At 46.2% G+C, this 143,744-nt stretch overlaps 2 protein-coding genes and 3 long non-coding RNA genes across 13 annotated transcripts in view; 3 read left to right on the top strand and 2 right to left on the bottom strand.

Moving 5' to 3' along the window:
- The first annotated feature begins 20,378 nt into the window (after positions 1-20,378).
- Positions 20,379-25,299, top strand: LOC116667251. The gene is made up of 3 exons (XR_004324065.1): positions 20,379-20,553; positions 22,980-23,061; positions 24,141-25,299. It is a non-coding gene; the product is annotated as an uncharacterized LOC116667251 (long non-coding RNA).
- Positions 25,300-30,387: 5,088 nt separating this feature from the next.
- Positions 30,388-47,209, bottom strand: LOC116666858 (rho GTPase-activating protein 22-like). The gene is given in 9 exon segments (XM_032490535.1): positions 30,388-30,762; positions 30,765-30,931; positions 34,934-35,837; positions 37,860-37,981; positions 38,562-38,635; positions 39,032-39,164; positions 43,420-43,460; positions 43,462-43,655; positions 47,197-47,209. Coding segments are annotated over 9 exon segments (1,689 nt in total). The 3' UTR covers positions 30,388-30,721.
- Positions 47,210-62,155: 14,946 nt separating this feature from the next.
- On the top strand, positions 62,156-120,694 carry LOC106730527 (anthrax toxin receptor-like). Of its 9 annotated transcripts, XR_004324061.1 has the most exons (13): positions 62,156-62,257; positions 65,985-66,117; positions 76,471-76,553; positions 91,381-91,556; positions 94,327-94,459; positions 95,520-95,707; positions 102,482-102,616; positions 105,587-105,848; positions 105,969-106,222; positions 107,635-107,673; positions 108,794-108,880; positions 109,285-109,362; positions 115,460-120,694. XR_004324061.1 is itself a non-coding variant. In XM_032491759.1 (11 exons), the coding sequence occupies exons 5-11, from the start codon at positions 91,532-91,534 to the stop codon at positions 115,685-115,687; spliced, it is 846 nt and encodes a 281-aa protein (XP_032347650.1). In that variant the 5' UTR covers positions 62,156-62,257; positions 65,985-66,125; positions 76,471-76,553; positions 90,892-91,048; positions 91,381-91,531; the 3' UTR covers positions 115,688-120,694. The 9 variants fall into 9 exon arrangements, 8 of the variants coding, with proteins under 8 accessions (XP_032347650.1, XP_032347651.1, XP_032347653.1 ...); XM_032491759.1 differs by lacking the exons at positions 94,327-94,459; positions 95,520-95,707; positions 105,587-105,848 and adding an exon at positions 90,892-91,048 and having other exon boundaries at positions 65,985-66,125; XM_032491760.1 differs by lacking the exons at positions 94,327-94,459; positions 95,520-95,707; positions 105,587-105,848 and adding an exon at positions 90,915-91,048.
- LOC116667252 lies at positions 84,004-87,790 on the top strand. The gene is made up of 3 exons (XR_004324066.1): positions 84,004-84,015; positions 87,400-87,402; positions 87,601-87,790. It is a non-coding gene; the product is annotated as an uncharacterized LOC116667252 (long non-coding RNA).
- Positions 120,695-141,115: 20,421 nt separating the features above from the next.
- Positions 141,116-143,744, bottom strand: part of LOC116667250 — a 7,460-nt gene continuing 4,831 nt past the window's right edge. The window contains exons 2-3 of the long non-coding RNA XR_004324064.1: positions 142,363-142,481; positions 141,116-141,832 (exon numbers count right to left, since the gene is read on the bottom strand). This is a non-coding gene — a long non-coding RNA (uncharacterized LOC116667250). The remainder of the gene's footprint in view (positions 141,833-142,362; positions 142,482-143,744) is intronic.

The raw sequence follows: 143,744 nt of genomic DNA on the forward strand, positions 1-143,744 counted from the left end.
CCACAGGTGCCTCCCAGCTACAAGCACAGATCAGACAGGATCTGAGAGAATGGTCAACAGTGACCGTGAGAAAGCAGCACAGAAGACAGTCATCATTTGATTAGAATTAGTTCACTGTGATGTTTACCAAAGGGGATTAAGGCAAGTGGAAGGGAAGAAGCAAGAATGGTCTGAAATGTAAAATAGAATTATGGACATAAATGCCAAAGAGTATAACTGACTTGTCTTTGTCACTCAACAAATACAGCCTAAATGAACTTATATATAAAATAGAAACAGACTCACAGATACAGACTACAGACTTGTAGTTGCCAGGGGGGGAGGGGGTGAGAAGAGATAAACTGGGAGTTCGAGATTTGCAGATACTGACTGGTATGTATAAAATAGATAAACAAGTCTATACTGTATAGCACAGGGAAATATATTCAATATCTTATAGTAGCTTATGGTGAAAAAGAATATGAAAATGAATATGTGTATACTCATGTATGACTGAAGCATGGTGCTGCACACCAGAAATTGACACAGCATTGTAAACTGACTATAACTCAATAAAAAATTTATAAACAAATACACCCTAATGTGGAAAAATCATTTATTGAAATATTCAGTAATGGAAGTACACTCGATTACTTCCTACAGACACTCCACATTTTATCCCTGAGTCAAGCAGAATCAGCAGAAAACAGTCCAGAGCAGCAGTGTCTGATTTGGTAGCTACTAACCACATGTGGCAACTAAGCATCTAAAATGTTGATATGTGTCTCATGATCTACATTTTAACTGTTTTAAACTAAATAGCCACATACACTAGTGGTTACTGTACTAGGCACCTTATAATACTGGACCATGATATTTCGATTCTCTGACAACCTCTAATCACCGTGCTCTCCCTTAGCTCTGGAGTCCTCTGTTCTGATTGAAGAACTGCTCTACAATGAGGCTGCATGTCTTTTAGGGGGATTATTAGAAGGCTGTACCCTTCATCATCCATACAGAGTCAAAAAAGGAACTGTTTTAGACTTCCATGGTGGGAAGTCTTCATGCCCCATTAACAATATGGTTTCTCTTTATGGAAAATGTAAATCAGCTAACAGATGTCTGCACTTTGCCATGACTTGATCAGAAAGATCAGGAACAAATTTGCAGCTCAACTTTGATAACTCTGTAAGACCATAAGCTTGTACATATCTACATATTGCAGAATATTGTTATTGATCTGCTATAGTATACTTTGCTGTTGATTTGTATCTATTTTTAATTGAATTTTTTAACAACTTTCCATTGAAGTATAGTTACATTACAATGTATTAGTTTCAGGTCTATGGCAAAGTGATTCAGTTATATACATATATTCTTTTGCAGATTCTTTTCCATTATAGGTTATTACAAGATACTGAATATAGTTCCCTGTGCTATATAGTAGGACCTCATTTACCTGTTTTATATGTAGTAATTAGTATCTGCAAATCTTGAACTCCTAATTTATCCTTCCCTCTCACCCTGTATCCATTTCTATATTTCTGTTTTAATCTACTAACCCTTAAAAGCCTCATACAAGGCATTATAACTAAAGTTGGAAATAATAAACAGCTCGCCTGGGATCTGTTCATTTTCTGCTGGCTTTGAAAAAGTGTGAAGAAGTGAAAAGTGTAACTGGAGGAAAAGGAAGTAAGACAAGGTAAGGGAAATCTGGCCTGCCTTGCAGATCCTGGCTTCATCTTTCTAAAATGCTCCACAGAAAGGGCAGTTTGACCACCTGTCTGGGCATCTGCCAAGAGGCACGCCCAAGATGTGGAGACCTGGTGCTCATGAGCCTCCTGGGTGATTCTCAACACATTTCCCCTGCATCCTCATCCCAGGTGTGTCAGGAAGTTTCCTTCCCAAAGCAACACCCAGCACATCTGATCTTAAGTAAACAGGGCTGGAGAGGAAGGCAGGCAGAGTCCTGTTGGCCTCCCAGTCCCTGCTCACCCAACCCTGGGGGACTGCAGGCTGCACCCCATCCATGAGACCCTCCTGGGCTGGTCACTCAGGTGCCAGGAGTGGTGGGAGACATGGTGACACCCCCTCCCCAGTGTGCTCTGGAAACACTGGCTGCTTTTACCAGGCAGTAAAGATGCCCTCCTGGGTCAGTGCCTGTGACAGCAGGGAGGAGCCAGATTGTTCCAGCTGTCATCCTTGGAATTTAATACAATGGCAGATAATTTTACTGAGTCCTTTCTGTGGGCCAGGTGCTTGGCTAAGAGATTCACATGTTTTCACTGCTCCTATTCTCGCAGTAACTGTGAGTGTAAGTCCTATTTATCCCAGCTTTACTGAAGGGGGACTGAACCACAGGGAGGCTGAGTGGCTTTTCCCAGGTCATTTAGGGTGGGAGAGGCAGAACTGGATTTAAGCCCGGAACCTGGCCCCACCCTTTTTACTATTTTGCCCCCTTTTGGATCAGCACATGGTCTCATGATGGTTATTTCCAAACCTCGAGAAGGCTGCCCTACTCAGGCCTCCAGATCCAAGGAGGGCGGTGCTCCTGCTTCACCTGGGAGTCATCTGCCTGGACATCATATTCCATGCGGGTGTCCCCATGCTCAGCCCCTCTGCACAGATGGGGCCAGGGGCTTAGAGGACACTGTGGTCCCAGGGTCTGTAATGAGGGCTCAATTAACCACATTCTCTGAATCATGCAAACACTGGCTCTCGGTGACAGGGCAGGGGGTATTTAGAAGCTCTGGACAGGCCTGAAAGCCCCTGGACACTGCTGATGACACACTAGAGATGTGCACACACCCAGCAAGACATAGTCTGGTGACAGAGGTGTCAGGGCAGCTGGGCCCAGCCCTGGGTCTGAATCGAGCTCTCAGTCCCAGCCTTCATGGCATAGAAGCCGCATTCTCCACCTGATTCTCCTGGAGCCTCTACCCAGAATCACAGCCCCGCTGTGGTCAGGGGAACCCCCGCGCCAGCCTTATGCCCTGGGTGGAGATGCCCGGCCAGAGATGCCCACTCAGGAGCAGGAGGGACAGAGACAGACAGAGGGTTGAAGCAGAGGGAGGCAAGAGGCCCTGAGTGGACAAGGGGAAGATTCCAGTGATGGCCTCCTGCCCAGCGAGGTGAGGGCAGAGGCACTAAGCCCCTCTCTGAAACAGGCACATTCCGAGGGCCACTCTTGGAAGCTCAGGTTGTGGGGGTGGCAGAGTGATGGGTTAGGGGCCCTTACCGCTGCCCAGGGATCTGCCAGGACCCTGAATGCCAGCTCTCCAGTCCCCCCAGCAGTGTGAGCTCACATTGACCTGTGTGCTTGCTGAAGGCAAAACTGAGGCCTGAGAGGTCAGGGAAGTTGCCAAGGCCACTGGGAGAGTAAGTGCAGCAGCCAGAGCTGCCTGAGATCAACCTACTCCTCCTCAGAGGGGCTGGGAGCCCATAAATGTGCCTTGTGGACGTGCCCCCCAACTCCTCTGCCCCATCCCCCCGACCTCATCCCTCCCACCCATCGCCCTGGAGACCCGAGAGTTGTAGGATTTCCTTGGGTACCCCGTATTCCAGCAGGTGCAGGAGTCCTGGCTCCTTGTCATGAAGCCTTCAGTGCACTGGTCCCAGGCCTTAAAGTGAGTCATGGACTAAGAGATGGGGTGTCAGCTGGGACCTGTGTCTCTGCAGACCAGAGTCAGCCCCCAGCCCCAGACCTGAGTGTGCAGAGGGAGACACCCAGCCAGGCTGTTTGGGGACACATTACCCAGGAGTGTCCTCATGACCTTCCATGCACTATGGCAGTCAGTCTTGTTTACTGTAACCTTCTGTGAAGTGACCGTGTCTCTCTGCCCAACACCCCCACCCCCCGCCTTATACTCCACAGAGGAATTTTTCTAACAGTGGTCCCTTCCAGACCATACTCCTTCCTGCGATTTCAAGAGAGAGTCCTCTTCCTTCCTTTTCTGCTTCCAGAGCTACATTGCCTGTGTTCTTCGGCTCCTGGCCCTTCTCCATCTGCAAGGAAGCAGGGCAGAACCTAAATCTATCTCTGCTTCCATCATCATATTGCCTTGTTTTTTCAGGCAAATATCCCTCTGCCTCCCTCTCACAGGACCCTTTGATCACAAGTAGGTTCCCCCCAGATAACCTGGGATAGTCTCCCCATCTCAATATCCTTACTAACTACTGTATATAAGATAGATAAACAACAAGGTCCTACTGTATAGCACAGGGAACTGTATTCAATACCTTGTAATAGCCTATAATGAAAAAGAATATGAAAAGGACTATACACATATGTATAAATGAATCACTGTGCTGTACACCAGAAATTAACACAACAGTAAATCAACAATGCTTCAATAAAAATTTTAAAATATCCTTAATCACACCTACAAGGCCCTTTTGAGATAACAACCTACAACACCCACAGATGCCAAGGATTAGCACCTAGATATCTTTGGGGCCAGTAATCAAGCAACCATAGGAAACCACTGAACTAGAATCTTCCTTGAGAGCAGGGACTGTCCCACTGGGCCCTGCACTCTGTGCTGCATATAATGATCAGAGAGACAAAAAGGCACAAAGGTGTGAGTGCACATGGCATGGGGATGCATGGACCACACAAGGGAAGTCCACACCCAGGGACCTCAGCCACAGCACACTCAGACTGTGCTCCTAAGATCTGGCTGCCCTGGTTGCCAGTGGAATTATTTGGGGTACCTGTGGTCCTTGAGGATCCACCAACTGGAAGTGAGGTCGGGACCTGGGAAAGGCCAAGGTGTTCTCTCTCCTCTCAATTATGCTGCCTCATGCAATGTGGAGACCCTTTCTCCTTGGCTGTCTTCATCTCTTGGAGCAGAGTACCCAGAAATGCTGCCAGCTGCCAGTGTGCTGAGGGTAGCCTGCCTGGCAGTCCAGGCCCTTCAGCTGGGAGTCCTCAGCTGAGCAGGAGCTGGGGACAAGGAGGAGACACCAGCAAAGCCAGGGGCAGTTGATGCTGCAGACAGACTATACTGTCCCTATGGGTCTGCGTCAATCCCTACCCAAACCAAGAAGCTCATGAGCCTCCATCGCCCATCACCCACGTGAGGGTTCCCCACCTGCCCTTGCCCTGCGAGCCTAGAACTCAGCCTGAGCATTGTGGTGAAGACTCATCCCTTCAGCCCACACTCACCCAGAGCCCTGGCAATGCTGGGGCAGTAGTCAGGCCTTGTTCTTGCTCCCCAAGATACCCAGTCCAGAGGGGAGCAGACAAGTTCATCACCAGAGCAAGGAGAGTCAGGGCAGAGCATGGGGCTCCCTGTGGAAGGGAGGGCAGATGTCCAATGCCTGCACAGAATCTGGAAATAAGAGTGAAGGCTCGAGGCCAGCACCCAGGGAGAGGAACAGTATCAAAGAAGCCCACCCTGTGGATCCTGACGGGTCCTGAGCTTGAATCCCTTGAGCCAAGGGAATCATAGCCCTCTGCTCCCAATAACAGTGGCTTCCCAGTGACCTCTCTCTTCTCTTCCCTCCAAGGTCAGTACATCAATCTCACCTTAGTGCAGTCCCACAGTGCTCAAATGCTCTCCAGCCCCAGGACCTGCCTTCTTCCCAGCCAGGGGTATCCACACCCCAACAGATGCTGCTTATGGTATCAGCATCCTCCACACTGATGCTTCTGGCCACCCACCAGCGTGCAGCCCCTGATCTCTCTGCCTGCCCAAGAGCTGTGCAGAACTTCTTTGCCACTCCCACCCTATCCCCCAACATCTAAAGCACCAAAAATCCAAGACTGTTAAAAGCCCGGTGTGTTCTGAATTCAACATATATATTGATTGGTTTACATCAAAGGAGTTGGAATTTGTTGCTGATGAGCAAGAGAGTGTGTGCCTGACGAACACTGCTCCACAGCATGAGGCGTATCTACACTGCTCCTGCCAGGGCAAAGCATCCTTGTGTCCTGGGGGTGTAGACATGATGACTCCCAGTCCTCACATCCAGGTTTTCATCTGTCGCCAAGGGTTGGGATGCATGGAGTTTTATTCAAATTCTGCTCTTTGACAATTGCCCAAAACTTCTTTGAAATATGAATACATTTCTGCCTCCACCACTCACTGGCTATTACTTAATCTTCTGGCCAAGTTACTTAATCTCCTTGTGCTTCAAATTCTTCACTGAAAAGGTGGGGATAACTGTGTCTCCACTACAGGGTGCTGTGAGGGTGAGGTTAACTCCTGAGACGTGCTCAGCACAGGGCAAGGTCCCTGGTAAAGACTCAGAGGTTCAATAGTTAATGTCTTCCTTTTGTGCCCTGGGAGAGGAGAGGATGATGAGCTCAGAGACTTAAGAAATGTCCTGTGAGGGGAATCAAAGAGGATAACATGACTGGGCCTCTCAGCTCTGAACACCAGGACATGGGGCTGGCACATATGAGCATTCTCTGTAAGAAGAGGTGCTGACCACATGTGGGTTCACATCAGGACCGCTGCCCAGATAGCCTCCCTGATATGCCATCAGAAAAGTCCTGGCACCTACTACCTCCTTCAGAGATGTGATTCCCTTCCCATTCCCTTAATATTTCTCATACTATAGAGGAAATCTGCAATGTCAACTTTCCTAAGCATCACATGTGGTCCTCTCATGATACAGCCAGACCTTCCAATCTTTCAGATCTCTTCCCCCCAAACTTCTGAAAACACAATCAAGTTTTCCTTCCACACTAACATGCTAGAAGACAATCCACAGGTAAGACTCTGTTGTGAAAGTCACTCGACTCAGGTGTGATGCAGAGTCTGAGAAAGTAAGAGGAAGCAATTTACTCAAATGCACTCATACAGATGCAACAAATCAGGGATCATGAAGAATCAGGTCAACATCACACCAAGAAAAGAAAGAAATTAAGCTCAAAAAACTGACCATAAATATATAGAGATCTATGAGCTATCTGACAAAGAATTCAGAATAATTCTATAAAAAAGTTTAGTGAGCTACAAGGACAACTAAATGAAATTAGGAAAGCAATGCATGTCCAAAATGAGAACTTCAACAAAGGAACAGGAGCCATCAAAAGAACAAATAGAAAACTTGAGCTGAAGATTACAGTGTCTACAGAAGACTGTGACATGGAGAATCATCACCCAACTCCAGCAGCAGAAGAAAGAACCAACAAACTAAAAGACAGGTCATTTGAAATGATCTCCCTGGAGGAACAAAGAGGGAAAAGTAAAAAAAAAAAAAAGAGTGAAGAAAGTTTGGGACTTCATCATCAGAACCAACATCTGAGTTATGGGAATCTCAGAAAGAGAAGACAAAGACAAAGAGACAGAAAGTATATTTAAAACAAAAAGAGTTGAAAACTTATTAAATATTGATAAAGAAAAGGAACCTCCCATTCATGAGGCCCAAAGTCCCCAGTTGGTTGAACTCAAAAGGGCTATGCTGAACTACATTATAAGTAAATCGTCTAAATTCAAAGACAGAAAGAATTTTAAAAACAGCAAGAGAAAAGTGAGTCATCATATACATGGTACCCCCATAAGACGTAGGATGGATTTCTCAATAGAAGCAAAGAGGGAGAGGGATGATATATTTAAATATTGGGGAAACAATCAACCAAGAGTAAATATCCAGCAAAGCTGGCACCGGTAAGTCCTAGTGGCAAAGAAGATCTGGGCATATTTCATCCATGAAGAGAAGGTTGAGGGGCAGGAGCTCAGGGCAACACAGAGGCACAACTAAGTGATATCTTTCTGTAAGCAGCAGGCCCTCAGGAAGTGTTGGCTGCACTGGAATCTGGGCCATCTTTTGTACTCACATTCCTAAAACAGCAATGGGAAAGGGGGATTGCATAATCTCTATGACAAAGAGCAGACAGCAGAGGGTTTGGTTTGAATTTATGTTATCCGGCATCCTTCCTAAGCAAACCCAATTTCAATTTGGGAGATTACTGGAGCTCTCTGAAGCAGCTTAATCCTTATCTTTTCCAAGCTTAATTCTCCAGTCCTCCCTTTGAAACTGGGATCTACTCTCTCCTCCTCCATCAGATATCACCCCCATCATAACCTTCTAACTAATCTTCTTGGCTAAGCTTGCCAAAGTCGGGCTTTGAAGTTTGCACCCAGAGAACTCTGCCTACTAGATATATAACAACTCACCCTGACTCAGAGCACAGTGCCACCTGCTTTCACCCCCTGCTCTCCACCAGGGAGGAAAGACCACACCGCACAACACTGCCGCCCAGAGGCCTGGCTCAGTACTGCCGTGCACCTGTCAGCATTCAGGCAGCAACTGCTGTTTTAACAGACACAAGGCTTCCACCAGCCAGTTCTGACTTTTTGAAAACTCGAATATGTCTAGCCTCTGATTTATGATAATTTTCATTTACATTTAGAGCAGTTTTTCTACTCAGTCTGTGAATTTTTCTCTCAAACTGCTAGGACACTTTAAACACTGGGGACAGGAGCTCCTGCCTCACAGGTGGCCGCGTTGTAAAAGCAGGATAGTAAATGTCTAGGCATGGGAGGTGGGTCTGGGACTGTGCCTGGGCCCCGCCCCCACCACTGGGGAGCAGCCACCTCTATCTTGGCCCAATCCCTGGCCAAGTAAAGGTCCGCTCATAACCTGAAGTGACCACACTAGGTTGTCCTCACACATTCATCCACCTTCATGTCCTTTGCTCACTGTCAGCTGTCCTCTTCGCTAAACTATTAGGTGTACTCTGGCAGATCACCCCCTACTTTGCCCTCAAGGCGCTCATGGCTTGGGTGGGAGACACACAATGGCCATGTGTAGGATGGCACTGAAGAGGGGAGGTTGCCATCAGCCCTGCTGGGGAGGCATTCATCCCTGCCTTCCCTAACCAGCTCCACTAGTGCATTCCTGAAACCAGGAAACCCATCCTCGTGGCCCCTCGGCTTGTGAGAGGTTTGCTGGACCACACTCCACTGAGTGTTCTGAGTTTCATCATTAGGAAATATCTATCCCCGAGCCCAGGGGAACCATAAGGAGTGGTCAGCTCAGCTTCTTATTCACAGGGTCATCACTTGGGTTCAACTCACCTCCTTTCTCTTGCCCAGTCTCCTGCCTCACCTGTAAAAGGGAGCACAGATACCTGCCCCCCCCTTTTTCTGTATCAGCCACAGAAGTCTGTGACCGATGTTCTGCATATTTTACCTCCTTTCATTTTCAATACACCTGGATGATCGTCACCATCACTTACACAGAGGAAGGGGATCCCGGACCTCAATAGCAAACACCCTGCTTGATGTCCCCTGCAAAGCTGAGGCAGCTGGAGACCCGAGTGCGCGCCCTCAGTGCCTGCTTTGATTGCATTGCCCATGTCACCCTCCAAGAGCCCCCAGAGGTGAACACCAAGTGGACCACATGACCCAAACACCAAGCGAGGGCATGTTGAGGTCTAGGTCTCCTTTTCCTGCTTTCATTCCAACTTCTCCCAAGCTTTTGTCCCATCGAAAAGTCGGATTCTTTGTCTAACCTCTTTGCACTCTGAGCAACTCCAGAGGAAATATAGGTCAGCTCTACTCTTCAGCCCACTCCTGTGTGACCCTGGATCTCACGTGCTTTGTCATCCTGAAAGGACATCCAAACTGAGCCACCAGGGCGATCTGAGCCTCTCCTAACATCCTTTCCAAACAGATTCCACAAAGGGGGTTCTGTTGACATCAGAAGTTGTCAATGTGGACAATATCTCCTGAAGAGGCAGAGGCAACCACATCAGTTCACCAAGTGACCCTGAGCTACATCCCACCTCTTTCAGCCTCAATTTCCCATCTATAAACTGGGTTGGGCTAGATTGCCTCCACAGTCCTTGCCAGGTCTACCAGGATATGAGTCTCACTGGGATGAAGTCAGTTTCTGCCCTTTTCTCACAGAGTAACTAGTCTGTGTAAAGCCCTGTGGCTGAGCTTCCGTGAGCTCAGAGACACACACACACCCAGACACACTCACACAAACATACACCTACACACACATACAAACTCACATGTACACACACTCATACACACATAAACACAGAAAACACTCGTATATACACACTCACACACACTCAAATTCATTCACATACACACACTCACACATACACTCTGCGTTCACACACACACACACACACACACACACACACACACGTACAATGCCTCATCTTCATCTGGCTGTCTGTCTCTCTCTGTTCCCCAGATGACAGTTTAGAACCACCTGATGAGTTTCCAAAATCTGGGCAGGAGGCTTCCCCGCTGAACTTGTGGTCCAGTTGCCCCTGTGCGTCACCCAGCAGCCTTCACAGCTCAGGCAACCTTGTCCAACCACAGCCATGTATGTCCAGACTCTAGAACTGTCCCTACTGCCCTGAGCCATAGATGGGACAACCTTCTCAGCACTAAAATTTGAGACATGTAGTCTTCCTACAGGATGGAATATTTCCTAAGATGATGCTTCAGTATATACATACACAAGTCACCCATTATTGACTAGTCTCTATGTGTGAGAGATGCTAAGAGCTTAACACACCTTATTTCATGGAATTTTCACAACCATGTGAGAGAAGTTGTAGATCTCAACCCAAGTGTGTTCATCCAACCTGCAAATGCCATGTTGACAAACTCCATGCTGCCCTCCAGCTTTCTGGGACGACTGCAAATCCAGACCAACTACTTGGTCCACCCAAAATCACTTCCATCAGTGCTATCATCCAAATCTTACTAATGATAATGAGAACAAGGAGGAGGAAGAGGACAGGAAGGAGACCATGGTACTGAGCTTATGGGGACCTTCGGAATGCCTCCCTGAGGGTCACCACTCTCACAGGCACCAGCACTGCTGGGTGAGGTCACTTAGGCAAGTGCAAAGTTTATCCTACCAAACTCCATCTGGGGCCGCATCTAACCTTGGTCCTCTCAGTCTGTGACAATCATCACAGCAAAGCCTCTCAAGTGGAAAATGATGTGTCTGATGTGGCTTGTTCCTGGGGAGCCCCTACCAGCTCCTAACACTCACCCCGTCTTGTTGAAGGCTCACAGACTCTTTCCCAGGGTCAAAATCAGACTTGAAGTCTCATCCAGCTCCAGGCTACATGCACCTGTGTCATGACCCCCACTGCTCTCACTGGACCACTACAGAAGTGTGAGATCATCTCTGGAGAGTGAGCTCTGGGTCAGGAGACCACGTGCACAGCCGCTCAGTGCTGCCTCTGCCCCCCTGTTCTACGTGGACCTACCAATGCCCCTTGCAACTGGAGGACGGTTCTCTGTCCAGACAATCGCTGGGCAAAGCAGAGCTGCTCCTTCATCTTTCTCCTTCCACAGACACCAGCAGCCCTGACAGTGAGTGGATCTATGCAGCCCTTGTTCTTTTGTTCCCATCCAGGGTTCAAAGACCTTCACTGTCCTCCGCTCACCTCAGCACCCTATTTCCAACAGAGTCACATTACCAGATGAGGTTTCAAATTATGAACGGGGGCGCACAATTAAGACCATAATATTCAGTAAATATTAAATAAATTACTTCAGTAGTTTAAGACTTCCCACAGAGTAAACACCAGGCACAGATGTTACCATACCAAATACTCAAGGAGCAGATTAATGTGACTATGTTCAAAGTCTTTCCAAACAAAAGTAAAACACTCCTGAGTTCATCTTATGAGGCTGGTCTTACCTAATATCAAAATCAGAGAAGGACAGCACAAAAATAAGAAATTACAGGAGACACTCTTTCATGACCATTGGTAAAACAATTCTGAACTAACAGTAAGCTCAATCCAGCAGTGTTAAAAAAAAATTATCATGGCCAATTATATTCATTTATAAAAATGTATAATTTATTTTACATGCATTCATTCAATTAACCATATTAAAAATAGATTCATGGAGAAAAATATATATCTTCACAACATATTCAGAAAAAGAATTTAGATAAGTTCAACATTCATTCATAATTTGTAGAAAACCACAAATAGTAGGGAAACACTCTAATCTAGATAAAGGATTTATACTAAAGCCCTTGATAAATATTATCCTTAATGGTTACATGTACGAAGCATTCGCTTTAAAATCATGAATGCCTTCATCAAACATCCTAGGCAAAATTTCATTGCAGAGCTAGTCAGCACAATGCTTTGGGGCTTTTGTTTTTTATTTTTATGGAAACTCAAAGGATTCTACAGATAAATTTTTAGAATAAGAGAGCTTAGCCAGTTGAGTGAATATATCAATAAATAAATACATTTTTTGACATTGCCAGTAAACAGTTTAGAATCTTTCTTTTAAAAATGTCATTTACCCTGCAGCAAAAGTATGAGTTATTTATAGAAAGCACTTGACAAAAGAAGTCAAGATCTTCAAAGGAAAGGTTACATGAAAGGATTTGAAAAAGATCTAAATAAATGGAGACATCGCCATGTTCACTGACAGGAGGAGCCCTGACTGCAGATTCAAATCTCTCCCAGTGTAGCTATATATGTAGCATTATTGTAATTATATTAAGAGGGTTTGGGGGAGTCAAAACTTGAGGAGCTGATTCTAAAATTTGCACTGAGCAAATGGCCAACAACTGCTATAAGAAAATTTAGATGGGTGATTTATCCATCCCTATCAAGACTTGCTCTGTGTGTGTTATATTAGGTAACCGATACCCTGTGTGTATCATCAGGTTCGCTTGGGTTATCGTCTGTTAACAGTGCCCCCACAAATCTAATCAGAATAAACTTACTTCCCATTCATATATCCCTCTGTCCCACAGGTACCTGTCCCTCCCAGGTTCCCAAGAGGAAGCAGCACATCAAAGGTGCTCAGGCACCAGGCTATGGGTCTACCCAACTCACACCTAGATTCTTAAAGATTCTGTCCAGAAGTGACAAAGTTAACTTCTATTAATATTTCATTGCTGGAATCAAGTCCAAGCTTGTCATGGATGTGGAAAGGATACACGATCCTTCTCTGCAAGAGGAAGGAAGAGTGAGACACAGTGATACAATCATTCACACAATGATAATTTAGACAGTGGGGTGTTGACACTTTCAACATAAACCAATAGACAGATAAAGACAATGGAACTAGGCCACACTGATTAGAACTTGAAACATATAAGAGGTGACATGCAAATCGTGAAGGAAAGATGGAATGGTCAACAAATGGTGCTGGGACAGTTTGCTCTCTATATGGAAAAACATTAAATAGAACCCCTGGCACAAATCACACTTATAATTAATTCCAGGTAGATTAACCGCATACCCCTTAAACAGCTGGAGAGGCAGGAGATTGCTAGGAGCTGCCTTCTTAGCACTTGTGAGAAGCTCACTTTGGGTTTTGGGTTGTGGGTTTTTTTGTTTTGTTTTTAACCAAATGACCCTGATTCTCACTGGGCCCCAGAGAGATTACTGTGTCTTTTGGGGGATTCTCCTAATGTCACTGCTTAAAGTGTCCTTTGCTTTGCTGGTTCTGGGTTTTGCTTCTTTGTTGGATAACTTGGAGACCCACGGTACAATTTGTGTGCACTTTCAGTGCAGTTTGGTCTGTCTGCGTGTGGCCCTGGGACAGCTGGGCTGTGCGTGAGGCTCCTTCTGGCGCTCAGAGAAGGAAAGGGAGGGGAGTGGGTCCTCAGGCTGGCGAGCTTGGTTCCACTTTCCACTCCTCTGTGGGGCTGAGGATAAATTTTACTTATTCAGTAGTAGCAGTGGTATGACTCCCAGTATCAGTCAGGCACTTCAGTCCCCAAAGCCCTTTACTGCACATGTGTCATTCTCAAAACAGTCCTGGGGTATAAAGCAGGGACAGTATTTGCATATGCAATCTCCTGGAAAGAGGGCTGGGCTCCCAGAGGTTGGGTGAAGTATCCCAGAGGCTGGTGGGGGTGACAGGACTCAGGCCTCCTGTGTTGCCCTCATTCCGGCATCTCACATTGTGCTTCCTCTGGTTCCTCGGATCCTCCATGGAGACTGACGATTGAGGGGATGCGTGCCCCAGCCCACCAGCTTCTACACAAAGGCAGCAAATGTGGGAGCACCCAGCCTACTAGAAGAGAAATCCCCTCCTCGTGGTCCACGGGAGTGACTCTGAGCACATCTTGTCTGGGTCCTCAGCACAGCCCGGGGTGGGAGTGAGTCCCCTCTTGGACACTGGGTTTGGGGATGAATGGGCAGGGGCGGAGGACAGCCTCTTTTAGGTCAGTCTTTCCAGAGAGTGGCAGTGAATCCAAAGTGTCCTCTAGGCTGCCATCTTGTTACAGTGCCCCTGCCCTTGGTCTCTGCAGTCAGGCCCAGGGCGGGCACAGCACAGCTCCAGGACAGATGGGGAAGGCACAGGTGGGTCATGTGAAGTAATAACTGAGCACTTACTATGTTCCAGGTGTGTGCTGAACACTAAGAGCACCTGACAGCTGAAGGGAGTAGGTTCCACTTCCCTATTTTAGGGTGATGAGACTGCAGCTGGGAGTATTAAATGATTTGCTCAATGTCAATCAAAGTTAGTTTGCTGTAAAATACTAAATACTGGGAGGATGCTCCCCTTTCCTCTCCTCCAAGGGTGATGTGAGGTAGGGGGACTAGAAAGGCACCAGAGAAATGGCTTTTTGAGCTGGGCTCTCCCCACTGACCACCCCTCCCATTCGTTCCCCGTCCCCCACCTCTTGCCTCCTTTGGCTTCTAAAATGCCAGGAGGCATCACTGATCCCTCTGACCACAGCTGGCGCGGCTGTAGCTCAGAGTGCAGGGTATGAGTCTTGCCACGAAGGCTGAGAGTGCAACAGGGAAGGGAGTCCCCGCTACCCAAATTCAGGCTCCAGGAGTGACTGCTCCACAGACCCCGCCCCCACCTAGTATTGCCCATATAATGATATTAAGTCTGCTAATTCATGAATATATAATGTTCGCTTATGAAAATTCAGTTAACAATCAAGCAAAGAAGAAAAATTAGAGAATTTTATTCTAGCAATGCTGAGGGTTATATCCCCAGAGATAGACTTTTCTCCACATCCTGGCCAACATTTGTTATTTGCAGTCTTTTTGATGATAGCCATTTTGACAGGTGCGAGGTGATATCTCACTGTGGTTTTGATTTGCATTTCTCTGATGATTGGGGATGTTGGATATCTTTTTATGTGCCTGTTGGCCATCTGTATCTCTTCTTTGGAGTAATATCTATTCAGATCTTCTGCCCATTGCTTAATTGGAGTGTTTGGAGTTTTTTTTTTATATTAAGTTGTTTGATCTGTTTATATATTTTGGATATTAACCACATATCAGTCACATCATTTGCAAATATTTTGTCCCATTCAGTAGGTTGTGTTCATTTTGTAGACGGTTTCCTTTGCTGTGCAAAAACTTTTAAGTTTAATTAGGTCCCATTTGCTTTTTTTTTTTTTTTTTTTTTTTTTTTTTGCTTTTTTTCCCCCTTTGTCTTAGGAGACAGATCCAAAAAATATTTCTACAGTTTATGTCAAAGCGTGTTCTGCCTATGTTCTCTTCTATGAGTTCTATGGTTTCTGGTCTTACATTTAGGTCCTTAATCCATTTTGAGTTTGTTTTGTATATGGTGTGAGAAAATGTTCTCATTTCATTCTTTTCCAGGTAGCTGTCCAGTTTTCCCAGCACCACTTATTGAATAGACTGTCTTTTCTCCATTGTATGTTCTTGCCTCTTTTGTCGTAGATTAAGTGACCATAGGTGTATGGTCTCTTACTGTGCCCTTAAATTCAGTTTGCTGATATTTTGTGGAGAATTGTTATGTCTATTCATCAGGGATATTGGTCTATAGTCTTCTCTTCTTGTAGTGTCCTGACCTGATTTTTGTATCATGGTGACGCTGGCCTCCTAGAATGAGTTTGCAAGTGTTCCCTCTTCAATTGTTTGGAAAAGTTTCACAAGGATTGGCATTAATTCTTCTTTAAATATTGGTGAATTCACCAGTGAAGCTGTCTGATCCTAGGACTTTCTGCATTGGAAGGCTTTTGACTACTGATTCAATCTATTTACTCATTATTGGTTTGTCTAGATTTTCTATTTTTTTCTAATTAAGTCTTGTTAGGTTGTATGTTTCTACAATTTTTTCCATTTCTTCTAGGTTGTCCAGTTGTTGGCATTTTGTTGTTCACATATACTCTCAGGATCCTTTGTATTTCTGTGGTCTGAGTGGTAATGTCTCCTATTTCATTTATAATTTTATTGATTGGGGTCCTTTTCTTTTTTTCCTTAGTTAGTGTAGCTAGAAGTTTGTCAGTTTGTTTATCTTTTCAAAGAAACAACTCTTAGTTTTATTAATCTTTTCCATTGTTCTCCTGTTCTCAATTCCTTTTATTTCTGCTCTAATCTTTATTATTTTCTTTCTTCTGCTAACTTTGGGCTCAGATTGTTCTTCTTTCTCTAGTTCCTCGAGGCTTAGAGTTAGGTTGTTTCTTTGAAATCTCTTTTATCATTGTAAACTTTTGTCTCAGAATTGCTTTAGTGGCATCCCATAAGTTTTGATACATTGCATTTCTATTTTGACTAGTTTCAAGATATTTTTAATTTACCATCTGATTTCTTCTTTGACCCATTCATTGTCCAAAAGTGTGTTGTTTCACTTCCACATATACAGATTTTTTCAGTTTTCCCTCTTGCTAATTTATTGTTTCATGCCATTGTAGTTGTAAAGATACTTGGTATGATTTTAGTCTTCTTAAATTTGCTAGGACTCATTTTGTTTCCTATCATAGGATGTCTTCTGGAAAGCAATCTGTGTAGACTTAAGAAGATTGTGCATTCTGCCACAATTGTATGGAATACTCTGTACATGTCTATTAAGTTCATTTGATCATAGGATGGTGCAATTCCAACATTTCCTTGTTGATTTTCTGTCTGGATGATCTATCCATTATCCAATAGATATTGAAGTCATCTACTATTATGGTATTGTGATCTTTCCCCCCTTCAGATCTGTTAGTATTTGCTCGATATATTTAGGTGCTAAGATGTTGGATACATATTTATATATGATTGCTGTATCTTCTTGTTGCATTGACCTCTTTCATTCTCATTACAGCTTTTGGATTTAGGTCTATTTTGTCTAAGTATGGCTACCCAATTTCTTTTGGTTTCCTTTGCATGGAATATCTTCTTCCATCCTTTCACTTTGAACCTACACGTGTCCTTAAAGCTGAATGAGTCTCTTGTATGTACATATAGTTGGGTCTTATTTTTTTATCCAGCCAGTCACTCTGTGCATTTTGATTGGTGAATTCAATCCATTTATATTTAAAGTGATTATTGATATGTAAGGACTTACTACTGTCATCTTATTGATTGCTTTCTGAGTTATTATTATATTTACATTATTTCTTTTCCCCTCTGTTTCTGCTTATCTTTGTAGACTGGTGTTCCATGGTAATATGTTTTGTTTCTTCTTTCAGCCTTGTTTGTTTGTTCAGTATTTCCATGGGAAAATCAGGGCTTAGAACTTCCAAGTCTGCCATTTTGTTGACCTCACTCTCTGCTACTCGTTTTTGTTTATAATTTCATTTTTATGTTTATCAAGGAAATGCTTGAACATACATTTAAAAGAAAACAATTTTACAAAGTTGACAACAAAAAACTGAAAGCTCCTGCCCCATTCCTGCCCTCTCTGATTCTTCTCTCCAGATACACCCACTTCCAAATTCTCCAGATTATCTTCTGGTATGATGACCATGCTTTTAATACCATGCTTACACTGACTGCTATTTCTAGCTACTTGAGGTTGCACTTTCTCTATTGACTCTTTACTATGGCGAAAGATAATTTAGTTTTCTTGTAGCTCAGCTCCCCCTACATGATTGTGCCTCACTCACTTCCATTCTCCCAGCAGAGTTATATCACTTGGATATTCTGGCTTCAAGTTTTAATGGTAGAGATGTCCTGAAATGCCTGGTGATCCTTAACCCTCTGTTCTCATTTAACAGTGGGGCATTAAATCATGACTGGAGCTCTGTGTACCAGAAGCCTACATGGTTGCCCTTGTTCCATACTGCCTCCTTCCTAGGGACCTGTGATGGTTTTCCCATGACCCATGAGCACTCATGTTCTTCTGTGTTCTAGAATCTTGACCTTCCTTCAAAATATTCACAAACTGGAAACTTTCCCTGAGTAAGTGAGTTGGTTGAAGACTCTTGTTTCCTGTAAATCTTCTTTGGAAGATCCTTTCACTTAGAGGGAAAGCAGAGGAGAGTAGTAATGAGAAGGAAAGTTTAAAGTGTTACCATTAGTAAAGAAAGGAATTGTCTTGCACTTTAGCATGGAAGCTTCTGATAGAAAGTTTATATTGTAGGTCCGTTGTCAGTCTAGTGTTTGCTACCCAGCAGTTGTTGAACACAGACAGCCATGTCACACACGTCTGCCTAGTGCAATGTGTAGGGTATGGGTTTTGAGGTTAGATCTGTGTTAAATTCAAGCTAGCAATGGAAGTATGATAAATTCCATGACTTGTAAAAGCCTCAGCTTTCTTATCTGTAAAATGGGAACAATGCTGACATCCTGGGGTTATTCAGGAATTGGAACTCATGTATGTAAAGTGCCTGACACATATGCCTCAATGAATAATAACCATGGTAATGTTAGAAGAATCTACCCTTAGTTTCACCACTGTCTGTTGACAAATTTAGATGCAGCCTAGAAGCAGAAGGAGTGGTCGGCAGGACCAACTAAGAAACTTTAGTTGGAACGTAGTGCCAAAGAGCCCTGACATCACCCCAAACACACACGCGCGCGCGCGCGCGAGCGTGCATACTTTAAAAGGGCAGGAGAGGAGCAGACAGCTGGGAATGGCTTATTCCCAAGGGGAATTGAGGGACCAGAGGAGTCGTATCAGAATCACTGGAGGATTTTCCAAACAATGCATCCTACATCATTTCCTATGTGACAGCTCTGCTGAGTCTGATCAACCATCCTGGTTTGCCACCAGAAGTCCCTCATCCCTCAATGTTCCTGAGTCCAAGGCACACACATCTGGTTGGTCACCCTTTCCACATTCATACTATTGAAGTCACCACCAGGGTGACCCACTGCGGTTGCTAGGGGAGTGTGGCAGCTTGCAGCTATGTGGGGTGGAGAGGAGTTGCTGAAGGATCTGCTGAAAGCTGGGGAGGCAGAAATTCTGCCCACACAATGGATGCACCTCACCCCTCTGACTCAGGTCTTCTTCATTTTCAGGTCAGGCAGTGTGGACAACTTTTGGATAGCCATTTACAACCTTGTGGAGGATTTGGTCGGGAAGTTCAAAGAGTACGGTTTCTCCAAGTTGCAGGGTGATTTCCCCTGCCAGGCAGAGTACACAGTTGTTTAGACTCAGTGGGCATAGGACTCCCTTGCATCAGGGAGGTATTCTGAAGCAGAAAAAAAGGACAGAGCACACTGGTTCCATCAGGTCTCAGCAGCCTTCTTGGCTCCTGCCTGGGAGTCAGGCCATATTGTAGGGGACACAGTCTGCCCTGGAGGACCTCACAGATTAGAAAACAGGCAAACCAGTGACACAGTAACTAAGCACCAGGTTAAATGGTGCCAAGGGCCAAAAGAAAAGGACAAGGTTATTTATAAATAAGGCAAATTAAAGGAAAAAGCAAGAATTCTTTAAAAATTCAAAGATGGCTTTTTAGAGGATGTGGAATTTTGAAGTGGGTCTTGAAGGATGGGAAAAGACAGGGTAACAGGAACCATCAAGACTTCTTGCGCAGTGAGTGGTCTATTTGGCCGGAGGGCAGGGTTAACTCAGAGGAAAGCTGGGAGATGAGGCTGGACAGGACAGACTTGGTCCCAGGCCACCAGGGCTCATAATGCCAAGTCAGGGGACTTGGATTTCCTGCTGTGAACAATATGAAGCTATAGACAATTCTTGGGCAGGGGTCTGACATGGTCAAGATTGTGTGTCAGGAAGGAAAGTCTAGTATTGTTGGTAAAATGTGTTGTAACAAGAGCCAGGAGCCGTAGAAAGCTTATCTAGGAACTACTGTAGCAATTTAGCTAAAATATAATGAGGGTCAATGGACCAAATGACAGTGGCCAGGGAGAACATAGGGAGGGGTGTATACAAATAGCTGCCAAGAAGGAGAATCATTTTTCTGAGATGAGAGGAGACAAGGCAGGGAAGGCTGTAAAGGAGGGAAGATGAGTGAAAGCACAAAGAATTTTACAGACCAGGAGAGGCCAGTTGGGAAGTCCTCATGCAAGAGTGCATAAGTGTCTATCTCCTGGTGTGCGCACCATGTATGTGCACGTGTGTGTCTGAGAGACAGAGTGAGACACTTTATGGGACATTGGAGTATAAGGTTGGAGAAGGATGCCATCCTGGCACTCTCTTCCAAGAAGACCCACATCTCCACAGGCCTCCTTCACCAGGATTCCTAAAATCCTTCATGAAAGTTACAGGAACTTCCAAGATTTAGGAAATGGACCGCAAAGCAGAAGAGTTGGGGTGGAGAGTAGAGCGATGGGCATGCACCTCCTTCCTGGCTACTCACTGGCTTCATTTTGAGCCTGTGTCATTTATAGCTTCTCACGAGCACATGCTTCCTCCCCAGCCCTAAACTGCGGATGTCCTTCGTCACCTTCTCCACACGTGGCCACGTCCTCATGAATCTCACCTCAGACAAGTAAGTGCTGCTTTAATCCCCAAAGGTAGTCATGGTGGGCGGGGTCCAGGGAAACCCAGGGAGCTGAGAGTTTCCACTAGTTGCAGGCTGGGCTGTCCTGGGCTCCCCTCAGGGCCCATCCTGAGAGCCCTGGCTCCCACAGACCCCTGACTGGGTGGGTACTGGCAGACCCCTGTGCTGCTAGACCATCTCCTCCCCCTCTAAGCCGTGTCCTCCACCTGTCCTGTGTCTTCTCAGTGCTCTTCCCTTTTCTTAGAACAGGCTGGCTCTGAGGACTTCTGGGATTGGGTGGAGCAGATGTGTGAGCCCTTTATGAACACTGGCCTGTATTGGGCACCTGCTGTGTGTGTCCCTTTCTGCTCTGGGCTTGTGGGGGAGGCAGGGAGGCAGAATCAGAACCAGAAGGCAGGGTTAGGGGTTGTCAAAGTGCTGAGGGCTTCAGGGGATGGAAGCTGGTTCCCTTGGTGGGTCTGAGACAAGGTAGCTCATGAGTTGGTTCTGAACACCAGGCTGGGCTGGGGTGCAGGAGGGAGGCATGTGGTGCAGGAGGGAGGCAAGCATCCTGGGTGAGACGTAGATGGACACAGCAATGGGCTCAAAGGCCTGGGGATAGGAAGATATGGCTCTCTTGAGTAGCTGTGAGGTTGAAAATCTCATGATGCAAGTGACTGGATCCCAGTTCAGTGGGTGAAATACCAAAGAGAGTTTGAGGACGTCAAGGACTGAATGCTCCAGGATTTGTGGCGCAGAGCCATGTTCGGCACCTTGAAGAGAAGCTCAGACCAGAAGAGGAGCCCAATAGCAAGGCTGCAGGGGAGGGGACGTGGCGGTGCCAGCGCACAGAGACAGCGCTCCTCAGGCCCGGCTCCCAGCAGAAGCAGGGGCGGGGCTGGCCCCTCAGTAAGCTGGGGGATGGTGTGGTTCTGTGTGTCCCTGTGGCCTGCATTTCAGAGAGAGAGACCTGAGTGAGTCTGAGGTGGAAGAAAACAAGGCAGTGAGGAGCTGTCAGGCAGGAGGCAGAGGCAGCGGGGGCTGGGCGTGGGCCTCTGGTGGAGGAGCTGCCCACGGGGAAGAGGGGGACCACGGCCTCCTCCAAGGTAGGGGTTCAGAACCGGAACCAAGGGAGCTGTGGGGAGGCCCTTGAGAGTCTTCCGGGTCCTCTCTGGAGAGTGAAGGTGGGGACCTATTCCTCAAGGGAAGGTGTCAGAGTGGGGGTGGGGCTCAAGGGAATGGAAAAGACGTGAATCTGTCTGTGATGGGTGATACATTACAAAGCAAACAGCTTGATGAGGGCATAAGCAGCCTGGTGTCCTCTCCACCTGCAGAGCTGGGAGTGGGGATTGGGGTGCAGGGGGAAGCGCAAGAAAAAGGCTCGCTCAGGCAAGAGTGAAGCTGGCCAAGCTCAGTCCCGGGCCAGAGACTGTGAAGGGCTGGGAGTTCCAGCACATTCGGAGTGCGGTCGACAAAGCAGACATCTTCCCACAGGTGCCAAGAAGAGGGGCTGGTGTTTGTGCTGAGGTGGGCAAAGCTGGGTTTGGCCTCCACTGGCCCTGGGTCTCAGGCGTCCTGCGCTCCTGGGTTGGGTCAGGCCGGGCAGGACCTGGGGCCCTCGGATCTCACCACAAATTGGCATCTCTTCGGCCCAGAGTGAGAGCCCCTTAGTCTTGCTGTGATAGCTCAGTCCACACACTGGATCAGCCTGAACTAACCCCCCCACCCCACCTCATGTGTCCCAGCCCATCCCTCACCATCTGCTTTAATACAGGCTGACAGCCCATCCTGGTGAGCCTGGGGTCACTGCGTGGATGGTGCTCAGGCCTCTTTTCCAGCCTATTGTCTCTTTCTCCAGGGGCACATGAAGTCCAGGAACCCCACCACTCTAATGAAGCGGCCTGGCCACTTCCTTAACATGGATCCCAAGGGGAAGTGGCTTGGAGGGACCAAGTGGACCTCAGGGGTCAGTGGCAGGGGCTGATGGGAAAGGGCAGGGGTGTCAGCAGGACGACCTTTTCCAAACTCAGCCTTTCCTGTTGGAGGACCATGCGCCCTCACCAGTCACATTGTGAGCACTGGATTCCCAGGTGCACGGCCCTGGGTGACCCCTCTCACCACGGACAGTCAAGGCAGGGCCCTTGCTGAGTCCCTGAGGTCACCTTCCTTTGACAGGGATGAGCACATTGGAAGCCAGACCCTTCCCATGGGGCCAGCAAAGCAGCATCCCCTATGCTCACCAAACAGGGGGCAGAGGAGTCCTGAACAAGGCCTGTCATGTCAGAGACGTGGGCAGGAAGGTCATGACGGGGTGACTTGTGTCCTCTTCTGTCCAGGCAGGTCTGCATGGGGCAGAATGGCACCAGGACATCTGTGCTGTGATGTAACAGTCAACCCTCATTTCTCCACCACCCTCTTTTCTGATTTTTTTTCAGACAAGAAATACACGCTGGTCTTACCAAACTTCAGAAGGTAGTGCCTACAGGAGACACAAACATGCATGAAGGATTGAAAAAGGTACAGACCCCACAGCTCTGAGAACTTATTCTGCTTTATCAAGTTCTTAGAGTCTTTTGGGCTCATCTCACTGCCCTCCACCCACATTCCTTCATTTTGTTGCAAGCGAATGAGCAGATTGAACAAACTAACTCGGGAGGTAGGTCACCTGCTGCCTTCTCTGTGCTCGGGTGGGACAGAGCCAGGCCCGGGCTGCAGCAGGGGCTGGCGCAGACCCACTGCGGCCAGTTCCTAGTGCTGCCTCTTGGAGCGAGGTCCTTGCCCTCTCTGTGCGGCAGCTTCCTCCTCTGCGCAGTGAGGATGAAACCACCCCCAGGGAGGTTTCTGAGAACCAGACGGTTCTTATTAGACGTGAGGTGCTTGACCTGCGGTTGGGCTGCACGAGACAGAAAAGGGGAAAGCCAGGGGCCGCGAGCAGACAGGGATCAGTTGAGGGAACAAAGGCCTTGATGTCCCCCTGGCTGCCCACACCTGTGTCCACCCCAATTCTTGCTCCGCCTCCTTTCCCTTCAGCTTCCTCCCTCGGGTTGACTCTCGTCCTATGAGTGAGTCTCCGACAGTGGGAAAGGCTGTGCTCGGCCCTCCCTCAGCACCTGGACTGCAGGGTTGTGGCTCTTGTCAGGAGAGACACATGGGTTGCAGGGAAAGGCTAGGAGCTGGGTGGGGGCTGCTGTCCAAGTGCCTTGACCTCGAGTCCTGAACGGCAGGACCCACAGAGCCCACAGGAAAGGCCGCAGGCGCCGCCCGGGCCGGAGCCCAGCTCCTGCCTTTGCTCACCTGAAAGGCTGGTCCTCGTCCAGGGAGGTCGCTGGAGCGGCCTTTCAGGGCCAAGGCTGTGCCATCTGGTCGTAGTGAGGGTTCACCAGGAAGAGCTCTGAGCCGCTCTCAGGCTCCTAATCTGTCAAGTGGGTCCTGGGCCTCGGCCCCTTCTCCCTCCAGGCACTCTGGATGGCGGGCGCTTGGGTCGGGGTGGCCTCTCCCCAGGGAGGGGGTGTGGGGAGCAGCGCTGTGGGCCTGGCAGCCTGAGGCAGGGCCCTCCGGTGCCTTGTTGACCAGACTGCTCCCTGCTTCTTCTGCAGAAAACAAGGTTGCCTCCAGGATTATCTCTCTGACCGATGGAAATCTGGAGCCACAGGCGTTTGAAGACACTAAGGAGGAAGTGAGCCCAGACCATCGTTAACAGCTTTGTGCTCCATGTATTTGGTGAATTATATTTGACACTTTTTTCTCTTAGACTCAGAAGTCTAGGAAATTGGAGGTGATTGTATACTGCGTGGGTGTAAATGACTATCAGAGAGACCAGGTAATTCAGAACAGGTAAACCAGTTGGGGAAAGCTTTCAAAGGCAGCTGTCCCAGGGTCACTCTGAGGATGGCCCTCTGCCCACCCCAATGTTCAGACAGCAGACAGCCACTGCAGATGAGCAACGAGTGCTGTGTAGACCTACACACCAGAGGTGTGGGTGGGGGCTTCCTGGTCCCTAAGAATGAGCTGCTGGCAGATGCCAGGCGGTGGCCCTTGTGGTCTAACATGGCAGGAAGCAGGAGCCTGTCTCCTGGGATGGGACCTGCTGGGTCCTCAACCCCTGGCTGTGGGCCAAGCCATTTCCTCTCCCTTGCAGATATTGGAAATTGCAGGCAGCCCAGATCACATATTTGGAGTGGACACAGGATTCAGTGGTCTTAAAAGCATCGTTAACTCAGTGAGTGAGGGCTGGATGTGAGAAGCGGGAAGAGGTGGCTTTGCGCCATGCCCCCACCGTTCATGCCCCCTTCCCCTGCCCCTCGTTCTAGCTTGCAGCTAAGTCTTGTATTGAAATTACAACCATGACGCCTTCCAGTCTCTGTACAGGAGGCAAGAGCTGGAGTCGCCCTTGTAAACACAAGGGTGTGTGTTTGTGTGAGTTGTGAGTGTGCCCCATGTGCACTGTGGGAGTGCTGCCAACACGTGGTTTCAGTACGTGTAACATGTGTGGTGTATGTGTGGTTTGAGTGGAGTGAGTGTGTATGGCATGTGTATGTGGTGTGTGTGAGTGTGGTGTCTGAGTGCGTGGTGTAGGCACATGGGTTGGTTGTACACAAATGTGTTGGGCATATGACTACATTGGGCACATAAGCGAGTGTTTATGTGAGGTGTGTATGCCACAGGTTGTGGGGTGTGTGTTGTTAGTTACTTCTTTCTTCCAGTTTTACTGAGATGTAATTGACATACAGCTCTGTATAAGGTTAAGGTGTGTCCCCTAATGACACAAAAATACTGTGAAATTATTACCAAAAGTTTAGTGTACATATTTTTTAAAACTGAAAACCAAACGTTTAATTAAGAAATAAGAAAATTTTTATTTTAAAAGCCTCAACATTCTTTCTTTCTCTCTCTCATCTTTTAAAGGATAGCATACATAAAGTGCACTAATTGTGTACAGTTAAGTGAACTTTTACATAGGTAAAAACTCATTCAGGGTTAGCATCTTTTTATTTACATTTCACTGTAAACAGAGGACTGGCAAATGCCTCATTAATGGAAGGAAGGAAGGAAGGAAGGAAGGAAGGAAGGAAGGAAGAAAGAAAGAAAGAAAGAAAGAAAGAAAGAAAGAAAGAAGAAAGAAAGAAAGAAAGAAAGAAAGAAAGAAAGAAAGAAAGAAAGAAAGAAAGAAAGAAAGAAAGAAAGAAAGGAAGGAAGGAAGGAAGGAAGGAAGGAAGGAAGGAAGGAAGGAAGGAAGGAAGGAAGGGAGAGGAAGGGAGGGAGGGAGGGAGGGAGAAAGAAAGAAAGAAAAGAAAGGAAACCTAGCCAACTAAGGAGGTGAATCAGAATACTCAGAACTTGAGACATAATGATAAAAGACTAGTCATAAGCATTGAATCTATTGTAATTTAGAGATTGACAATGTGGAATTTAAAGCAATAGAACAGAACATAAATGTCTTTAGAATTTAAAAGTAAATAAAACTAAAGGAAAAAGAAAAAAACTCTCAACAAAATACTAGCAAATGAAATCCAACAACATATAAAAAAAATACATCAAGACTAATTAAGGGTTCACCCTAGAAATGTGAGTCTGATTTAATATTTAATTTCTCAATGTAAATTACCACATCAGCCAATGGAGAAGGGAAACATGATTGTCTCAAGAGATGAAGAAAAAAATTGGACTCAGTTCGATCCCAGCATCATACTAGGAACACGGCCTGACAAAGGCATCACGCGAATACTCACAGCCAGCATTACACCCAGCGGTTAGATGGGGAAGGCCTCTCCCTGAGGTCTGGAACTGGACAGGGCTGCCCTCTCTTCCCCAGGAGGGTCCCCGCATTAGTGCGGGGAGGACCCTGTGCAGGTCCTTTTCTGACAGGAGCCCTCTCTCTGCAGTGAGCACTGTGTGTGCCGGCTCACGTGTCCACATCACTGGCGTTTGTGCAGCTGAGGCTGGGGGACGAGCACACGCTTCCACAGGGACCAGCACTCAGCCAGATGCAGCTGGACGCAGACTCGGGAGCTGGGCCTGGCCCGTGCTCTGAACAGCACGGCTGCAGTGCACGAGGCCGGGGTCAGATGGAGCAGTGTCCGTTCCTGAGCTCTGCTGCCCACAGGCACAAACCGGGGCAAATTGCTGACTATCTGTGAGCTACACTTGCATCCCCTAGTGGTAGAAATAGCAGGACGCACTGTCAGATGTGCAGTGAGACATAGTCCTGTGGAGTCCACAGTGACCCACACAGGATCTAGAAGCCGGGGCCCCTCACCACTGGGAGCTGGTGCTCAGATTCCATCACTGACTACGGCTCCCCCGCAACACCCCCATGTCAGCCCAGGTTGGGGGGAAGCAGTTTAAGAACATCCAGGGGGAAGGGGCTCCAGCTGAGCCCGCTATTGCTGGCAGCTGTCAGACTCCTCCTGTCTTCTGACCCCAGGACCTGCAGGGTGGAGTGTGGGCATGGGCCTGAGACCCCACACACAGAGGGTCCTCCCCTGCTTCTCTGGTGCCACGTGCCAGCCGTGCAGCGGCCTGACAGCTGCAGGTCTCTGCTTGTGTCCCCGGGACACACACAGACCCGTCAAGCCCCAGAGAGGATGCCAGTTGTCACCTATGCCCTGGGGTGGCCCAGCCAAGGTGACTGGTGCCCACTGCACCCCCACCCCCGCCTGCGTGGCCCAGCAGCGCTGCTCTGACACTGGCTGGGTGGATGCTAACCTCAGGGACAGCTGTGCCTTTGAAAACAGCATGGTCCCTCCACATCTCTACTGCCTTCCGTCACTCCTTCCTCAGTCATGACTATGTCACATGACTATGTGCAGGGCTCCATCCTGGGCCCAGAGGGACAGAAATGAAGCAGCCCCACCCCCGCCCACAGGAGCTCACGGCCTGGTGGCTTGTCTGGTGTGGGAGCCTGTGGGGCACTGAGGGTAAATGTCACCTTCAGGGGGTGTGGCAGGTGTCCTGATAAAGTAGGACAATAGCCAAGGACAGAGACTGGCCCAGGGAGGGGGCCAGAGAGCTGGGTGAGGAAGAGGGCAAAGCAGAGCTGAGAAAGGACACGCCAACCAGCAGAGAAGCAGCAGGTCGGGTTTCTGCAAAGAGGGGATGTAAGGAGAGAGAGGCCAGGTGAGGGGGGCGGACTGGCACCCCTGAGGGCTGGGAGGCCGGGGCTGTGGGGACGGGAGGTGAGGGGGGAGGAGGAAGGGGTCGGAGTGCTCTCTTGTCTTCATATGACGTCAGGGCTGCTGGTGAGACTCCCAGGGGGGCCTCTACCAGGGACCAGCAGCCTTAGTCTGCCTGCCTCCCCCTCGACCCTGCAGGGAGGGGCCAACTTGCCTGTGATAAATGAGGAGCCTGAGGCTCAGGGAGGTGGAGCCTGTTGGTTACAAACCCTCAGGCAAGGGACACCCAGACTCACACCCCAAAGCCCATGTTCTGTCCGCCTGCTGCTGCTGAGCAGGGTCCCCTCCTGTCTGCAAAGCCAAGCCAGAGCCCCACAGGCCCCTTCCAACCTATGATTATGTCACCGTGCCCCACAGTGATTGTTCCTCTTTGCATACCAAGTAGGCAGGAAAAAGATGGATGGAGGTGACAAGAGTCATTATGGAGGGAGCTGTGACCCCCAGGCTGGGGTGGGAGGAGAAGGAGCCAGTTCATGCCAGAGGCCTGTCCCCAAAGGTGTCACTTCGTTGGAGATAAACTTTATGGGCACTGGACTTTGACCACTTCAACTTTGATCACTTCCATTCTAGACCGTCAAGGAGCCACCACCAACCCAGGAAAGAGCAAAGGTAAGTGGTGTGTTTGGTCCTGATGTTGTCAGCCTGCCTGATGCACACACTGACCCGCCAGAGAGGCCTCCTGCCGCCGATGGGGATACGTCCCCTCCACCCCTCCAGCTCCCACCTACCTGGGCAGGGAGAGCTGGCAGGAGGAGGATGGTGACAGAGAGGCACAGAGTGACCCCAGGGAGGACATGGGACTCACCAGTATCACCCAGAAAACACACTCCCCATGTTCCCAGCACAGCCTCATTCAGAGCCTTTGTCACTGAATCAGCAACACGGTGAAGCCTGTTTCAGGAACAGCTATGATCCCTCCTGAAATAAATGGGCTTTTTGTCAATTCCTAAGGGATGTTTGTAGGATGGTCCTTCCCCAGGACTCAGGTGAGCTTTTGGAAAAGGACCCTCAGGTTTCACGGACCTGGTCCCCCTTCTCCAGACTCTGAGTCCGTTGGGCTCTGTTCCCTTGGTCTTCATCTCTGTCTGTTGTCAGCATGAGGGCCTTGGCTGGCGGTGACCTTTAAGGACATGGCACTGAGAAGGGAGGGAGGAGGGCATTGAGCTGTGAAGGGGGTGCAGCCCAGGTGAGCCCAGGGACCAAGGGACAGGGGAGCAGGCTGTGGCTCACCCGGGTGGGTGCCCAAACCAGGGTCCATAAGAGGCAGTTGGAGCAGGGGCATGGTGTCCCAAGAAAGGGGACCTGGGCCTGAGGTCTGGTGGGAAACCGGGTCACTGCCCAGGCTGGCATCTGCGCTGGTTGCAGTGTGGCCTGGGGATGCTGGATCTGCCAGATTCGGGTGAGTACACCCCATCCCTGCTTATGACCCGCCCCCCACAGCCTCCATCATGTGACACAGCCCCAGGCCCAGCTTCTCCAACAAGGGCAACTCCAGGCACCAAGGGGACAGGACAGAGTTTGTTGGCCTTTGTAGAAGGCCCATCTCTGTGAAGCAGAAGCGTGTGTCTCACACGGAGGACTGTCTTACTGTGCCCGCCACTGCTCATGTGTCCTTGATTCTCCAGCAAACATTCCCTGAGTGACCAGAACTTGACAGGTGCTGGGGCAACAGATGTCATGTGTCTGCAGCCAGGAGCTGCCAGACGAGGAAGCAGACAGGGTTTTCTCTTCCTAGGAGCCTGAGGACACGTGTCCCATGCAGACATGCCCCACGGTGATTGTCCCCTGTGGGTGCCAAGGAGGCCAGATGAAACAGATGGAGGTGAGAAGGACCCTAGGGAACAGGAGGGGAGGGGAGCCGCTTCGTGCACAGGCCTGGGCCCGTAAGGCACGGCCCGAGTAGAAATGAGCTACAGGCAGTGGACTACAGTCACTGGGACCAGAGAAAAGCCAAAAGCCTCCTGACCTAGTGGCCCAAGAGAGGCCAAAATGTATGCGGGCTCATGCTACCATTACCACCAGGGTTCCTAGCAAAAGGATTTCCCCCTCAGGATGGGGCCAGCATTCTGTTGGTGTGTGGCCCCAGGTGGAGGCTACAGTGCTGTCTTGGGGTGGTGGTGGGGACAGAGCCCTGGGAGGCCATCTCAAGTCAGAGGGGACACGACCCCTCTAGTGGCAACATCTATGCCTGTAGATCCCTCACAACCACACCTCTTTTCAGGGAAAACTGGATCATTTGTGTGACTTTGTTGAGCGCTGCAGCCAGGTACCAGTGATGCAGTGCCCGCCCAGGGCCATGGTAAGCAGGGCACAGGGATGATCCCCATGGCCAAGGTCTTGTCTTTGCCCTTTATTGTTGCCCCTTGAGACTCTGGGTCAGAGAACCCTGGGTCAGCAGGTGGTGGGGAGAGGGAGGGAGGAAAACCCTCATGCTTGGAGCATAGATGGTGGAGCTGAGAGCACACACACACGTGCGCCTACGGCCAGCTTCAGTGGCCATGACAAGGCTGGGTGCTCCCTAGGGTGCTTCACACCCCACTCCTGAAGACCCCCTGCCATTCCATGCACAGGACACCCTGAGGACTCCCAACCTTGTGAGAAACAGAGGAGGTCACTTGGTAACCCTCACTTTGCGTGACAGTAAAAAAGGAGTCAGGCATCAAGGCATCATGCTTTCAGAGCAGATTTAACAAATGCAAAATGTTCCCAGGGGGCTGCTCGGATCCTGGGTGTCATCTGTTTCAGTGGCAACAGGACTGTCCCCTCTGATGCCTGCCCCAGCCTGCATGGTCAGAGCTGCATCCAGAACCCGTGTGGGGCTCAGGCTCCCGACAGTGCCCCCCAGCATCCCAGGGGTGCGGTGGTGTGTGTCAGGACTTCCCTCTCCAGCCAGCTCTGCATCTCTGGGCGCCACAGAGGCCCAGGTCCCAGCTGCAGAGGCTCTGGCTCCTCCCTGCCGACGGGAGGGTGTGCCACGAGGCACAAAGTGAGTTCCCCCCACTCCTTTATTCTGGGGCTCTGGCACCTTTGGCCCCAATAGTCAGGTTTCCTCCATTTCCTTCTGCAGCAGCTGGTTCCTCTTCTCCGCGTCCTCCCGCACCCACTCTGAGTTCCGCAGCTTTATTTCCAGCATCGCGTACTTCTTCTTCTCCTGGTCCAGCTCTTCTTCTAGCCGTGACATTCGTTTCCTCAGGTCGGCACTACCTTCTCCGAGTCTTAAAAATCAAGAAGAAAGTGATATTTGATATTTGTCTTTCCCTGAAATAACCTATAATGAAAAATATGAAAGAATATATAACGTATATGTGTGACTGAGTCACTATGCTGTACACCAGACACTAACAACCCTGTAGATCAACTGTACTACAATTTAAAGAAATCTCTGCCAACTTGACAGACAAGTAAATAAATACCATGAGTAGATGTCAAAAAAAGAAAAAAATTGAGAAGACGTTTTAGACTTGGGCCCACAGGGTTTGCCAGGTGGGCTCCACCGTCTGCAGACGTGGGATGGTCGGTCAGCCTGGCACGTGGGAGAGGACGGTGCAGTCGGTGCAGGCTCAGACCCGGCGCCAGGCGAGGCCGCATGGACCACGTCTCCTCACAAGACCCTGCGCTTCACCCCGAGCCAGCAGGGGGCTCACCCCCAGAGACCCTCCCTCGGTTTCTGGCACTCGAGGCCGAGCCTCCCTGAGTCTGCACGCAAATACAGGTGACCACTTGCCCTCCGGCCCAGCCAACTGTCCTGCTGAGGGATGGCCCACTGGCTGGCAGAGAACAGGACTGGGCCCTGAACTGAGAGGGCAGCAGGAACCTGTCCCTGAGTTTGCTCTCCTGCGAGGCCCCTTGAGCTCCAGTGACTCACAGGAAACCCTATTCGGGATGTCACTTCATCTTCCATTCCCACTCAGCCTCCACACCCCGGCCCAGAGGCCGCACCGCCTGGGGAGCGTCTCCTGATCCTCCCCAGCAGCTCACACACACCTCTGCTCCTTCCTGCTACCACAGGGCTCTGCCACGGGCACCCATGGAGGTGGGCACCGCACCGTGCAGACGTTGGCACAGCATCTTTTCCACCAGACAACGTGCTCCTGTCAGGCCTGAGGGACGTCCAGTGCCTGGCCCCTGGGACCCGGGCTGACTGAGACATGTGACTGTGCGTGGGACACAGACTGCTCTCAGCCCTGGTGCCCTCTCCTAAAAAGCAGGGGACAACCTTCCCCCAGTGTAGCTACAATGGCCCAAGGAGACCACGTGTGCACCACGCACCACCTGGTACACGGTGTGTGTGTGTAGCAAATACCGATTCCCCGCAGCACCCAGACCCAGGCCCAGGCCTCCACCCTCAACCACTGAACACAAAGCACGGAGAAGGGAGAGAGCCTCCCTTCACCCCCACCCCCATCTGAGCACTGGGCCTGCTGTCAGAAAGAAGACACCTCCCCCCACTGCTTCTCCTCCAGTCCGGGTCCCTCCTTTGCCAGGTCCTCCCCACCCCCGTTGCTCTCAGGCACAGCCTGGGCCTCCCCTCCACGCCGCTCCTTGGGTGACCTTGTCCAGCCTCCAGACTCAAAAGCACCAGCTCCGTGCCGACAGCTCTCGATCTTTATCTCCCTCGGTTCCACTCAGAAACTTAATAAGCATCTCCAACCTAACAGGCCCACCACCGAGCTCCTGACCCTCCCTCCCCAAGTCACCCTCCCACTGCCCCAGGCTCCCCGCCCAGTGACTACCTTCCTCCAGTTGCGCAGCCAAAACAAAAACGTCCCTCAAGTCAGTCCTTCCTCCCCCTCCCCACATCCAATCAAAACTGGAAAAACTCTTCCAAACATGTTCAGAATCTGGCTGCTTCTCCCACCTCAACTGCTGCCCCTTAGGTCCACGCCACCCGCAGTTCTGGCCTGGGTGGCCGGGGCCTCCTAACTGGACTTTGTCTGCCCTTGAGCCCCGTCAGGAGCCCCTGAGCGCAGCAGCCAGGGTAACTCATCAAAGTGATCAAAGTCCTCACGGCCCTGCAGCAGCTTCGCATCTCACTGGGAATAAAATCAGGGCATCACTCCTGCCAAAAGGCCTCTCGGCCCCCTGTGCCCCCACTCTTCCCTCCACCTGCCCACACAGCCCCAGCCCCCCTCAGCTGCCGGCTTCTGCACCTGGCCTTCTGCCCACAGCACTGATGCCCCCTCCCAGCCGTGCCTCCCCACCCTCTCCCCCATGCTCCCCTTTGTTCACCTCCTCTACCTAAGCTTCTAACATACATATTTTTAAATCTATCCTGTTTATGGTCTCTCTGTTCCCCCTCCCACTCTCACCAAATAGGAGCAAGATTTTGATCAGTCTGGGTCATAGCCGTGTCCCCAGCATTGCAGACAAGCAACACAGTCAGGTGTCTGGGGAATGCAGGGATCAGGGAGCAGGGGAGGGGCTCTGAGTCCCAGGAGGCAGGGCAGAAAGCTGGTCTCCCCGCCCCTCACAGACCAGACTCCAACTGGGCAGACATATTCCCCAAAGACCCACTGGAGGGGGCCCCAGTCCTACCTGTGTCCCTCTAGACCACCCCCTCTAGTCAGGATGACGGCCAGGCCACTCTGCCAGCGAGAGCCCCCCAAGGGCTGCCGCTGCTCTCCCTTTGTCTCTGAGAGCCTTGCCTGACCTCCGACCCACCAAGCAGGTCACGCGAGCATGCTGGACGTGCCGGGGTCTGTACCGGGCACCCCCACCTACTACATCACTTCCTCCTCACGACAAACCGATGAGGTCACTTGTGCCCAGAGGGCCTGCCCAGACACTCAGCCAATACACAAGGGGCAGGGACTCGAATCCAGAGCCCACCAGGTGACAACACTGCATTTCCCCTTGAGAACCCCAGCCTCTGAGACGGTGAAAGGCCTAGAGGCTCAAGCCAGCCCCATAAACAGCCGAGGGAGCGAGAAGGTGGTCCTCACCCCACTCTGAGGCCATCCTCAGCCAGCCTCCGCCCAGGGCACCTCCAGGCTTTCCGCAGTTTAGTCTGAGCTCACCTTCAGCAGTCATCACCTCCCAGCGAGCCTGCAGGGAGCTTCCACTGCTACCTCTGCCTGGTCAGTTCCAACCCAGTGCTGACAGTGTGGGTTTTATCCACAATTTTAAACCCCAGGGTTTTTCTCCTACCGTGTCCTTTCTCCTCCTCCCTCAACTCAGTCCTGTTGGTCCTTCAAGTCCTGGCTCAGACATCACCTGCTGTGACTCCCACCCCCGACCTCCCCCAGGGCAGGGGCCACTGCCCTTTCCTGCCATCTTCCCACCGTGGACACAGCACCTGTACACGCCTGACACACCCCAGGTACCCACGAGATGGCTACAGCAGAACAGGAAGGCCAAGTGCTGCCTTTCCATCTCCCTGTGGAAATCCCAGGCTCAGAATTAGAATCCCTTCCATCTCCACAGTCTGATGGGAAAAGGCAGCCCTCAGAACCTGCTGAAGCCCTCTGCTATCATACGCCAGATGGCTGACACCAGGCCTGGGGCGAGCGGAGCTAAGGGGTCTGAGATGCTGATGGAAGCACTGTCCAGTGCGGGCTCTGCTGGTGACGTTCACCGGGGAACTCAGCCTCTCAGAGCTGGAAAGTACCCTCCTCAGAGGGAGGCTGGGACGATGGAACCAGGGCCCATCAGTGAGCAAGACTTAGAGAGTGGCACGAGGTGCCCTCTGACCGAGCAGGAGTGAGGGCTGGGCTCAGCACGGCCAGCTCCCTCCTCGGAGGAAACTGGATTCCGATCAGGAGTCTTCACTCCACGCCAGGCCCAAGCACGGTCAGCCAGCCAGGCCGGTCCGGGGCCTGCACTGCACGTGGGCCCTGCCCCCACACACAGCGCCCGGGCTGCAACACACCTTGGGGGCTGGCCTCCTCCCTACCTGAGGGCCACATAGGGACTCCCACTCCGAGTCACTCTGAGCAGCTCAGGCTGAGATTCTAACTCACTCAGTGGTTCAGCAGGCCCTGAGGCGTTCTGACTGCATGCCAGGGCCCCAGCTCCCACACTTCCCCAGGATAGGACCCCCACCCCTCCATTCCCAGCCCTGTCCTGGGGACATTCTCCCAGAAGGGCAGCTGGCGGCTCTGAGCCCTGCTCCAGAGGCTGACTGCCTGGGGCCGGTGTCCAGTGAGCAGCTGGCTGCGAGCGCTCTGCCCAGCCAGGGAGGGCCAGCCTCGCACACCCCTGCAGCCACAGCCCTTTACCTTTGCACACTCGCCTCGTACTCAGTCCTCTGCCGGCACAGCTGTGCCCTGAGCTCTGCGACCAGGCCCTGGAGCGCCTCGGAGCGGCGGGCGTGCTCCCGGGCCGGGCTGCCCGGCTCGCTGGGCTCGCTGCTGCTGATGCAGGTGCCCACCCCATCCAGGCCGCGCTCCGGGCCCAGGGGTCTGCACTCCTCACTGCTGCTGGGGGCGGGGGAGGGCTCCAGGGCCCCCTCGGTGTGCAGGGAGCTGCAGGCGGAGGAGTCGCTGGCCCGGCAGGCCGTGCAGCTGCTGACCGAGCCCCTGGCCGAGGCCTCGTAGGAGGAGGCCCCAGACCACGGCGTGCCAGCCCCCCTGGACGTGCTGGGGAAGAGGCTGGCTGGGGGCACGTTGTCGTAGGTGGAGAGTCTCTGCTCGGAGCCTGAGTCCTTGAGCCGGTCTCCCGAGGAGGCCCAGCGGTGGCCGCGAAGGAAGGACAGCCCGTTCATGAGCCAGTTCCCTCCGGAGGAGATAATGGGTACCTCCAGGGATGCGCTGCCCACCTTCGGGCTCCCGGACCGGGACCCCGACTGCCAGAAGGAGGACCTCCAGTTGGGCAGAGTCTGCACCTTCTTCCCAGGGCTGGTGGCAGCAGGGCCGCGTCGGCTCCCCAGGCCCGTGGGAGAGGTTCTGGAGAGCGCCGCCACGGCGGACCCATCCAGAGAAGAGGTCCTGTGCGAGGGCAGGCCGGGGGCGCCGGGGCTGCCAGGCTCTGGCTGGCTGTCCCTGGTGACCTCCTCCGGGCCCCATCCCACGGTGCACGGGGGGCCCCCATGTGGGGAGGCTGGCCCTTCTGTGGTCCTCAAGGTGAAGAGCTGGCTGTGTTTGCGGATCAGGACGGTCATCAGGTGCTGGACCAGGCAAGTGCCTGCCAGGAAGAAGCAGCGAGAGAGGCCTGGCTGTGAATGTGAGGGCCTCCAGCCCAGGCTCTCCAGAACCTCTCCCAGGAGTCAGGGGAAGCTACAGCTCGGACCCAGGGTGTCCGGCCCTGCTTGTAGCCCCAGATCAAGCTGCCCTTTAAGTGAGGACTCCATGAGAGCTTGCCATCTGCCAGCCTGAAGGAAAGGACGGACACCACACCCTCCAAGTCCAGGCATGGACAGAAGGACCGTGCCCAAGATCCCCTTCCTCCGACGTGGGGCCAGGAGCACAGAGAGGCACTTCGCGCCCACCCCAACCAGCTGGTGGGGGGAGGAGAGGCACGATGCCCGTGAGGGCTGCGGGGTGAGCCAGTGTAGGCTGAGGCTGGAAACCACAACCTCGATTGCAGAGCCCTCCCGGTTGCCCCATGTCACCGCCCTGGGCAGCCCACAATGGCTGTGCCTGACTGTCCATACCCTGGAGGGCACAGGACACTGAAACAGGGAATAGAGATGTCCTATAGGTGCATGTGGGCGCACACACACAACCCTATATACACACAACACACACACATACAATCCCCCCCACAGTCATAACACACACACAATCCCCTACAGTCATACACACACACACAATCCCTTACACAGCCACATACACACACACAATTCCATGCACATACATACAAATCCACACAGCCACCCCTGAACAGTCCCCCCAATGCAAACACAGTCACACACCCATACACACAACCCCTCTTCTCCAGGCCACGGCCCCTGACGTGCAGCCTGTGGCATCTGTGGGGACTCGGTTCCTGAGGCGGTGCGGTGGGGGAGGGGTCAGCGACAAAGGGAGGCACTGCAGAGGGTCCAGGGTATTGATCCACCTGCCTCCTCGCCTCCTGTCATCCTCAACCAAAGACCAGAGCCGGGTGAGTGGAGGGCGGCTTCGACATGATAAGGTGGGTGAAATGCTTGGATGTAACTGAGAATCGTGGGGAAAATTAAGTAAAGAATCTTTAGTCCAGAAGAGCAAGTGAAGCAGGAACTCAGCAAAGTCATCAGGGTAAGCATTTGCCCTCAGGCATTCGTGCAACATGGCAGGTGGGAAGGAGCTCTGGGGCCTGGGGTGGGAGACCTACAGTAGGCCAAGGGGGTGCTGGGCATGAGCACTACCCAAGAGCCACACCCTCAGCTGGGGGAGGGGAGCAGAGCAGCCCCAGAGCCACCCCACACCCTTCACACCCCCCGCAGGTCACACTCAGTGAGGAATGGCATGGGGTTGGGGGGTCCTGCCTGAGCCCTGGCCAGTCTGTGCACCCCTTGGGTGCACTGGGACTGGCTGTGGGTTTCCCGTCTGTGAGCGGCAAGACTCTCACAAACCCCTTGGGGACCATCTTCCGTGAGGTCTCCAAGCAGGGCTCTCATTTCCATGCCAGCCTGCACCTGTGCCCTTTGAAAAATCTGGAGGACAAGTCAGCTTGTCCCTCCTGGCCTGGATCATCTGTAAAATGGGGGCAGTAACCACAGCTCGGGCTGCTTGCAAGGTTCAAACAAGGTGATGGAAGTAAAGCCCTCGGTGGAGGCTCTGGCATATTGAAAGCAGCTGCTATGGCTGCTAGTTTTTATCTTTTTATTCTTTTTCATTATTGAACAGAAGATCCCCAGGGTTTGCAAAGCTCTGACATCCAGAATAAGCCTATGACAACTACTTACTTGAAATTACTTTAATAAAGCAAAAACACCTGTGTGTATTCAAGGGCAAGGACACCGACCTTTTCTATACACCGCTGCCCGCCCCCGCCCCCCGCCATTCTAATTGTACCCTATGACCCCGTGATTTGCCTTCTACAGCTGACCCCACGGGGGAGGAGGAGCCGGGAGAGGAACGAGGCCGTCCGGGGAGGCTCCTGCCAAGCCCCCAGGGATGGAGCCACCGGTCCCGCTGGCCTGGCATGAGGGTTCTGAGGACCTGCCCAGGACCAAAGCGAGCCCAGAGCACCGAGCACCACCACGCCCACCCCGCCCGTCACCTTCCATGATGGTCACCGGGTCTTCTATCTGTGGCCAAAGTATATTAGGTCCAAAAACGGTTGCCAGGTTCTGGACACTCATCTTGTTGACATCTGAGTGGGACTGAACTTCATCCAGAAACCTTCAAAGTTAGGAAGAGACAGCTGGCAGAGAAGCAAATCCTGATGCCAGATCTCCTGGGAGCTGCCAGGCCCCCATGCTCGGCTGCACCCACGTGTTTCCACAGCTGCCGGGCACAGCCAGCTGCTGCTGCCAGGCTTGGAAGGCGCAGAGCTTCCCCTGGGGTCTCAGCGGGCCATCAGAAGCAAAGGCCACAGGGACAAGGGCCCGTCGTTGGCATGGAGAGACACAATTCTCCCACCTGCAGTGGGGACAGATGCCTAGGAAGACCCAAGGGCTGGCGGGGGATCACCCTGGAGGTCCTCTCCCACCACCTGAGCCCAGGTCATGGTCAGGAGGCAGACCCAGAGGAGGCAGAAGGAACAGGCTACGTCCCCTTCCTCCAGGAAAGATGCACTCAGGACTGTGTGACCCCGCCTGCTCCCAAGGGGCCTGTGTGCTCCAAGAGTGCGGGGTGTGTCCTTTTATATTTCCTATTGGCTTGACACTCAGGGAGAAGTGCAGGCGAGAGCAGAGCCAGGCTCCATGGAGGGCACGGAGCCGGAGCACGGGGAACGGGAGCCCCCACCCCAGTCACTTACTTGCAGATGTATCTGAGCAGGTTGTAGTTGACCAGGGGAAGGCTGCTCACTTGTTTAGCCAACTCCAGAGTCCCCTTGGGATTGAGAGAGAAAAAGAGCATTTCAAAGCAGTGTGGCCCCAGCTCTTCTCTTACTGGAGGAAAGGGTTGGTGAAGGGGAGTTGGGACTCAGAGTCCAGACCTCCATCCATTCTCCGCCAATGTAGCCGGGCCCCAGTTGACCAGGAGGTGCCACCACTCCCGTCTCCCTTCAAGGAGCAGTCAGGCCAGGCTTGTGAGGATCCAGGCCTGTCCCCTCACCAGAGCAAGCCACTCCAGGGCTGCACCCTGAACCCTAGACACACACAGAGCAGGCTGCAAGCCAGGATCTGTGCCAGGAAAAGTCATGAAAAGTCCTGACTCCACATTCTCCCCCACCAACTGGCAGGCCCCCCTCAGCCCCCACAAGATGGGTCCCCATGAGCCACTAACCTCCCCCTCGTCCTTGGTGAGCAGCTGGGCACAGCTGAGGAAGTCCTCGTACCTGGCGAAGGGGACTACGGGCTTGGGGAGCTCCCGCAGGCAGAGCTTCAGCAGGGAGGCCACCGTGTGCACGTCTGTGGTGCTGCAGGCGGGGGGCCATGTGTGAGGCCGGGGCACCAAGGAACCGCAGGAGTGACCAACACCTCGCACCACTCACCTCAGGGGCAGCCTCTGCTAGCATGTCCTTGTGAGCACGTGTGTGAGCACACACGCACGTGCACTGTGACAGCTGGCTAGGGAAGCGGTGGGAGTGAAGGGCCCCCTTCCACTGGCCTGATGCCCACCCCAACCCCCACTGCCTTTTCCCAGACACCTCTTCTGCCAACACCCTCACCTCCTGGGTGCTTATGGCCCCAGTGGGTGCCCAGCCTTGAGCCCAGCGCCCCTTCCCTGACCTGGGGCGTTCACGAGTTCACTGCCAGCCACTCTGTGAGCCGGAGCCCAGGAGGACTGGTGGGTGGCGGGGCAGGACAGGAGGCAAGGAGGATCAGCGGTCTTGCCTTTGGACAAGGGCCAGCCATTCTACCTCCCCCGGGGCAGAGGAGTGGGGGTGCATTTCTGATCTGGGCCAAGTAGACGCAGAGTGGCCTCCACTCTGCAGACCTCGCTGGCGGCATCCATGCCCATAGCCCCTTCCTGGCTCCTCCTGGCTGCTGGTGGTTCACAGCGCTCCTGGGCCCGGGAGGCCCGGCCCAGCCAGTGGGGCAGCCCCAGCTCAGGGCGCCCTGCCCCTCCCCAGGGCCTTGCCCTGATGGCCTCACCTTCCTTCCTCCATTCCTAGAAATGCACTTCCTCTCCGCCCTCCCCACAGTTGGCACAAGGCTTTTTCTTGGTACTTTTTTCCTAAACTCCCCTCCAACCCTCCGTCCCTGAATCCAGCCCTCACCCCCAGCACTCAAGGAGAATGTTCCACAGCCCACAGCACCACGGGCGCACACCAGCCTGGGAGCCCTTCCAGGGCAGGTGCTGTCACCCGTCCCGATCCTGCACCCAGTGCATCCAGAACACAGCCACGGTCTCCTGCCTGTCCCCTGTACACCTCACTCCCCTACAATCCACTCTCCACGCGGCGGCCCAGCCCCTATTTCTCACCTCAGCCCCTCTGCTGGCTTCCAGGCACCAACCATTACCTCGCTGGGGGCCAAGCTGCCTGCTGCTCCCATCTGCTCTGGGAGCCAGGAGCATGCCCTGCTCTGTGCCGTGGGCCAGGCGGGAGGGGGCCCCCGGCTGGGTGATAGGAGCCTGGGCTGGTTCCCTGTGTGCATGACTTGTCATTTGTCCCAGCCACATGAGGGCGGGACCTTGTCTACTGTCTGTCTCATTCACAGCAGCCTCCCATGCTCTCACTCAACGGATGGATGCTGAGTGTCATAAGGAGGGTGTGAGAGTCACTGGAGCCACCAGGGTTGGGCACAGGGGAGACCCTCCTCCACGCTCAACAGCATGGTCAGGGCTGCAGGAGCTGCTGTGGACCAGGAACCAGGGAGGGACAGGTGTGACTGCAGCTTCCAAGCCCAGTGGGGCTCTTTATGAAAAGCGGGCCCAGGACCGGAAGCCAGAGTTCATCCTGGTGGAGAGTGTGGTCTACGCCCAGGGAGTGAGCCTGGATTACCTCTGCCAGAGTGTGGGCCCCGGGACCCTTCTGTCAGGGAGTGAAGAAGAGGAGCCCTGGGACCTCTGTGTAGGGGGTGGGCACAAGTGCAGGGCCGAGGAGCTGCCGAGGAGATGCCAGGAAGTGGGAGAGAACGGTGTCAGATACCCCAGGGAGAAGTTTCCAGAAGGGAGAGGCACCCAGAGAGGCCAGGGCAGCGGTGGCAGTGCAGGGAACACTGTGAGATGGGCCCTGGAAAGGCAGGTGGAGGAGCCCGGACATTCAGGGGGCGGAGGACAGGCAAGGGTGGATGACGGACAAGAGGCCCCACGTAACAGGAGGGAGTAACAGGATGGTTCTGGAAGGGTGAGCAGGGACTCAGAGAGAGGGACTTTTTTGGAGGGGGGATGTAAGTGGAGGGCAAGGGGCTCTGGGAAAGAGGCCAGAATCTGGCTGGGCAGAGGCCACATCTGGGCATCTGGGGCAAGTTCTATGGGATTAGCCTTGGGTCCTAATCCACAAAATGGACACATGACCATTTAAGAAAAGACTGTAAGCACACTGAGGGCAGGGTTTACTGTGGGGTACTCCAGATGGGAGCAGAGGGTCGGGGCACCAGCAGAGGGCAGGGGGAAAGAGAGGCTGAAGAGAAGCTGAGGCTTAGGGGGCCAGAGAGGGGCCTGCCTTGCCCCCTCTCATCCCACTCACCCCAGCTCCAGTGAGCGGCTCCCCCTTGACCACTGACCCCTAAATCTGGTTGTTAAGCAGAATCACTGGGGGCTTTTAAACATGCAAATTCCCACTCCCCCTGCCGCTCCCCTGCCCCGAGTCTGATTCCACAGGAGCGGAGAGGGCAGGGCCTGGAATCTGGGCTTTCAGAAGCTCCCAGGGATCCAGACATACTGTCCGACGTCTGATGCCAACCCAGGGGATTTCTACAAATACAAACCAGATCTGGCTACTGCCTCCTCCAATTCTGCCAGGGCTCCCAGGACTCAGGATAAAACCTAGCTCCCTGGAGTGCCTCCCTCTGCTTTGCCTGCACTGCACACATGCTCTATGCCAAGCTGAAGCTCCTGAAAGCCTCAGGCTGGGTCCTCTCCCCTCCTGGCCCACCAGCTGTATACCCCCTAGAGAGGCAGAGCCCCTCAGACTCCCCCACCGTGCAGTCCTGACTCCTGACCTCTCAGCAGAGTGGGGCGGGCCTTCCCTGGGCTTCAGTCTCCCTCTGCCATTTCTGTTTCTATTCCTAGGATCACTTCCAGCCCATCCTCCACAGCAGAGCTTCTCAGGTTGTACCCCTCCCTCTCTTCTCCTTCATCCCCTCCCAGGTGTGCCCACTCGCTCCCACACCCTGTTGTTGCCCTGTTTAAACAGATGATGCCCCACGTCTGCCCCCAGACTCTCCCCCTTGGTTCTGGATCCCAGGGTTCCTCTGGCTACTGACCACATCACCTCCCTTAGATTTCCCACTGGCGCACCACACTCAGCTCCTCAGCACCTTCCCGCTGAGGGGAGGCAGAGAAAGGAGAGGCTGTGGTCATCCACAGCCAGAGGAGAGCTCAGGGTGTGGGGTCAGAGGCAACCTGGGCTGTGGTCCCTTCTCTGAAAAGCCCCAAAGTGAAGAGCAAGTTTCCAGGAACCACAGAAGGGGCATTATTTGAAGCTATCTCCAGTCCCAACATCTGACTGCACAGGATGGATGAGGCTTGACTAGACGGGGTTCAGAGTGGACCACAAGCTCACTGAGATTGTAAATACTGGACTACATGCTCAGAGTGTCGGATGGAGATTCACGGGGCTCCAGGTGAAGGAACCCTTGCACCCCCCTTGAGCAGATCTCCTCTAGGAAATGGTGGCCAGTCACAGACTCCACATCTAAAAAGAAATTGACAGACTCTCCTGGCTGTGGTGACACATCTGGGCAGAATCTGGAAGGGCTGGGGGTGTTCTGTCCCAAGAGGGGACCTGAAAAGGCCAGCAGAAACCTGTGGGCCTGTCCTGGGACAGAGGGGACCCTGCCATCTCAGATGGCAGATCTGAGAAGAATGGGCAGAAGCCCCATGGGGACTGGGGTTCACCTGATGCAGAAAGAACTTTCTATGAATAACTGCCCCACAATGAGGGTCCTGTCAGAGAGACGAGGCCCCCAAACAGCCACCTCTTCCCTGCCGTTCTTATTCCCGGGCTCTAAGTGACTCTGGCTGTATCCCAGGGTCAAGCCCAGGACCGGATAAGCCCCAGTAACAGACTGGGATGTGCACTGGCCCAAGACTAGTGGAGGAAACTCGCTCCCCCAGCCTCATCCAAAACCTGCAAGGATGTGGGGCTGGAGCTGCTGCAGCTCCAGGTTGACACCAAAGGAGCCTGGGGGTAGGTCCTCCTGAGAAGGCAGAGCCAAGAGACAGACGGTGCAGGAGGCCTGGAGTCCCAGGCGATGCCTGTAGGGGCCCTTCTCTTCTCCTGCTGAGGTGGGCTTCCAGGCATGCGCAGTGGGTACAGCCTGCATGGAGGTGAGCGGGCCCCGGCTGGGGCAGGATCCATCCCCGGGGGAGACCCAGGGCTGCTGCAGTGATTCTGTGCCCTGCACTTTGCCCGTCGGGGGTGCTGGCTGGGCACACATAAGGCACCATCCCACCTACCACCCACTCCCCATCTCTGCCCAAGGGAGCCGGCGTCCTGAGAGGAGGCCCTGCAGGGGGAATGGGCGGGTGGCCCCATCTGTGCCCCCATCCCAGGAGCTCACCTGTCGAACAGGGGCTTCTCCCCGCAGTCGAAGGAATCCTGGCAGGTCCCTCACCAGGTTGGCCGGGCCGGGCATGCGGAAGAGGCCCTCATCGGTGAGCCCGCGCTCCCGGATGAAGTCCACGCACTGCTCCACCAGCAGGGGCACCAGGCGTGGGCCATACTTGCTCTCGTGGTGGACGGTGTCCTCCAGGCGCTGCCCAAAGATCCCTGGGCACAGAGATCCCTGGTCACACCCTCAGCTCTCCGGCCCAGCGATGGGGAAGGGCACCGGGGACAACGGACGGCAGGGGACGCTGCCAGGGCCAAGGGCAGCTCCCTCCCAAGGGAGCAAATGAGAAAGAGGGAGGAGACGCACCAGGCGGCTGGGATGGGGCTGGAGCACACAGCTGGCAGTAGCCCGGCCTGTGGACCCTTCAAATGGTCCTTAGGGAGTATGCATTATGTGCTTTACTGATTGGTTTATTTACACAGCACTAACCTTCAAATAGGAATGGCTTACATTAAAAACCCAGCAGTGTCCACTAAGAGACGCGCCCTTCAACTGGCCCCTCTCAGGCCCAGTTGAAGGCACCATCAGAGGGTGTGGTGTGTGCAGGGGCTAGAGAGGCCCAGGTGTGGTGGTGGAAGGAGGTCAGGAGGGGGTGCTGGAGAGGGGTGTCAGGGTAACACCCTCAAGGTTAAGAAGCTGGGCTTTCCATTACTAAAGAAAAAGAAAGAGGCTGGAGGAATAACCCTCCTAGACTTCAGACAATACTACAGAGCTACAGTAATCAAAACAGCATGGTATTTGTACAAAAACAGACATATGGACCAATGGAACAGAATAGAGAGCCCAGAAATGAACCCACAAACTTTTGGTCAACTAATCTTCAACAAAGGAGGCAAGAACATACAATGGAATAAAGACAGTCTCTTCAGCAAACGGTGTTGGGCAAACTGGACAGCAGCATGTAAATTAATGAAGCTACAACACTCCCGTACACCATACACAAAAATAAACTCAAAATGGATCAAAGACTTAAGCATAAGACAAGATACAATAAACCTCCTAGAAGAAAACATAGGCAAAACATTATCTCACATACATCTCAAAAATGTTCTCCTAGGGCAGTCTACCCAAGCAATAGAAATAAAAGCAAGAATAAACAAACGGGACCTAATGAAACGTACAAGTTTTTGCACAACAAAGGAAACCATAAGTAAAACAAAAAGACAACCTACAGGAATGGGAGAAAATTTTTGCAAAAGATGAAACCAACAAAGGCTTGATCTCCAGAATATATAAGCAGCTCATATGACTTAATAAGAAAAAAACAAACAACCCAATCCAAAAATGGGCAGAAAACCTAAATAAGCAATTCTCGAAGACTTATGAATGTTCAATAGGCACATAAAAAATGCTCAATATCACTAATTATCAGAGAACTGCAAATCAAAACTACAATGAGGTATCACCTCACACCAGTCAGAATGGCCAGCATTCAAAAGTCCACAAATGACAAATGCTGGAGAGGCTGTGGAGAAAAGGGAACCCTCCTTCACTGCTGGTGGGAATGCAGTTTGGTGCAGCCACTGTGGAAAACAGTATGGAGATTCCTCAAAAGACTAGGAATAGACTTACCATATGACCCAGGAATCCCACTCCTGGGCATATATCCAGAAGGAACCCTACTTCAAAAAGAGACCTGCACCCCAATATTCATAGCAGTATTATTTACAATAACCAAGACATGGAAACAGCCTAAATGTCCATCAACAGATGACTGGATAAAGAAGATGTAGTATATTTATATAATGGAATACTATTCAGCCATTAAAAATGACAACATAATGCCATTTGCAGCAACATGGATGTCCCTGAAGAATGTCATTCTAAGTGAAATAAGCCAAAAAGAGAAAAAAAAAATACCATATGAGATCGCTCATGTGTGGAATCTAAAAAAAAAAAGATGAACATAAATACAAAACAGAAACAGACTCATAGACATAGAATACAAACTTGTGGTTGCCAGGGGGGTGGGGGGTGGGAAGGGACAGATGGGGAGTTCAAAATTTGTAGGTACTGACAGGTATATATAGACTAGATAAACAAGATTATACTGTATAGCACAGGGAAATGTATACAAGATCTTGTGGTAGCTCACAGTGAAAAAGAATGCGACAATGAATATATGTATGTTAATGTATAACTGAAAAATTGTGTTCCACACTGGAAATTGACACAACATTGTAAACTGACTATAACTCAATAAAATAAAATTTAAAAAAAAAGAAATTAACTGTTAAACCAAAAAAAAAAAAAAAACTGGGCTTTCATCTGCAGGCCCTGTGGGGCCGAGATGGGGTTTGAGGAGGGATACAGGGTAACAGGAGCCATGCATGGGATGCTGGCTTGGGCTGTGGGCTAGAAGTGGCAGGGACGAACTTGGGATGACTGGTCAGGAAAGCCAGCGCGGTCAAGAGGATGAGGGTCTCCCTGGAGATTGCAGTGGCCTTGGAGGCAGGGATGGGGACATTGCCCTGGGCAGGATCTCAGGAGCTGTCAGCCTTTGGTCATGGGGAATGAAGCAGGGGACAGAGCTGAGAGCCAGGAAGCTGGGAGAAGAGACAGGAGGGAGTGCTGGACTCCAGCTGGCATTCTGGATTTGCAGGCTGGAGGGGGGCACTGCAGAGGTGGGGGGGGGCAGAGGATTTGGGGGCTGCTTCCTTAGAGGTGATCACAATAATGCCAAGGGAGGCAGGAAGGGCTGGGCAGGGGCTGTCCGAGAGGAGGGGTGTGGGCAGCTCTCAAATGCTCAGAGCACTGGGATGGTTCACCAGGTCCAGCACCGGCACGGGTGTCAGGGACAAGGGTAGGAGGAGCAGAATGGGGATGCAGGGACCAGCAGACTGCTCCTGGGGGCTGATGATGGAGGGAAGGAGACGTGGGCTAGGCTGTGGCATGTACAAGGGTAAGAGATGGGTTTAAAAAAAAATGTTCTGATGAATGACTGAGGCAAGTTTGTGGGCTGAGAGAAGGAGCCAGTGGAAGGGAGGGTGAGAGTACTGGGGACAGTCAGGACATGACAGGGAACAAGATCCCAGAAGACAGGAGGGCTCCTAGTGCTGAGACCACCCGGAAGCGTGAGGGGCAAAGACTGGCAGCAGGGGGCCAGTGCACCTCAGAGGTCTCAGGGACCTGCAATCTGCCCTTGCCCCCTCCCTGGCCTAGAACAAAAGCTGCCTTGGTGCTGCCCTCCTGTACGACTTCTTCCTCCAAGTCTCAGCCTTGGGCCACGAGGCAAAGTTGAAGCAAATGAAATCTGCCACTGAACAGACCCACCACAGAGCTCAACATAGCAGAAGCACCTGGAAACATCTCCCAGAAACAATGAAATCAGTGTCTTCAGAGTTCAGAGCAAGTCCGTGAGGGTGTAATCCTTCTCTGCACATCAGAGCCCCCTCGCTGAACTTTTGACTTCTGCAGAAGCCCCCGGGACCCAGGATGGCTCCATTTGTAACAATGTCTCACAGGTAACAGTAAATGTGATTAATATCACAGCATATCAAGCCCCAAAACGCACCTGGAGCAATCCCTCCCCAGGTCCAGGCTGCCCGCCTGCAGCTCCACCACTAGCAGGAGAGCAAGTGTCCCCTGGAGAGAGAGCCAGGCTTCAGATTTTAAAGACATGTTGATTAGATCCACTATGGTGACTCCAGCACATGCTGTAGTTTTGCTGCTTTCTTCATGGGGTTTATTGTTTGAGTTTGCCTGCTTTATCAAGTACACTTTTACCCAGGGATGACATGGTCAACTACCCTGTTGTAAAAATTTTGATTCAGAAATATCCAAGAACGAAGTCAAGAACAACAGCTGTTGTCTTGGGAAAAGTTATACCAATGACTAATGGACTCTCTTTTGATCTTAAATTTTAAAAGAAACCCGCAAACTGGAAAGTCAGAAAGCTTCTTCACAGGTACCTTGCAACAGCTAAACACACACCACACACCCCAAACAGGCGTGCTGCGTCACTGCTATGACAACTGAGTCACAGTCCAAAGCAGCATTTCTCAAAGTGTGTTCAAAGATGTACTTGCTGGAATATGCTCTACGAAAGGCGAGTTGCCGGGGCCAAAGTTTGGCGACTGTATCTACCATCCACCTGATTTGGAGTTGCACAAGTGTACCAATGTGTTGGAAGCTCTGAGAAGTCTTGCAGTGAAAAACCATCCAAACTTCGATAACTCACCATTTCTAAGGTTATGAGCAAAGGAAACTTGCCCCCTGTTTGCAGCAGTACCAATTTGGAACAATGGTCCAAACTGTCTCCTGCCTAGCCAGACTGGCCACATGGCTTCAAATGTGTTAAATGAGGTGACGACATTCAAACATTTGAAGATTTGACATTAAAAACTAAATGTCTGCCTTCCTTGAACTGCAGATCATCCTTCTTGCCTGCCAGTGACTGGCTGCCCGCTCTGGACAGGGCAGGATCACTCTGACACCACAATGCTCCCCAGCCCCTCCTGCTCCAGGCTTGGCCAGCTCTGCTAATCTACATGGGCTTTGGGAATTTGTGGGCCCCTCAGACTGGGTCCCTGTTCACGGGCTGCTGTGGCTAGCTGTGCCTTAGGATGCGTGGCAGGATGGGGGCAAACTGGGAAACATTCCTACACCAGGCCTGGTCATTACCTGGATGGGTATAGCCTGGGGCCCCCAGCCCCAGAAGACAACCCTGGCAGGAGATGCCCCTGCCTCCCTTCCAGGCCTGCTGATTGAGTCCTCCCTAATCAAGGCCTTGCAAATCCATCCTTACTTCTGGGACTCTGGCTCCAACTCCCTGCAGGGTTTACTGAGAAATGGTCAGCAAAGAGTAAAGCTGCAGCCAGCTCCCCAGTGAAATCCTTCCTGCTTTGCTCTGGGCTGCCCCCAGCAGCTGGACCCTACCCTCTGAATCCTACTGCAGCCCTGGCCACCGCAACAGCCAAGACATGCTGGCCCTCGGTCTCCTCCCTCCAAACATGAAGCCCCACATGCAAAATTCTTTTTTTAAATCAAAGCTAGGAAAACTGTTGCTCTGGAGTAATGAAAACCATGTAAATGTTCATATTTGGTTTTAGCTGCAAAAGCCTTAACCACAAATACTGTCTTACAGTCAGATTAACTCAGTTCTCTCTCTATACGACCTGCTTAAATGTAGGATCTAATTTAGTTGTTATATTTATTACACGTTATAAGCTACCTCAAACCCTTTGCGAAACAAACCTTTGTATTTGTGCCATCCTTAACATCACCTGGACAAGAATCCTTCAAGCTGTTTGACACATTTACACCTTTATCAGACCTTTCCAGGATATACTTTTCAAGGAACCGGAGCCTGGCGTCCATCCTGGTAAAGCCTGGCTGACCATTCGGTTTACAGGCAAGGCTTCTCAGACGCACGCTGTCATAACAGTCCCTTAGAGAAGTCCTTAAACACACAACCTCACAGGCTCTTCCCCAGAGCCTATCCAGAAAGGTCAGGGTGGGGCCCGGGAATCTGCATGTTTAACAAGAAGTGGGTGCGGGGCACGTGGGTTTTAGGTTCCAGCGAGTTTGGGGAGCGCTGCTAAAGGGTTGTATCACTATGTTTCTGACAATCAACAGGGATCGTTTTAGGCAGTCAAGGGTTAAACTGGAAGGGCCACGGCCCAAAGGAGGCCGGACCTCAGGCTGCCGCCAACGGCTTCAGCGCGTTTCTCGGCTTGGAGCCCTCTCCAAGCCCGCCGCATTCCGCAAGCAGCTCCCCTTAAGGTTCCGCCACGACTTTTGGAAAACTCTGAGTCGGGGCCCCTGGGTCCAAGTTAGTGACAGAGGCAGGCGAAGAGAATGAATGACCCCGCTCCGAGGCGGTTAAGCCGCAGAGGCGGCGCCGGGCGCGGGCCAGGATCCCTCTGCAGAGGACCTGCGGGCGGGGCCGGGCACCGGGGTCTCCGCCGCCCCAGCCTTGGACTTGGTGGACCCGCGGCCAGCACTCACTGTCCGCTCCGGGCCCCGGAGGGCGGGCGCTCCCCTCCGTTCGGCTCCCCTCCCACCCCGGAGCCGGACCCTAACCCCCATCCGAGCTCCGCGGAACAAGAGGAGCCCCTGGACGCGCGCGCTGCAAAGTTCGGAAACTCTAGGGGAGTTGCAGCCACACCTGAGCCCTTTCCAAGGCGGGGGCAGGTGTCGGGTGGCCCAGGGGAACCGGCAGACCAGTCCCCCAGGCGGGGCTGGCAGCCCCCAGTGGCAGCTGGAGGGAGCTGGCGGGACGCGCGCTGCGCGGGAGCGCTGAGGTCCCGAGCCTGCGGCGCACATGCGCGCCCGAGAGTTACCTTTGGGCGCTCGCAGGTGTCCCCTCTAGTCTTTGCAGCGGCACAGCCCCTTCGCAGCGGCCCGCGCCCGCCGCTCGCCTCCGCTGCCTGACACACCGCCTGCTGCCCGTGCCCCCGGAGCGGCGCGGCCAAGGTCTGGCCTCCGGGCAGTGCCCAGCCCGGCGCGGGGTTGCGCGAGGGGCTGCGCGCGGGGCCACCGGCCCAGCCGGTCCCTTCCCCTCACTCTTCGTCCGGGTCCCGCGCCTCGGGCATCCTGGCCTCCAGGCAGACCCTGCTAATCAATAGGAGAACGCGCAGATCGCGCCGGCCGCGCCGCCAGCCCGCTTTTATCTCCGCGCGCCGGGGCGGCCCCGCGCCGGCTCCCTGCCCTCGCGGGCGCCCTCCCCGCCGCCCGTTACTCTCCCGGGGCGCCGAGCTGCGCGCTCGCGAGGGGCCGCCAGGGGGCGCTGTGCGAGAGGGCGCGGTCTGCGGCTCCCTCCCCTGCCCGCAGGGAGCTGGCTAAGTATGCCGTGCCATGATACCAACCCACCGCAGACCGGAAGGAAAGGTCCCCTCGTGGTGCAAGTGCGGCGGCGCCCCTCCCCCAGCATCCTCTAAGTAGTCACCTCTTGGGTGACTTGGGGAGCGTCTACCAGCGCCACTCTGCTTTCAGTTTCCCAGCTCACCTGCACTCTACAACTGTGAGTTGCCCAGGCTACCCCTAGACCTGCCTGGTCTACCTATGGACTGTGTGACTTGGGGTAACCCTTCCTCCCTGAGATAGCTCTCCTGAAATGTGCGGGAAAGGCCGCTTCAGGTGTCATTTAGCACAAATTAAAGGTTTGATGGTATCAAGTTACTCAAACACTTCGTGCTCAGTTTCCTCATCTATCAGATGGAAAGACTAATAGAACAGCTTCACTGGGTCTTTGTGGGGATTAAATGAATACATACACATATGATTTAGGACACAAATGGCATGTTGCTAAGTGCTTTGTAAATGTGAACCATCATTAGCAAGTGTTGGTGAGGATTTGGGCAAATGGACACTTTTGCCAGAAGAGTCTGTTTTGGTGCAATCACTTTGGAAGTTTATGTTCATTTGCTGTGCTTATGAAAACATACAAATGCTAATACCCTGGGTCCAAACAATTCCATTTCTCAGCATGCGCTCAGCCCGAACCCCCAGGAAAACCTCTACCGGGCTTTTCATTGCAGCCTTGTTTGTAACTGTGAAAGTTGAAACCAACAGGATGATCAGCAGTAAAGGGGTCATCAAATACACTGGCATTTTCATAAAATGAAATACTGCATCAAAGGAGGGAGATGCAGCTGAATGTTTAAGATCTGTGGATTCATAGCACTGATGTAAAGCACACACCCTAAGAATTATTACTATACTATATAATGCCCACTCTATGCTGGGTACTGCTCTAAGCACTGGGTCTAGAAAAACACTTGTGAAGAAAAAACAGCAAATCAAGAGTGATTCCCTCTAGGGAGACGGTGAGTGACAAGAGTGGATTGAAAGTGGGTGTCAAGGGAATTTAACGTTCTTACAATGGTCTAATTTCTTTAAAGGAAGGTATATTTACATGTTATTGTGTAATTAATCTAATGAGAGAAATTATTTCAACTATCTGGCAGAGTAGGCTTCTTAATACTAGATTCTCTCTCACCCCTCCAGCACCAGGGATCTGTTCCTTCCCCTGAAACAGGGCTGTGGTCAACCTCTGACGGCCTTGGCTGGACTAGCATTTTCTCCTTCCCTTCCAACCCCCATCCCAACTTGAGGAAACAGAGGCAGTCCATGAGAAGAGCAGTGGCAAGGCCAGGCCAGAGGCAGAGGCTGCCAGCAGCATGGAGGAGAAGAGTTAATGGGGGGGGGGGGGGGCAGGGAAAGAGGAAAGAGGAAAGAATGACTTGGAACAAGGAAGAGGTTTTCCCAGGAGTTAAGTCTCATTCAAAGGAGAGATTAACACCAGTGGGACAGATTTCTGCCTCCCTCTCTAACTCTCCAGAAAGACCAGGATGAGGCTTCTTCAGGGAGAGAGGAGGCTTGTCCTGCACCCGATCTGGCAAGAAAGATGTTTTCATTTCATGACATGTAGGCGGGGGTTACAAAAAGGGAGGAACTGAGAAAAAACAGAGAGACCTGACTTCTGGTTGCTGCCAAGTCATTTTAAACAGTTTTAGCACCAGGCAAGATCACTTAGTCACAGCAGGCTTAATGAGGCCCCAGGAATTCCAAGCTGGAGCTCCCTGCATTCAGGGAGAGCATGTGCGGGGAGCGAGCCCCCGAGTGACTGTCCAACAGCCAAATCCTACATTTGGAAAGCAAGATTTAAAAGAAAACATCACAGCGGCCATTGTGGGCTGCTTGTTTATCTTTCTAAGACGAAGTAGCAATGCAGGATCATTTCAAACGAGCCTGTTACAGAGGGTCAGTATCCCCACTGAACCATTCAAATGCATTTTGGGATACTCAGCTTTTCAAAGTGGCTTTAAATATCAACTCCCAGGGAAGTTTACGAGACAGAACACAAGGCAAGAGCTTATGGTATTATTGTCCTTGGTTTCACACACTTTAATTCCTGATTTTACATCGTTTTCTGGTTGTGTGTCTATTCCCTAATAGGGAAGGAAAATAACAGTCACTATGTGTTTCCCATCATGTGCCAGGCAACTCACAAGTCCTATTATCTTAATTAACCACAGGACAACCCTATGAGGCAGGTGTCGTTAAATTCGATTTACAGAGGGAGAAACTAAAGTTCAGAGAGGTGAAGAGACTTGCCCAAGACCAGTGAAATGGTAAGTGTCAGAATCTGGATGGATGGATGGACGGATGGATGGGTGGGTGGATGGGTGGACAGATGGGTGGGTGGGTGAGTGAACAGATGGACAGATAGATGGATGGATGGCATTTCCCCAGTTAGGTATAGAGTCATGGTCTGCAACTGGAAAAGCACACATGAAAAGCCACACACTGAGCACGGAATTTGCCTGAAAGCTCTGTCCCCTGAATTGATCATGACCCAAAACCATCTTGAATTGAGCCAAAACATAAAGATCACTTGGTGCTGCAAGGCTCCAGCTGAGCTCAAGCCACCAACTCCAGAAAACTGACCAGAGAGGTGGGGACTCCTGAGCATCCCACACATCATGGGAAAGCAGAGCCAGAACCAGGGGCTGGGTATCCAGGGAGTGCAGTGGGCTCTGAGAGAAGAGCTGGATGTCAGCTTTGGAGGACAGAGGCTCCGGTGGGGCTGAGGCCACCCCCAGCCACCCAGAGCTCCACACCCTATGTGGTCCTGTGCCCTTGAATCTGGGCTGCCCTGTGACTTGCTTTAACCAGCAGAAGGTGACAGAAGTGAAGTGACTCTGGACCAGTCTTGGGCCTAAATCCTAAGGCACACAGTAGCTTCTCCTTTTGTCTTCTAGGGAAAGCCATCTCCTTGTGAGCAGTGGGACCACTCAGAGACCGCCATGCTCCCGGAAGCCCAACCCACCCAGCCATGCGGACAGCTGAGGTCAGGGCCAGCATGTGAGTGCAGTGGTCCTCCAGCTGATGCAAGTAGAGCAGAGACAGTTGTCCCTACCAAGCCCTGCCCCCGCTGCAGAGCAGAGGGCTACATGTTGAAGTCACTAAGTTTTGGGGTACTTTGTTAGGCACTAACACACCTGAAATGGGGGGTCATATATAACACCAGTAGCTAACACTGCCTGGCCCTGGTGGCGAGCCAGGCTACAAGCATGACCTTCCATTCAGAATCAGAGCAGGCCTATGTGTTTGGTACCATCATTATTTCCACTTTAAAGAGGAGAACACCGAGGCACAGAGAGGTGAAGTAATTTACACAAGTAATTCACACAGCTAATTAGTGGCCGAGCTTGTATTAGAACACAGCCTGTCTTGCTTCAGAGCCTACGCTCTTCACACTATGGTAGATATTTTAGTGGGAGAAGGGACAGCACTCGGTGATGGATTCATGCCCCATGGATCTAAGGCATGTCTGTGGGTGAGACTTGTGGTAAAACAGACAAATTCTAGGGAGCGCTAGACGGTGTCCAGCAGGATGACCACGTGAGGCTCACTGCTTTACTGCTTTTCAGAGTAGCATCTGTTCCCTGGCAGCCCTGATACCTGGTAGAGAGGGCTTCTTGAAGATAAAAGCACTTTGTAGACCACTTATTTTAAAGCGACCCCATCCTGGTGCTGGTACCTGACAGGCATTATGTCATTTAATTTTCACAGCAGCCCCGTGATGGTGATAGGTCATCATGTGCACTTTACAGGTGAGAATATGGACACCTGCCCAGGTTGTGCAAGCTCTCAAAGTCACAGAGCTGGTAGGTGGGAGAGCCTGTCCTTTCATCCAGGCAGTCTGACCACCATAGATAGCCTTCTTAATGACCTGTCCCCTGCCTCCTGCCTCCTGCCTTTTAGAGGTGAAGGTCTCCATCTGGTCCTGCTTCCCCTCTCTCATCCTCTCCTCTCGTCATAGTTCTGATCTGTGTTAGAAGTTTGGCCAAAATCCAGTGTGCACACGCCATACATACGACACTCACAGACATTCTGAAATTGGAAGGGACTTTACATTTTAATACATCCTTATTTTTCCTGGGAAATCTGAGGTCCAGAGAGGCTAGAGCTACTCCACGTCAGTCACTTCTTGAGGACCTACTATGTGCTGGGCACTGAAGTTGAGTTAGTGACAAGTTGGGGCTACCCCAAGTCAACTTCAGTTTTCCCTTTGAAATAGAAATGACAAGCAGAATAGAGGCCTCTCCCACCATCTCTCAAAATATGTTTTGTGCACTTTTGCCACAGTGATGGAAGCCAACTGATATGAATGTAGCTATCCAGTTAAATGTGTTAACTAGCTCCTCCCCCCACCCCTGCCATTATCCCTCATCAACAGCATTGCCATTATTCACTTTACAGACTCATCATTCTGGTTTTGTTTTGTTTTGTTTTTTACTGAAGTATGTGACTCTGGGAAAGGTAGAGTCTAGCACACTGCTTTGTGCTAGAAACAGCTGTGGATCCCATAAGAACTGGTATGCATTTTCCTTTCTCTTAATGAGACTTAAGTCTCAATTTTTCTTTTTCCCTTGGCTACCAGGAAGCTCAGAGGAATTTTAGTTTGTCTCTGGCAAGTATGAAGGCCTTAAAGTAGATCTTCACATTTGTTTGTTCCCTGATTTTGCTTTTCTACTTTTATTTGCATTTTCTCAGCTCCTTAATATTTTAAATTTTTACTATTGTGTTACCATCATTTCATTCTACGTGTTCTCATTACAAGCCATTTCAAATCCTTTGTGGATTAACATGAGGAGTATAAGTTAATAGGTGAATGTAATACCTCCTATTTTAAACTAGGAGTTAAACTTTTTCTAAGGGGCAGATCATAAAACGTATTTAAGCTTTGCCTTATGGTCTCCATAGCAACTACTCAACTCTGCCCTGGCAGGATGAAATCAGCCATAGACAATACAGAAATGAATGAGTGGGGCTGTGTTTCAATAAAACTTTATTTACAAAACATGGTGAGCCAGATTTGGCCTGTGGGCTTTTTGAGGGGGGTGGTAATTAGATTTATTTATGTATTTTTAAATTATTATTATTATTACTTTTAGCAGAGGTATTGGGGATTGGATGGATGGATTTATTAAAGAATTTTGTTAAAGCATTGTCAAACTTGTTTTATTTGATTACATGGTCCCAAGCAAGATAAAGGGTAGATGAGCTCAGTTGAAATATGAAGAAAGAAGCTATTTGAAGACTATCGATCCATGTGGCACATGATGAAACCAATAAAATTCTCTTGTCAATGGGAGACTGTGGGTTGCCCAGTGGGGTTGGAAAAAAGCAGGGCTTCAAACAACATTGTCAGCAAAGTTAGTACAGACACAGTGCTTCTCCACTGGGGACGACTGTGGTCCCTCTCCCTGGGGAAAGAAACTGGCAATTTCTGGAGATACTTTTAATGGTCATGACTGGGGAAGTGCAACCGGCATCAAGTCGAGGTCAGGGATGCTGCTTAAACATCCCCCCATGCATCAAGTCAAGGTCATCCCCCCGCAACAGAATTATCAGGCCCCAAATGCCAGTGATGCTGCTGTTGAAAAACCCTAGTGTAGGCCTATGACTTTGCTCTGCTGGAGGGGTATGACTTTTTTTTTTTTTTTTGATAATTTAAAAACTATAGTAAAATACATATAACACTTAACATTTTCACACTTTTAAGTGTACAAGTCAGTGGTGTTAAGCACATTCAAACTGTTGTGTAACCATCACTTCTATTTCCAGAACTTTTTCATCATTCCAGATAAGTGGAATCATTTAATAATTTGTTGTTTTAAATTCAGGTTATTTCACCTAGAATAATCTTTTCAAGGTTCATCCATATTGTAGCCTGTGTCAGAACTTCCTTTTTACGTTGAATAATATTCTATTACGTGTATGTACTACATTTTGTTTATCCATTCGTCTTGGATTGTTCCTACCTTTTGGCTATTGTGAATAATGCTGCAATGAACATCAGTGTACACATAACTGTTTTGAGTCTGTGCTTTCAATTCTGGTTATATACCTAGGAGTGGAATTCATAGAATACGGTAATTCTATGTTTAGTTTTTTGAGAAACCACTAATGTATGAACCTTGATTAGATTCTCAAGTGAAAATTAAAAATCTGTAAGGGTCATTTTAAGGAAAATTTTAACATGGATCTTACAGTAATGACACTCCCAAATATTAATTTTCTTGGATATAATGGTTACATGGTTCACTAGAAGAACCCTTATTTTTAGGAGATAAATGAAGAATTTAGGGGTAAATTTATGATGTCTGGAAATTAACTTGAAAATGGTTCAGTAAAAAAGCGTGTCTCAAGACAAGTGGCACAAAAGCAAAGGTGGCAAGAAGTTCACCATGACTGAGTCTAAGTGACAGGCAGGTAAGTGTTCAGCTACAATTTTGGTTCTTCTTTGAGTTTAAAATATTTCAAAATAAGTTGCAGAGAAATAAGTAAGCCAGAAATTAACCCGGGTATATATGGTCAAATGATACTCAACAAGGGTGCGAAGACCATTCAATGAGGAAAGGACAGTATGAATTTGGATGTAACTTTACATCATATACAAAAGGTAACTCAAAGTGGATCAAAGGCATAAACATATGAGCTAAAACTATAAAACTGCTAGAAGAAAACAGGGTAAAAGCTTCATGATGTTGGATTTGGTATTTCTTGGCTATCACACCAAGAGTAAAGCACCGGTAACAAAAGAAAAAAATAGATAAATTGGATCACTACAATTAATAGCTTTTGTGTATCAAAGGATACCATTAACAGAGCAAAAAGGCAGCACACAGAATGGGAGAAAATACTTGCAAATCACATATTCAGATTTTTTTTAAAAAACTGTAGCAAAAAAAAGAAAAAACCCAATTCAAAAATTGGCAAAAGATTTGAATGCAAATGGCCAGTAAGCACCGAAAAGATGTTCAATATCACTAGGGAAAATGCAAATCAAATCATTAGGATAGTGCAGATCAAAACCAAAATAAGATGCCACTCCACATCTACCGGCCAAAAAGCAGAGAAATGTTGGCGAGGACGTGAAGATAACTAAATACCTTGTGCATTGCTGGTGGGAATGTAAACTGTGCAACCATAGTGGAAAACAATCTGCAGTTCTTAAAAAAGCTAATCGAAGAATTACCATATGATCCAACAATTCCACTTCTGAATATTTACACAGAAGAAGCCGGGGTCCTGGAGAACGGTGCCCCTGCTTCCTTTATGCTGGTTCCATGGGTACTGGCAGGGCAGTAAGTGGTGAAAACATCAAGACCTGGTATCCTCGCTGCCTGAGTTCAAATCCCAGTTCTGTCCTTCCCAACTGTGAGTTTAGACAAGTTAGTTAACCTTTTTGTACCTCAGTTCCCTTATCTCCAAAAGAAGGAGAACCTACCTCACCAGAGGGTCACTGTGACCACTAGATGAGCTGACCATGTTTAAAGCATTAGCAGGGTGCCTGGCTCGTGGTAGTGCTCTGTTAAATGTTAGCTTTCATTTTTATTGTTGAGTGAGGGCCACAGCTCGGGAGTCTGGGGTAGAGGGAATCATTTAAGCAAAAAGAGGATGTTAGGGGAGAAAAGGCAAAGCATTTCATTTTGAACTGGATTTAGTGAGTCAGACAGAACCACTCAAGTGCTTTGAGCGAGAGAACTATATGATCCAAGGTGGTGCTCTGGGGAGGGGACCAGAGACAGTGAAGAGGCTTTGGAGGCTGAAAAAAAGATGAGAGGATCCAGAATGTACCCCTGTGAGGGTGGTGGTGTTGTTTTGGAGGAGTTTTGGTATTTTTTTTGTTTTGTTTTTTCACTGGACTCTTATCTACCTAAAAGCAGAGCCTCCCAAAAGAGTTCAACAGTCATAAGTCCCTTCCCCTGGGGTTCCAAAACCAGAGCCGATTGACTCCTATCACCACAGAGTAGCAGTTGGCTCCACTGGGATAAGAAATGACTTAAACAGATATTGTCACAAAACTGTCCTATCTCCCATCTGTTCTCCTACAGGTTGATTTATCTTTCCCCAAAGTCATTTGTTTTTCCCATTAGTGCCCTTTGTCTCCCTCCCCTTCCCCTATTAAGATGATGTATCAAGCCCTCAATTCTAACCTGAGTCACATTTCTCTGTGAACTCCCTCAGAGGTGGATATAAACCTGCATTTTCCTCTTGCTGATCTGTTTTTTGTCAGTTTAATTAACAGGCCCTTATATTCAGGACATAGAGGGTAGAGAAAAAGTTCTTCCTCTGTGACAAGGATCTGATTGGTGCAAAAATGGAAGTGGTAATAAAAAGAGAAAACTTTTAAAATAAATGAAGACTTAGTGTGGGGAAGGTATAACTCAGTGACAGAGCTGCTGCCTAGCGTGCTGAGGTCCTGGGTTCAATCCCTAGTACCTCCGTTAAAAAACAAAAACAAACCAAATTACCTCCTGCAAAAAAATTAGAATCAGCAATCTTCAGTGACCTCTGTGGAGTGGGTGGTAGGGATTATCACAGTGACTAAGGTTTTGAGACAAATAGGGTAAGAACTTAGGAGTCACCTAAGGAAATGGAATGCAACCACTAGAGTTACCAAATGTGGCTTTAGAAGGTAAGAACCCACAAGAACCTTCAGTTTGCTGGGGTCTTTATAGAAATTCTGTTTCTACAAAAACAACCATAAGTAACTGTTGGATGCTTTAGGCTTGGTTTAATTCTGGACTGAGGCAAACCGCCTGCTTAGATAGCTTGTTCGTCTCCTGACCCTAAAGTTCCTGCTCATGGGCTCCTTGTTGGCCAACTTCAAATCAGTGGAACACATTGTACATGAATACAGGCCTCTGTGTGTGTCTTGAACATCCCCATACGGTTCATCGCATGTAGCTCCGGTGGGTATTGGTTGTGATGGATATTTAATAGCCTATTAGCAGGGGTCTCCCAGCTGTACTTCTGTGTTTTAACAGAGCTGCCCAGAACCAACTGAGGAAGGGGCTACCCAAATTCAATTCCTATAAACTAAAATTCCATGAGTGTAAATACTGAATTTTTAAAAAATAGGGTACTTTAAATCCCCTTTGAATAATTTTTTAGGCCAGGAGAGGTCTGAGAATGCCTCACTTTTTTTAGATACAGGGCACACCTCCAATATCCTATTATATGTATTAAAATAACCCAATGTTCCATGAGGGATGTATTTTCTTGCTGTAAAAATTTTTATAGAATCTTTATAACATTGCTTTCAAGATTATGCATGTCACTTTGTGGTATCTGAGCCTATGGAGCCAGGAAGATAAAATCTGGTGCCATAATGCTTTGGGATAAAGGAGTCTCAGCTCTGGGAACCCTCTGATCGTTTGTAAATCCCACACCAGTACTGTCCTTAGACTTGGGCTAAGGACATCCCAAATCCTCACTCACACCACACTCCGGTTTTGAGACCTTCGAATTCCCTGCCCAGCCATCCCTGAGCCTGCTTCCAGGGATTTGTGGGCCTCCTTCGCTTGATCTGCCCACCGGAAGATACACCTTGCTCCCTGCATGTGCATCCCCTTTGTGGCAGGCATTGCTAAATACTTAAGAGCAGTGTCATTTTAACTCCCCAGGATAGGCTTGTGAAAATGGTTCTGTTATCTTCTCATTTTAGAGAGTAGGAAATGGATTTGGGCTGGAGCCCAGAGAAATAGGAGTGCCCAGGAAGGGGTCTGACTCACTGAGAAGACCCACATCTCACTTCCCAAGATTTCCAGCAGCTAAATGCTAAAGAGCAGTCATCACTCATGAACGCAGGCTAGCTCAGGGGATCTCAAGGAGAAGCAGGACGTCCTCTTGGGAGCAGTTTTGTAAAGTAGCTTTTAGAGCTTGTGACATGATATGTGAGATTATTGACTTTTAGTGAAAGAAGTGGCAGGCATGCTAAAGGTCTTGCCCTCAGAAGCGCTGTCCTGGATTTGCAGCAAGCCTTTCAGTCAACATGACTTTTGAATGTCCCATCAGGATTCATGTAGGTGAAAACCTGTTTTCAATGATGTGAATCTCCAACCCATTCTGTTTTACATATTAACTCAATCTTGATGAGGCATGATTTTAATAGACACTGATTTTTCTGGGAATGCATGTAAATGGAGTAAAGATCCAACTTTTATTGGGAATTTTACTTATTTCATTTAAGAAATCATATCCAACAGAAACAGACTCACAGACATAGAATACAGACTCGTGGTTGCCGGGGGGAGGTGGGTGGGAAGGGATAAACTGGGAGTTTGAGATTTGCAGATACTGACTGGTATACATAAAATAGATGAACAAGTTTATACTGTACAGCACAGGAAAATATATTCAGTGTCTTGTGGTAGCTTACAGTGGGGGAGAATATGAAAATGAATATATGTGTATTCATGTATGACTGAAGAATTGTGCTGTACACCAGAAACTGACACAACATTGTAAACTGACTATACTTCAATAAAAAAAGTTTAAACATGGATGCTCCTGGAGAATGTCATTCTAAGTGAAGTAAGCCAGAAAGAGAAAGAAAAATACCATATGAGATCGCTCATATGTGGAATCTAAAAAACAAAAACAAAAAAAAACAAACAAAAACAAAGCGTAAATAAAGAACAGAAATAGACTCACAGACAGAGAATACAGACTTGTGGTTACCAGGGGGGTGGAGGGTGGGAAGGGATAGACTGGGATTTCAAAATTGTAGAATAGACTACACTGTATAGCACAGGGAAATATACACAAAATGTTATGATAACTCACAGAGAAAAAAATGTGACAATGAGCGTGTATATGTCCATGAATAACTGAAAATTGTGCTGAACACTGAAATTTGACACAACATTGTAAAATGATTATAAGTCAATAAAAAATGTTAAAAAAAAAAGTTTAAGAAATCATATCCACAATGGAATACTACTCAGTCATAAAAAAGAATAAAATAATGCCATTTGCAGCAACATGGATGGACCTAAAGATTGTCATTCTAAGTGAAGTAAGCCAGAAAGAGAAAGAAAAATACCACAGGATATCACTCATATTTGGAATCTAAAAAAAAAAAAGGACACAATGAACTCATCTACAAAACAGAAATAGACTCTCAGACATAGTAAACAATCTTACGGTTACCAGGAAAAGGGGGTGGGAAGGGATAATTTTGGGAGTTTGAGATTTACAAATGATAGCCACTATATATAAAAATAGATTTTTTAAAAGTTCTGTATAGCACAGGGATCTATGTTTAATATTATATAATAACCTTTAATGAAAAAGAGTATGAAAACGAATATATGTATGTATAAGCATGACTGGGACATTGTGCTGTACACCAGAAATTGACACATTGCAACTGACTGTACTTCAATAACAAAAATCAAATCCAATAACAATATTTGTAGCTACTCATAATGGATGGATGTGTTTAGTACTTATTTTTAAACTCAATAATGAAGAAATTCAACAATATGCAGTTGCATATCCCCAAACTTCATTATAAGGTGCAGCATCTGTTTACTTCACTATGAATCTTTCAGCGTTTTGATACCCGAATATTTTCATACTGAAATGCATATTATTTCATGATTAAACTACTTTTCTCACCCTTTTTCTTTATATAGACGTTAATCTATTGAGTTTCTGAAATTGTGCGCGTACTTAGTTTGTGTTACCTATGTTTATTCCTCCCTCCCGGGAGTGCAGGGGGCCTGAGAAGAGTTCTTTGTGAAGGGGGCGTTCCCGACTAAGTCGGCCCCGCCCCACGCCTCAGGCCCCGCCCCGAGGGCCTCGGCCACACTCAATCTGGCAGCGGCTCCGGTCGGCCTAGGCGCCTGCGCAGATCGCCAAGTGGCGCGTTCCACTCTAGTCAGCGAGGCACCCCAGCAGGCTGCGGGCGGCGGGGCTCTGGAAACGTGTGGTCTGGAGCGGGTTTTGGAGGCGCTGAAGCTTCTGCTGAGCCTGGGAGGTGAGAGAACGGATCTTTCTCATCAGTTCTTACTGCAGCCCTGTAAGGCAGGGTTTCAGGCAGCTGCTGCTGAAAAGCTGCTTCAGAGAGGGCCCGACCTCTTGAGGGCGCAGGGTCTGATGTGGACGCTGGAGATTTGTACAAAATGCCAAGGAGCCCAGAAAAAGAAGCAGTGACGTTTGAGCTGGATTTGGGAGAGGATTTAGGGACTTACAGTCTATGGGAGAGATTTACGGTCACTTTTAATCTTTCTTGGTGTGTTAAGATCTTCTCAATTTAGAATTAGAAGGGACCTTAGAGTGATGTAGCCTGTCACTCTCCTTTTAGTTTTTACAGTGGAGGACACACCCACGACTCACTAAAGAAATTAAGTAACCTGACCAAAATCACATAGTCAAATTAGGGACAGAACACGGACCTAGAACAAAGGTCTGTGGAACCCCCTTCTCAAACTGAGGCATGTTATTCAGTATAGAGCGTCTGATGTTACCCGGAGCTTTGAGAAAGATGTACAAGAAATATGGCCCTACTTGTAATTAGCGTGTATACTTTGGAGGAAGAGGTTTGTAGAGTGGGCGAGGTAAGGTACATGACCGTGACGTTCCCAGTCTCTGATTTTGAGATTACCCACTCTCCAAAACTGCGAACGAAACTACCATACTTCGGGCAAGTAAAAAGTTATTAGTTGCAGTAATTAAATGCCTACTAAGTATCCCTCTCCAGAGCCTGCTGTTTACATATGTGTCATTTTACCCTCACAACAATCCCATGAGATAGGTATTACTTGTAATCCATTTTACAGATAAAGGAACCAAGGTGCAGTATATTGGACATTGCCCAATGCCAGTCTGCTAAGTGGTAGAGCTAGGATTTGAACTCAGACCCTCTCCACTATAGTATGACAACTGTACTGCTTTGCCCCAGTGAACAATTAAATTGGAAAGTACAGTCTTAACTTGCTAATTAAAAAAAAAAACTCGCTAATTGAGAGGTCACTTGTGTAGCAACTGCAACTGTCTAGAACATGACTGAGAACAGAGACAAGTAAAAATAATCCGGATATAATCATCGTCACAAAGCTCATATACTTCATTTACAGAAGACCCTAACTCTCAAAGAATGTGTGGTGGAGTTACATACATGTACTCATGTATCTTAGAATTCAAGCATTACTATTTGAAAAAGAATAATTTAAATAGTGCAGTAAAATGATAGTATTTTACATAGATTATTATATATTGTGTGACTCTTTCTGCTGTTTTCTTTTGTATCAGCTGCTGAGGGAATTAAAAAATTATCTGTGCTTAATAAGTATTCAGATGTTCCTGATGGGCAGAGGGTGTTGAAACAGGATGAAAGTATTTGTTAAAATTACATCCTGCTAGATTAAACTTCTTTTGACCCGTCTTTTTTTTAAGTTGATTTTTTTTTTTTTTGGTGGAGGGGGACATAATTAGGTTTATTATTTATTTTAATGGAGGTACTGGGGATTGAACCTAGGACCTCATGCATGCTAGGTATGCACTGTACCACTGAGCTGTACCCTGCCCCCTTGATCTGTCTTTAAATTGACTACTTTTGAGGTAGTATTTACTTAGAGCCAACTGTATATAGTATTCTATCCTCAGTGCTTTTGGAGATAGAAATAAATATATGATATATATATATATGTGTGTGTGTGTATATATATATATATATATATATATAAAACAACTTGTGCTTTCAAGCATCTTGTTTGTTTGGAGAGATGGTACCACATATATAGACCAACGATATTAAACATGGCAGGATAATATTGGTGGTGAATGGATGGTACAGGTAACAGTTGGATAGAAAAGAAGTTGTCAAAGGATGGGACTATAGAGGCAGCAAGAAGAATTCAGTCTAGGTGGGAATTGAATAGACAGGACGGAAGGAGGATACCAAGTCTTTCCCTTTCAAGCCATCAAAAGTTCTGCTGCATTAAGCATTTTCTTTTCCCCTGCCTTCCATTTATACTCTCAATTATGGAGCAAATAAGAATATCGCCACCTCCATTATTAAGGAGTGTGTTAAGCAGTATTTGAAAGGGGTTTGTCAGTTTTAGTGAAGTTTTGCTCGAAGTCATCTTAGCAATAGTTTTCCTACAAAATAACTGTCCATATTAAAAATATATTCATTGAACTCTGTCATTAAATTTGAATTTTGCAGTGCGAGGGAGGGCTGGAAATGTTGATAGTTTGTAAATAATGAAGCTGTATCACCCTTATTCTTGCATGCCATATTGCTTTGCACTTTGAACTTAATAAACAGTACCACACAATCATGAAGTCTGCTTTTAAATGTCACAAAGCATAGACATTTAAATTGGTGATTGGGAAGAATAAATAATGCTGTTTTTGAGGGCAGCATTTCCCAAAGTGTTGTTACGGAAATGACAGGCCAGCAAGAAACAAGCACCACTCAGGGTTGGAGTACTCAGATTTATTACGCCAGCGGGCTCAGAGGGGCTTTTGCTCCGAAGCTCTGAGCGCCTCCAAGACGTGTGCATGAGGTTTTATAGGGTTAATTACAAGCTTGGGGTATTCAGCCAATAGTCATGGAACAGCTTTAGCAGCATCATTATCACAAAAGTAGAGGCAGGGAGGCAGCAAAGCAACATTTCAAGGCCAGATATGTCTCTTTGAAAATCCAGCTGGCTAGTAAAAAAAAACATGAGCAGGGAATCGGCAAACCGACACTTGTTAACTTAGATTTACAAGTTAGCCCAGCAGAAATCAGATCAGTAATCCGACACTTATTACACTTAGATTTCAGCCCAGCTTTTCCTTCACAGTGTGGTAGGTGTGGTCTTAGGCAGTCTGCAGGGAAACATTTTGAGGCTGAATAGCACATAGTAGTGATCAAGAGCTTGGGTTCTGGAGCCAGGTTGCCAGAGCTGAATATGCACTGGGGCAGACAGTTTAGCCTCATCTGGAAACTAAGAATATAATACTCTATACCTTACAGAGTTGGTGTGACAATTGAATCAAATACAGAAAGCCCTTAGGACAGTGTGTTAACTATTACTAATTTAAGATTTTAAAAATGATTTAATTTGAAGAAATAAGCAAGTAACAATACAACTGGTACTCAGATAAATGGCAAGAATTGTGGAAGTGCTATATGGCTGTCATTTGGAGAGCACTGTTTTAAGGCAGCAGATCTGAAACTTTTTGGCTTCAGCACTCTTGCGGTCTTGAAGAGTGCTGAGGAGGGGAAACTATAGCTCAGTGGTGGAGGGTCGGCTTAGCATGCCTAGGTCCTGGGTTCAATCCCGAGTACCTCCATTTAAAAAAATAAATAAATAAACCTAATTATCCCCTCCAAAAAGAAGAGTAAGAAAAAAATTTTTTAAGATAAGGATTAAAAAAAAACTTTAAAAAATTTAAAAAATTAAAAGTGCTGAGGAGTTCGAGAAGTTTTTATGTGGGTTATGTGTATCAGTGTTTAACATACTAGAAATTAAGGCTTAAGGAGAAACCATTTAAATTTATTTAAATATAACAATAACAAACCTGTTACATGTTATCATAATGACATTTTTAATGAAAAATGTATTTAGCAACGTAAAATAATTTATCAGGAAGAGAGGCATTGTTTTACACTTGAGTGACGTTTTACATTTTTGCAAATCTTCTTAATGTTTGGCTTGTTAGAAGACAGCTGGATTTTCATATTTGCTTCTCTGTTCTGTTTGTCTTGACAGGTGGTTTTGATTGAAATAGACGAAGAAAATCTAAATGCACACAGATATGTAGTTTGAAAGGAAGGAGATTTCAATCATCTTTTCAGATAATTGTGTATATTCCTCTTTATATTCTGTTAAAGCTCAACAAGAGGTAACTTTGTAAGTTCATATCAATGAACTTTTCGCACTTGGTACATTCTAGAAAGAATAACAGCATAAAAGATAATGTCTTAGTATTAATATGAAAATAGTTTTGACTTTGCAGACTCAGAGAATCTTGAGAAGGGCCTCAAAACCTAAGTCGCTATACCACACTTCCGGAAATGCTGCTTTAGGAGAATGCCTTATTTATTTTCAAGTAGAGTTTATTTTTGTAACCAGTAGAGGGCAGAGAAGACTGCTTTATTACGGGGCTCTTGAAAAAAAGGCAATTAGCTTTTGTTTGAAATCTCTTTCTTTGTGTCCCATGTTTGAATTTCAAGATCGTATACAGTCACAGGAAGTCACTTAGAAGTTGTTTAGTGATCTTAATGGTTAGTGGCAACAAGCTATGAGAGCACTCATTTCCTTTTTAGGTATAAGCCAAAGGAAGCAGATACTCATGCCGGTGGGTTAGAACACTTCGCCTGGACAGTGTTAGAGCAGAACTGGAAAATCTTCCTATTCTGATTCTCATTATTTTGAAAGAAAAATGTTACTGTTCCTTTTTCTTTATAGAAGTAGTTAATATTTCTTATAGTAAAGCTTTAAAAAAAATACAGAGAAACTAAAAGAAGAAAATTAAAATGACCTTAATCACACTACCCAGAGATAACATTTTGGGAAATACATATATATATTTTGTTTACAAAAGCGGTCTCATATACTACATACTGTTTTGTAACCTTAAAATATGTTTTTAGTACAGAAACAATACATACTTACTGTAGATAAAAATTTTAAATACAGTGAAGCAAAAAAGAAAAACTACCCAAAGCCCTGCCTTCCAGAGATCATCACTGTTAATACTTTGAAGTATAGCTTTTGTGATCTTTTTCTGTGTGCACACACATGCATATGCATTTTAGTACGGTTAGGTTCATTCTGTTCCTTTATTGAATTTTCAGAATAACACATTAAGTGTCTTAGCAGTCTCCAAAGGTAGCCAATGGAGTGATTTTTTTTGTTTTGTTTTATTGTGGACTAATAGGGGTTTTTTTGTATTTATGGTATGTTTTAATTACTGTACTCATTATTCTTGCTAAATTGTCCCACTTGTGGCCTGTGGGAGCCACTTCAAGTTGGCTGGGGGACTCTTTCATGTGCCCCAAGTGCCTTTGATTGCTTCTTTGCTTTCAGACATGACAAGATATCCCAGACTCATCATCGTATACATTTCTTGCCCTAGTCTTGAAAACAACTCTCTTTAAGAAGAAGTGGTAGAAACCACAAGATAGACACTAGAAATGTTTATTGCCACTGAATGCCATTGCTTCCAGACTTTTTCAATGATTAGAGCTAGGAAATATGTGGATTTTCAGAAGACTAAAAATAAGCCAAGAGTTCTTACTGATATTTCCAATTAAAATGAAATGTAGAGTTTAAGTTTTTTCTAACATTTTATTTTGAAAATTTTGAAGCTTATAGAAAGATTAAAGGAATTTTACCTGGAAAATTTATGTACCAGATATTTTCTCACGTTTGTCCTCCTAGCCATTCTTCTTTACTATATTTTATATTTTTATATTTGTACTTCTTTCCCCTTATCTGAAGATATTGAAATCTTCAATAGATTAATCTGAAGATTAATGAAATTAATGTAATTTTATATATATATATATATATATATATATATATATATATACACACAACAAATATTGAGGCTAAATACCACATAGTCACATATTCATGCATACACATTACTATAATATTTTAAAATAAATCCTACATTAGCAACATCAACAAATCTATTGTTTCTAAGGGATTTTTGTTTATTTATTGTCCTCAGGATGTACAGGGTTCTCTATTTCAAGGCACTTGAAGTAATTCTTTGTGTAGTAATGCTGCTAATTTGGTTTAGAGTAGGAGCCTGCACACTTTTTCCGTAAAGGAACAAGCAGTAAATATTTTGGGCTTTGTGACTAATACTCTCTCTGTCACAGCTATTCAGTTCTGCCATTGTATCTTGAAAGCAGCCATACATAATATGTAAATAAATGAGCATGACTGTGTTCCAATAAAACTTTATTTATAGAAATAGGTGGTGGGCCAGATTTGACCTGCAGGTTGTTGCTTGGCAACCTTGGATATAAAGTATAGAATTATTAGTTTCATTGTTTTTTATTTTAGGAATATTTTGAATTTTCTTTTTATTTAAATGGTTTTTTTTAACTATAAAAGACATACAGGGCTCCAAAACAAAAACTCTAAAACTGGATACAATCATACCTGTCTCCTCCCCACTAATCTCTCCCTCTCTGTGTAAATAACTCATTTCAGTTACTTATTAATTTGTTCTTCCATTGCTTTTTTAAAAAATGAAAGCAAATAATATATTTCATATTCCTTCCCATTCTTACACAAAAGTTAGCACACATTCTTTTACACCTTACTTTTTAAATTCAGAGTCTTAGTGATCACTGCATTGTGGTGCATGGAAATCTTCCTCTTTCCCTTTTCTAGCTGCATAGTGGATATGCCACTGTTAATTCATCACTTCTCTATTAATGGACATTTGGGTTGTTTCAAGCTTTTATTAATGTAAGAAATACTTTTACCAGACTCAGTGGGTCCATCACTTGGGGTGCTTAGCCAATGAACACACCAAGTACTTTCGTTTAAAGCAGAAGTATTTACCACTTGTGACAAGTCAGGGAGATAGTGTTACTGAGTCCAAGCTCATACAGAGGGGCAGACAGGCCAATAAATGGAGAGACAGGTGCTGGGGCAAGAAATAACAACTTTATTCAGAAAGCCAGCAAACTGAGAGGATGGTGGACTAGTGTCCCAAAGGATTGTTTTACTGGAGTTAGAATTCAGGCTTCTTTTATACTAAAAGGGGAGAAAGTGTGACTTGTTACAAACTTCTTGGTGCTGGCCAGACCCTGGTTCTTGCAGCTGTCCACGTAGGTCTAGTCATGATGTTCCCGTAAACCTCCAAGGGGACAAATGATATTTTCTGTTTTGCAGCTTTTTTTCTCTATATGAATGAGAAAGTATACCTTTGAAGATCAAGCCTGGGAAGTAGGGCATTGAGAAAGGGCTGTCATAGGCAAAATTGTTTTACAAAGGTACTGAGCCAGCATGACTAAGCTCAGGCTACAGAGCACAAAGGTTAGAGATAAAGGAGTAGATTCAAAAGGGAGTCAGGTTTGTTCTCCTTTGTTACATTAGCTCTCAAAGCACTGTCTCTCCTAACCACTGGAGCAGGGAAGTTTTAAGCCTGGGGCATATGCATATTCATGAAAGGGCAGGCATGATCATCTGTAAGCATTATACTGAGGCAAAGGTTACTCTAGTTTGCCAAAAACTGCAAGCAGCAGGTGCTTGGGTGTTTGCTTGCACTGTGGCATCTTGTTGACGGGGTGCATTGTAACCTTTTTGAAACATCTGGTGTCTAGAACTTTGTGCAATCTAATGGTTGGTTTCTGCAAAACAAAGCACACTGGTTTAACCCCGTCCCTTCCCTACTGCTGCCTAGGTAACAATACTACAAGTGAATAGCCTTGTGTATATGTCATTCTGCATTTTTGCCTGTGTATCTATCTATAGGATGGATTGCTGGGCCAACGGTTAAATTCCTATGTCATTTTGCTAGATGCTGCCAAATTTCTCTTCTTAGGGATGTACCATTTTAGCTCCTTACCAGCTATGTATGAGAGTGCGTGTTTCCCCAAAACACACAATGTGTTATAAAAACTTTTGGATTTTAGCCACTTGATAGATGGCAAGTGCTATTTCAGTATAGTTTTAATTTACTTTTCTCTTATGAGCAAGGTTGATCATATGCTCATGTTTAAGAGCAGTTTGCATTTCTTTTTTTGTAAACTGTTCTTTGCCCATGTAGTGTGTCATACTCTGTTCACTTTAGAATATATTTAGTGGACATGTCATTAAATACTGTTCAACATAGTTTAACGGCTGCAAATAATCCATTATTTGTTCATTCAACAACTACTTATTTGGAACAGCTGCTATGTGTCAGACAGGCCTTGTTGCAGGGAGAGAGAACACAGCAGTGAACACAACAGAGCAGCATCCCTCTCTTCAGAGGGCTTTTATTCTAGTTGATGGAGAGACAGTAATAAAATAAATATTACATACCCATATAGTATGTTAGATACAGGTAGAACATAATTTACTCAACCTATCCCCTGTTTTTGGACATATATTTCTGATTTTACACTATTATAAGTAAGGCACTGTTCAACACCCTTTTAGTTACCATCAATTACATTTTGATCTTTTCTAATTTGTTTCTTAGAAGATATATCAACTTCAGGGATTTTGTTGTTGTTGTTGTTTTTTAACATTTTTTTTATTGAGTTATAGTCAGTTTACAATGTTGTGTCAATTTCCAATGTAGAGCACAATTTTTCAGTTATACATGAACATACATATATTCATTGTCACATTCTTTTTCTCTGTGAGCTACCACAAGATCTTGTATATATTTCCCTGTGCTTTACAGTATAATCTTGTTTATCTGTTCTACATATGCCTGTCAGTATCTACAGATTTCGAACTCCCAGTCTGTACCTTCCCACCACTCTCCCCCTTGGCTACCACAATTTTGTATTCTATGCCTGTGAGTCTGTTTCTGTTTTGTATATGTGTTCTTTTTTTCTTTCTTTCTTTCTTTTTTTAGATTCCACACATGAGCGATCTCATGTGGTATTTTTCTTTCTCTTTCTGGCTTACTTCACTTAGAATGACATTCTCCAGGAACATCCCTGTTGCTGCAAATGGCGTTATGTTGTTGTTTTTATGGCTGACTAGTATTCCATTGTATAAATATATCACATCTTCTTTATCCAGTCATCTGTTGATGGACATTAAGGCTGTTTCCATGCCTTGGCTATTGTAAATAGTGCTGCTATGAACACTGGGGTGCAGGTGTCTTTTTGAAGTAGGGTTCCTTCTGGATATATGCCCAGGAGTGGGATTCCTGGGTCATCTAGTAAATCTATTCCTAGTCTTTTGAGGACTCTCCATACTGTTTTCCACAATGGCTTTCCTTGCTTCCCTCTCCCACTCTTAATGATTTAGATGTCTTCTTTTACAATTTTGTGTTTATTCTATTTGTAATTCATGGTAGTTATCACCTTTCCAGTTATGAGTTTCTCATTTTTGTAGCATCTTGCTTCTTTTCTATTTAGAGTAGACCTGTCAATATTTCTTTTAGCATGAGTTTAGTGTTGCTAAACTCTTTTAGTTTTTGCTTGTCTGTGAAGTTCTTTATCTCTCCTTCTATTCTAAAGGATAGCCTTGCTGGATTGAGTATCCTAGGCTGCATCTTTTTTTCATTCAGGACTTCAAATATATCTTGCCTCTCCCTTCTGGCCTGTAGTGTTTGTGTAGAGAAATCAGCTGAGAGCCTTATGGGGGTTCCCTTGTAACTCACTCTTTGTTTTTCTCTTGCTGCCTTTAGGATCATTTCTTTATCCTTGACTCTGGCCATCTTGATTATGATATGTCTTGGTATGGGTCTGTTTGGGTTCTTCCTGTTTGGGACCCTCTGAGCCTCCTGTACTTGGATATCTGATTCCTTCTTTAGATTTGAGAAGTTTTCAGTCATGATTTCTTCGAATACCTTTTCAATCCCTTTTGTTCTTTCCTCCCCTTCTGGAACCCCTATTATGCATAGATTGGCATGCTTTATATTATACCATAGGTCTTTTATAGTGTTTTCACTGGTTTTTAATTGTTTTTTCTCTCAGCTGTTCTGATTGGGTGCTTTCTGTTGTCCTGTCTTCTAGGTCACCTATTCGTTCCTCTGCATTATCTAGTCTGCTTTGCACAGCCTTTAGGTCAGCTCTCATCTCAGCAAATCAGTTTACTAATTCTACGTGGTTCTTCTTTATAGCTTCTATTTCATTTTTGACATATTTTATATCTCTAAACACTATTTCTTTTAGTTCCTTCAGTACTTTGATCTGTCCTATTTTGAAATCTTGATCTAGTAGTCCATCAATGTGTATTTCCTTGATCGTGCTTTCAGGGGATTTCTCTTGATCTTTTAATTGGGAGTGGTTCCTCTGCTTCATTTTGCTCATATCTCTCTGGCACTGTGGCTGGTGGCCAGTGGGCCGCTCCCCCTCCCGATGCCGCAGTCAGATGCTGCGCTTGGGTGAGGCAGGTGGGCAGATTGTGCTCCCTCCAAGCACCATGGTCAGGTGCTGTGTTCCTGCCAGGAGGGTGGGTGGCCCCTGCCCTCTCCCAGCACCGGTTGCTCCACTGCTCTGTGCAGCTGCCCACTCTGCCTTGGGTTGGCGCTCCATAGGCAGGCTTGAGGAAGACCGTGGAACATCCCAGCCCCTGCTCTGTGCCAAATCTCAGCTCCTTGTTTGTCTTGGCGGTGCGCGTTCTCTGAGGTGCCAAGGCAGAAAGATCCTATCTGCCTCGGGCTGTAAACAAGTCTCAGTCCTGCCTAGGAGGTTGCGGAGCCCCCGGGTGCAGATTCAGGTCTCTGCCCCGCCCCCACCCGGGCACTCACACTCGCACCGGAGGAGATGGCAGCTGTGGCTGTGCCCTGCCTCCCTTCTCACGAGAAGCACCAGTAATGGCACCGGGGGTCTGAGGAGACAAAGGCTATGGCGCCCCTCCCCCCAGGGCACATCAGCCTTGTTGCTTTGCTTTTTTCACAGTTTATGGGGGACTGAGGTGGTTCTGCTCCATATCCCCTCCCAGCCACAGCACACAGCACCCTGCAGTCCCCGGGGGCTGCCTCAGTGCAGCCACCCCGTCCTCTGCCCGGCTTGGGCAGCCTGTCCCGGCCCCCAGCCGCCAGCTTGTGTCTCGGGCTGGGTGTCGCAGGGACCCTTTGTGCCCGTTTAACTTAGTTCTGTCGGTCAAGGGATGCTCAGGGAAGATCTGAGCCTCAGAGGCTCCCCCTCTGTCCTGTTGGCCTCTCCATTGGAGGGGAGAGACCCAGTGAACAAGAGCTAGTCTCCCTTTGCTGCTCCCTCCCCGCGGGACTGGTCCTGCACTGTTTTGTTTTTTCTTCTTTCTTTTTTCCTTTTCTCCTACAAGACTTTCAGTGTCTTTGTCTTTCAAAGAAGGTGATGTTCTGTCAGAGTTCAGCAGGTGCTCTGGTTGGCTGAGTGGGTCCGTAGATGTGAGTTTTGGTGTATTTGTGGGAGATGGTGAGCTACAAGCGTCCTACTCCGCCATCTTGCTTCTCTGTTACTGAGTCTCCTTTTGGCAGTGTCAGAGATGAAATACAGTTTTTGGACAGAAGATTCTCTTCTGTCTGTAAAAAGTACAAGAGTCACTTTTAAGCCAAGAAGCGAAATGCACTTTTCTCTTGAGTTCTTAGACTCAAGCTTGAGAGATTAATGTTTATTTTTAAAAATAAAGTAGACTTTTGTCTGGGATAGTTCAGACATGACAAGCTTTTCAGATCCTGAGTTTATTTATATGCCTCGACCCTGTGACCTTCATTTGGTGGTGCTATTTATCATAGCAAAATTTTGAGCAAAAAAACTGAATGTCTGGAAATAAAATTTTTGAGAAATTTTTAACAATATGAGATGGCTTCAGCAATGCATGAAACTAAATATTAAGTGTGGTCTCAGTTAAAAAGAAAAAAATATTATGTGGAAAACATATTGGAAAAAATATCTCAAAAATGTTTATAGTGATTTGAGAAGTCTTCATTTTCTTCTTAAAATTTTATTTTCCAGATTTTCTATAATGAGCATGTACTTTCCAAATTTGATAAAATTATTTAATACAAACATAGCCTCTCCAGTTCTTGTACTCTTTGACACTGTGATGTTAAGTTAAAAAACAAGAAACAAAAAACCAGTTCTCTTGAGTCAGTGTTACTGCAGTGAGTTTATTTTTTGGATTAAAGAAATTCATGCTTTCTCTTCTTAGTTAAGGTAATTGCTCCTCGCAGAGAACCTGCTATTTACTTCATGTAATTTTTCTTTTCGATTTTGGATTTATTTCACTTTCAAGATAAGCTGACAGTGTGACAGTTTCAGAGTTGTCACCTCTCCCTTTATAACCATGTCAAGAGAATGCCCACAACTGGCAGCAAAGTATCACCTTCAGGCGGTGTCAGCGCCTCTTCATCGGTGTTTAAACGCAGCAGGTAAAGGAGGGAGTCTGCTGGTTCGGTGTCCCTCTAAAGGACCTTCTTCCATGTTTTGGATTTAAATGACTTAAGTCTGATAGAATACAAACTTGTGGTTGCCAAGGGGCCAGGGGGTGGGAAGGGACAGGTTGGGATTTCAAAATTTGTAAACACTGACAGGCATATGCAGAATAGATAAACAAGGTTGTACTGTATAGAACAGGGAAATATATACAAGATCTTGTGGTAGCTCACAGTGAAAAAAAAAATGTGACAATGAATATATGTATGTTCATGTATAACTGAAAAATTGTGCTCTATACTGGAATTTGACACAACATTGTAAAATGAGTTCAACTCAATAAAAAAAAATTTTAAAATAATAAATAAATAAACGACTTAAGTCTGTGGTAATTCACCACCTTTAGTTTTACTTTTTTCCCCTCAACTTTTTATTTTGGAAATCTACTTCATAAAAGTTCCAAGAAGAGAGCATTGCACCACCCCTGTCCACTTCACATAGATTGAATTACTGTTAACATTTTAGCATGTTTACAGTCTCTTTCTCTCTTTCTACACACGTACATATTTTTTCTGAAGCATTTGAGAGTTAGTTGTGGGCATCAATCTAATATGCAGACTTTATTCAAATTTCTCTTACTTGCCCACAGAATTTCCCTTACAGCTGTTTTTTAAAAATCGAGAATCCAGTCAAGAATTATGCATTGCATTTACTTGTTATGTCTTTTTAATTTTCTTTAATGTTGAATAGTTCCCTAGCCTTTCGCCTTTCACTGATGTTTTTGAAGCCTGGGTTATAGAATGTCCCTCAATTTGTATTCGTCTAACTGTTCCCTCATGAGATCTAGGGAAGCATTTCAGCAGGAATACTACATACAATGATACATTTTTTTTATTCTCTCTGATTTGAGCCACATGTTATCAGTTTATTCCATTATAGGTGATGTTAAATTTGCTCATTTGATTAAGGTGGTAGCAGCCATATTTCTCCACTGTAAAAGTTATGTTCCTCCCTTTGTAATTAATAACTAATCCGTAGAAGATCATCTGACACAGTGTGAATACCTGTTTCCCAGTAGTCCTTTGTACTGTGGTTTCGTATCCATGGATGATTCTTGCCCATAAAATGGTGACCTTCTATTTTTTTTGTTGTTGTTTCTGATTTGTTAGTTGGTATTCTTCTGTAAGGAAGAGTTTTCTTTTCTCCCTGCCTCATCTCTTTTTAAAAAATAGTTAAGGGTCAGTACAGATGGACAGATATTTTTTTTATTCAATAGGTGACCAAACATTCCTGTCCATTTTGATGCTTAAATTTTCCCAGATTTGGTTAGTGAGTTTAGTTGTATTTTAATGTCCTAAAAGATGAATTATCATATTTTATCAATTTCAAGATGCACTTTTTTCACATTAAGAAAACTTTTATTTTAGAAATCTTTTTCACATTTTAACAACTCTGATACCTAGATGCATCTTGCGATCATTGTTGGCCAGGTAGCAATCATGGCATTGTCCGTGCCTGCAAATGAGCATTAAAACTTGTAGAATGGATGTTAGTGACCTAGAAGAAAATCATGAAGATATTAGTAGAGTGGAAAAAGAATATACAGACAATATATTATGGCAAAACATGGATATCAGTAATGGTACTGAAATGTTTCAGAAGAGTTAGACATTTAGTATGAAGTTTTAATTCTTTATCCTGTTTATTCTAATTATTTAGCTTATATAAAGAATGATATATAACAAAATTATATAAGTAAATCTAAGAGAGCTCTTTAAATACTTTTTTAAACTTGATTTTAAAACTTTTTATAGGGAAATTTTCAAACGCATCTACCAGGAATAGTATAATGAACTCCTGTGTACCAATCACCTAGACACAACTCTTGACTCTGCTATTTTCATTTAATCTAATCTTCAATTTTTCATTCATTAATTTAAAATTAAAATTCTAAGTGATAATATTTCATAGGTTACTTGGCAGTGGGTTTTTTTTTCCTCAATGATTCATAAAATAACAATGTGTGTTTATAGTCAGTGAAATGTTCCATAAAATATTGTATTTGAATGGTGCCATATTGTAACCATATTGATTTTCTAGTTTTAGCTGTTACCAAACTTTTTACTAAAACTTTCCTTAGGCCCACTTTCTTCTATTCAGTGAAGTTCCAAGTGTGGGTAATTTTGGTTTTTGTTCTTTAGAGATTCCAGAAAGTGACATGGTGCCTGGGACCATTTTGGTGACAGAAGAAGAACTTAGTAGTTGTACTGAGGATGTATTTAAGGTTGGTAATTTGAGTCACTAATGTTTTTAGGTAATATTTGTGCTTAGTCTTTTAAAATAATTTTGCCTTTTTAAACTGGTACTTCAGGAATTAGAATGACTAATCTTAAATTCCAAACTATCAAAATCTTTTTACTTGAAAACTGGAAACTATAAGCTGTCAGTGGAAAAAAGTGGTACATTTTAAAACTCTGTCAATTTCATCATTTACACTTAACGTTGAACAGTTCAAATTCTCTAAGTGGCACATGCCACTGACGAAAGCATGGCTTTTGAAGAAATTGACAAAGGCATTTACAATACTGTAAGCTTCTTAAAAGTGTATGATTTTATATATATATATGTATTTCAATTGAAGTATAGGTGATTTACAATGTTGCATTAGTTTCAAGTATATAGCAGTGATTCAGTATATACATATACTGAATATATATATTATGTATATATGTATATATTCTTATATGTGTGTATGTATGTATATATATATATGTATATATTCCTTTTCAGATTCTTTTCCACTATAGATTAGTACAAAATACTGAATATAGTTCCCTGTGCTATACAGTAGGTCCTTGTTGTTAATCAATTTTATATATAGTGGTGTGTATCTGTTAATCCCAAACTCCTAGTTTATCCCTCCTTCTCCCCCTTTCCCCTTTCATCACCAGAGTTTGTTTTCTATGTCTGTGAGTCTATTTCTGTTTTGTAAATAAGTTCATTTGTATCATTAAAAGTGTACGATAATATTGAATCTACTTTATAATTTTGATAGAATCATCATCATAAAGAAGGAAGTTTGAATAAAAGAATCCTGCAAATGACTAAATATATACTGAAAATGAAAAAATATTTATATAAATTGTATGGTCTCTATGATTACAATCTTATAAATATATATGAAGTACATATTTTTAGACAGAAATGGAATCCATTGTGTTAGATCCAGATGGCATTTAACTCTTTAAAGTTTATTTCAATAAATTTATAATAAATACTATTAAAGACATTTATACTAGTAAATAGCTTTCAAAATTATATTTTATGTAACAGGGTGCAGCCACTTTAGAAAATAGTTTGGCAGTTTCTCAAAAAGTTAAATGTGGAGTTATTATATGACCCAGCAATTTCACTCTTAGGTATATACATGAGAGAAGTGAAAACATGTTCATGCAAAAACCTGTACATGAGTGTTCATAGCAGCATTATTCATAAGAGCCAAAATGTGGAAACAACTGAGATGTCTGTCAACTGATAAATGAATTAAGAAATGTGCTATATCCATATAATGGAATATTTTTCATCCATAAAAAGGAATTAAGTATGGATAAATGTTGAAACATGGATGAACATTTAAAATTATAATTTTTTTAATTTTAAAAGACACCAGACCCAAAAGACCATCCATTGTATGATTCTGTTTAAATGAAATGTCCAGAATAGGCCAATTCATAAACACAGAAAGTAGGTTAGTGGTTGCTGGGGGCTGGGGCTGGGGAATTGGGAGTGACTGATTATGGGTGTGGGGCTTCTTTCTGAGGTAAGGAAAATGTTCTGGAGTTAGATAGTGGTGGTGGTCATACAACCTTGTGAAAACCACTGGATTTTACATTTTAAGAGAGTAAATTTTATGGAATGTGAATTACATCTCAAAAATTTTTATTCCTTATTTCTTATTTCTTTTTTATGGTGGTAAATTAAACATTTTAGAGTAAACTTTAAAAGTTTAGTCTGTTATAAAATAGGTCTAACATACTAAAAAAAAAAAAAGAGTAAAACATTCATGCACCAGCCACTCAGCTTAAAAAATTAAATATTATCCAGAAATTGACACAACATTGTAAACTGACTATACTTCAATAACATATATATATATATAAAATTAAACATTATCAATTCATTTGAAATCCTCTATCTACACATCCATGATCACATTTCCCTTGCTTCCCACCCAAAGGGAACCACTGTCCTGAATTTGTATTTATTATTCCTTAAGCTATTTTTAGTATTGTTATGCATGATCTTAAATATTATTTAAATAGCATTGTAATATATCTGACTTTAATCCATTCATTTCCACTGCTAGATGTTGTTCCATTATATGACTATATTACCATTTACTTGCTTATTCTTCTCTTGATAGACATTTGAGTTGTTCCCAGAGAGTTTTGTCAATCTGTTAGGTGTGTTGTGGTTTTAGGTAGCAGTTAGCTCTCTTACTATTAGTGAGGTTGAACCATTTTGTGTGCTTTGGTTCATTCATATTTTCTCTTCTTTAAATTGCCTGTTTATATATTTTGCCTGTTTTAATAATGGGGTTATTTGCCTATGTAAAATCTTTTTAGAGTAAATCTTTTTTTTTTATAAAACAGCTTTATTGAAATATACTTTACAGATCATAAAATAATGTTTTAAATATAATTCAGTGATTTTTCCATAAATTTATAGAGTTGTGAAAACATCACCACAGTACAGCTTTAAAGCATTTCCATCACCCCAAAAAGACCTCTTTGTGCCTATGTACAGCCATTCCCACCCCCAGTCCCCAAGCAACCACTAGTCTGCCTTTATCTCTATGGACTTGCCTTTTGTGGATATTTTGCATGAGGGAATCATGCAAAATATATTATTTTGTAACTGACTTCTCCCCCTTAGCATCATGTTTCTGAGAGTCATCCAGGTTGCTGCATATATCAATATTTTGTCCCTTTATATTGCTAAGTAATATTTCATTTTATGAATGTATACCATATTTTGTTTATTTGTCATCAGTTGATGGACATTTGGATGTAGAGTAAATCTTTTTCTAGACAGCTTTATGAGATATATTTTACATATTCATCCATTTACAGTGTGCAAAATTATAAAATAGCCAGGTGTGGAATGTTAGAAAGACTTGAAAGTGCTGGTGGGGGTAGGACTAATTATGACTAAATTTTGATATGGACCCCTCAGAGTATTCCATAGAAGTCAACAAATTGCTTTCAGAGGAAAAAGAAATCAAAGCAGCTTCTTTCTGGCAAGTTAATTAGCCTCTAAAAACCAGACAGATCGAGAAATAGTGAATCCTGCCATTTCTCCTCTTCTTGCCCCCCCAAAGCAGGGGAAACCCTTCATAGTTTGGTGAACAGTTTGGCAAATTAAAAACTTCCTGGAGAGGCAAGCAAAACATTAGTTTTTTGTAGACACTTGATTATGCCCAAGGACTGGGACTGAAAGCAGGAAGGGGTGTAGAAGGGTAATTATTCTCTCTACAAGGTTTTGGCAACTCAGCTGCAGTGGGGAAACAAAGGAGATGTGTATGTTGGAGGAAAATGGTAAACACTGTATAAAATTTAGCAACAAAGGATATGTTGCCTTTACTAACTTTCTGCTGATACTAAGTTATAGAGTACAGCTCAATGGCGGGAAATAAGGAGAACATCTGGGATGGTTGAATTGATCCAGCAACTCACTTGGTAACAAGAAAGTGCAGGAGAGTGTTTAATTTTAGAGAGGCATTTTGGAACATTTCCAACTCTGATTTTCTCTCTGTCTCTTTTCTTTTTAACAGATTTGTTGCGATGGAACTCACCTACCGCACAGTTCACCCGTTTAGAGTGCTCAGTTCAATGTTTTTGATATATTCGCAGGGTTGTGCAACCATCACAGCAACCTAATTTTAGAACATTTTTGCCCTCCCCTAAAAGGCCCCCATAACTATTAGCTGATCCCATTCTCCCCACTTTGCATCCAGCCCTATGCAACCGCTAATCTAATTCCTGTCTTTATAGGTTTGCCTATTCTGGACATTTCATATAAATGGAACATATAATATGTAGTCTTTTGTAGTTGGCTCTCCACTTAGCATAATGTTTTTAAGATTCATCTTAAAGTATCGTGAAGCAGTACTGCATAGCTTTCAGTGCCAAACAGTATTCTGCGGTATGGATCTACCACACTTTGTTACCTTTTTATCAATTGATGGAAATTTGCATTCTTTCCACATTTTGGCTATTATGAGCAATGTTGCTGTGGACATTCATGTGCAGGTTTTGTGTGTATGTGTGTTGTCATTTCTCTTAGGTGGGCACCTAGGAGCAGAACTGCTGGATCTTTTGGTGACTGTTCAATCTTTTGAAGTACTGCCAGATCCTTTTCCAAGGTGGCTGCACCATTCTACTTTCCCACCAGCAATCTATGAGGATTCCAATTTATCCACATTGTGGCCTACGCTTGTCAATATCCTTTTAAAAAAAAACAAAAAACATTCCTAGTAGGAGTAAAGTAGTGGCTCATTGTGGTTTTGATTCACATTTCCCTAGTGGCTGATGATGTTGAACAGCCTGTCATGTGCTCGTTGGCAAATTGCATGTCTGCCTTGGAGACATTTCTGTTAAGATCCTTTACCCATTTTTAAATTGGGTTGCCTTTTTATCATTGGTGGGTTGCAGAATGGGGCTCATTCTCACCAACAGCTCCAAAGAAATCCTCCTTGTCAGTCTCCCCTCGGTCTCCACACCTTTGGTCTTCTCTGCCCTCTTTCTGAATGAGGAGCTTTTATAGTTTTGTTCTCACCATAGTCTGGTATCCTTCTTTGGAGTTTTAAGTCTGTTTAAGTCTATGGCACCTCACTTGACATTTCCAGTTTAATGTCTCATGTCACCTGTGTGATGACAGCTGTCCATCTGGCTGCCATCTCAGTCTAACTGCAGGGCCCCTTAATTCCTCAGAACCAGTTTCATCTTTGTTTTATACAGTCCTGATCAGACTGCTTATCTGATTTTTAAGACCATAGCAGAATTAAAAGTAACAAATTAGAAGTTAGACTAACTAAGGGACAAAGACAAGAGTAGAGGAGCAAGAAAAGAGACAGAAAAAAATACCCCCAAAGGGTATATATTTGAAAAGCAGAGCAAGTTGGGGCTGGTATGTTCAGTGTACGTCATTTAAAAAGGCAGGGATTGCGTATAACTCATTTTAGAGATACTTCCTTCCAAAAGAGTTAAAACATAAATACATTTTACATTTAAAGGGATAAACTCTCAGCTCTGTGAATGAAAATTTTATGGCAGGACAGTTACAAGGGAAGGCCTTTTTACACTGGCATCCTTCACACACAGCAGGGAGTGGAGTGGCGTAACTCTGGTGGGCCAGCTGGAAAGTTCTCAGCAAGACAAGTGTATATACAGGTGTTGTCGGATTGAATTGAAAACTTGGAGTAGCACCTTGTACTTCATCTGCATAAATAATTCTCATCATTTCTATGTGTGTACCTTATTTCTGGTAAAAAAAATTATCTAAGCCAAAAAAGGGTGTGCACCTCCAATAGCTTTTAGTCCGATGGCTTCCCATTCTGTCTCCTTCTGCCTCTGTGTGTCTGGGCCCAACCTCCAGAAGGCTTGCATGCCTTTGTCCTCCCTGGTATGAGGGGGATTAATGTTTTTTCTTTGCCTGGAGAGGTGAAGAGAGGCTAAGATTGCATAGAGATTGGTTCTGGTTAGGGCAGGGTAAAAGAATACCAGTTCTTTCTGATTTGGACCTTTTCTTGCTCTTAAGGGAACTGGCCAGAATCTGATACTGGAGGCAGAGGGATGTTACTTTTAGTATTCCTCACAGTGCTTGCTCAAGGCCCCCTGAAGGCAGAAATTTTAGGGTAGGAAAGTCTACGAGGTACCTAATTAGTTTATTTTCTACATTCTCATTTCCATTTTATCTCTGTGTTTCCTGATTCAGGGAGTCTTTACTTTAATTATCCAAGTCTTTCCCTCCCCCATCTAATCTTTTTTTTTTCCAAAATTTTCTCTTTTTTTAAACATTTTTTTTATTGAGTTATAGTAATTTTATAATGCCCCCCCATCTATCTTAATGAATTTCTAATTAAAGTTTCTCTGTCAGATTGACTGGTGGACTCCTCCTTCTGAATTTTTAATTATTTGTGTAGAATTAATTAGAATATTACAATCTTAGAGCTGGAAGGAACTTTAGAAATAATTTAATATAACCCTTCTTTTTTTTTTTAGTAGACTTTATTTTTTAGAGCAGTTTTAGGTTCACAGAAAAATTGAGTGGAAAGTACAGAGAGTTCCCATGTATTCTCTGCCCTCACATTTGCACAGCCTCTCCCACTATCAACAGCCCACCTCAGGTGGTGTATTTGTTACAGCTGATGAACTTACACTGACATGTCAATATCATCGTAAGTCCATAGTTTACATTGAGGTTCACCCCCTCATGTGGTACATTCTTTGGATTTTGACAAATTAATCCCTCATTTTATAGTAAAGGAAACAAAATCCAAAAGACTGTGAAGTCATTGTCCCAAGTCATTCTAGTGAGTGGCAGAGCTGGTCCAGTATCCGGGACCAGTATTTCTTTCTGTCTTTCTCTCGCTCGCTTTCTTTGTATAGAAAAGATAATATTTGTACATGGTACAAATTTAGCAAGTGCAAAAGGCTCTCCAGTGAAGAGTTAATCTCCTTCCCACCTATGGCCCCTCCCTAAAGGCAATCATTCTTTCTGGATGTTTTCATCTCCTATTGAACTGTGACCTTGAATAACATGGAAAGGGCTATAAAAAGTATCCTTCAAGGATGTGGAGATTCAAGCATTAGATTTTCTAAATGTTTCAGTTCGGATTCTGTGGTATCCCGCAGTGAAAAGCAGCTGACCATTTGAGTCAAATGGACCTAGGTTGGAATTTGGCTCCAGGGTTGACTATCCATGTGACTTTAGGTGACTTAAATTTGACACCTTGAGTTGCAGGTGGATAAATAATGTAAATTTTGGTAGGTTCATTACATTCATTAGCACGTAATAGGTGTTCAAAAACCTGTCAGTTCCCTTTCAGTTCAGGAAACCTCTCTTTTAGAAAGACAATTTGAAGCATTATGCTCTGAAAGCATGCGTAGTGCAAAATACTATATTAAGTAACAACCTGGTTCTTTTGCTTCTCACAAGTCTTAATTAAACTCAGTAAATGCATTAGAAGTTCTGGAACACTGCTATCAAAAGGATCACTGTGATATTTTGAAGGCAGCATTTGACTAGTTTAATCTTCAGCAGGAGTAAAATCAAGTTCCAGCCTATACTGACTTTCAAAGTTAGGATGCAGTCAGCTTGACTGTGGACAGGCTCATCATGTTTGTATTTCCATACATGTACATCCCTGCTGAAGATAAGGCCATACATTAAGAAAACTGTTTCATTTACAGTAGCATCAACAGGAATAAAATATTTGGGAGTAAATTTAACATTTGCATATGGCTGTATATTTTACAAAATGTTTTAATATGAATTGTCTTAACCGATCCTCATGCTAAAAACTTAATGCCTACATTATACATGAGGAAACTGGGACCTAGAGAGGTTTAAATGTCTTATCCATGTTCACTCACTTAGTATGTGGCTTTGGGCAATCACTTAGGTGGCAGAAGCAAAATTCACAGCCACCTTTCCTGATTCCTGACTTCCCAGTGCTCTTTCGAGTCCTCTTCCACAGCCTCTAAGGGGTGTATTTAGCAATGTCATGGAAGCCTATGAAATGGGCATGTGAGGGCCGCTTTCAGTTTTGTTTTGCTTTGCAACAGAAACACATGTTTATTCTTAATACTCTTGACCATTTTGAGTCCTCCAAATTTTTCCTCTCTTTTTAAATTCAAATTTCCAGTCAATCTTTCCAGAGAAATTCAGTCCTCCAGACACTGAAGATAGATGCAGAACAAGCCAATATAATAAAATCAAGCCTTCTATTGTTCAATATGCTCTCCCTTCCATGGCTGGAGTTCTGTGATTCTGTTTAGTTAATTTACACTGATTGAATACCTTCTAGCAACAGCTTGAAGAAGATAAAAAAATGAAAATAGAGAGGGCACTGTAACTTCCTCACAAAAATAGAGCTTTTAAGAAAGTCAACAGCAGTCAATCTGCTTTGTTCATTCATTTTTTGATTCAGTTAGTCACTCACCAAAAAATGTACAAAAATACCTACTGAATGGCAGACATTCTGCTCGGTTTACCGATACAGAAATGATTAAGAGCCAGCCACTGCCTTTAAGGAGCTCCTAGTCGGGCAAATAGTTACAGTAGTGTGTGATCTGTAGTTAAGAGTATCCAGAAACATGCCTCTCTCACTTGTTAGAGCAGCAGTCCTCTACAATTTAGATGAAGGGTTGTAAAGCTTAACCATGGACGCCTCTTCTCATGGTTGGTCCTGTAATAGGAAGCCAAGATGCATCCAGGAAGGAATGTGGAACCCCCGGAAAGGAACGAGGAAATCTCCAGGCTGCCAGTGGGGTCATTGGTGCCCATCTGTCTCCTTGTCTAATCTGTTCTGAACCGCTTTGGTTGTCCTAGATCCATACTGGTCTCTTATGTTGCCCCTCAGCAATGTCCTACACATTTATACTGAAAAAGCCACAGGCAGATATGGAAATTATACTTTTCTTCAAAGCACCATTTCACCTACTCTCAGAGAGGCTTCTTCACATGAAAGAATTCAAAAGGTACTCTGAGAGCCTGTCTCTCCCTTCCCTGCTTCAGATTTCCCATCTCTTGGTATTTTGTTTGGTGATCCCAGGTTGTACAGATACCTCAGGTAGCCAGAAAACAACCTTTCAGCTAAACAGGATTTCATCTTTAAAGTACTAACTCCAGAACCAGTGGAGCAGAAAGCATGTGAGGAAGGGTTAGAAATTTGTTACATCTTGGCCAGGTAGGTTCAGTGTTTCAAAAAATTTTGAGTGAGGCGGGGATGGTTCATTTTTTTCAACTAGTCTTACCTCTTCATGGCTGAGGTACCAGAAAACTATAGAAGACAATGAGCAAGCTTGCAAACAAGTCAGAGAATGCTAGAGCAGATAGAACAGAGCTTTAAAGCTTGATTAATCCAATCTCTTTGTTTTCCAGATAAGGAAACTGAGACTCAGAGAAGTCAATTGTTTTGGGTTAAGTCTCTGAGCTGGTCAGTGGAAGTATTTCCAAACAGCTCTATGTGAAACTTACCCAAAAGTTAAACTGCTAAAAAAAGAAAACTTCCAAAAGATATGAAAATATTTATCACAGGTAGGAGTAATATATCAAGTATTAGATTACATTTTGACTTGAATTCAGACCCCGCTTTGCCTCCTAGTGAGCAAGGAAGAACACCCTCAGCTTGAAAGGGGTGGGGTATAGCTCAGTGATAGAGTGCATGCTTAGCATGCATGAGGTCCTGGTTTCAATCCTCAGCACCTCCTCTAAGAATAAACAAACAAACAAACAAACAAACAGACCTAATTAGCTCCCCCCGCCAAAAAGGAAGAAAGGTACTGCACATAAGCACAGTCTAAGGAAATTCCACAGCATGCGATGTTAGGGCACAGAGACAGGGCAGTAGGGCCCTCCCCTCGGTGGGGCAGGAACAGCTTACTTGTTGTGCCTTCATTCTTCTTCAGGTGGTGCTGTCAGCAGCCTAGCATGCAGGAGCCTGGAAGGAACTGGCCCCAACAATTTTTTTTTTCTATATGTGGTCTGACTTATTGGAAGGATTCTTTTTTCCTAGGACATTTGATCATTGTCAGTGCTGGCACCAAGAGATCACAGTGCAGCACTGACTGAACCAGTCTAGCCTCCCGTGTCCCTTTATGGGTCACTAAACTCAATACAAGTCAATGACATGGGGTGTCCACCTTAAGGGGGAAGTGACCAGATTCCACTTTGGGGTTGTAAGTAGAAGGTGATGTTGGATGTCAGGTGCGACCAAACTGTTAACCTGAATATGAGTTCAGTTTGAGGCAAGAGACTGGAAGAGGGAGCTGTTGTTGGAAAGGACTGGCTACCCCATGGCCTTGGAGATCTACCAGAAGACTTGGTAGAAGGGGCTGTGTAAGACTCAGTAGGAGGAAGGGGTGGTACAGAAGCTGCTGTCCAAGGTGCCACTTGGAAATTCAGCCCGACTTGGCAGAGGTTGCAAGAACAGGGCTGTTAACAGCCAGACAAGCTAGGATCTACTGATTCCGAGGAGGGACAGCTGGATAAAGTTGTTATGAGTTAGGAACTGAAACAATAAAAATATTATGCACAAGGGGAGGTCAGTATTGGGAGGCCATGGGGTACATGCTTTGTTCTTTTTTACATTGTGGTGAAATACGTATAACATAAACCTTACCATGTTAACCATGCTGTAATTCAGTGGTATTCAGAGTGCTGCGCAGCCATCACTACCGTCTCGTTCCAGAACTTTTTCTTCACCCCAAATGGAAACCCTGTAGCCATTAAGCAGTCAGTCCCCATTCCTCCCTCCCCTCAACCCTGGCAACTTCTAATCTGCTTTCTGTCTTTATGTACTGTGCGTGGATCTTATGTCAGACAGATCTGGGTTCATCCTGGCCCTGCCATCTACTAACAGTCTACCTTTGCTCACCTAACTTTGCTTCTCTGAGCCTCAGTTTTCCACAGCTTTAGGATGAGAACAAAATGCTTAACTTGCAGTACTTTTGTGAGAATTGATTGTATGTTTAACATTTAGCTGAATGCCTGATTCACTCTTGAATGGCCAAGCAATAAGTGGTAGTTATCGTCTGCTTTATAAAAGCAGTAACAGTGGGGTTCCTTTAAATTGTGTACTACTGCTTTTCCACCAAAAATTTGAGTAACACAACTTAATCATCTATTCTTACAGATGCTGAAGTAGGGAGCTTGACTGTTGCCTTCCAGGCTAGTTGAAGAGCTCAGAGACAACTATATATTCAAGGATTGAATATATGTTACCAGCTTTAAAATGCTGCTGGTATTTAGAGGAGAAAACTCATTAATGGTGGTTAGATGCTTAGTGAATATTTGAATTAGAGAATGAATGAATGAGCAGTTGAGCAGTTAAATAATATAGCAAGTCTGTGGAAGAAGTAAAAGTTGAGTTGGTCAATTTAATAAGTACCACTGCCTGTCTTTCGTCTATAAAATGCAACCTGGTCATTAGAATGCAGAGCAACCCGTAAGTGGATAAAAGAACTGGATTTTGGTGATTGCTTTTAGATGGCCAGTCCAAAACTTTTGGAAAATAGATATACTTCCATAAGGATGTTTAAAGAGAGGTAGATTGGGGCTGTGTACAAGGAAACTTTTTAACTATTAATGTTGCAAGGAAGGTGACAATCCTGTGTGTGTCAAGTGGAGGCCATTCAAGTTCTTTGAGATATTGAGAAAGCTTATTGATCAATCTGAGCCAAAGGAGACTTTAAATCTTTCCATTTTGAAAAAAAAAAATCCCCATTTCTCTGTTCTTATCTGTGAATTTAATGGATTTTTAGTTGATGAATTGATAAGTTATTCTTAATTTCTCTCTCTTTCCACATGTTCTTCCCCTCATCACTTTCTATCCCTTTAACCTGTTTTTCTTCATAGCACTTGTCACTATCAGATATTATGTATTTATTTTTTATTTTCTGGCCCCTCAGTAGAATGTATGCTCCTTTCAAGCAGCTAATTTGTTTCCCACTGTATCCACAGCTCCACAGATGTGTCTAGTACACAACTGGCACACAGTACACATATGTTGAACCTTTATATAAAAATGAATAACATATATATATAAATAACTGCAGTTTTTTCTATTCCTTGCAAGAAAATACAGAAAAGTATAAGAAGAGAATTGAAAAATTGGAGGAGTTGATCAACAAGAAGATATAACTCTGAGAGATGTGGTTGATTTGAATTTGTGTTAAAGTTTGAGATGCTTTGGCCTGACTAAGGCAGTATAATGGAGATTTAACTCCATTTGTTTTGTTTTTTTATACAAAAGATGCTGGTAAGGAAGGATGGCTCCACAGGGATTACCTCCGGGAATACACAATCCAGAGCCTAACAATAGGCCCTTACTAAATTATCTAGGAGAATCTCTTTTCTACCTCCTGTAATTGGTGATACCATAATTAGGCCTGCGCATTACTTCTGAACCCTGCCATACATTCACCTCATTTAGCTGGGCTTACGGAGAGTACATCATGCACAGGAAGCTGGCTTCTTGGTTATCAGGCTCCACAGAGGAGCTGGGAGGCTTAAGGAGCGTGGAAAAATTAGGGTTGATTTAAAGGGGCAGGGTTCCCTGGAAAAGCACAGAGGTTTTTCCAGCTTGTGCCTCCATGACCTTTAATTTCCCATCAACAGCATTGATACCTGCCTCAGTACTCTTTCTGTAAATTAGGGCATCTTTCAGTTTCCCTTTCCTCATCCTTTAAAATAGGACTGCTGATACAGACTTTGTGAGACTGTTATAATTTTAATGAGCTAACTCTTGAAAGACTCTAACTTAGTGCTTGGAAGATAAAAATCCTAGCACAGTTCCTGGAATATGTACTAAGAGTATAATTATTGTCAGTTCCTCTTCTTTCTTCTTTTATCATGATCACTGTCTACACTGTCAGGTTTTAATTAATTCATTATGACAGAATTACATTTTAAAATCCTATTGTGTTTGGAGTTTTGAATAGCATTTTGGTACTTGGTGAGATACTTTAAATTATCCACCTTACCTAATGATGATGATGGTGATGATTAATAATAATAATAATAATAATAATAATAATAATAATGGTTTACTTGTTTTATTCTTCCTGTTAGAACACAAGCAACAGAGGGAATGTTCATTCATTTTTATTTTGACTGCAGAGCCTAGAGCAGTACTTTGATTCCAGTAGGTATTCCCAAAAGTTTGTTGTATCCTTTTTGAAAGGTACAACTAAAAATATTTAACATAATTATTGTTAATAAAAACCAGCATCCTCACACACTTAACTTTGTTAAAGCCAGTGCAGATCTAAGTGCACAGCGTAATTTCTTTGAACCTTTACTGAACTGGAGAGAATAGGACATGCCTGTGTGGCGGCTACATCTTAAGAATGACAGATCTAGAGCAAGCTATGTTTTGTTTTGCGTCATTTTCTTTCAAATCTAGTTTTAAGCTTTTCTATTTGGTAGTAATTGTTTGTTAGTCCCTAACAGCAGGGCCTTCAGCAATAAGATAATTATTGTATAGATGAATAATAGATGGGGAGACTTGGAGGTACTCAGAAGGAGGAAAGGAAAGAAGGGGTCAGAAAACGGGTTTCCTTACCCAGTTTACCTGGCAGTTCAGGCTGCACACACCAAAGGGCGCTGCTCCCTGTCAGTCTCCCTGTGTTTCAGCCTGTCTGCCCATCTCAGATGGTTTCCTTAGCCTTAGAGCTAAAATTGTTCCCCCTAGGACTGGAGTGTTGCCTAAGTTAAGACTGCAAGCCCTGCTAATAAGCATATGGCACTTAACTCCCATTCCTCTGGCCTTGCGCTCATGGTACCACCATGTCCTTTTCTCTAGGTGCACATTTTGGTTGATTCCCTGCTTCCTCTCCTGGGAGTGCTCTTCTCTCTCTACTGTTTTACCAAGCAGGGTGTGTCTCACATAAGGGAAACAATCTAGAGAACCTTATTATTTGTGCATAGTGAAGTCATTCTTGCATGTTGTTCTTGTTCTTATTTTGAACATGACTTATGCCACTTTGTAATTTCTTTTTCTTTCAAAGTCAGGAAAACATTTGACAGTCCTTTATTCCACTCATCTAGAAAAAAGAGAGCTCTGCCAATTGCAGGGGATTGGATCTAGTTTATAGAATGACTTTCCTCAGCCTCTGTCTTGGACATCAGAGGTGAAATCTCAGTTCACATGTATAAACATGCCCCTGTTTGATCAGTCACAAATACTGGAATTACATGTCTAGGAAGGAGGAAGTAGAGATTGGATGATAACTACCTTGTGAGGAGTTAGAGGTTGAGTTGGGGGAGTCTGGATCTGAAAGTGGCATCTGTAATGCAGGCTTGCATTTGGTGTTAGAGCTGTACAGTGTTGTTTAGACTGAAGGGATTTCTTAGTCATTCAGAAAATAATCTTTCGTATAGGAATTTAAGGAGGACTCATTTTGTATCAGCTCTATTTTCAGAGCGATTTATGTTGTTTCTTCCTCCTTGTAAGACTTTATGTCCTTTCAAAAGTCCTATAGAATTCTGATTTTGGGTATTTGGAAGTCCCCCATGTGTAATCTCATAACCAATGATAGTATCTTCTTCCGTGGGATTGTTATGAAGACTTAACTACACATTAAAGTGTTTAGCATTGTCTCTGGCAGATAGTAAGCTCAATAAATGGCCACTATCATCATCGTCAAGTGGTGAAGGGAAGTACTCAGTCTTGCGTATTATTCGAAGCTTGCTTGTTGCCTTTGACTCTCTAACTTTTGGCAGCCCATCACTGAAGCCCACAGCTCTGAGGGAAGTGACAAGAGAAAGTGCAGTGGAAATGGAGGCTATAAATATGTGACTTTTGAAGACCATTCATATAATAACTCTTATTTTAGTTTTGAAATCCCTTCCTCATCAGAGACTGAGACGGAAGACGTACACGTTTACTCCATTCCTCTCCTGGCTGATTGGCACAGATAAGCAGGGATAAGGAGTCAGCAAGAGTTTGTCAGTCTGCTGTTTCTTGGTCACCAGTTCTTGGAACCACTGAACGTAGGTGATTTTATCAGTGTAAACTTTCACAGTGCCTGATCCAAAGGCAGTCAGTACACTTGAATTAAAAAAATCATGTGAGGCTCACGTGTCATATCAGGGCTGCATCTAGAGCCAAGGATTCGTTAGTCACTCGTTGAATTTTAGGGTATTTGCATTCTGAAATTCACTAGAAGCATCGTTTCCACTCCTGTGCTTCAGTAGTGCTAGGTGAATTGTGCCAGCATTTGGAATGCATGGAGCCTGACAGTCATTCTTTCTTTTTTTATGTCACCTTGTTAGACATGTAGAGTAAGATGACAAGCTCATTTATAACTGCTTTTTTCTGCCAGGTCACTTTGCCAAGAGATCTTACTATGGATTCTGGGGAAATGGGAGAGGAAGAAGGCAATCGCTAGCCTGAAAGGAATTGCAGGCTTGGACAGATCTGTGCCCTCTCTCCAGTCATTTTGTTGCTTTGGAGTGACCAGTCAAGGTGGCATTATGTCACCATCAGAGAGGCCATTTGGTGAGTCCACCCATCCTTTGCTCTCTCTTCAGATTTGATTGTACCCAGAAGGCCATCTGCAACTCGCCGACTAAGGGGCGCTGATAGAAAGGAAACTAGAAACTCAGGCAGCTGAAGTGCTGCCACTTACAATCTCTAAATGAAGTGGGTGCCTGAAATGGTCCTCCAGGTTTTTCCTAGATGCTGGCTAATAGTAGGTGCATTTGCTGGAGCCTCGCAGCTCTGCATCACAACAAGCTCACTCACTTCACAAAGTCTTCGCCAGTGAATCAGAGGAAAAGGCAGACACATGTTCACCCTCAGAGCCAGAACAATCCAGTTCTCTTTCTGACTCTCAGAATGGTCTGTGTGTGTTCAGAGCCAGGCTTACTCCTGAGGGAAGTTGTCTGGGAGCTCCCTTTATGGTAATTTTAGGGTGAGGGCTTGTTTCTCCTAGGGATTGATTAGAAGGTGCTTAATAAATGGATAATTTATTTCCCCAACATTTCACAAGTGTATTTTAAATTATTCCCACTTTCTGGGTGATATGTGAAGATGTTATTACCTCGGAACATAAGTTCTTATTGATCCGAGTCTGCATAGTATTTAACTGGTGGCAGCTGCTCTACTCAGATTTCATGTCACATTCAAAGCTGCTGTTTATTCAAATGTTTAATTTTTAATTCACGTTTAACTTGGTTAAGTTTTAAAACACTTATTCAGTATGATGGACTTGAGGAAAATAGAAAAAATTCATTGATTGCAAACAGAATCATCAGTACAAACTCAAGCTACTAATTTACTGAGAGTTGCTGAGCATTCCTAGGTTTTGTGGTTATAACCATGCTCCTGAACTGAAAGATTTTAACATTTTTTGGCGTATTTATTTTAAAAACACTTTCAGTTTAACCTGGGACCAATTTAGTGACAAATAGAGAATTTTATAGTATTTGACTTATCAGCGGTTAAAACTTATTGCTGTCTTAAGTTTTTAGTGTACTTCTTAGTGCACATACGTCAAAACCAACAGTTCTTATTGGAACTATAGTTTGTCTTCTTGGCAGGAGAAAAAGTGAATAGGCAGTGACTGAATGACTCTCCATCCACTACAAGAAGCAACAAATTCTTAACCTGGGGTCTCTACATAGACTTCTTGGAATCTCTAATCCTCTTGAAGTTATACATAAGAAATTTTTATATGCAAACACGAATTTTTGTTGCTAAAAATAGGATCCATAGCTTTCATAAGATACTGAAAACACTCCATGTCTCCAAAAAGTTGATACTCACTGTACCAGAGAAATACTATGATTTTATGTTTTGTTCTAAGGATCCTGCTTATGGTCTGGTTCCCCAAGGGTAGGGTCCATGTCACCACCTGGTCTCTATCATCACTTACCTTTCCCTGTACCATTCTGCCCTTCAGCACCAGTTGTTGATAAAAAGTTTGGTTAAAGAAACTCTAAAAGAACAGCTTAGATTTCAGGATCATGAATTTTTACTTTTCTGGAACTAAATATACCTATTTGGAACGGACTTTTTCATTGAAATTTTAAGAATGAATAAACTAGTGCTTCTTAAGGTAATTGTGATGTATCTTTTAAATGACTATTTGAATATAGCACTTCACTTTGACAGCCAGGATGGTTCACAGAAGCTTAGAAGCTATTTCCCTTTTCTTCTAACACAAAGTGTGGTGGAGGTAACATGAGTGATCTGAAGGACTCTGGGATACTCTGTGATAAAATAGGAAGTAATCCTAAACTTAATCTGTGGGTTATTCATACTACTAGAGGAGTATAAGGGCTATGTTATTAGTGAACTGGTAAATTGGGACAGACTACCCAGGGAGATGGTCTGCCAAATTACCTTTAATAATTGTACTTTTCAGTGAGATGATGCAAATCTGTCATTTTTTTCCCTCAATTCAATATGAAAGAGATTTTCTTTCTTTCTTTTTTAATCACAGAAGTAATAGATGTTCTTTGTATAATACAAAAAAGCATAAAGAGGAAAACAGAAATCAACCACTGTCCTAGTCACTGTTTACCTTATTTTAGTATTTTGTTTTCTAGTACATCTTCCATACCTGTGTATTTATTTACATGCTATAGTATAATAATATTGTATCTTGGCCTTTTCATTTATCTAATGAATGAAAACTAAAAGCCTTAGTACCTCATAAGAAGCTTCTTGAGACTTTTTTGCAGAAATCATAGCACTGTTTTCGATATCTTAGCCACATTTTATTACTTGGAAATTTGGTCTACTCAGTTTCCTGAACCTTTATGCATTTTTCACTGCTCAACTAATTGGTTCTTATTAGCTGAGACTGACTGAATCTCCTCCTGTGAAGATCATGTATTTTTCCATTGCCCGTAACCCTCCAGTGGCTCACTGGAAAATGTCCACGTTCCTTTGAATGGCATCCAAGGCCTCTGTGATCCTTCTCTTCTCTTCCTCAAGAACTGGATTATCTACATACAACTTATACCTTAATTCCTCCTTGCTTTTGCAACTTATTGAAATAATAGTAATTCTTCAACATTCATCTTAAAATGAATCTTTTCCTCATTTGAGCAAACGACTGTGTAGAACATGATACCCTAGCTTCTGAGAATACTTTTTCAGCATGGAGAAACAGGAGAATAAGCACATTTCTGAGCTTTTCCTAATGATGTACTGTATGGAAATAACATGTTACTTCAGAAGATTATTAATGGGGCTTCCAAAAAATAATATCTCTGGATGATAAATCTTACCAAGATAAGCATTAACCCCCACATTGCAGTGAGGAAGATGAAGGTGAAGCCCTGTACCAGAAAGTGTCCTCAGAGCAGAGCCAGGTAGAGCACCTCGGGGACTTGCTTTCCCACTGCCCGGAGTGTGGTTTGGCAGGCGACTTCTTCATCTTTTACTTGAAGGTAAGCACTACATATAGTGCATGGTCAGCTTTATTCTAGGGTAGCTCCAGGAGCCCTTTGAATTTACAAAGCAGTCATAATTTTAGGTTCTAAAATTAGGTCTTCATTCCACAGATATAGAGGACAAGAAGGTAATTTGTTTTTCAGTAGTCTTTGGTTTGGTAAAAAGAATAAATTTACCTTCAGCAGTACACACATGTTCGAACTACTTTCCAAGGTAATCTGCACTGAAATTTTAGAGATGACCAAAGCAGAACTCTTGATCCGTGAAAGGATTCATCTTTGCCCTGTGTTGACAGTAAGAGCCCTTTTGAAGTTAATAGCAGGTTTACAGCTATGGAGTAATCCCTTATTCTCTCTGACTGTCGCTTTGTCAGGTATCTGCAGGGGAAATTTAGCAGTTCCGCCTCTCTCACTTCATTTGTAGCCACTTGAAACCTTTCCTGGGTTTGTTTCTTTCTTCAAAACGGTGGTTGTGCTTCCTTTTGCCCTGATTCTCCTTCAGTAACCCACACCCCACACTGTTGCTCCTTATTTCCACTGTTAGAGACCATAGGCCATGTATCTTGGATTCCCTGTCCTCCATCTCTGCCTTCTTTAATATTTTCCCTAAATAGAGTGCCTATTCTAAGAGAGTCTCTGTGGAGTTTAAGGTTGGGGTTGGCATGGGAGGGTACGAGGAGGGAGTTAGAGCTAATATCCCGAGAATCCAAGTAGGGGAGACTTTTTTGATGTTTCTGATCACCCACATTCGAATTCATCCCCTTGCCCAGATTGGTTCTTTTTTTTTTTTAAGTTATAGTCAGTTTACAATGTTGTATCAACTGCTGGTATACAGCATAATTTTTCAGTCATACGTGAATATATGTATATTCATTTTCATATTCTCTTTCACCATGAGCTACTACAAGATCTTGACTATATTCCCCTGTGCTATACAGTATAAACTTGTTTCAGACTGGTTCTTTATATACACATTTCAAACAGTTTTCTAGCTGTTTTTAAAGTCCTTAGTTTGACAGGATTTTTCTTCACTTTTCTTATTCTCCCACATTGATAGGAGTTGAGTCTCGTGGCCGTGGAAGATGAAGCAAAGTTAAAAACAAAGCCCTTCTCCAGCAGAAGCCTCTTGGAGGTAGAGCAGCACCAGGCTCTCCTTATGGAAGGCCAGGAGCGGAAGCTGCTGGTCCTCCAGCTGATGGCTGTTCTGAGGGAGAGAATGAGCAGATATTCACAAACATCACTCAGGTCAGTGGCCAGCGCATTCCAGATCCCAGGCTGGTGGTGTTTGTCTGTTTTGGTTTCTGTCGTTCTTTCCAAAAAATGTTCAAACGAATGTTACTCAGGGTGTGGTTTGATGACACCTGCATCCGTGTTACCTGGGATGCTGGTTAAACCTGTAAATTTCCGAGCCCACATCAGATTACGAGAATCAGGACTTTCATGGGTCCTGCGAGTTGGCATGTTTAACAAGCTCCTGAGGTGATTCTCATGCACATAAAACTGGTAAGTGTTTTAAATATTTATATATCACAGTAGTTTTCAACTTTTGGTGCAAATAATATTGTCTGGGATCCTTTTCACAGTATTGATGCCCAGCCCACTTTTAGAGATTCTGATTCAGCATGTCTACATTAGAGCCTCAGCACATGTATTTTTTTAAACCCTGTGGATGATTCTAATGTGCATTAGAAATTGAGAATGATTAAAACTCAAATTTAAAAAAAAATCAGTGATGATAGAATCACCTTGAATTTACAGGTTCTCTAGCTCACAGCTTATTCCACAGCAGCCTGTGAAGCTTTTAAGATTTTTTTAAAAATTCTTTCAGAGTAGAATAACTATGTGAACCAGTCCTGCTTAATGGCTCAGACATTATTTTTTACCAGCTTTTTTTAAAAATAGGAAATAAAAGTCATGAAGTATAGGCACTATATTTTACCACTTGACCACAGTTAGCTGTTGCCTGGTTGGTGACTGGTCAGTTGTAAGATGGTATGATTGTCACGCTTAAACCCGACTCTCCAGCTCTTTGTGCCGTCGTCATTGTCACCTGCCTTCCAGTGTTGCTAAGCAGCGTTTCACTACAGCTCCCGCTGAGAAAATCTGCAGCTGCCTGTCAGCTCTGACCTATCATGCCTACTTAATGAGCATTATGTTCATGATTTCTTTCCTGGCCTCTTATTCCTTCAGTTCACTGACCCCTTATTTACTCAGTAGAGTAATTTGTTTCTCTCATGTTTGTATCAGTTCCCTAAAGACTTTTTCACCCAGACTTTATGTTTTTGTCTCAGGATGCTAGCTGGAAAGGCAAATGATCTAAAAACTGATATGACCTAAGCTTTCCCACTTACCTCCTTTTACTCCTAATTAAGGAACAATGGTGCTAGGCTGATACAAAAGTGATATGTCCTATTAAATTATCCTTCAGCTGAGGTTAAAATGTATCAGGACAAAAAGCACCCCCCCCAAAAAAATTAAATTGCATTTAGTAGTCTTACTGCTAGTGATAATTTTGGTATGTTATTTTGAAATACTCACGCATGTGAGTAAGCAGTAAGCAATAAGTTAAAGTAATCTTGTTAATATCATTAAGATCTTTAGCATAAGAAAAAGAGTTATAAGTATAAAATTAAGGAACTTGAGTAAAACCCCCATAATATTACATTTTAATTGGAGGTGTTTGTATGAACTCATGGTTTTTTTCTTTTTAAAAAAATAGACATTTCCTAGCTCAACCCACTGTCAATGTCAAGAAGCAGTGACAACCCAGTGGCAATTAGCATCCCCAGTACCAGATTATAGTTTCTAAATAGCATTTCCTACTGAAAGAACACAAAGCTCATTGGATTAAAGGTTCATTTGGTTCTAGGGCAGGAGAACTGTACAATTTAGGCCTCAGGGCATCTTGTTGCGCTTGAATACGAGGACGCTATCTGAGATGAACAGGGTCATGTCAGTATTCAGGAGCCATCCTGGGGGTGGTTCCTATTGATCATAGGTGGGGCAGTTTGAGTATTAAAAAGAATAATGCCTGCAGTGGATTGAAACACATTAAGAAACACATTAAGTTCCGAAAATCTCTGGTGGGACATCTTTGGAGGTTGCTAGGACATCAACTGACTATTTGGTAAATTGATAAATGAAGAAAAAGAATAAAATGTTTATCTTGTCTTTCCTGTAGGAACCATATTCAGTGTAATTAAATAGTCAACAAAGGAAATTTTTCCTTTATGTAAGAACCACAACTGAAAAATTCAAAAAGAGAACTAGAAATTATATTTTGCAATCCCCTAATGAAATAATGGATCTCGGTAACAATCATCAATGTCTGCTCTAAACATTAGGGGTACTTTATAATGAATGTATTAGGGCAAATGCACCCAAACCAACTGATCCTTTCTTCCCCCAGCAATTTATTATGAAAACTTCCAAATTTGAAAGAATTTCTTCGTGAGTACCTGCATACCCACTACCTAGATTCTACCGTTAACATTTTATTATACCTGCTTTATCACATATTAATCTATGTTTCCACCTGTCTATCCATTTTATTTTGGGTGCATTTCAGGGTTAATGCAAATATCAGTATATGTCCCCCAAATATTTCAGCCTGGACTGATTAATCTTAACATCACCACAAGAAGACAAGCAGACATCATCATGGCCTCCTCATGCAATGCAGTAGGAAGTATGCAGCACCGCCTAGGAAGGGTCCTTACCCCCAAACCTCCCCCAAAATACAAAACAAACCAACCCCCCAAGATATGAACCTGAATCCAATCAAGAAAACGGGATTGAGGAGCAAACTAAATGCCATGAGGAAACAATTAGTCAAATCCATAATGTGGGAAATTCTACAGTACAAATGACCCAGTTTCTTTGTCAAATAAATGGTGTTAAAAAGGAGTAAAGCTGTTGTAGCTTTAAAGAGACTTGAGTGATATCAATGAAACATAATATGTGCATCTTGATTCAAACAAACCAATTGTATGAAGACATTTTTTGCAACAATTATGGACCAGGTATTAGAAGATATAAGGGTTTTTTTTTTTTACCATATACTATATTTATTTCTTTATTTTTATTTTTTGATTGAAGTATAGGAATTTTTACTGAGTGTAATCATAGTATAGTAGTTATGTAAAAAACAAATCTCCTTATTTGTTAGAAGTGCATATTGAAGTTTTCATGGATGAAAGATTAAAAATCCAATAAAGTGTGTTGGCAGATGGCATGTTAGTATGTGAGATGAGCCCTGTTCCAACTCCCGAGTTCTTTCATCCTGCAAATATGTATTGAGAGCCTACTGTGTGCCACGTACTCTTCCAGGTATCAGAGACACAGCTGTGAGCAGAACAGACACACATCTGTGCTCTCATGGAGCTTACAGTCACATAAGGGGAGAGGCAGTAAGCAAGTCAGCAAAATCACACAATGTGTTTGTTAGACGATGGTAAGTACCAGAGAGAAAAAATCAGCCAAGGAAAGGGGATGGTAAAGGAGTTTGTAAACAGGGTGGTCGTGGAGAACCTTGCTGAGAAAGTGACTTTTGAGCAAAGATCTAAGGCAGGAAAGGAGGGAGCTATTGAGATACCCAGGAGAAAAGTGTTTCAGACAAGAGGGAGCCTGCCTGGATTGTGAAGGAGTCAGCAAGGGGGCCTGCGTATATGGAGAGGAATGAGCAAGGTTCCCTTTTATCTGCCCTTTGAGGGACTGCCACCCTCTGCACCCTTCTGTACCTGGATCATGTAATCAGAAGAATAGAAGGGGTTCTACATGCTTGTGGTTTTTTTTCATATGTTAAATTTTTTTAACATAAGTAACACATGTTCATTGTGAAAACATTTAAATAAAAGAGGTGCAAATTTTTTAAGTAGGGACTTATGGTTAAAGACAGTGTATTGAACAAAAATATTTATCTGGAAACCAGAGACCCACAGAGCAGGAGAGGAAAGACAGTAGATAAAAGAGAATAACAATGCATGGAAACTGTGAAATAGTAGCTGATTCAGCAACTTGAGAAAATGGAAAGCTAAGTGCCTGCACAGGAGAATTCACGAAGCAAGCACTATGCCTCAATAAAGCTGTTAAAATTTTTTTTGCAAAAGAAAAACAGAAGCAAGCCACTTCTCCCTGCAGAACCCTATAAGGGTGGGAGGCATCAGATAAGCTCCAAAGATGGAGCTGAATTTAGAGATTAAATCAGGTTGAAAGGCTCCACAAGATTCAGTAGACCCTCTGATTCCTTCCTCGACTTCATACAACCACCTCCCCGCTCCAGCCAAAGACTCAAGTTTTATTCTTGAGAGAGGTTGAACCCAGACTCTGAACTTGGGTGGTGGTAGCACACGGCAAAGCTGGAGAATTAAGCTGATGTCTGCAGACACAGCAGGGAGGCCTCAGCCCCCTTGCACTCATTTGCCAGAATGTTGACAGCAGGTTTATACATCCCCATAGGATTATTATGAGGATTAAGTGAGTTAATACCTGTAGAATGTTCAGAACAGTACCTGGTAAATAGCAAATGCTTAATGTTATCACTAAACTAAACAGCTAAATAATTAAAACTGGTTGCCTCTGTAGAGTCAGAATCAGATGGAGAGAAACAGGGTAGGGCACTGCCATTTTTCATTATAAACTTTCAGGAATATTTGGCTTTTAGATTTATGTATCTTTACAAAAATTTTCAAGTAAAAAGTGAAAGTCTCCAAATGTTAACTACTATCTATAAATAGATTAAAAAATTTCTTCCGTATAGCACAAGGAACTGTATTCAATATCTTGTAATAACCTTTCATGAAAAAGAATATGAAAATGAATATATGTGTGTGTGTGTGTGTGTATGACTGGGGCATTATGGGAAATTGGCACATTGTAACTGACTATGCTTCAGTTAAAATAAAAAGTCTCTCTCCTTCTCTCCTCAATATGCAAAAATTCTAGATCAGGCATCAGTCACATACCTATCCTTGTGGCTGGCAGCTCCATAAAAAATCACAGGAAATGAGTAGTAGGGGAGGAGCTGTTGTCCCCATGGTGGTTTAGTTGTTGCATGCAAAATTTGAGGGAAAGGGTACACTTCATAAATGACAGTAACAACTGGCTATCACACCACAGTTAACAGCTCCCAGGGTTTTTTCTTTAACATACATAAAACTGAAAGTTTCTTCTTCTTTTAAATTTAAGTGTAGTTGATTTACAGTATTTCAGGTGTACAGCAAAGTGATATATACATATATCCTTTTTTCAGATTCTTTTCCATTATAGATAATTACAAGATATTGAATGTAGTTCCCTGTACTATACAGTAGATCCTTGTTATTTGTCTATTTTATATATAGTAATGTGTATCTGTTAATCCCAAATTCCTAAATTATCTTTCCCTTGCCTTTCCCCTATGGTAACCATAAGTTTGTTTTCTATGTCAGTGAGTCTATTTCTGTTTTTTGTTTTCTTTTGTTTTTTTAGATTTTTTTTTTTTTTTTTTTTTTGGCAAAAGGGAGGGAGGTGATTAGGTTTATTTATTTATTTGTCTTTGAAGGAGATCACTGGGGATTGAACCTAGGACCGTGTGCAGGCTAATCATGCACTCTACCGCTTGAGCTATACCCTCCCCTTGTTTCTGTGTTGAAGTAAGTTCATTTGCATCATCTCTTGAAAGTTCATAGTACTAGAATCATACTACTTGTTCTGTAATGTTAAAAAAATTATATATATTATATATATAATATATTAGATCGTAGAGAGGAATTTAGAAAAAATTGGAAAGCTGGATAGTTCCAGCAGTTTAATGGTATGTTTGTGCTGAAATAGAAGCTTCCTATAATCAAGGAGTGTTTGAGAAAACTCTTGGGAGGTAAAATAGGTGGCCCAAGATGGTAGATGAACTAGTTTCTCTGGGAAGAGCCAGGGTCCTTAACTAATAATGTCAATAAAGTCTTAATCTAGAGAGGATGGTGAATATTGCTGTTACTAGCATTGTTCATTACAGTAAGTGGAACTTTTAATAACCTTTCTAATTTCCTGCCTTGCTCCAAAAGACAAGTGTTAACAAGCCATTCTCCTGACTTTAAGCCTGCAATAAAGATTCTAGCATAGCACGTGATTTGCCCAGAGAGTTAAACATGCAAGCTTGCATGGTATTTAGAGGCTTATTATGACCTACCTCAACCATCCAATTTTCAAAATGATTTTTCCCTTTTGAGCCATTAGTCCTAAATACGCATGTAAGTGTATGCGCATGGACTTGTGCGCATGTGCGTGTATGGGTGTGTGTATGCTGTCTTTTATTCAAATGTGTTTCTACTTAAGATGATTAATTCAAGCACAGTTAAAATGATGCTGACCAAATTAATTCCATTTAAGGCTTAGTTGTTAGCCAAATGCTAAGTAAAATCTTATATATAATAACTTAATATTTTAAAACTATTCGATATTTTAAAAAGTGACTCTGGATCGTTTGTGGAGATTGTTTGAGGACACTGAATTCTAAATAAAATTAATGCCTCTTCCCCCATTCTTTGCTTCCTAGAACTAGCCTGTCAGAACAGGCAAAGGGAATCCTTAAGGAGGAAACCTCATTAGGTGAAGCAGATATAGGATACTCTGAAATGGTCAGAAAGTAACAAATCATTTTTCATTTTAATTTCCTGGTAAGAATCATGAAAAGTAAAGGAAGGTGGGTTGGTATATTAAAACATTTGGGGAAGTGTAAAAGGGCTTTCTCATTTATTGACTGTATGACCTTGAGCAGATTGCCTCTGTAAGTCTCAGATTCTTCATCTGAAAATGAGGCCAAAAGTACTGATGTCCTAGAGTTGATATGAGACCTGAGTGAGCTTATGCATGTAAAACACTGAGCACCGTGCCTGCTATGTGGTAGCATTTGCTCTGGAAGCTTCTTGCTGTCATTATGTTGTTGAAGGAGAAGATGAGGATGTTCACAGTATATATATGAAGAGAATTTCGAGGGGTTTTTTTCTTACTCTTCACTAATTCTAAATTCCATTTCTGAGGTAGGTTGTGGACTTTGTACCAGCAACCCTGCAGCGAGCATGTGCAAGCCTGGCCCATCAGTCAGAGGGCACCGTGGAATCACAGACACTGAGCATGTCCGTGGGACTGGCGGCCGTCATGCTGAGAGGAGCCGTGCAGGTGAGCTGCAGACATGAACCAAACTTGAAAGGAGGGAGAAGAGACAAGAAAAACCTACTGCTTCCCTTCCATATCCTTGTGAGAAATAAGGATGGATATTGCATATAAGAGAACTAGAGTAAACAAGTGAGGTTGTTAATAAGAATTCTCCCCGAAGTAGAGGACAAGAAAACTGTACCCCTTCCACCTTGTCACATGCCTAGACAGAGGCAGCCAGAGCCCTTTCTGACCTGGCATGAGCTTGATTTGGAAATACCTGGCACACTGTTTTGCATCCATGGTGATTACTAGATTCTCTGGCCCTCACTGTGGTTGCTCCCCATAGCTCAGCCCTGTCTGTCCTGCGGTGGTCAGGGGAGAACCCTTGTAACCTGCTGGCTGCTGAGGATCCCATGTTTTGAATAGTTCCACTTTAGCCCAGGATCCATTGTTCAACTCGTCATGTAACATGTTAAGGCTTTGTTTCCAGTGCATATGTCTTTTACATACTTAATTTATAATTTTTTAAATTTAATATACTTACTGCCCACTTGCCATGTGCCAGATTCTGAACTGAAGGTGCTGGGAATACAGCAGTGGACAAAGCAGACATGGTCCCTACCCTCATGAAGCTTAGAGCCAGTGAGAGAGACAGTCACTAAGTAACTCTTCAAAAAATATATGCTTAGAATTGAACGAAGTACCTCAAGAGAGAAATGGAGGGTACAAAGGAAACTTCTAGCCTAGGCAGGGAAGGTTTCCACTGAGGAAGTACATGTAATTTTAACTATGACTTGAACGATGAGTAGGAGTTTGGGGGGGTGTGTGGTGTGGATGGAGGAAACTCTTCCAATTTAAGGAAACATCATGTACGAGGGCTGGGAAGCAGAAGAGAGCCTGGTATACTTAAGAGACTGGTAGAAGGCCTGTGTAGCTGAACTGCAGGGACCAAGGGTCAGAGTAGTGCCAGACAAGGTGGACAGGTGGGCACGTGTGTGTGTGACTGGCTAATTACATACCACATTAGGTTGAGGGGATGGCAAGAAAGCAGACTAGGCTTGGTGCAAGTGTTATGAAATCTGATCTGAAATCAAACTGGACATAACTCATAGCAATGAGTAGGGAAACCCTCTGGGAATGGATTTTTGAGTTTGAGGATTAAAATCTGATACTGATTCTTGATACATTAGAATTTGCCTCTCTCTAGCCTGTCCTTAAGGGGAAAAGGAATTTTATCTGGGCCTCTTTTTAATGTGAAGTCTATTTCTTGGTAGATTTACTTAGCACTCCTAATTTTATATTTCCCTCACAGTTTAAAAAAAAACACATTTTTTGGTTCAGTTTCAAGAGTCATATTATCCCTGCTCTTAGAACGCTCAAGGAGGAATTCACCAATTGAATAGTTTTTCTTAAGTTGTACTGTTACTAGATTTAGTTGGCCTGATTGATTTTTTTGTAAACTCTTTATTTTTATTTTTAAAATTTACTTCTTATTTTTGGAGGGGGAGGTAATTAGGTTTATTTATTCATTTCAATGGAGGTACTGGGGATTGAAACAAGGACCTTGTGCATTTTAGGCAGGCACTCTACCACTGAGCTATACCCTCCTCCGCCTGACTGATTTCTGTTTTGTGGGTTGAGTATTCATAGGAATAGTCTTAACTTCCATAGTTGAGAGCAGTTTTTTTTGCAGACGTCATCAGCCTCCCTGTGCCTCTCCTCCTTTCTCGTGCTCATCAGCTGCTCCTCTTCCCTGACTCGCTCTGGTCTCTTCAGGGAGACTCTCTCCTCTGTCGGTGGGGAAGCTGTCAGGGCTGAGGGCAGGGTGGGGCTTCATCTCGGGGAGAGGAAGCTGGGAACACAGGGCTGCTCCCCTAAGACCCACTTTCCCAAGCTCCACATCATCCAGGCACCTTAGCGTGGGGCTGCCCGACATGGACCACAGAGTGTTAGGCGGGAGTGAGGTTCCCCTGGGAGTAGGGACGCCTGTGCCGAGTGGTCACCACCCTGGTGTCCAGTACCAGCTGGTGAGGGTTCCAATCATGTGATGGTATCCCTGTGTCTGTCTCCCTTGTCCTTGCACATCCCCATGCAGATCAGAGACTGAACCTACACGTTTCCCACCAGGGTCCCAACCCCCTGCAGCCACCTGTCCGCAGACACATTTAGGAGAGACCTCAGCAGCAGCCTGGGGCTCCGGGCCCAGCACAGGGTCCCCTCAACCTGACTGGGCCTCTCCTTTCAGCCACCCTGTTTCCTGGGCAAGGCTCTCTCTGCCCCCTTCCCTGCCCTGCTTCTCTCAAGCAGAGCACATGACTTAGGGAAAGGCTGGGCAGTGCGCGCGTCCTTGGATGCAGCACACGTGCCATGGTTATGAACAACAACACAAGAACAGATCCCGTCCTTAAGCCCCCACGTGGCCCTGGCCTGTGCTGGGACTGTCTGTGGTCTCTCTCTGCAGCTCTCAGCTGCCTGCCATTTCCACACTGCAGCTGGGAAGACAGAGGCTCAGAGAGATGGAGTCATTTTGCCCAAGATTGCAGAGAAGTAGGGGAGAGAGGCTCCAGGGATGTGATCAGGGTGTCCTGGCTGTGTTCTTGGACGCCCACCTCTCAGGGGGCCCCAGCTGCCCCTCCCTCACCCATCCATGTAGCGTAGCTCTTTGTGGTCCTCACAGAGCCCCTGTGTGTCATACTAGGCAGTCAGTGAGGGCTGGGATGTCACTACTTGGAGGACTGGACCTCCTTGACAGGGCTGTTGGGGAGCCGCTGAGCAGGGGCAGCCATGGGATCCGTGGCCCAGGGCTCCAGAGGGGCTCTCTGGGTACCAGCCCTGACCTCCCAGCCCTACTGTGGTCCCTCTACATGAGGTAACTTGAGGGGAAGGGAGAGTGAGCTGATGGGGAAATCAGCCGTGGGAAACAGTAGGTGTGCACCAGGGAAGAAATCACCAAGAGCAGCCCCAGGACTCTGACCCCTGTGCCTCCCGCAGAGTGAGCCCCAGAGACCAGCCCTGGACCAACGATGCCCACAGTGCCCACAGGTGTCATGATGATGGTCACAGTGCCTACAGTTGTCACAGTGAGGACCACAGTGCTGAAGACTGTCACCGTGGTGACCACAGTGACCAATGTTGTCACAACCACGACTGCAATGACAATGGATGTCACAGAGGAGGAGACCACAGGGCCTGAGCTCATCCCAGAGGGGCTCTCTGGGTATCAGCCCTAACCTCTTAGGATCTTTCTCCTCAGGTAGGGCAACCCAAGTCGAAGGGGAACTGGGCAGACAGGGAGACCAGGAATGGGATCTGAGCGGCACGGGAAGACGTCAGCCAGGTACAAACCAGGATTCTGTCATGTGTTCTTCTGTAGGAACAAGGGTCAGAAGCAAGCTTCCCAACAGTCCCCCAGCAGCCTCCCCGATGGCACCTCTCTGGTTGGCCTCTCACGAGACGGCTCTTCCCCCAGCAGCACCTCCCCCACCTGAAGTGCCTCCCCAAACACCACCTCACCCAACCTCCCCGTTCATCCTCACTGTCAACTTTCTCTGCTTGTTTTTGCCCATCCTGGCCCTGCTTCTGCTCCTCCTGCTGCTCTGGTTCATCTATCGCCTGTGCTACAAGAAGGTGAGTGACCCCTGCCTGCACAGCCTGTGTCTAGCCCTCATCAACCCCCCAAGGGACCAGACACGTGTCTGCCCCATGACACTGCCTGTGGGCAGGTTCTCATCAGCTCCAGGTCCTCACCCAGCAAACAAGGCACAGCCTCTGCCTTTCATCCGGGACAGACACAGCCTGGGCTTCCAGGTCACCACCTGCCTCCTGCTTTCACAGGGAGGAAGGGACCCCAGGTCCCTGAGACCAGGGCTGCTTCACAGCAGTCAGGCTTCTGGGGGACTCAGGTGGACCAAGGCTGGAGGGGCCTCTGCTCTTGGGGGAAGAAGAGGGGTCTGCAGGGGCACCGATGGCCCAAAGGGAGGAGGACACTGGCTAGGTGGATGCTAACCTCGGGGACAGCTGTGCCTTTGAAGACACCACGGTCCCTCCACTTCTGTAGTGCCTTCTGTCACTCCTTCCTCGGTCACGACTATGTCAGCAGCATGTGCAGGGCTCCATCCTGGGCCCGGAGGGACAGAAATGAAGCAGCCCCACCCTTGCCCACAGGAGCTCATGGCCTGGTGGCTGGGCTGGTGTGGAAGCCTGTGGGGCATTGAGGGTAAATGTCCCCTTCAGGGGGTGTGGCAGGTGTGGCAGGTGATAAAACAGGACAGTAGCCAGAGAGCCCGGGGGAAGGGGAAGGGGAGGGGGCCAGAGAGCTGGGTGAGGAAGAGGACAAAGCAGAGCTGAGAAAGGACACGCCAACCAGCAGAGAAGCAGCAGGTCGGGTTTCTGCAAAGAGGGGACATGGGGAGAAAGAGGCCGGGGGAGGGGGGCGGACTGGCACCCCTGAGGGCTGGGAGGCCGGGGCTGCAGGGACGGGAGGGGAGGGGAAGGAGGAAGGGATAGGGGTGCTCTCTTGTCTTCATATGACGTCAGGGCTGCTGGTGAGACTCCCAGGGGGGCCTCTACCAGGGACCAGCAGCCTTAGTCTGCCTGCCTCTCCCTCGACCCTGCAGGGAGGGACCGACTCCCCTGTGATAACTGAGGAGCCTGAGGCTCAGGGAGGTGGAGCCTGTTGGTTACAAACCCTCAGGCAAGGGACACCCAGACTCACACCCCAAAGCCCATGTTCTGTCCCCCTGCTGCCACTGAGCAGGGTCCTCTCCTGTCTGCAAAGCCGAGCCAGATCCCCAGGCCCCTTCCAACCTATGACTATGTCACTGTGCCCCACAATGATTGCCCTCTCTGCATATCAAGTACGCAAGAAAAAGATGGATGGAGGTGACAAGAGCCATCATGGAGGGAGCTGTGACCCCCAAGCTGGGGTGGGAGGAGAAGGAGCCAGTTCATGCCAGAGACACAAAGGTGTCTCTTCAGTGGACATAAACTTTATGGGCACTGGAATTTGACCACTTCAACTTTGATCACTTCCATTCTAGACCGTCAAGGAGCCACCACCAACCCAGGAAAGAGCAAAGGTAAGTGGTGTGTTTGGTCCTGATGTTGTCGGCCTGCCTGATGCACACGCTAACCCGCACAGAGAGGCCTCCTGCCGCCGATGGGGATACGTCCCCTCCACCCCTCCAGCTCCCACCTACCTGGGCAGGGAGAGCTGGCAGGAGGAGGATGGTGACAGAGAGGCACAGAGGGACCCCAGGGAGGACAAGGGACTCACCAGTATCACCCAGACAACACACTCCCCATGTTCCCAGCACAGCCTCATTCAGAGCCTTTGTCACTGAATCAGCAACACGGTGAAGCCTGTTTCAGGAACAGCTATGATCCCTCCTGAAATAAATGGGCTTTTTGTCAATTCCCAAGGGGTGTGTGTAGGATGGTCCTTCCCCAGGACTCAGGTGAGCTTTTGGAAAAGGACCCTCAGGTTTCACGGACCTGGTCCCCCTTCTCCAGGCTCTGAGTCCGTTGGGCTCTGTTCCCTTGGTCTTCATCTCTGTCTGTTGTCAGCATGAGGGCCTTGGCTGGCAGTGACCTTTAAGGACATGGCACTGAGAAGGGAGGGAGGAGGGCATTGAGCTGTGAAGGGGGTGCAGCCCAGGTGAGGAACTAAGGGACAGGGGAGCAGCTGTGGCTCACCAGGGCAGGTGCCCAAACCAGGGCCCATAAGAGGCAGTTGGAGCAGGAGCACGGTGTCCCAAGAAAGGGGACCTGGGCCTGAGGTCTGGTGGGAATCGGGTCACTGCCCAGGCTGGTATCTGCGCTGGTTGCAGTGTGGCCTGGGGATGCTGGATCTGCCAGATTCGGGTGAGTACCCCCCGTCCCTGCTTATGACCCGCCCCCCACAGCCTCCATCATGTGACACAGCCCCAGGCCCAGCTTCTCCAACAAGGGCGGCTCCGGGCACCAAGGGGACAGGACAGAGTTTGCTGGCCTTTGTAGAAGGCCCATCTCTGTGAAGCAGAAGCGTGTGTCTCACACGGAGGACTGTCTTACTGTGCCCGCCACTGCTCATGTGTCCTTGATTCTCCAGCAAACATTCCCTGAGTGACCAGAACTTGACAGGTGCTGGGGCAACAGATGTCATGTGTCTGCAGCCAGGAGCTGCCAGACGAGGAAGCAGACAGGGTTTTCTCTTCCTAGGAGCCTGAGGACACGTGTCCCATGCAGACATGCCCCACGGTGATTGTCCCCTGTGGGTGCCAAGGAGGCCGGATGAAACAGATGGAGGTGAAAAGGGCCCTGGGGAGCAGGAGGGGAGGGGAGCCACTTCGTGCACAGGCCTGGGCCCGTAAGGCACGGCCCGAGTAGAAATGAGCTACAGGCCGTGGACTGCAGTTACTGGGACCAAAGAAAAGCCAAAGGCCTCCTGACCTAGTGGCCCAAGAAAGGCCAAAATGTATGCGGGCTCATGCTACCATCATCACCAGGGTTCCTAGCAAAAGGAATTCCCCCTCAGGATGGGGCCAGGGTTCTGGATGTTGGTGGGTGGCCCCAGGTGGAGGCTACAGTGCTGTCTTGAGGTGGTGGTGGGGACAGAGCCCTGGGAGGCCATCTCAAGTCAGAGGGGACACAACCCCTCTAGTGGCAACATCTATGCCTGTAGATCCCTCACAAGCACACCTGCTTTTCAGGGAAAACTGGATCGTTTGTGTTACTTTGTTCAGCGCTGCAGCCAGGCACCAGTGATGTGGTGCCCGCCCAGGGCCATGGTAAGCAGGGCACAGGGATGCTCCCCGTGGGCTGGGGTCTTGTCTTTGCCCTTGACTGTTGCCCCGTGGGACTCTGGGTCAGAGAGTCCTGTCTGGGCATCTGCCAAGGGGGACGCCCAAGACGTGGAGACCTGGTGCTCATGAGCCTCCCGGGTGATTCTCAACACATTTCGCGTGCGTCCTCATCCCAGGTGTGTCAGGAACTTTCTTATGCAGAGGAACACCCGGCACATCTGATCTTAAGTAAACAGGGATAGAGAGGAGGGCAGGCAGAGTCCTGTTGGCCTCCTAGTTCCTCCCCACTGCCCACCTGGCCCTGTGGGACTGCTGGCTGTGCCCCATCCATGAGACCCTCCTGGGCTGGTCACTCAGGTGCCAGGAGTGGTGGGGGACATGGTGACATCCCCTCCACAGTGTTGTCTGGAAACACTGACTGCTTTTACCAGGTAGTAAAGATGCCTTTCTGTGTCAGTGCCTGTGACAATGGGGAGAAACCAGATTGTTCCAGTTGTCATCCTTGGAATTTAATATAATGGCAGCTAATGTTTAAGTCCCTTCTGTGGGTCAGTTTCTAGCCTAAGATCTTTACATGTTTTTACTGCTTTAATCCTCCCAGTGACTATAGATAAAGATGCTACCATTATCTCAGCTTTACTAAGAGGGTAAAGCCACAGAGTGGCTGAGTGACATGCCTCAAGTCACTAAGGATGGGAGGGCCAGAGCTGGACCTGAACCCAGAGCCTGGCTCCTCCCTTCTCATTGCTCTGCTCCACTTTCGGGTCAGCACTCATGATCTCATGGTGGTTACCCCCACACTACCAGAGGCTGCCCTTCTCAGGCCTCCAGATCCAAGAATCATGGTGCTCTTGTTTCATCTGGGAGTCATCTGCCTGGACATCATATTCCTGGGTGTCCCCATGCTCAGCCCCTCTGCACAGATGGGGCCTGGAGGATGTTGTGGTCCCAGGGTCCGTAAGGCGGGCTGCTCTGATGGCATTCACTGAATCAGGCAAACACTGGGTATCTGGGTGACTGAGCAGCGGGTATTTAGAAGCTCTGGACACACCTAAAAGCCTCTGGACACTGTTCATGACATACCTGAGGCATGTTCACACCCAGCAGAGACACTGTCTGGTGACAGAAGTGTCAGGGCTCCTCTGGCAGCTGGGACCCAGCCCTGGGTCTGAATTGAGCTCTCAGTCCCAGCCTTCATGGCATAGAAGCCGCATTCTCCACCTGATTCTCCTGGAGCCTCTGCCCAGAATCACAGCCCCACTGTGGTCAGGGGAGCCCCCACGCCAGCCTTATGCCCTGGGTGGAGATGCCCAGACAGAGATACCCACTCAGGAGCAGAAGGGACAGAGCCAGACAGAGGGTTGAAGCAGAGGGAGGCAAGAGACCCTAGGTGGACAAGGGGAAGATTCCAGAAACGGCCACCTGCCCAGCGAGGTGAGGGCAGGGTTGCTGAGCCCCTCTCCGAAACAGGCACATTCCGAGGGGCCACTCTTGGAAGCTCAGGTTGTGGGGGTGGCAAAGTGATGGGTTAGGGGCCCTTACAGCTGCCCAGGGCTCTGCTGGGCCCCTGAATGCCAGCTCTCCAGTCCCCCCGGCAGTGTGAGCTCACAGTGACCTGTGTGCTTGCTGAAAGCAAAACTGAGGCCTGAGAGGTCAGGGGAGTTGCCAAGGCCACTGGGAGAGAAAGTGGCAGCAGCCAGAGCTGCCTGAAATCAACCTGCTCCTCCTCAGAGGGGCTGGGAGCCCATAACTGTGCCTTGTGGACATGCCCCCCAACTCCTCTGCCCCATCCCCCCGACCTCATCCCTCCCACCCATCGCCCTGGAGACCCGAGTGTTGTAGGATTTCCACGGGTACCCCTTATTCCATCAGGTGCAGGGGTCCTGGCTCCTTCTCATGAAGAATTCAGTGCACTGGTCCCAGGCCTTAGAGTGAATCACAGACTAAGAGATGGGATGTCAGCTGGGATCTGCGTCTCTGTGAACCAGTCACCCCAGCCCTGAGTGTGCAGAGTGTGGTTCTGGGGAGAGGCTCCAGGAGAATCAGGTGGAGAATGCTGCTTCCATGCAAGTAAGGCTGGGACTGAGTAACTCAAACTGCCAGGCTGCTTGGGGACACATTACCCAGGAGTGTCCTCATGGCCTTCTGGGTACTATGGCAGTCAGTCTTGTTTACTGTAACCTTCTGTGAAGTGACCCTGTCTTTCTGCCCCACCGCCTTTTATTCCACAGAGGAATCTTTCTAATAATGGTCCCTTCCCGACCATCTTGCTGCACACATATATGAAATGATGCAACAAGACAGTCTAGTTTCTCAGCCTTGAGCCAAACCCTGACTCCCATCCAAGGTCTGATTCTCCTTCTTCACTGCCTTTCCCAGGGTAGTCCATTCACTTCATGAAAATCAATTCTCCTAGATCCGTCAGGAAAATCACATAACTTTGTGAAACCTTCCCCTGTCTCACTGCATGTGACGCTGACAGTGATACAGCTGTCCCCAGAGAGTACAGCCTGGGTGATGTCGCCACCACCCAAGGCCCTTTACCTACGAATCTCATTTCGTTGTCACAATAACAGCGGTCATTTATACGGAGCAGGGATGGCCAGGCACTGAGTACTTTACACAAGCACATGCTTTTCATCCTTCCAACAACTGAATGGCGGAGGAAGCTGACCCCTACTCAGTGGAGTCACCTGCCCAGTTGCACAGCCATGAAGCAGGAAGATCAGTACCAAAGCCAGGCACCCAGCTCCTCCCCACAAGCTTGGCTGCCTCTCTGTCCTACCAGGTGTCACTGCTCTGCATTTTGAAGCTGAAGAAATTGAGGCTCTGACATCCCATGATAGGGCTGGGGGAGTTAGCGGGGCTGTGAATGACTCCATGGGAGGCTCACTTCCTAGTCCAGTCTACGTCTCCTATATCCTGCTGTCAGGGTGATAGAGAAACATCTGGAAAGTACTTCCTTCTTCATGCAAACCATTGTGAATGTTAATTGCTATATTCACACTGTTGTTTGCAGGCTGTGTTTCAATTTGAGCTCGTATGTATTTGCTGGAAACAGTTGTCCTGGGTAACGATTAGAGCTGCAGACAGGCCATATGATGCATTCATGGCCAAGGAGGTCCTGAATCCCAGTCCTTTGACACCGTCCACAGAGGGGTGTGTGATAAAAGCTGGGACAGGGCTTCAGCCCTCCAGGAAGTCCTAACTTGACAGCTGTGCTTCAGGAAAGTCTCAGATCATGACTTTGGGGTAGTGATGGAAGCAGGCTTGATGACCCCTGCACCCCCACTCCTCACATACATGCAGGCACACAGACACACACACACACACACACACACACACACACAGGCACACGCACACACATCCTTATGTAATAAGCAGGAAATTCAGAATTGGAGCCAAAGCTCCAAAGCACTGGAAGTTAAGATTCAATCAGCCATGTGCCAGTCGTGTCAAGAAACATCCCTTCTCTGTGGAGCAACTGAACGAAAGTCCTGGGGCAGCTGGGCTTGGCAATTGGAAAAGCTGGAAATCAAATACTACCTTCATCAATCCAATGGTCACAATGTTCACACGATACCCAGTGTCACACATGGGGTGTGGGGGACAGATACACAGCAGCCCTGTAGGTCAGAGTGTTGCAGGAACACCAAAGTCAGGAGTTTCCCTGCATGTGGGTCCACACATACAGAGCTCACTGATGACGAATGAATGGATGGATGAGCCCTTCCAGTCACATGTGCTTCTGTGCAGATACCTTAATCATTTCTCTGACATTTTGGATCTGTCAATATAAATCTGCTTCGGGGGCCACTGTCAGGAATGTGGAAAGTTGCCTTGGTGTTTTCAGGAGTGATCATAGGAAAGAACTTGCTTCAACCTGTTACCAAGTCTGTGAACTTGGCCTAGTTTCTGCAAGCCTTGCCTTTCTTATCTCAAAGATTTGGATCAAAAAATACAGTTATGAAGAATGCCCATTTCAGTTTGGTGAGGCTAAGGGCATATCACTGTGAGCCCAAAGGCCAAAGGTGTGGAGTCCCACTGACAGATCCAATCCAAGGCTGCCTGCCGATTATTCCATCTGGTGGTAGTTCCCACTCGAGCATCAGTATAGACGGGGACGCTTCTGTCCCTGTTCTATCTGGGATGAACATCAGGAGAACAACAGCATGTCTAAGAATCTCCCATGCTCACTGATGCCTGTCCTCTCTTAGTGCTTGCCTGGGAAGATAACAGAGATGGGGACCCATTCTTTGCTTCCTGTTCCTGGAGAAGAGTGTACCTGCTGGGTCCCCACCTTGACATACCCTCCTTACTCACAGTTGGAAAGGGAGCAACCTTAGCTCCCACCCTAGGAAAGTCACCCACAACATCCAACTTGTGGTGTCTCAGCCTGTACTCCTATAGGGCTTTCCCTTGAGACATAAAAGATGTGTGTGAAAGCACCTAGCATGGAAAAATGAATACGAAGCTCTTGAGAATGAAGAGAGAGAAGGAAATGAGACAAAATATGATCTGAGTTGGACCATGCCTGGAAAGTGGTGGTAACCAGGAGACAGAGCCCACGTCAGGGTTGGGAGAAGACATGGGGAAAGGCGAATGGTTAGCAATTGGCACAAACCCAGGACTCTTGGGTCCCATAGCTGTCGTGTCCTCCTCACACAAAGGCTAGCACAGGGGACCCTCTTGGCTTCATCACAGATCCTACAGATAGGCAGGAAGAAGTTGAGGAGAACAAGGGACCACCCCTTCCTGGCTCCTGTTGAACCTCCCACTCATACCAGAACAGGGTTACTTATTGATTGTTACCCTGAAGGTGATGCAGTTACAGGGAGGATGCATGTCAGGTAAACTTGGGCAGCTGGGCCTCAGCTTTCTGCATATATTTTGAGAGGTTTCTTACCTGGGCCAACTTTGTGCTAAAGACTTCATGGTCTCTAATCTTTGCCTTAAAACAAGGAGTACAAGAGAAGGCAATTAATGAGGAGGCTTTATTCTGGAGGACACTGGTTTGCATTGCAGTCCAGTCTTTTGTTGGACTGGACCATGTGACCCAGTGGTCAGTGGCAGGCCTTCCATCAGTCTCCCTGCAGGACATCCAGGCCAGAAGTCAGGAGCCTAATCTTAGCCACCACCACCCCACCCCAAGTTGTCACAACTCCCCAGAGACAGACAAGTAATGATAAAGTCTCAGAGATCAGGCTTCTTGCTCAAAAAGAAAAATGATTGCCGGGTTCATAAGAAAAACTGAGTAGGAATAGTCATTTTTGTTGGAAATGAAGTTAAGGGGATTCATAGAGACGGGAGGACTTAGGGTGAGTCTTAAAAGGTGAGTAGCAGGCCACTAGGAAAACAAGATAAAGAAGGACATGCCAAAGAGAGGAAATAGCTTATTTAAAAACTTAGAAATAGAAGCTAGTTGCTCCAGGAAAGATTTTTATCTGACTGCCTGTGTCCTAAGCAGCCCAGAGACGCTGTCAGCTTGTCAGTGTACCCAGGCTCTGTCACATCCAGGACTCTCATCTGGGGACAAGGGGAACATGACAGCAAAGCCAGGGATAGTTGGTGCTGCAAACAGATTATGCTGTCTCAAACAGGGAACCAGTGTGTGCTGCTGACTTCACAGTCCATCACCCACCTGAGGGTGCCCCCACCTGCCCTTGCCCTGCAGGCCCTGAACCAAGCCTGAAGGTTGTGGTGAAGCTCATCCCTTCAGCACACACTCGCCAAGAGAGCCTTGGTGCTGGTGTTAAAGTGGGGGTCAGGCCTTGTCCTTGCTCCCCAGGCTCCCAGTCTAGCAGGTAACAGACAAGTTCAACATCAGAGCAGGGAGAGTCAGAGTCGGAACAGTGGGGCTCCCTAGGGGAAGGGAGGGCAGATGTCCAATCCCTGAACAGAGTCTAGAAATAAGAGCATAGGCTTGAGGCCAGCATCCAGGGGAAGGAAGGGCATCAAAAAAAGCCCACCTTGTGGAGCCTGGCAGGTACTGAGCCTCATCCCCTGAGCCAAGGAAACCACAGCCTTTGACTCCCAATTCCAGTGGCTTCTCAGTGACCCTCTCTCTCTCCTCTTCATACAGGGGAGGTGCATCAATTGCGCCTTAATGGAGCACCAGTGCAAGCAAATGTTCTGCGGCCAAAACACCTGCCTTCCACCCAGCCAGGAGAGCTTCCCCCTCAACAGCCGGTGCTCGCGTTCTCAGTGCTTTCCACCCATTTGCTCTCAGCCATCCTCCAGGTTGCCGCCACTGATCTCTCCCCCTGCCCTGGAGCCCTGCAGAGCTACTTTGTCACTCCCACCCCCATAGCCCAACACCCAAAACACCAAAAATACAAAATCGTTAGGAGCCCCTTTTGTACTGGTTTGGGCATATATTTTGTGTCTTGGTTTATAGTCAAAAGGAGTTGGAATTTGCTGCTGATCAGCAAGAGAGTTTGTTACGTAATGAGCATTGCTCCACTGTATGAGAAGCAACTATCCTGCTCCTTCCAGGACAAAGCACCCTGGTGTCCTGTGGGTGTAGGTGTGATGAGTCCATTTCCCCACAGATAGGTCCTTATCTGTCACCAAGGGATGAGATGCTTGTGGTTTTACCCAAAATATGCTCTTTCAAAAAAGCCCAAAATATCTTTGATGTTTGAATACAATCTGGTGTCCATTACTCACTTGCTGTTACTTAATCTCTTGGACAATTTACTTAATCTCCTAGTGCTTCAATTTCCTCACTGAAAAGATGTGGACAATGGTATCTCCTCTACAGGTTGCCTTGAGGGTGATAATTAACTGCTGCAACATGCTCAGCACAGGGCAATGTTTCTGGTAAAGACTCAGGGGCCCCTTTGTTAATGTCTTCCCTCCCTGCACCTGGAGAGGAGAGGATGATGAGCTCAGAGACATCAAGAAGTATGTGGTGAGGACAAGGGTGTCAGAAAAAAAAATCATGGCTGGGCCTTTCAGCTCTGGATATCAAGACTTGCAGTTGGCACATGTGAGAATTCTGTGTAAACTGCTGACCACATGTAGGTTAACATCCAAGGCCACCACTCATGTAATCTCCAAAACATCATCAAAAAAGGTCATGATACCTACTACCTCCTTCAGAGATGTTAGTTCCCTTCTTTTACCTTAACATTTCTCCTCATATAAAGGCAATTCCTGATGCCCTATTTTCCAAGCTTTGAAATCAACTCCTCCATTGACAGAGATGGACCTCCTAATTTTTTAGATCCCTCCTGCAGAAGCCTTAGAAGATGTAAAATTTTCCTTACACACTTATATGCTAAAGGACTATCAATAGACAAGAATTCACTGTGAAAATCACGGAACAGGTGTAAAGATGAAGCAACACCCTGGACCACAAAGTCCAAGAAGGGAAGAAGAGACTGCTTACTCGGATGTGCACATACGAATGCAACAAATCAGGGACCATGAAGAATCAAGTAACGATATGATGAAAATAAATAAATCTCTAATAGTCTAGAGGAATAGACATCTATGAACTGTCCTACAAAGAATTCAAAATAATCCTCTTAAAATAGTTTATTGAAAACAAGAACACAAAGACAAACAACTATATGAAATTCGGGGTAAAAATGTATGAACAAAATGAGAAGTTCACCAAAGAAATAGAAACCATCAAAATAAATAGAAACTAGAGCTGTAGGTTACAGTGACTGTACTGAAGAATAGGATAGAGATCTTCGCAACAAACTCTAGCAAGCAAAAGAAAGAATCAGAGAACTAAAAGATAGTCATTTGGAATTATCCTGTCACAGAAGTGAAAAGAAAAATATTTAAAAGAGTGAAGAAACACTTTGAAACATTATCAATAGAAATAATAGTGAATTGGGGCCCCACAGGAGAAGAGAGAAAGAGACAGAAAGCATATTTTAAACAAAAGGGTTGAAAACTTAACAAAACATGGAAAGAGAGATGGACATCCAGATTTATGAGTCTCAAAGGATCCCAAATAGGTTGAACCTCCAATGGCTACAGCAAATTGCATCCCAAGTAAATTGTCTATGGTCAAAGACATAGGTAAGTTTGAAAGCAACAAGAGAATCATGAGTCATCACATGCAAGTCAGCCCCATGAAACTTAAGATGGATTTCTCAGTAGAAACTTTGTAGTCCAGGAGAGAGAGAGAGAATGTATTCAAATATAGAAGAAAAAAACCTTTCAAACAAAAATATGGTACCCAGCAAACCTGTTCTTCAGAAATGAAGGAGACATTGAAAACATACGAAAACCAATAAAGCTGAAAGAGTATTACCAGAAGACTTGCTGCACAAGAAATGCTGCAGGAATTTCTTCAAGCAGAAATAAATGGATAATAATTAGCATTGTGAAAACATAAGAAGTTTGTCAAACTCTTCCAAAGAAATGAAGAGGAGAGAACACTCCCAAAGTCATTTACAAGGCCATCACTATCCTGAATCCAAAGCCAGAAAAGGGCATTACAAGAAAAGAAAACTACAGACCAATATCCCTGGTGAATATAATGGAAAATTTCCCCCCAAAATACTAGTGAACCAAGTTGAGCAGCACCATTAAAAGGATCATGCACCATGACCAAGTGGGATTCTCTGAAATGCAAGGATAGTTTGACATGCACAAAACAATAAATGTGATACCTCACATTAATAGATTGAAAGAAAAAAATCGTATGTTCATCTCAATAGGTGCAGAAAAAGCATTTGACAAAATTCAAGATCCGTTGATGAATATGGACATGAGCCATTAATTCCCTAATGTGAGCATTCACACAGCTTTTGTGAAATTATTCAGTATCTAGGGCAACCTTGAAAATAATCTGTTCACTTAGGATTCTGTGTCTAACTGAACTGTTATTCAAGAGTAAGAAAAAAAACAGATATTTTTAGATGTACGGAACCTAAGTTTAACATCATCGCAACCTTGTTGCTGAAAAACCCACTGACTATTGAGAATAACTGTATATTGAAAATCACAGGGACGATCACCAATTTGGAGAGTTTTTCTCTTGAAAAGGATGGAGAGCATGAAATAGGTTGGTTAGGAAGAGTCTCAGAGGGTAGAACAGTCCCAAATGAGTTTCAGCCTTGAAGCTGGGGAGACCTGGATCCATCAAAGGAGACTGAGCTCTCCTACACACGGGCCGGCATCAGTATCCTTGCTGAGCTCAGCTCTTGGCTGGCAGCAGGTACTTGCCTCTGTTTGAATGAGGGGGTGGATTGTGGTCGTGGATGGTGGACCCAGAGCACCCTCCTCTTCAATTATACTCCCTACTGTCAGAAATCTGAGTGGTGCCTTTTCAAGGCACCCACTATGTAAATGGACTTGACCTACCAGTTAAAGACAGAGTTACCAGATTGTTTATAATTCTAGGTGTATACTTCTAAAAGGAAGCACATCTAATACATAAGAACAATAAAGAGTGGACTGTAAAAGAATGGATAGTGATATGCCAGAGATGCTGGGAAAACCAAAAGAAGGCTAGAGTCTTCAAAAACAATGACAAAAATAGCATTAGGGCTAAAGAGGGCAAGTTCCTAATGATAAAGTTTCATGTTTTAGAAAGCTACAAAATTGTTAAACTGGTAATGCACTTAACAAAAGGAAAATTATAACTGATAAGGAGAATATGCCAAATCCACTGTTATTCTGAGAAAATTTGAACAATTATCAGTCAAGGCAATATATTACTTAAACTGTAGAAGATTTGAATAATACAATAAACTTGGTATAATGGGACTGGAAAGAATCTTCCACTCAGTCATGTGTCAAAATAAGTCCCCATAAAAGTAAAAGAAATAAAAGTAAAAGACCATGTTCTCTGATCACAATACAATTCGTTTGGAAATCAATGACAAAAAAATTTTGAAAAAATGCATACAATTGAAAATGTAAAATCAGACATGTAAATAATTATGGATCAAAGGATAAATCAAAACTAAAATTAAAATATCAGATGATAATAATTGTTACCTATGAAAACATGAGATACAGTGAAAGAAAAACTTATGATATTTGAGGCTCAAAAGTTTCATATTACAGAAAAACAGGTAAAAATTAATGAGCTAATAATCCAACTAAACCTATTAGAAAAAGAATTGTAAAATACTCAAAGAAAATGAAAGAGAGAAGATGTGGAAGAAAGAAAAAGTAAATTAAATAGAAAATCAAAATTCAATAGAGAGTAATAACAAAACCAATTATTTGAAAAGTTTACAAATATAGATACTACACTAATGGAATTGATCAAAAACAAGACAGAGTTTCCCAACCTCTTTTTTAAATGAACATCCCAGGAGCTTTTTAAAACATTTTTTTCTGACAGCCGTGCTCTCTCATGAAGTTTAGTACCACAGATCTACTGTTTATCACTTTGTGTGCTGTGCCTCATACTCAAAAGAGTAAGACAAATTTTCACCCCCTTGGGACAATATCCTCCCTGTTCTGAATGCATGCAATAAGAAAAGATACAATTAAGTTATAATAGGAATTATAAAGAAGGTATAACTAAGGACAGAAGAACCATAAAAATCGAACGTATTCTGCAAACTTTATACCAACGTACATGAATAGATGTTCATATTCCAAGAAAAACGTGATACTTGAAATGACTGATAAAAGAAATAGAAGCACTAAAAATCCAGTGTGTTAGTCTGCTCGGGCTGCCACAACAAACTATCACAGGACTAGGGGAATTAAACACAGAATTCATTTTCCCCACAGTTCTGGAGGCTGGAAGTCTAAGGTCAAGGCGTCAGCAGGGTTGGTTTCTGATGAGGCCTCTCTTCCTGGATTGCAGATGGCCACCTTCCCTCTGTGTCCCCAGCTGCCTTTCCACTGTGACTGTGTGGAATGATAGCTATGGGGACTCTTCCTCTTCTGATGAGGACACCAAACCTATAGGATTAGGGCCCAACCCTTATGACTTCATTTAACCATAATCACCTCCTAAAGGCCCCACATCCAAATGCAGTCACATTAAGGATAAGGGCTCAATATATGAATTTGGGGAGAGGGGCATAATTCAGTCCATCGTATTTAGTAAATATAAATAAATTGTACCAGTAGTTTAAAGACTTCCTTCAAAGAAAACACCAGGTATAGGAGATATCATACCAAATATTCAAGAAGCAGATTATTGTGATCATGTTCAAAGTCTTTCCAAAGAGAACATAAAACACTTCCAGGTATATTTTATGAGGCTAATATTACCTAGTATCAAATTCAGATAAGAACAGCACAAAAATAGAAAATTACAGGCCAGTTCCTCTCATGATCATAGGCAAAAAAAAAAAAAAAAAAAAAAAAACCTAAACTAATACCAAACAAATCCAGTGGTACTTTAAAAATTATCATGACCAATGTGGGTCTGGTTATAACATGTCAATATTGGTTTCATACTAGCAGATTACTATAGAGAAATATATATTTCTCACAAAATATACAGGAAAAAAAATAGATAAAATTCAACACTCATTCTTGATTTCTAACACACCAAAAATAGTAGTGATGTGCCCTTATCTGATAAAGGATTTCAACCAAAAGGTTTCAATAAATACCACTCTTAATGGTGATGTGTTAGAAGCATTCTCTTTAAAATCAAGAATGCCTCCATCACAGCTCTAGTCAACACTTCACTAGAAAAATAATCAGAACAATGTTTTTGGGGGGACAAGGGTTGGGTTTTTTTATTATTTATAGTAACCCAAATTATATTCAATACCTTATATAACCTGTAATGGAACAAAATCTTAAAAAAATATAACTGAATCGCTTTGATGTATACCTGAAACTAACAATATTGTAAATCAATATACTTCAATTAAAAAGATATTAAACTAGTAGGGCGGTGGGTGGGAAGGGACAGACTGGGGTTTCAAAATTTGTAGACACTGACAGGCATATGCAGAATAGATAAACAAGATTATACTGTACAGTACAGGGAAATATCTACAAGGTCTTGTGGTAGCTCACAGCAAAAAAAAATGTGACAATGAATATATGTATGTTCATGTATAACTGAAAAATTGTGCTCTACACTGGAATTTGACACGACATTGTAAAATGACTACAGCTTAATAAAAAATGTTAAAAAAAAAAAAGGAAGAAAAAAAATAAATAAGAAACTAATAGGAAAATATATAAAGATGTGACAATACCAAGTTTCATGAAGGATGTGAATCAAGTAAAACCTAATATGATGTTGGGAATACACTAGATTTCATCAATTCCAAATATCATTTATTTAAGATATTCCGTTATTTTAAACAATTTAAAAAAAAACAATAGTAATTGCTAAGACAATGCTTTATTTTTGTTACACATATTTAAAGATCTATTTTAGACCTATTAGAGAATAAGTTTTAGTATATTTCAATCCTTTGTGCATATAAAAGAAACAAAACAAAATAAATTGGTTAAAATACTTCTAAAAATTTGTACATACACAGTCTGAGTGTTTGAATTACTTTTGACTCAGTTGTTAATGCCCAGTGTTGACCCATGGAGCAGAGACAGGCCGTCCCCACTCAGCGCTCTCTGATTTCTGGTCACAGAAACTGTGAGCATAACAAAATAGTTCATTTGTTGTCACTCAGTCTTGGGTGGTTTGATAGCAGAAGGTAACAGGAATGCCCCTCATTCAGAAGAGACTTTGACATTCTTGCAGGACCTTCTTCCTCTCTGGATCCTTCCATCCTGGGTCACACAAATGACCACTGCCACAATCCAGACTCCCCGGTCCTTGACATCCTCCCCTACAGTGATGTCCTCATCTAAGCCACCTCAGCTGCCCTCTCATTTGACAAAAAAATTCAATGGCTTAATGCCACTTCAGGGCAACTGTAATGATCTTTTTTGAAAGGAAATTTGATCAAATTGTTTAAAAATTCACCCAGAAAAAGTTAAAAATTTTTGAAGAGGAAAATCAATATATCAAGATTTACCATATCCTAGACTCTGCCAATTAACATAACTACTGTAATGGGCCCATAAAATAATGGCCCCAAGTCAAGCAAGCACTAGCTGGAAGAGATTGTATAAATGAAATGGTGGCTCACACCATGTTTGAGCATCTGTGTGTGCATGAGTGTTTGGCTGTACTTATATATGTTTAATGATTCCTAACATGGTTTTGTAAAATTTGGCAAGCTCTTGAAGGGAAAATATAAAGGCTATTTCATGAGCTACTAAAAAACTTCTGAATATTTTTAAAAGTTAACTATTTTATATAGGGCATCTTCAGGCACAAAGAAAGAGATAGTATTAAATGTAAAGAAGAAAATTTTATCGTCCAGTAAAAATCTCCAAACCTTGCAGCTGTTTCGAGCAGACAGCAATATAGCTCTAAAATTCTTTGAACTTCTAACAGAATGTGGTAATAAAAAGTGAAACTATCAAAAAAAAGTTAGCTATTTTCAAAGCATTACTATTAATAACTAGAATAAAATACAAATAAATACACAAGAGCCAATGGATGGTGAATGTATGGCCTAGTGTCTGAAATGCTCCAAGCCTTATCTTTCTTATCTCAAAAACAGGGATAAAATAATAAAACTCAAAATAATGCAGTTATGAAGAGAGCTAGGTCAGTTTTTGATGAGGCTAAGGGGATATCCATGTGAGCCTGAATAGCCCAAAGGCCAGAAGTCCTGGAGTCCTGCTGACCGAGCCAATGCAGGGGTGCCTACCAGTTGTTCCATCTGGTGGTAGTTGCCACTCCTGCATCAGTGTAGACAGGGTATGGTTCTGGTTCCTCGTTCTGTCTGGGATGAACATCAGGGGAACAGCAGCATGTCTAAGAATCTCCCATGCTCACTGATGCCCATCTCCTCTTCATGCTTGTTGGGGAGGATGATGAAGATGGGGACCCACTCTTTGCCTCCTGTTCTGGAGAAGAGCTTACGTGCTGAGTCCTCACCTTGATGTACCCTCCCTCCTCACAGTTGGAAAGGGAGCAAACTTAACCCCCAACCCAGGAAAGTCACCCATGGCATAACATTTCAACTTGTGGCATCTCAGTCTGTGTTCCTATGAGACTTATTCTTGAGAAATAAAAAAGATGTGTTTGAAAGCATCTAGCATGGAAAAATCAATGTGGAGCTCTTAGGAATGAAGAAAGGGAAACTTAAGAAGGAAAGAAGACAAAATATCATCTGAGTTGGAACATGGCTGGAATGAGGTGGTAAACAGAAGACAAAGCCTTGGCACTGCAGTTGATGGAAGCCATGGGGAGAGACAAGTGGTCACCAGCTGGCACCACCCCTGAACCTCGGTCCCCATACCTGGCTCCTCTTCCTCCCTCAGTGACTAGCACAGGTGGGCTCCCTTCAGCATCACCACAGACCCTGCAGCTGGGTGGGAAGAAGCTGAGGATGACAAAGGCCCACCCTTTCCTGGCTCTTGTCCTACCTGTCACCCAACAGAACAGGACGGCTTATCAATTATTACCCCAAAGGCGATGCAGCTATAGGAAGGACGCATAAAGTAAGGATGGCCTGTCTGCTTCAGAAGTCATCCCACTTAGGCCTGGTTTATGCTAAAAACATCGTGGTCTCTAACCTGTGCCTTAAAATATGTGAGGAGTACAAAAGGGAAGACAATTAATGAGGGGGATTTATTCTGGAGGCGATTGGCTTGCATCACGGTCCAGTTTTTTGTTGGACTTAACAATGTGAGCTGCGGTCTGTGTGACAGGCCTCTCCTCAGTCTCCCTGCAGGCCATCCAAGCCAGAAGGTAGGAACTTGACCGCCTCCACCCCTCAACTGTCACAACTCCTGGGGGACTGACAAATAATGAAAGAGTCTCAGACCTCAGGCTTCTTGTTAGAGGACCAGCACCAGGAAGACAAGGTCCTGGGACATACGGCTTTGAGAACAAGTGGGGCTTATATCCAGGAGAGCTGGAAGGCTGTAGGAAACTGAGATTTCTAAAGAACTAGCACACAGATTCACTCACACTGAGTCAGAGCACAGAGGCAGCAATATGAAAATTGCCTAGGTCATATATGAAGGAGATTCATTGACTAATTTTACATGGAGTGCCAAAGGGGCAGGAATCTGCTGGGACACTATCTGAGGGCATAAACTCTTGAAGGTGCCACTTCTTAAATTCTCCCTCTACCTAGCTGGCACAGCACACAAATGGGTGCCATATCTGACATGCACCATCTACCTTGTTAACCTCATTTCCCCTATCCCAGCATTCCCCTGAAGACCTGTCCCAGCTGGTGCCTCCTCAAAGCAGCTCCCACCATGCCAAACCCAGCAGGTGGGCTCACCTGGGACTGATGCTGCCCCAGAGGGGTTCCCACCTCTCTACACCCAATTTTTGGCCTCACCCAGACCAGCACCTCCCCCAACTCCCACTCCAGACGGTTAGACCCACCTACCAGCATTGCAACTAGGACCCACAGCCAGCCCAAGCAGAGCCAGTCTCATCCACCATGGTGCCCACAGCAGCTGCAGCAAAGCCTGGCAGCAAGCCATGCCAGGGGCAAGCGACACTCACCAGTATGCCAACAATGGTCATGGCCAAGCCTTGCAGCCAGACATGCTGTGGGTTGTATGAGTACAGAATGATTGTCAGTTATTGGCTGTTGCCCTTTGTGATCGTGTGGCTGACTGGGAGCTGTGGTCCAGCACCCCGAGACAATACTGCGTTTCAGTAGCCCAGGAAAAGATCAGAATTCGAAATCTGAAGTACAGTTTCTACTGAATGCATATTGCTCTCACACTATCATGAGGTCAAAAAATCATTAGGTCAAATCATTATAAATCAGGGAACTTCTGTAGTCTGTTTCCAAAGAGTTTTTCATTTTAGTTTTTATTTTTTCTTTAACCCAAGTTGCCTTTCTCTTTTTCCCCCTTTTATCCTGTTTATTACAAATTCATTTGACGGTATAGATTTCCCTCTAAACCCCAATTTTGTTGAATTCTATAATTTTTATATGAATACCTTATTACTATTGAGATCCAAACACTTAATAATTCCCATTGTGGAAATTAATTTTGTTTCCAAAATGCATTTTTAATGTTGTCTTATTACTGTTTCTAATTAATTGTATTGCAACCTGGGGATAGAATGTGATTTATGAAAGGTGTCAAGGTTTCCTGGCTCATCCAGCACATCCTCAATGTTTCCAAATGCTCTACAGGAGTTGAGAAGAACATGTGTTCTCTGTTGGGTTCAATTCTTTCTGTAAAAGTTAGAGATATCCCGATCTGTTCTCCGGTTTTGTGACAGCCTCATTTGTTTTGTTTGCACAAATCTCTGGAGCTAGTGAATCTTAAGGTATCCAGGATGTTTCTCCGCTTAGGCTGAAGGGGTAGAGTGGAGAGAAGCCAGAGACCTGCTGTCCAGGACTGGCACCTTTTCATTGGCTCTCGTGGTGTCTTACCAGGCAACCGCCCTCCTGCCGTCGCCTGTAGTGAGCTCAGTGGGCGGGAGTCACAGGGCGGAGATGCATTTCCCCTGGGTTGGGGCGGGGGTCCCACCTCCGTTGTAGCAGCTGAGACACTGCCCACCTCCCTGCTTCAAGATAGCTCTTGTTGGCCAACTGGCTCCCAACTGGCCTGGGCTCCTGGCCAGCCCACTGTGCGGAGATGGTCCGAGCAGGGATGAGGAGGAAGGCAGTTTCCTGCAAGGGCGCCAGGGCTCCCCGGGGGGCCCTGCAGCTCTGACACCAGGGTGTTGGGAAGTCCTACACCCTTTCCTGAGAGCAGGCAGTTCTCCTCCTCGGGGGGCTCTCAGGGTGCCCCCCTCAGCCTGCAGCCCAGTCTCTCTTGCACTCCATTTTACCCTGCTCCTTCACCTCTTCATCCTCTGTTTTCCCACACCAGCTCACAGCTTCCCTGAGGTTTCTGAGAGCCGATGCTAGTGTGGTGTGGAGTGTGGATTTTTTTTAAAGCAGAGGCTCGAACAGATATTTACACACTCATGTTCACAGCAGCCTTATTCCCAGTAGCCAAAAATTAGAAGCACCCTTCAGTAGATGAAGGGATAAACAAAATGGAATATGACAGCCTTAAAAAAGAGGAAGAAGATTCCGACATTTGCTACAAGATGGATGAACCTTGAAAATATTATGCTTAGTAAAATAAGCCAGACACAACATAACAAATTATATGTGATTCCACTTATGTGAGGTACCTTTAGAAAAGACAAATTCAAAGGGATGGAAAATGGAACAGTGGTTGCCAGGGGCTGGGGGATGGGAGAGTCGGGGGTTGTCTCGTGGGCTGGGGTTTCAGTTTGGGAAGGTGAAAAAGTGCTGGAGGTGGACAGCACTGGTGGTTGCACAATATTGTGAATGTACTTAATGCCACTAAAACGGGCACTTAAAAATGATTAAGTGGTAAGTTTTATGTTATGTATATTTTACCACAATTAAAAAAAAAAAAAAAGGCATGGATTTAGGAGCCAGTCTGCATATTTCAAATCCTGCCTTGGCCACCAAGTCGCACAGCCCTAAGCAGGTTACTAAACCTCCTTGTGCCTCAGTCCTCATCCACACGGTGGGAATCCTAGTACCTTAAAGCATGGCTCTGGGGCGCGGGTAACACGGGCAGAGCTGTTAGAGTGTCCTGGCCCAGTGTTAGCTGCTACCTGGGCTGGGTTCCTCCCTGGGGGTGGGCACTGCCAGAAGGGAGCCCAGTTTACCATCTTGTTTATCCCCAGCCTTCTTCCAGGAGGGCTTAGCCATGCTTCTCCTCCCGGCCAAGCCTCAGCACCCCTCCCCTGCCCATCGCGCCCTGCTTGTTCCTTGACCCCCAGTAACATCTTGTCCATGCTCAGCTCTAGACTGGCCTCTCCCAGCTCCTGACCACTGGCGTCCCCAGTTCCCGGTGGGCTCGGCGCAGGCGTCCATCTTCTGTCTCCTAACACGTTATTGCATGTTTGCGGAGACACCTGTTTCCCCCACTGGATGTTAAGTCCTGGGCAAGGTCCTCGGCTGTGACTGACCGGATCCCCGGGGTCCTCCGGGATCCTGCGCTACTGCAGCCAGCCTGCCCGGCTCTGCAGGGCAGCCCATCTCCCAGGAACCGACCACGGTGTCACAACCCTTGCTGCACTAACACCCAGCCCTGCTGCCCTAACACCCAGCCCTGCTGCCGGGCCAGCAAATGCTGCGGGACTGGACAGGACGTGTGTTCTCCTCTGGGGGTCGTAGTTTCCCCATGCATAATGTAAACAGACGAGGTCGTCGTAGCTCTGATCCCGTGTGCCTTTCGGATGGTAAGCGGTGTCGAGTCGGTGTAAGCCTAGAGGGGCCACCCAGTGAGAGCGAGTGTGCGTGCACGCGTGTGAGTGCGGGTGAGAGTGTGTTCGAGTGCGCCGCGCGTACGTGCGTGTATAGGTGCGCATCTGTGTGTTCAAAGAGAGGACGGCCATTCCTCCCAGCAAAGCGGGAGACTTTCTTCCTCTTACCCGCCTGGGGGGATAGAGGACGAGGATGGTTCAGTGAAGAGCGGTGGGGGTCGCGCTACCCGGGATGCGCGCGCCGCGGGGCTCGGGCTCCGCTTCCCGCCCTTGTCCCCGGGAGCTACACGCAGGGGCCAGGAGGGGGCGCCGCAGGCAAGCAAACGCGCGGGGACGGCAGGCGGGCCTTCTGACTGCCGGGGAGGCGTAGCCCTCGCCGCTGAGCCATGCCTACGGATGACAAAGAGAGTAATTATTAGTCACGACAATGATGGTTTATCTAGCACATATGTTTCCAGGCACTGGGCTGACTGCATAACGTACGTTGTCCCATTTTATTGCTCCAACATTTGGAACTCTGTATTTTTGGAAATCTGTTATTAAAAAATGCCCTGAGTTGAGTTAAAAGTACTGAAGACCTGAGCTCTGCTACTCGATAGTTGTGTGACTTTGGTCTTTCAGCCTGAGATTCTTCTACATAAAATAGATTTTTTTTTTTAGCATAACTGTATGTGTGCATATGCACACAGGTGTGTGCTCATGCCTGTGTTTTCATGGACGTGTCTCCGTGTGTGTGCTTGCACGTGTACGTTAAGGCTCCCAGGGTTGGAGTTTTAAGAGTCACGAGGAGATGCCAGGAAGGAAGCTAGGAATTTGGTGCCCAGGAGAGAAGCCACGTTCCAGATGCACCATGGGGTCGTGTTTTGGGGCAAGAGGCTCAGAGCCTGCTTCTGGTCAGGAAAGAGGAGGGCTGGGGGCTGGACCAGGGCCGCCCTGTGCTTCAGGGGAGCACGACTGAGAAGATGGCGAGAGTGGTCGGAGAAGGGAGTGGAAATAGGGAGCACTGAGGAATGCACAGGCTGCCAGGAGGGCATCTTGCCACCTGGGCTAAGGCTGTCCCTTGAGGAGGCTGCTGTTGGCATTGTGCTTGCGGGACAGAACAGAAGCCCTGGAAGGAGGCCTGGGCATTATGGACAAGTGGGCATAAGACAATGATGGTGCCACTTGAAGGCACCACTGAAGCAGGAAGGCGATGGGTTATTCAACAGGCGTGGTTGGGACAACTAGTTAATCCACTGAAAAAACAAAACATAAAGTCACTCCTCACACTATGGTTTTAAATAAATTTCAGGTGAATTAAACCTTTAAATGTCAAAAAGAGGGAAACCTAAAAGAAAAGGCTTATGAGCAGGTGGTTAATTTGGGCTGATCCCAGGAAGCTTGGGTGAGGGAGTGAAGACGGGCAAGGGTGGCCAAGATGCTGGGGTATTTCTCTGTTTTTGTGCGTATACTTTGTGTCTCCATTATGGTCTTTATTGTTCTCTTCCCTCTGTTAGCTTTGGATTTAGTTCTTTTATTTTTATAGTTCTATAAAATGTAAAGTTACCTTATTTATTTGAGATCTTTCTTCTTTTTTAGTATACTGTTTATAGCTCTACATTTTCCCTCTTGGCACCACTTTTGCTGCGTCCCATACATTTTGATTTGTTGAGTTTTTATTTTCATTTGTCTTATGGTATTTTTAAATTTCTCTTGTCATTTCTTCCTTGATCTATTGGTTGTATAAAATTGTATTGTCTAATATTCACATATTTTTGGATTCTCCAGGTTTCCTTCTATTGGTGACTTCTCACTTCGTTCCTTTGTTGGAAAAGACACTTAGATGATTTCCATCTTTTAGAATTTCTTTGGACTTAAACTGTGGCCTAACGCATGATCTACTGAGGAGAATATTCCGTGTGCACTTGAAGAAATCCTGCATTCTGTTATTGTTAGCTACAGTATTCTGTGCAAATCTGTTAAGTACAACTGGTTTATAGGGTTGTTCACATTCTCTCTTACTTTATTTTTCTATTTCCTAATATTACTGTCTTGTTCTACCCTTATTGAAAGTTTGGCATTGAAGTCTTCAGCTTTTGTTGTAGATCTGTCTACTTCTCTCTTAAATTCTAATAGTTGCCTCTTAAATTTTGATATTTAAGTGCATATCTGTTTAAAATTGTTATATTTTCTTGTTGAATTGACCCTTCTATAAATGTAATGTAATGCCCTTCTTTGCCTTTTATAACAGTTTTTCACTTAAAGTCTACATCTAATATAGTCACCCCAGCTGTCTTTGGGTTTCCGTTTGCACGGAACATGAATCCTTCCTTTCCTTTCTAAGTATTTGTGTCCTTGCATCAAAGTAAGTCTCTTGTAGACGGTATGCATAAAAATCTTTTTTTTTTAATCCATTCTGCCAATCTATGTTGTTTGGAGAGTTTAATCCATTTACATTTGAAGTAATTACTACATGGAAGGACTTCTGCCATTTTGTGACTTGTTTTCCTATGTCTTCTAGCTTTTTGTTCCTTATGGTCTTCATTTCTACCTACTTATATATTTACTAGATTATTTTGTAGTGACGTGATTTTCTTATTTCCTTTGTGTGTATTCTATTATAGATATTTTCTCCGTAATTACATAGGCATTAACCTGGTAAATGCCTGTGGTAAAGTTTAACAGTGGTAAAGTAACAGGGTAGAGTTTAACAGTCTTATTAGAATTGAACTATCTTAACTTCAATCACAGACAAAAACTCTCCTCTTACACTGATGGACATACTATCCTCCTTTGTGTTATCAGTGTCACAAATTACAGTACCTACTGTGCCCCCAAAACATTGATTTATAGTGACTGTAATGGTTAAACTCTGTAGAGAATAAAATATTCATTCAAAAGAAGACTTTAATTATACCAGCTTTTATATTTGCTCATGTATTTTGTTAACAGAATGTTTTTCTTTATATGACTCCAAGCTGCCATCTGGTGTCCCTCCACTTTAATCACAAAGACTAAGACTCCTTTTACCATTTCTTACATGGCACCCCTAGTGGAAATTAACTCCTTCAGTATCTGTTTATCTGTGAATACCTTAAATTCTCCCTCACTCATGAGGGACAGTTTTGTAGAGTATGACATTCTCGGTTGACTGCGTTTTATTTTTTGTAGCACTTTAGATATATTCTCTATTTCCTTCTGGTGTCAAAGTTTTACGAAGAAAAACCTAGCCTCTTCTGTCTTGTTACTTTCAAGATTCTCTCTTAGTCTTTGTCCTCAACAGTTTGATTATAATGTGTCTGAGTGTGGATCTGTTTGTTTTATTGCATTTGGAGTTATCTGGGATTAGTGAAATTGCAGGATCATGTATTTCAAGTAATTTTGCACATTTTGACTGTTACTTTTTCAAAAAAAATCTTTCACTTCTTTCTTTTGTTTCCTTCTATGATTCACACAATATGTATGTTGGTCTTCTAACAGGTGTTCTGTAGGTCCCTTAGACTCTGACTACTTTTATTCATTCCTTTTCTTTATGCTTCTGACACTCAGTAGTATCAATTATCCTATCTTCAACTTTGTTGATTCCTTGCTTTGCTTAGTAAAGTCTGTTACTGAACCACTCTAATAAAATTTTCAATTTATTATTGCACTTTTCTGCTCCAGAATTTGTGTTTATTTTGTTAATAATTAATGTCCTTGTTGGTATTTATTTTACTCATGTATTGTTGTCCTGACTCCTCTGTTTCTTTGTCTTTATGTTCCCTTACCTCTATTTAAGACAGATGCTTTTCAGTGTTTGTCTAGTAAGTCTGATGCCTCGCCTGCTTTGGGAATGGTTTCTCTAATCTGATTTAGTTCCTTTTACTGAATAATGATCTCCTGTTTCTTTGTATGTTCTCTGATTTTTTTGTTAAAAGTTGGGATTTTTATTATTATAATATGGTACCTCTAGAAAGCAGAATTCACCATAGCTTACTGGGTTGCATTTGCTTTTATCTGTTAATGAAGATGTGGGTCATAGTCTGTTTATTCTGAAACTTTTCCAAACTATATTTGCAAAGAATATTCCATGTTGTGTGTGATCAATGAAGTTTCTGTTCTTTTAGCTCTTATTCAGCAAATGTACAGGCAGAGATTTCCTTGAATGCCAGGATCTGAAACAAGCATAAAACCACCACAGAATTGTACACACACACACACACACACACACACACACACACACACACACACACAGATGCCATACAGAGAGCAGCCACCTCTTTCATTCTTTCATCCATTCTTTGCAGAATGGTTCTTTGCTGGGGCATCCGTTAGCACTTAGCTAGGTTAGCAGTGAACCTAAGGATCAGCCTAAGGGGAAAGCTTAAGGTCTTCTCAAGGCTTTCCTGAGGATTCTCCTGACCTGGGCATATGTGTCAGCTTCTAAATTCATCTACATTCACAGCTGCTTTTGAATATCCTAGTTGACTCCAGGCAAGGAAGGAGAGTTTTAGGCAATAATTTGTGATTAAGATCTACACTGCTCCCTTTGGATCAAGGACAACATAGAACTGGGCCAGTAGTCAAGACCAAAACTGCCACCATGCCAGGGGAGGAGTGGGGGAAGGGTGGTGAAATATGCATCAAAACTCTCGTACCGTTTTGAAGATAGCTGTTTCTTGAATGCGTGTTTGCTTTATTGTTGTAAATGTTTTATTGTCTCCTAGAGCTCATACAAAGTGGGTGCTGACAGCTTACGATTGTTCAATGTATCTACAGGAGAATGAGGGATTCGAGTTTCAGAATCTGCCATTTTGGTGACATCCCCCATGCTGCAAGTTTTTATTTGCATTTCAGTGGAAATGCTTGACCATAAATGTAAAATCAAACAATATTATGTTCATAACAAAAATCTTGAGACTCCTGACCCTCTCCACCCCTCATCTGAGCCCACTCCCCAGAGGAGGTGCTTACAAATCTTCCAGATACTTCTTCTGATATTGTGACCATGTTTCTAACACCACTGTTTCCTGATGTTTGAGGTTTACACATTCTCGACTGTGTTTTTATTATGGGGGAGGAAATTTTATCTTTCCTATAACTCAGCTCCCCTGCATGACCTTGCCCCAGCCACTTCCATTCTCCTGGCATAGTTATCGCACTAGGATGTTTTGGCCTCAAGCTTTAATAGCAGAGATGTACTCAAATTTCTGGTGGTCCTTGTCTTTTCTATTCCCATTTAAGAGCAGGACACTAAAATATGACTGAAGCTCTCAGTGCCAGAAGTCCACGTGATTGCTCTCTTCCAAACTGTCTCCTTTCTAGATACCTGTAGGTCCCTGTGACATTTTCCACTGCCAAAAGCATCCGTGTGCTTCAATAAAAACCTTCCTTCAAATTAATCAACCTTTTCCAGAGAAGGTGGGTGGGTTGAAGACTATTTGTTTCCTCTGTATCTTCTTTGCAAAATCCTCTTCACTGGGGGAAAATGCAGAGGAGAGGAGTTATGAGAAGGAAAATGGAGAGTAGTGCCAGTAGTTAGGAAAGGAGCTGCCTTGCACTAAAGCATAGAAGCTCCCACGGAAAAGTCTGCATCATGGGTGGGTTGACAGTGTCTCATGCTTTGCCACCCACAGTTGTCACACACAGCAGTGTCACCCAGATCTGCCAAGTTCACAGGGTAGAGCATAGATTTTGCAGCTAGATCTGGGTTCAGATCCATGCTAGCCATGGAAATTTTGGAAAATTCCTTGACCTGTGAGAGCTTCCATTTTCTCATCTATAAAATGAGAATAATGATTATATCATAGGATTCTTTTGGAACTGTAAGCCATTCGTGAATGTATCTTGTATATACACACTCCACGAATGATAATCCTAGTATTGTTAGAATTATCCATCCTTAATTTACTTGCCATCTCTTGACAGTTGAGATGCAGCCAAAGGGAGGTAGAAGGGATGGAAGAGAGGAGAAGGATGCTCTTGGGTTTATGGAAACCACACACATAAATATGACATTCCGGATGTTTAGGGGCATAGTGATCACTAGAGGTGAAATGAAGGAGCTCCCGGGAGTTTCTCAGACTCACATGTCATCTCAAAGACATGAGCCAACATTCACTGGCAAAGACCCCAGGACAGGGCACCATCCTCAGGTTCCCCCCTACCATCTGCTGAACCTTGACAAAGCACTTAGCCAATGAGACGCACATTTGCCCTCTATAACCAGACTAGTGCAGACCTGCAGATGTGTGGGATCGCAGGGACCTTTGCACTCTGGCCAGTTCAGCACATCAAGTCCTTCCCACCTAGACAGAGGGGTCATGAAGCCTCAATGCCTCCCAGCCTCCTTATTCTCCACTCAGCTACTACAGTGGGAGCTGATGAGAGTGAGGAACTCAATGTAGGGACAAGAAGGTCCTGCAGCTTCCTGTGCGTAATGACTCCAGGACAGCAGCATCCCAAACCAAGCTCTGCCTTTTCCTGGAAGTGCTCCCCAGAAAGGCCTTCTGTGTCCAGAGTGGCTCAGCTTTGCAGTTTGATAAGAAAGAAAGGAAGTGAAATAGTCTAAGTAGCACATCCTCTCCCAGACAAGACCAGGGTGCCTGTTGGTGTGTCGGTAACCAACACGCCCTCCCTTACTCCTTGTAGTATCAGCCCTCCCGGTTTGCCACCAAAGTGCCTCATCCCCAAGCATACAAGTCTGGTTGGTCACCCTCCCCACCCCCACACTGATGAAAGCCGCCCCCAGGGTGACCCGCTGACGTTGCTGAGGGAGGGCAGCAGCCTTCAGCTCCGTGGGGCGGGAAGGAGTTGCTAGAGGGTCTGTTGGAAATGGGAGGGAGAAACTGCCCACCCAGTGGAGGTGCTTTATCTCTCGTAATCAGGTCTTTTTTGTTTTCAGGTTGAGCGGCGTAGGCAACAAATGGAAGGACATTTACAAAGTAGTGGATGACATGATGAAGTGGTGCACAAACTATGGCTGGTGATTTGTTCTGCTGGGCGGAGTGCACCCTTTAGACTCGGGAGGCATGGGAGCCCCTCGGGTCAGGAGCGCAGAGCCCAGGGTGGTGACCTGAAGCAGAAAGAATTACCAATCACACTGGTTCCATCGCTCCCAGCAGCTTTCTTGGCTCCTGCCTGGGAGTCAGGCCACATTGTAGAGGACAGAGTCTGTCCAGAGGACCTCACAGATTAGGAAATAGCCGAACTAGTAGTATATAACTAAACACAGGTCAGATGGTGCCAAGGGCCAAAAGAGGAGTTCAAAGGATTTACTTGCAATTTAAGGAAAAAAGCAAGTATTCTTAGGGAATAAAAAGGCAAGAATGGCTTCTCAGAGGATGTCGAATTTTGAACTAGGTCTTGAAGGATAAGAAAAGACAAGTTAACAGGAACCATCAAGGAGACTTCTTGTGCAGTGACCCATCTGTTTGGCTGGAAAGCAGGCCTAATTCAGGGGAGGGCTGGTAGAGAGGTTGGACAGGACAGTTTGGGGCTAAGTCCATGGGGTCATAATGCCAAGCTTCGGCGCTTGGATTTCCTGGGGGCTATAGATGATTTTGGGGTAGGGTCTAACAAAATTATGGTTAGGCTACAGGAGAAAAATCTAATAATTATGGGTAAAATGAGTTGGAGCATAAACTAAGAGAAGACGGAACCCAGGAAGGGACATATGGTAGCAATTTAGCTAAAAGATAATGAGGATCAATGGACCAGAAGACAGTGGAAGAAAAAGGGAAGGATATATATGAATTGTTACTGAGAGGTAGAACAATTTCTTTGAGGTGAGAGGCAGGCAGGGAAGACAGGCAAGAGGGGAGGTGTGGGAAGTTGAAGTTCCAAAGAATTTTACATTCGAAGAGAGCCCAGGGGAGAGGCCCTCATGCAGGAGCATGGGTGCCTGCACTCTTGTGCACGCAGGGAGAGTGTGCATATACCTCTGTGTGTGTGTGTATGTGTGTGTGTGAGAGAGAGAGCGAAAGACCTGAGGGTGTTGGGGGATAACGATGGAACATGATGCCACCCAGACTCTCTCTTCCAGCAAGACATCACTTCTTACAGGCCTCCCAACCCTTTACAAAGGGAATGGGAAATTCCAGGGTTTGGGAGATTCCAGGGTTTGGGAAATAGGGCCCAAACAGAAGAGTTGGGGTGGGGAGCAGGGAAATTGGAATGTACCCCCTTCCTCGCTGCTCAGGGGTGTAATTTTGAGCTTCTCACACACACACATGCTTCCTCCCCAGCCCTAAACTGCAGGTGTCCTTCATCACCTACTCGCAATACGGCAACGTCCTCATGCCCCTCACCTCAGACAGGTAAATGCTGTTTTAATCCCCTAAGGCAACCCTATTGGTGAGGGCACAGGGAATTGAGGGGTTCCCTGAGACCTCATGAGGACCCACTGGGTGCAGGCTGGGCCATCCTGGGCTCCCCTCAAATGCCCATGCTGACCCCCAGCCCCAGCTCCCTGGGTCCTGCTGACCCCTGGCTGCGCTGGCACTGGCCGACCCCTGTGCTGCTGGACCACCTCTACCCCTCTAAGCCCTGCCCTCCACCTGTCCTGTGTCCTCTCAGTGCTTTTCTGTTTTCCCAGATCGGGCTCGCTGTGAGCATTTCCTTGATCAGGTTTACAGATGTATGTACGCTGGTCTGTGTTGGGCACTTGCTGTGTGTCACTCTGTCCCAGGCCAGTGGGGGTGAGAAGGAGACAGTCACACCTAGGGAGTAAGGGATGGGCTGTGTTGAGGAGCTGGAGGCCTCAGTGGAAGGGAGCTTGGTCTTGGTGGGATTGAAGCAAGAGAGTTCACAAGTATGGTTCTGAAGATCTGGCTGGACTGGAGTTCAGGAAGCGGGCCCAGCAGTGGGCCCAAAGGCCTGGAGGTGGGAAGATATGGCTCTTCTGAGTAGCTGAAAAATTAAGATTCTTATGGATGCAAATGACTGTAACCCAACTAAGAGTGAGTAAAGCACCAAAGCCAGGCTGAGGACATTTAGACCTGATGGTCCCAGGACTTGGGGCACAGAGTTGCTTTTCAGGACCTTGGAGAGAACCGCAGAGCTTCTGATGGGCCAGCACAGCAAGGCTGCAGGTGGGGGAGCAGGGCTGCCCCTTCGTGGAGACAGCACTCTCCGTGCCTAGCTCCCGGGAGAAAAGGGGAATGGGCTTCCTACTCGGTGAGCGAGGGAAAGGCAAAGTTGTGTGCATGTGTGTGGCTCAGTTTTAGGAGAGAGACTGGAGTGGGTTTGAAGTAAAAGAAAGCAAGTCTGTGAGGAGGGACTCCGGCAGGAGGCAGGGAGAGAGGCAGTGGGAACTGGAGGTGGGTTTCTGGTGGAGGAGCTGCTCATGAGGGAGAGGAAGACCACTGACTTCTCCAAGGCAGGGGCTCAAGGCCGGGACCAAGAGAGCTTTGGTGAAGCTCATGGAAGGCCTCCCTGCTCTTCTCTGGAGAGAAATCTTCCATGAAACAGGGTCCAGGAGAGAGAGTGGAGCTCAGAGGAGTTGAAAACATGTGAAATCCTGTGTGAGGAATGGACATACGCACTAAGAAGACATCTCAAAATCAACCATGGCTCTAGCTAATCAACCTAACGCTTCCAGCTCACAAAGGACCCATAGAATCTTACTAGAAGCTGGGCTCATCTTGAGATTGGGCCTTCCCAGTAGTGTCCCACAGCCTAGGAGTTTAGGAGTGTGTGGCAGAGGGCTGTGGTCAGTCCTGGTATGCAGGGTGAGTCCAGAAGTGGCCAGTGGAGCCTGATAAGTGGTGTGACTGGTGGGTCTGCAGAGAACGTGGGGCCAGGACTGGGGCCAGGGATGGTGCTTTCTGAGCCTTGTCCACTAGGGGGAGCAGGATGGAGATGGCACAGGCCACACAGGGCTTGCTCTGGGTGCTGCAGAATCCAGACAGCACAGGGACTAGGAGGCCCCAGGGGTGATGGCTTGGTGAGCGAGAACTGGGAAGAGGTGAAGGGGCTCTCAGGAGTTGAGGGGGTATTTTAAGAGCAGAAGGGATTGCTGAGGGTGCCAGGGGCCTGGGGTCCACTATGAGCCAAGCTGGGCATAGCACTGGAGGGGCAGCACCAGGGAAAGCCCACACAGGCAAGAACTTCACCTGGCAACATGGGTCCTGGGCAGGAGGCTGGGGAGGGCTGAGAGTTCCAGCATATTTCGGGATGTGATTGAGCAAATGGAAATCTTCCAAAAAGTGCCAAGACAGGTGTCTGGCTAGACTAGGCAAGTCCTGGTTTGGCCTCCACTGGCCATTGTTACCCGCCCTCTCCTCCTGGGCTGGGCTGGGAAGGCCTGGGCTCTCATATCGCACCGCACATCAGAATCTCTTCTTCCCACAGTGAGAAGCCAGCCTTCAGGATCCAGATCCTCCTCGGACTTCAAATCCAGTCACACTGGATTAGCCTGAGCTAGCCCCACCCCCTCATGTGTCCCAGCCCACCCCTCACCGTCTGCTTTAACAGAAGCCGACATGTGAAGCCTGGGGTCGCTGCTCTCCTCCTGCGTTGACCGCCCTCAGGCCTCTTTTCCAGCCTATTGTCTTTCTCCAGGGGCACATGAAGTCCAGGAGCCCCAGCACTCTAACAAAGCGGCTCAGCCACTTCCTTTAGCACGGATCCCAAGGGGAAGTGGCTTGGAGGGACCAAGTGGACCAGGGGTCTGTGGCAGGGGCTGATGGGAAAGGGCGGGGGTATCAGCAGGACGACCTTTTCCAAACTCAGCCTTGTCTATTGTAGGACGATGTGCCATCACGAGGGAGCCCTTAGGTGCCAGCAGTCCCACCAGTCACGTTGTGAGCACTGGATTCCCAGGTGCACGGCCCCGGGTGACCCCTCTCACCACGGACAGCCGAGGCAGGGCCCTTGCTGAGTCCCTGAAGTCACCTTCGTATGACAGGGATGAGCACATTGGAAGCCAGACCCTTCCCGTGGGACCAGCAAAGCAGCATCCCCCACGCTCACCAAACGGGGCAGAGGAGTCCTGAGCAAGGCCTGTCGTGTCAGAGATGTGAGCAGGAAGGTCATGATGGGGTGACTTGTGTCCTTTCCCATCCAAGCAGGTCTGCATGGGGCAGAACGGTGCCAGGACAGGTCTGTTTTTTGGGGTATTTTTTTTAATGTAGCAATCAACTCTCATTCCTACTCTACCCTTTTTTCTGATTTTTTCAGACAAGAAATAAAAGCTGCTCTTAAAAGACTTCAGAACATAATACCTGCAGGACCTAGAAACATGCATGAAGGATTGAAAAAGGTACAGACTCCACAGAGCTCTGAGAATTTATTCTCCTTTATCAAGTTCTTAGAGTCTTATGGGCTCATCTCACTGCCCTTCCACCACATTCCTTCATTTTGTTGCAGGCGAATGAGCAGATTGAACAAACTAACTCGGGAGGTAAGTCACCTGCTGCCGTCACTGCTCTCGGGTGGGACAGAGCCAGGCCCGGGCCGCAGCAGGGGCTGGCGCAGACCCACCGCGGCCAGTTCCTAGTGCTGCCTCTTGGAGCGAGGTCCTTGCCCTCTCTGTGCGGCAGCTTCCTCCTCTGCGCAGTGAGGATGAAACCACCCCCAGGGAGGTTTCTGAGAACCAGACGGTTCTTATTAGACGTGAGGTGCTTGACCTGCGGTTGGGCTGCACGAGACAGAAAAGGGGAAAGCCAGGGGCCGCGAGCAGAGAGGGATCAGATGAGGGAACAAAGGCCTTGATGTCCCCCTGGCTGCCCACACCTATGTCCACCCCAATTCTTGCTCCGCCTCCTTTCCCTTCAGCTTCCTCCCTCGGGTTGACTCTCGTCCTGTGACTGAGTCTCCGACAGTGGGAAAGGCTGTGCTCGGCCCTGAACCCTCAGCACCTGGACTGGAGGGTGTGGCTTTTGTCAGGAGAGACACGTGGGTTGCAGGGAAAGGCAGGGAGCTGGGCGGGGGCTGCTGTCCAAGCATCTTGACCTCAAGTCCTGAACAGCAGGCCCCACAGAGCCCACAGGAAAGGCCGCAGGCGCTGCCTGGGCTGGAGCCCAGCTCCTGCCTTTGCTCACCTGAAAGGCTGGTCCTCGTCCAGGGAGGTCGCTGGAGTGGCCTTTCAGGGCCAAGGCTGTGCCATCTGGTCATAGTGAGGGTTCACCAGGAAGAGCTCTGAGCCGCTCTCAGCCGCCTCATCTGTCACGTGGGTCCTGGGCCTCGGCCCCTTCTCCCTCCAGGTGCTCTGGATGGCGGGTGCTCGGGTTAGGGTGGCCTCCCCCCAGGGAGGGAGCAGCGCTGTGGGCCTGGCAGCCAGTGCCTTGCAGACCAGACCGCTCCCTGCTCCTTCTGCAGACAGGAAGGCTGCCAGCCTGTTTTCACTGTGGCCTCTGGACCACTCCTGCCAACACCTTTATGGGAATCTAAGAGCCAGGTGAGTCCCATCCATCATCACCAGCTTTGTGCTCTGTGTGCTTGTGTGTTTTATACTCAAAGCCTTTCTTTCTCTTAGGCTAACAGGGCTCGGAATATGAAAGCCAAGTTTTACCGCCTGGGTGTAAATGACTATCAGAGAGACCAGGGAATTCAGAACAGGTGAACCAGTTGGGGAAAGCTTCAAAGGCAGCTGTCCCAGGGTCACCCCGAGGATGGCCCTCTGCCCACCCCAGTGCTCAGACAGCAGACAGCCCCTGCAGATGAGCAACGAGTGTTGTGTAGACCTGCACACGGAGGTGCGGGCGGGGGGCTTCCCGGTCCCTAACGATGGGCAGCTGGCAGATGCCAGGCGGTGGCCCTTGGGGTCTAACATGGCAGGAGGCAGGAGCCTGTCTCCTGGGATGGGACCTGCTGGGTCCTCAACCCCTGGCTGATTCCCTGTAGCTGATTCAAATGGTAGAAGGAAAGGAACAGCTGCACAAGGTGCCCCATCCCAGGGACGGTGACGGCTTTCTTACACCAGCGAGTGTGGGCTAAGTGTGAGGACGGGGTAGGGTGGTTTCTCAGCATGGTCACACCCGTCACTTCTCCCTGACCCTGCCACCCATCCCTGTGTCCCGGCTGGTGGGAAATTCCTGTAAGGAAGGTATGGCTAGAGATACTTACTAAGCCTGTGTGGGAGGTGAGGGCTGGGGTCATTGTTTTGGACTAAGTAATGTTTGTCTGTGTGTATGTGAATGTGCCTCAGTGTGTCTGTGTAAGTGCAGTGTGAGTGTGGTGTGTGTGTGTTTGGTGTGTTTGTGTGGGGTATTGTGTTGTGAATGGAGTGAGTATCTACAGTGTGCGTGTGCATGAATGTGGTGTCTGAGTGTGTGGTGTGTGTGTGCCTGGGTGTTTTTACAGAAGTGTGTCAGATATGTGATTGTGCCCTGAGCATATAACTAAGTGTATGTTTATGTGAGCTGGGTCGGCCGGGGGCTGTGCTGTGAATATGTGCGTAGCTGCCTTTTCTTCCTGATACACCTGACATACAGCTCTGTATAAATTTAAGGTAAACCACGCAATGACTTGACATACATTTATTGGGAAATAATTACCCCTGTAAGTTTACTTTTTAAAACTCAAAAACAAAAGTTTAATTAAAAAATGAGAAAAGATAGTTTTTAAACCCTGAACATAACACTAGCAAATGAAATCCAATAACATATAAAAAGGACAATGCATTAAGACTAATTAGGGGTCACTCTAGAAATGCAAGTCTGATTCAATATTTGAAATATCAGTATAATTTATCACATCAGCCAATGGAGAAGGGAAATATGATTGTCTCAACAGATGAAGAAAAGAACTGGACACAGTTCAGTTACAGCATCATACTAGGAACCCGGCCTGACAAAGGCATCACGCGAATACTCACAGCCAGCGTTACACCCAGCGGCTAGATGGGGAAGGCCTCTCCCTGAGGTCTGGAACTGGGCAAGGCTGCCCTCTTCCCCAGGAGGGTCCCCACATCAGTGCGGGGAGGACCCTGTGCAGGTCCTTTTCTGACAGGAGCCCTCTCTCTGGAGTGAGTGCTGTGTGTGCCAGCTCATGCGTCCACATCACTGGGGTTTGTGCCACTGAGGCCGGGGGACGAGCACACGCTTCCACAAGGACCAGCACTCAGCCAGATGCAGCTGGACGCAGGCCCGGGAGCTGGGCCTGCCCCGTGCTCCGAACTGCAGGGCTTCAGTGCACGAGGCCAGGGTCAGACGGAGCGGTGTCCGTTCCTGAGCTCTGCTGCCCACGGGCACAAACCGGGGCAAATTGCTGACTGTCTGTGAGCTCCACTTCCGTCCCCTAGAAGTAGAAATAGCAGGACCCACTGTCAGATGTGCAGTGAGACATAGACAAGTGGAGTCCACAGTGACCCGCACAGGATCTAGAAGCCGGGGCCCCTCACCACCGGGAGCTGGTGCTCAGATTCCATCACTGACTATGGCTCCCCCCAACCCCATGTCAGCCCAGGTTTGGGGGGGAAGTGGTTTAAGAACATCCAGGGGGAAGGGGCTCCAGCTGAACTCGCGGTTGCTGGCAGCTGTCAGACTCCTCCTGTCTTCTGACCCTGGGACCTGCAAGGCGGGGTGTGGACATGGGCCAGAGACCCCACACAAGGAGTGTCCTCCCCTGCTTCTCTGGTGCCACATGCCAGCCATGCAGCAGCCTGACAGCTGCAGGTCTCTGCTTGTGTCCCCAGGACACACACAGGCCTGTCAAACCCCAGAGAGGATGCCAGTTGTCACCTATGTCCTGGGGTGGCCCAGCTGAGGTGACAGGTGCCCACTGCACCCCCCACCCCCACCTGTATGGCCCAGCAGCGCTGCTCTGACCTTTAAAACTGCTGTCATCTTGTCGAAAGCTGCCGCACAGCATGACAGTCCTTGGAGGAATATCTCAGGGCAGGAGCCTGGACCCCAGTAAAGTTGAAGATGTTCATCGGGCTGCTATTCTGAATAAGTCAGTGGGCCGGGTGTGAGGAGGCCAGGAGGGGGTAAGCAGGAGGCACTCAGCTTCCTCGGCCTCTCGGGCTCCCTCCTGGGCTGGGCAGAGGCCTCTGCTGGCCTCCCTGCCTCCAGGCCTGTGCTCCAGCCCATCCTGTGCCCAGGGCCCGAGGGACTGAGAAAGCCACTTCCCTAACCCAGCCTGACCGGGGAGGCTGAGGTCCCCTCGCCAGACAGCCGGGCCCCCCAAGGTCCAGCCTCTGCTCTAAGCCCACCTGCTGCAGAGACAGGGCAGTGCGGGGCATGGGGGACTAGGCTTCCTGAAAAACCTTCCTTAGCGCTACGGGATCCAGCCCACCCAGCCTTTGAGACTTTACCCTTGGGGCACCTCAATCCTGAAGCCTTTCCTGATCAGCTGGCCCCTCTGGCCTCCTACAGTCCTCATCTGTTCCTCTTAGTAGTCACTTGTCACCCAGTATGTAACATGACTTCTGCTTGGCTGTGTCCACAGCTTGATTTTTTTTTTATTTTTATCATTCAGTTCATTGTTTTTCTTCCAGTCTTTCATGACAACTCCAAGCCTACAGCAAAGGAGAAATGCTTGTACAGTGGACACCCCTAGCTCTGACACCTGGATTTGTAGTTAATATCTGACCACATTTCCTTTATCATTTATTTATCTAACTCTTTCTTGTATTTTTGTCTTCATCAAACTACCTCATTTTTTGATGCATTTCAAAGTAAATTACAGTCATCAGGCTGCTGCCTCCCCAGACCCTTCATTCTGCATATCTTTAATTGGGAAACAGTTTTTGCTGAGTTCTCTTTTTTAAAAGCAGCAAACTCAAGTGTATCATTTGATGAGTTCTAACAGGACACCTGTGTAACCCCAAACCCCGTGAAGACTCAGAACAGCATGGTTGTCCCCAAAAGTCCCCTAGGGAACCTTCCCAGGCAACCCCTGCCCCGCCCCCTGGAGGCAGCTACCGTCTGATTTCTTCCTCTACGGGCTAGTCTGCTCTTTAGAGCATCTGCTCAGTGACTCACGTGGGATGAATGGCGTGTGTGGCCTTGCGCACCTGGCACCGTGGTTTGGAGATTCGTCCCTGCTATGTGTTCGCTAGATCTGGCTGCGCTTGGGGCTTTCCCCCCGGGGGTGGGCTGGAGGCGGTAACCTGGTAGTTCCTTTCCCTGCCTGTGACGGGGCCGAGGGCGTGTCTGCAAGAAGCCCAGCAGGTGGCGCACAGCGGTGGCGGCCACAGTAGGACACG

This window comes from Camelus ferus, chromosome 11, assembly GCF_009834535.1.
Source record: "Camelus ferus isolate YT-003-E chromosome 11, BCGSAC_Cfer_1.0, whole genome shotgun sequence".
Lineage (NCBI taxonomy): Eukaryota > Metazoa > Chordata > Mammalia > Artiodactyla > Camelidae > Camelus > Camelus ferus.

Bases quoted from the DNA above. Each gene is read 5' to 3' on its own strand.
- LOC106730527 (XM_032491755.1), top strand. The intron at 107,674-108,793 runs GTAAGTGGTGTG...TTCTCTTCCTAG, and splicing joins CAACCCAGGAAAGAGCAAAG to GAGCCTGAGGACACGTGTCC. The intron at 109,363-115,459 runs GTAAGCAGGGCA...CTCTTCATACAG, and splicing joins GGTGCCCGCCCAGGGCCATG to GGGAGGTGCATCAATTGCGC.